The sequence below is a fragment of the Xiphophorus hellerii genome, chromosome 15, assembly GCF_003331165.1.
Source record: "Xiphophorus hellerii strain 12219 chromosome 15, Xiphophorus_hellerii-4.1, whole genome shotgun sequence".
Taxonomy (NCBI): Eukaryota; Metazoa; Chordata; class Actinopteri; order Cyprinodontiformes; family Poeciliidae; genus Xiphophorus; species Xiphophorus hellerii.
In genome coordinates, this window is record NC_045686.1 from 23,720,375 (window position 1) to 23,844,384 (window position 124,010).

General features: G+C 39.4%; 5 protein-coding genes across 6 annotated transcripts; 4 read left to right on the forward strand and 1 right to left on the reverse strand.

Moving 5' to 3' along the window:
* Positions 1–3,484: 3,484 nt before the first annotated feature.
* Positions 3,485–59,332, reverse strand: cdk19 (cyclin dependent kinase 19). Its single transcript, XM_032586118.1, has 14 exons — positions 59,050–59,332; positions 53,583–53,658; positions 33,310–33,420; positions 32,913–33,053; positions 22,344–22,401; positions 20,819–20,950; positions 20,499–20,642; positions 20,246–20,315; positions 20,015–20,087; positions 19,068–19,165; positions 18,839–18,917; positions 15,727–15,972; positions 3,768–12,346; positions 3,485–3,731 (listed from the first exon to the last, which is right to left on the reverse strand). Exons 1-13 carry the CDS (start codon positions 59,175–59,177, stop codon positions 12,221–12,223), a joined length of 1,482 nt encoding a protein of 493 aa, XP_032442009.1. The 5' UTR covers positions 59,178–59,332; the 3' UTR covers positions 3,485–3,731; positions 3,768–12,220.
* LOC116734629 (uncharacterized) lies at positions 42,682–51,579 on the forward strand. The gene is made up of 3 exons (XM_032586119.1): positions 42,682–43,276; positions 51,036–51,430; positions 51,506–51,579. The coding sequence occupies exons 1-3, from the start codon at positions 42,984–42,986 to the stop codon at positions 51,529–51,531; spliced, it is 714 nt and encodes a 237-aa protein (XP_032442010.1). The 5' UTR covers positions 42,682–42,983; the 3' UTR covers positions 51,532–51,579.
* Positions 59,333–61,019: 1,687 nt separating the features above from the next.
* On the forward strand, positions 61,020–76,004 carry amd1 (adenosylmethionine decarboxylase 1). The gene is made up of 9 exons (XM_032585816.1): positions 61,020–61,351; positions 67,779–67,865; positions 68,012–68,138; positions 69,123–69,225; positions 69,314–69,356; positions 69,674–69,818; positions 71,014–71,103; positions 71,186–71,341; positions 75,705–76,004. Exons 1-9 carry the CDS (start codon positions 61,239–61,241, stop codon positions 75,846–75,848), a joined length of 1,008 nt encoding a protein of 335 aa, XP_032441707.1. The 5' UTR covers positions 61,020–61,238; the 3' UTR covers positions 75,849–76,004.
* A 3,763-nt stretch (positions 76,005–79,767) lies between these two features.
* On the forward strand, positions 79,768–86,255 carry rpf2 (ribosome production factor 2 homolog). Of its 2 annotated transcripts, XM_032585818.1 has the most exons (10): positions 79,768–79,900; positions 80,556–80,688; positions 80,971–81,008; positions 81,659–81,698; positions 81,785–81,866; positions 82,016–82,092; positions 83,036–83,135; positions 83,216–83,318; positions 84,335–84,479; positions 85,845–86,255. In XM_032585818.1, the coding sequence occupies exons 1-10, from the start codon at positions 79,878–79,880 to the stop codon at positions 86,019–86,021; spliced, it is 918 nt and encodes a 305-aa protein (XP_032441709.1). In that variant the 5' UTR covers positions 79,768–79,877; the 3' UTR covers positions 86,022–86,255. The 2 variants fall into 2 exon arrangements, with proteins under 2 accessions (XP_032441709.1, XP_032441710.1); XM_032585819.1 differs by lacking the exon at positions 79,768–79,900 and having other exon boundaries at positions 80,971–81,012.
* A 3,189-nt stretch (positions 86,256–89,444) lies between these two features.
* On the forward strand, positions 89,445–122,726 carry slc16a10 (solute carrier family 16 member 10). Its single transcript, XM_032585815.1, has 6 exons — positions 89,445–89,953; positions 109,758–109,902; positions 111,277–111,697; positions 118,782–118,925; positions 119,125–119,353; positions 121,432–122,726. The coding sequence occupies exons 1-6, from the start codon at positions 89,641–89,643 to the stop codon at positions 121,656–121,658; spliced, it is 1,479 nt and encodes a 492-aa protein (XP_032441706.1). The 5' UTR covers positions 89,445–89,640; the 3' UTR covers positions 121,659–122,726.
* The last annotated feature ends 1,284 nt before the right edge of the window (positions 122,727–124,010 follow it).

Consider the following 124,010-nt stretch of genomic DNA (forward strand, 5'->3'; position numbering starts at 1 on the left):
CAGCCTGGCAAGTTACTCCAACAGATAATTGATGAGTCATCCAGAAAGTCCCAAAACGAACCAGAACATCTGAGGAACTTCAGGCAGCACTTGCTCCAGTTAGTCTGGGCAAACATGGTTCCACTACAAATTTGCTCAAAAGGTTTTCAATATTCTGCTAATGTTGCAAAAAAACCCCAAAAAACTATTATTATGACATATATTCATGCAACCTATACTTGTGATGTATAGGTTGCACAACAATTTGGCAAATGTGGTGTTTCCGTTACATGAAAACTGCAATGAAAATCACATGTGAATAAGGATATTCAAGCAAAAAATGATTAAAAATCAGGACAGCAACAAATGTAAACACTTACATGAGATAATATTCATATTTCAGCTGTGGTAGACGCGCTTAGCCACCAGTGGAGACGTCAGCGTCTTAGTCAGGCGTTGGGAGGACAGAAGCTACATTTGCGCCCTTAGTGTCTGTCTGATAATTCCTTTGTGTTTTGGGTCAGCTTGTGTTTATTGGGCTCCTCCCCTGTGTTTGCGTTAGGTATTATTGACATTCAGATCCTCCGGATCCAAAATAAAATTAAAAGCAGAAAACTGATCAATATTATTGTAAATATTGTGGGAATGGAGGATTTAGTTCAGTTTATTTATATAGCATCAATTCACATATTGTTTCCAATCAGCTCAAATCAGCCATTAAGACAGGTCAATTAATAAATATATTCCTAATTAATCCTAATTTTCAAACAACACAGTCAAGTTCAGTTTTTTATTGATAACATTATGAAGTTCCAGAAGCTTCCTGTTCTAGTTTTTCTTTTTCTTTTTTTTTCTGGAATGTGTTGCAGGTCTTAAATGCAGAATCGAGCAGACAAGATGAAACATGAAACATTTCTAGATTATATTACCTGCAATAAAAGTCGAAATAACTGCCACAGTGGTTTTTTGTTTTTTTTTTAAATTCCAATTTTCATACCTGTTGGTTTTGGGCTGTAAAATAAAACTGAAGCTTTAAAAATGGTCTTACTCATTATCAAACCCATTAAACACATTAAATCTCACGCTGCAATTCATTAGCAACACACAGATTCATCAACTGTAAAAACCAAACGAGTTAGCACCCACCACAAACATTCCTCCTCGCAGCACCTGCACATCCACACAGCCACCTTGTGGGGTTGGCCTGGAGTCTGTCGGTGTGCAGGCAGCTTGTGTTGCTGCAGCAGCAACATAAGTAGGACACAGGATCTATTTTATAAGCACATTCTGCTGAGCTCTCTACATGTCAGTCATAAATTTTTAGGGGCTGGCAGGAACACCAGAGGCTCATCCGTCGACGCAACGCTACGCCAGAAGTTGTGGGGGCATTGCCAGGTTTTAGCTTGCCTGTACTGGTTGCTCTCTTCCCTCCAGCAGGCCGTAATGAGTCCTGAGCAAATCCCGATACCTGGTGCATGATCAATGGATCAGGGATCACTGAATCAACGACGTCTCAGACTCCTCACCCTCAGGTGAAGCAGAGACGCACCTAAAAGTCTCAGGACATCGGCATCCAGAGGCCTTAGCACCATCTTAGATTGAGACAAATGTGAAAATGAAAACAAGGATCCTTTCTGCCTCGTATTAACAGCTCAGCTGGTGTTCAGAACCTTTTTTGGGCCTTAAGCAGATCTTCATTTCTTCATCATTCCTAAGCTACTCTATGTGTGTAACATACCATCATTAGCATGGTTTGTAACTGGCTTACATTATACCGGTGTTATTGCTTTTAAAAGCGAACTAAAAATGTATATTTTGTGATTTTGAAATGCAGAATGGCATCGAAGAGTGCCATATTATTCTTACTATTTGAAAGTAACACCAGCTCATGTACAATACATTTACAGTAAACAAGTTAACAAGCTTGATACTGTATATTTCCCCAGAAGTGGCAGCAGTCAACATGAGGAAGAAAGTAATTTATTTGTGTAACTGTAACAAAAAAAAAAAGAATCAATATAGAAATCATTCTTTGTATATCAAAGGTATTTTTAAATATAATTTTTTTTAACCATGTAAGTAAGTTTGGCACTTTTTGGGCCCCCTATTGGTGAAAATCCGTAAGCACCTTTTATGCCTCTGGCCGGCTCTGTTGGTGGTGATAGGTGGCTATGTGGGGCTCCTTTGTGTCAGTTGGTCTTTGTGTACTCTCCACGGCCTACCGGAGAACTGTTGCTGGCCATGTCCGTTACTTTAAGGTCACGGTGTTCCCATCTTCTGATGGAAACTTCCAGAATCTGTGAGTTGGTTCTATGTCAAAAAGAATGAAGGCCAAAGATGAACTGGGCTGGTCTGAACTGGTCCAAAGATGTTTTGTGGAAGACTGTTTAAAAAAAAATCTCCTTTTACCTTTTTTCTCAGAGCCCAGACAGCGAAGAGTTGCTATAGGGCGCCATCATGTGGTCAAAATAAAAAAAACTATTTATGGTGTTTGTTGGTAGGACTGAATATAAAAGCACTTTTCAGCATAAGTTGTCAATAAACTTTATAGAGTAATGTTACGTCCACCAGGCTCGTTTGGTGGGGCAACATTAAAGGAGACCACACAAGGATTTTCTGATTCAGTGAAAATTGAATTTATTAAATTATACTAAAGAAATAAAACCTGAGAAGGGAATACCTGAAATGAGAAACCAAAATAGATTAATGCAAAACCCATAACCAACCAGAAATAGGCAAATGCAAAACAAACCTAACAAAACCCAACCATAAGATACAAACCAAACCAAATGGGGTTCTGAGGAGGGAGAGGGCAAAAGTCCTCTCATCTGCTGCCTGCATGGCAGCTTTTAAAGCAGCAGAGCACCAATCAGGGCAAAACATAACACCTGCAGAAGGCCTGTCTCCAGAACCCTGCAAGGAAAAAGGGCAGAGACCCACTGCAGCCGTAACAGTAATTTTTAAAAGACAATGCACCACAAAAATAAATCAAGAACACCTCAGCTTAAATGTTTGAGTTCAATGAACAAACACTTTTATCATTAACGGACAACATCAAGCTTGTAAGACATGTAAAGTGAGTTTGAACATCCTTTGCGGTTGCATTGCCCATAATGCAACATGAGGGAAAAAACAAAAAGTGTGTAGCTGTTCCTTTTAACTTGGAAAACATTTCATAATAATTGGTTTGAAAAGTTATTTCAACTCCGAAAACAAATTACATCAATATTTGTAAGAAAAATTGTTAGAATAACTCAACTAATTAATTTGTCAACTTAATATTACCAGAGATTCTAAATTAATACTGTATTAGGTTGCGTCAACATAATTATGCTTTGGGAGGTCGGAGTAAATCACGCTGGTTTCCTAAACCAGTTGAATTAACTGGACCTAAAAATGACATGCTGGGTTTACTTGATAATAAGCAATGCTGGTAACTAAAAATGCTGAGTGGAAATTGTTGCCACAGTTTTTCTAAATGAATCTTAAAAGAAAAAAAAACAAGTCAGACAAAAGAGGTTTTTATTATAGAGGATATAAAATAAATATACATGACTTTTTTCTCATTAACAGTCATTTGTACAGTGACATTTGGACAAGTTTGCTAAAAGCAGCTAAATAAACATCTGATTTTCCTGCACAGGGCTATTGCTGCCTCATCTATAAACGCTATGAAAAAAGACAACACATTTAGGCCATATGTAGATTCCAAAGTCATGTGCAGGCCAACTCTCTCACACACACACACACCCCTACACACACACGCCCACACACCCACCCACACACACACACACACACACACACCCATACCAAAAACAGATAGGAGAGTGGACAGACGCTCCAACAAGCAAAGCTCTGTGTTTCCTGCTGCAGCTCAGGGAGAGCATTCTGGGACAACCAGTGAGGGGGGGTTGGAAGGGACTGGGTTCTGCACCAGAGGGGCAACACTACTAATGACAATTAACCCTCTTGTGGTCTTAGTGCGGCGCTCAGAAGGAGCGTGGAAGATGTCACAGTCAGACAGTGGGAAAGAGGGGGTTTGTCCCATCAGACTGTCAGTTCCCGAAACCACACACACACACACAAAAAACAACTTGTAGAAGTGCATGCAGGATCAGTGCGACCCCACACAAGGTAAAAAGCTCATGGGGTCGAACGGATCCCGTCTCTTAACAGCGCGGGAAAGCTAAAAGAACTGATGGACGAGTGGCACGGCAGGAACTGAGCTGTGCGGGTGGAGCATCTGTCCGTCTGTACAAACTGTGGGACAATAAGTGCTAACGTTCTCCACTGGAAAAAAGCAGGCACATGCAACACTATTCAAAAACAGCGAGAAGAGAAGGAGAGTGGCCTACGGTGCACCAGAGTTTAATAGTGTGCACTGCCAGGAACTTTAGTGTCCAAAGCGAGACAATAAAGAACAGTAAATACTTTCTTTCAACTTATCACTATGTCAGGTATCTTAGCAACAACAGTGCATTAGAAGACAATTATCTTATTAGTATCTCAATGAGGAAGTCTTAAAATGTGGTTATGTACAGCATCTCAAAACAGACTTGGAACTAGCAATGTGTGACGATAATAATCTGTCAGCAGAGGAACCACACGCTCACCCTCAGGATTCTCTGCAGTCCTCTGAGATGAGACACGTCAAAGTCATGCTAAACGTGGATGCTTAGCTGCTAGGAGTTAAAAAAGGCCAGAGAACACAAACTGAAATGGCATGTTTGGATGATAGAAAGAAAAGGCACCATCCACACAAAACAAAAGGTGGATCATCATCATTCGGTGCTGTGAAGACAGCTGTGGAACTACAGCTGCATTTCCATCGACCTTCAAATTGCGCAAATTGGAATTATGAAAATAGATTCGCTTAATGGAAACACAGAAATTAAAAAACGAGGAAACGCTCGTTTATTGATAAAAGGTTTTTGGGCTAGAAACTGCAATTATGAAATTGTGGGAGGGGGGGGGGGGGGGGGGGGGTTGGTGTTGTTTAGCTTACTATTGACAAAGTTTTGCACACATTTGTAATGGAAACGCAGCTTATGTTGGGCTCACAGCAGAACAAGCTGGACCTTACTGGGAAACGACCAATCATTCAACGGCAATTCATCTAAAGGAGCCAGAAAGTATTACATCTAAACAAGTTAGAATGTTGTGCAAAGTGGAATATTTCTTGTCAGTCATCTTATGTTTTTTTTTTACCTGTAAGCAATAGCCAATAAAATTGAAAAAAAAAAACATAGCTTGAAGTATTTTGCTCTATGCCTACTGAGTCTCTATAAAATGACCGGTTCACTTTCTGAGATAACTCACAAGAAATAATGCACTCTTATTTTTAAATGGGGGATAATTACAGGTGACAGTGCCTGTAAAAATATTCATACTCAATTTTTTTCAGTTTGTTGTGTTACTGCCACAAACTTCAGTGGATTTTATTAGGACAGACCAACACAAGGTAATTTTAAATTGTGGAGTTGAAGGAAAATGATAAAAGCTCTTCAAAACATCCCTTGATCCTTTGTCTACACCTGCGTGTCTGGTGGTCAAATCATTTTGTAGTGGGGCAAAACTACACTACAAATAGGTTTTTGTTACAATGTCGTTACAAAATTTACAATATTTGCAAGTTTAAAATCAATAGATCAGAATCTGATCGCTCTCCAACAACCTAAAACTCAATGTAGAATTTAAGCCCCAGAGTTTGTTGGTGTCTACCTCCATCATGATCTACTGAGTTTTAGTTTATCTCATAAAATCCCCAAAAGACAACTTGAGGCTTGTGTGCACATAACGCTTTTCAAAAGTTGAAATGTATGAATGAGTATGAATGTTTTTGCAAAAAACTGTTTCATGGTCCAATATCAATGTTCGGTAGATGTTTGATGGAAATCTGGGCCCACAAGAACTCTGCAGTTTCTGGCAGGTATTAACAGATTGACCCAGCTAGGAGCTATCCCTGCTACCCAACTGGGTCAGACTAGAAGGCGTTCTTAAAACAACTTAAATGGACCCTACGCAGAGCCCAGATCAACCTGCCTGACCAACACCCACAGGGGGCCCATATTATGGGTGCACTGATAAATTGGCCGGCCAATAAATCGGCCACAATTTCCTTAACTTTGGGACATCAGTGATCGGCTGATGTGAAGCCGATCGTTTCCACCGATCTTATTGACCTCAGCAAAGGTCTGAAAATCAGCCATGTGAAGTTTGACTGATAGACCCGCCCACCAGCTCACATCTACATGTGATGTGAGCTGGTCACCCCGCTGTTGCCAACTTAGCAACATTTCAGACAAAAAAATGGCCTAATTAGAATCAGCAGGTCAGGCTTTTTAAAGATCGGTGATCGGCCAGAAATCTGCAATCGGTGCACCCATAGCCCATATCCACATGTTGGTGGAGGAAAAGTAGGCTACTGCTTAAAAACATGCCCGGTTCATTTCTACAGCTGTCATTGTTAAGGCAGAGGAAAGTCCGCTAGATGTAGATGCATGGAAATAATAAATATGATAGTATAATATTGATATATATGCATTTCTTTTTTTTACAATAGAACATTTAACATACATTTTAAAAGGAAGTGAACAAAAGTAGGAGCACTGTGTGTGCTGGAGTCATCATCGCAGAAGCTAAGCATGGGTGAGAGCTTCAGTCTGGGGTTTGTTTGCATAGGAGTAGTTTGACGGTGACCTGCCACTCACTCGTGCCTAGAGCTCAGTTAATACTTGTGACACCTCGCTTCTTGTGGAGAGAGAAATGTACAACAAAGTGTCTTCAGGTGTCTTTGCTGCCGCTCCCTTCTCATATGCATGCTGAAGGGAGGAGGAAAACCTTCAAATATAGCTGCTGGTTTTGATCCACGGCGTTGTGTACAACCCAACCCTGCCTCCCTTCCCCCCTTCCCATTCGACTCCTGTCTGCCAAAATGCCATAACACACACAAAAACACATCGTACAAAATAACTCAACTACACAGACTTCACAGAGAAAAACTAAACTTTCAGTTTCTGCTTGAATGCTAAGAAATCTCAGCCAAAACAACTAAAAGCACAAAAATAAAGGTCAGGAAGACAACTTTACAGATGCCATATGGCAATATGTATATCAAGATTATGTGTGAAATAGAATTTAGGAACTAACTGATGGGTAATAATTCTGTTAAACTGTTTTATTCATCTAAAAGTTTGTCCTGGTTTTACTTCAGTTGTTTACTGCTCATTGTCCTGCAAATTGAAAGCAGAGGGTTTAGTTCTACTTTCAGCCACCAGGTGTCAGTGTTTTTCTTATGCTATCAGGCAAATAAAAAAAGTCTTTTGTGGGTTAAAGCCTGCGTGAAGGCAAACACAGACACACCTAGCGGACCCACTGGGTGCGTTCTTTAATACAGCCTTTATTACAGCCGATCACATGACCAGCCGGGACCAATAAGGATGAAGGAAATGGTCTATTCTTTCATCGTTCATAATGTTCACTCAATAAACAGCAAATATAGGAGCAGAAAAACACAAAGGATGATTTCATATCTAACTGATTCCTAAATGTGTTTATCTAATTTAATGTAGTGAGCTCATTATGGCCTGACAACAAAAGTGAAAACATTAGAAACACACGGAAATGCATCATGAAGATCACAACAAAGAGGAAAAAGTCTAATGTCAGGCCTTCTGTCTGCAAGGAAACCTGAGTGGAGTTAACAATCTCTCCCACACTTAACCTTATTCAAACCAAATCAAACCGGTGTCAAACGCCTCTGCAGCAAAAATGTGTGTTTGTGCCTTTATCATTTTAAAGATGTTAATGAAAGTTGCAAGAGACAAAACTGGTCAACTCTGCTACGTTTGTGCTGCTTTTGTTATGAAGATATTTTTAAAATTTAAAGGTGCTGTGGTGGTGCAGGGGTAGAGCACCACACACAAAATTATAATGGGACAAAAAACCTTTTTAGCAGCATAAACCATTACAAATGTAGCACAAGTCATTGACAGATTTTGTTCTTATTTGGTTAGTGTGAGGTAGGATTGGTTGACCTTTCAACGATGTAAATCTACAGCTCTACATTAGAGCTCCTTGTTTCCACACAGGTTTTCTCAAATCTGGACTCAAGATAATTATGAAATGCAAAACATCTGCAGGGCCGATCTGAAGTTTACATAAACTCACCAGGTCTAATGATGTCATATTAATTTTGGACTGTAACTGTTCTGTTTGGGGTTGTGTAGTGTTATGAACATTGCTTGGCCTAGGCTCTCTGGTTGGTGAGAGCGTAGGCGATGCAGAAGATTTGCCGTGGCGCCCTCTGAAGGGAAAAGCCAAAAGCGAAGGAGCGCTGATCCAAACGTGTTCTATTAATATTAAAAACAGGAATTTGATGCACAACTTTTAAATATTCCACACAGCTTCACAATTACATATGCTGGCTCAAACATATACCCAAACTGATATTTGGTTTAATGTCTGTCAGAAAGTTCCAGAGAAACCACAAGGAAAGCTGATAGAAATATGTTAGCTTAGGAGCACCTTTAACAATATCACGCATTATAAAAATAGCCAAGATTACTGACTTTTTTCCAAACAAACTGGATACGGGTTATCAGAGATGGGCACAGAAAGGATTAATAAGAATTAATCAGTTATTCAGTGGAGAAACTCTTAAGACTTTAGTCATTTAAGCAGTTACAAGATAAATATGGATTATGATCAAAAGATTTCTATAAGTACTTACAATTAAGGGATTACCTTTTATCACACAAAGAATGGCCTACCTTGAAACAAAAGGTAAACCAAAATTACCTTTAGAAATATTTCTGATAAAACGTGTAGAGGAAAACAATAAGAGGAAGATTATATCTAATCTATATAAACATTTACAGATGCATTTCTCTGACAATTCTATATATATAAAGCAAAAGTGGGAACAAGAAACAAATATTGTTATTGAAGATGAGGAGTGAGAGGAGGTTTGTGAAAAAGGTTTTAAGATCACCCAAAGTCCAGGTTGGAAGGAATTTGATTGGAAATTAAGAATGAGATTCTTCAAAACTCCTTTCAGTATTTCAAAATACGACAGAAATGCCACAAATTTGTGCTGGAGGAACTGGAATCAGACTGGGGATCACACTCACATTTTTTGGGACTGATTCCCAGGACTGATTCCATCCTGGCAGGAGGTTCAGACAGAAATGTAAAAAATATTTAAGTTCACGTTACCACTGAACCCACTGCATTATATATTGGCTTTGACCTCAGGAGAAAATATTGGGTCCAGTTACTACAGATTCTGCTACTGGTTGTAAGGAAAATGATAACACTGTCTTGGCTCAAGCTTTTGCCTCCCACCCTTCAACAATGAAGGGTGAAAAATTGGAGAATGTGTATATAATGGAAAAGATAACAGCAAAACTTTGTGTAAAAATGGACATCTTTCTGAGTGTGTGGACCCCAGCTATTTCCCACTTAGGATGGCCACACGGACAAAGATGCTATGGGTTATAAAAAGCTGTGCCAGGCCTTTTGAATGTCTCTCTTTAAATGGAAGACACTGGATATGTACACCTCCCTTTCATGTGAGCCCATGAGGACTCACATGAAATGTTTGCTGAGTCCCCCCCCTTTATTTTCTCTCTCTTTGTTGTTGTATTATGTAAGTGCATGTAGAAATATAAATATGTATATATGTTGGATGTTTAAAAAAAAAGAAATATGTTAGCTTAGTTTTAGGGCTGATCGATTAATCGTTAACTGGAGTATACGGACTCAAAAAAAAAAAAAAATAGACTAAATTTACTTTGCAAATATATCCTACCCAGAACTCCTCTAGTGGCACAGTTTTACCTTCACCTCTTATCAAGAGATATGGTTCCATTCTGTGCCCCCCAGACGAGACTTGGCTATTGATTGGTTCACCGGCTGCGGGGCCGGGTACAGACATGGGTCATCTCCCAGATCTTTCAGGCAGAGGAGCGTTTAGACTTTCTCAATCTCCATCATTTTGACCGGCAGCGTCAAAAACATCCTGTCATCACCTGTTTTTCCCTGTCGATTTTTAAATGACAAGCATAACAAATTCAACTGCATTAAATATTCAACAAGCTGAACAGATCACACATCAAGCAGATAAATACATGTGACTTTTTCTCTGCAGTGACAAAGAAACCACCAACTGTGGCCCCAATACGTACAAATACACACTGAAATTAAACGATTGCAACTGAATTATGTTCACTTGCTTGTGCTTTGATGTTGATCTGATTGGACAGTGGAATTACAAACGCCACTTCACCCATAGTTTTGAAATCCGAGAACATTTCCGGAAGTTTGCGGTTTGGTATGACGGTGTACACCCACTTTGAAGGCAGAACTCTGGTCAACGCAAACACAACCAGGGCAGGAATAGGGCCAGCCCGGCCGAGCTGCGGTCACTGAAGAAGGAGGGCTACCAAGTAATTCATCAGTTAGTTTCAACTCATCAGCTAGATGGATGAATGTGGAATACACCATTTGAGTGTGAAAAAGTCACTTTTGTATCACTTTTCCAAAAGATAAAGAAGGCTAACATTGGGTTTCTGGACAATCCAAATGTTAAACATGTGGAAAATGTTTGGATTATGCTCACAATCCAGCTCTGTGCTTGGAAACCAACAGCTTTCAATAAGCTGGACCAATTCTGGTAGGAAGAGTGAGTTATGAAATAAGCTGCTGCTGGCAAAACAAATCATGTGGTTTCTATGCAACTTGCTAAAAAGACATACTTAATCTAAATACCAGTGGGGGTGCATGCACATATGCACTGTATGATTTTGGCTCTGTAAAAAGCCAGAATAAATCCAAAATTTATTGAAGTTAAAAACTAATATGGCATTCATAGTGTTAATAAACTTAAAAGATTGAACATGTTAGCGGTAGTAAAGAACGCACCCTTTATCTCTAAATGTGGCCAAATGAGGCTATTGACAAACAACTGTTTGTCACATTTTGGCAAATTTGTCCCAGAAAAAAAAAGGCAAAAGTTCAGGTGACAAAAACTCACCCAGCGTTTGTTCCAGCTCGTTGCAGACGGGTTCAGCGCTCAGTGCAATTCTGGTAGGTTTGAAAAAACATGCAAATAAAAATTCATACATGCACACACACTCTTACACACAGTTGGTAACAATTAAACCTTAAAAAAAAATACAAATCTGACATTAGGCAGTAACAGTCTCAAGAATCATATTTCGGGGGGAAGGCAGGGTAATTTTAGCTGCCCTGTACGTAATGCGCACGTTACATCTGTGTTTAAAATACTAGTAAAAAAAAAAGACCTTCAAAGTTCTGATGGTCCGAGATAAGATGGGTATCAGAGCAAAGTTTCCAGCAGCACAAACATGAAGAGTCTGGCCTCCTGAAACTACCGTCATCGCCGGCAAAAAGCGGAACCCCCAGAAGGTGGCGCTCTATAAAGACGACTGCTTCTCTCGCTCTCCAAATCCAGGTTGAGATGAGTTGGATCTAAATATACAAAGTCTATATTACAAAGCTTCCAATAAACTGCGTTTTAATATTTCCCTGCACTGACATCAGCTCAACAGCTGACGTTTCCCCCTCCCCCCCGCTGTGTGGGAACAGGAGTCTCTGGGTCATGGTTGCATGTAGGCGGACAGGGTTAGTTAACTCCAACGCTCCTTTTCTTCTGATTGGACGACGGAGACGAGGATGAAGTTCTGCTCCTCCACCGTTTCATTGCATCCCGTTGCTCCCATGTGTAACAATATTTCGAGTGACATCAACTATCAAGGTAAACTCCGAAAGTCTAGCAAACGAGCAAGAGAACAAAAAAAAAAAGAATCAAATAGAAAAAGGTGCTATATAATATACATATACGAACACAGCTGCAAGTCGTCCTGCTGAGGAACGTTGCATTTATAAGTGCCATGATTCTCAGTTTGCGTGATGCCTTCACTTCCCTTTTGCATTTTGTTTCCTTTAGTTTCACCCCACAAGGCAGAAGTTGTCTTTTTTTTTTTTGGTTCCCATTTGTGTTTGCCTTCATGTTTCAGACAATAAGATGACAGATGAGAGCAGCTTCGAACGGAGGAAGGCCAAATTGGAATGACGTCACCTAAAATTAGGGGTCCGACCGAGGCGAGGAAGGCTGCTGGGTGTCGGTTAAAGATGAGGAGTTGCATCCTCTGCTGGTTCCAAAGCGGGGGGTGAAGGGTCAAGTGGGGCAGGGGGTCTGGAGGCAATTCTACGGCTCCTAGTAGCGGTGTGTCTGATGGGAGTACTGGGAGCTCTGCTGGGACGATGACGAGTATCCCATGGTACTTTGAGACTGAGTGGACCCTTGGACGTTGCTTTGGTAACCGAGCCGGGAGCTGGAGTGCTGTGATGGTGAAGAGAAAAATGGTGTCAGAACAACTGTAAATACATTCCACTCTGATTTCAAAGCTGTCAGTTCCAAAAACAAAGTGACAAAGGAATAAAAGAAACCATATGACTGGATTAACTCATACTGTCTGATATTCTGTAGTTTGTCCAAAAAACAATAATTGGCTTTATAAATTATGAATCCGAGCCTTATTTGTTTGGTTATTTATGAATATTCAAAAATATATATCATCCTAAAGCTGCAGAGTTATTCACAGCATTCCACAGGCCTGTGTGCTCCAACCAAAACTTTTAAGCTTTCTATTTATTTTTAATGTATTTTCCAGGCAGATAGTCCCACATTATAGCACAATGAAGTAACTTTGTTACCTTCAGTTGTTCTAAAAATGCTAGACATATCAAAGAAATTTGACTACACGTCATAGCCATATCTTGCACCTTGAAAATGGCGTCTGTCTCTTTAAGAAGCTCCTACCCTTTCTGACCTTCCCCCTTCAACATGTCATCACAACGATGCTCCTCCATGTCGTCCATTGATGCTGTTTGCAACGGTTGTTATAAACTCTGCAGAAGTGCAGATTTTGAATATCGGACTGGACTTTGACTGGGCCATTCTGTATTATGTAAATTTTTTAAAAAGTCATCCCACTCATCCCTTGGATAGTGAGTACAATGTTTCCCATTTCTGATAACAGCACACTATTTGTTGTCATAATCTTGTACAGTATGTCATTATTATTATCTATTTATTTTATTAATATGTATTAATAAAGCTCTGGAAAAAATGAAGAGCCCGCTGCACTGAGCTCCACTGAAAACCTCCTGGTTCTTCCACCAAATATTGATTTCTGAACTCTTCCTGAGTTGAAACATTAGTGCTGTTGTTTTATTTGCATTATCTGAGGTATGAAAGCATTGCAGATTTTTCATTATTTTGACCATTTCTCATTTGCTGCAAATAAATAAAAAAACAACCTTTGGTTAGAATTTTGGAGACACGTTGTTAGTAGTTCATAGAATAAAAGAAAAATGTTCATTTTACTCAAACATATACCTATAAAAAGTAAAATCAGAGAAACTGATCATTTTAAGTGATGTCTTAATTTTTTCTAGAGCTGTATATATTTCTAACACTTTCGATTATTTGATTATTAACAGCTGTAACACCGGACTTTCCCCACTGTCTGATAGTAAAGGCTGTTTCTATTCTATTCTATTGGATGAATCTCCTGCACTTTTATTCCACTGTAGCTCTGACTGCACTCATTGTGCTGTTCACTAAAATATTATGTTTCTGCATCAGATTGCATGTAGCTAAGCTCCACAAAACACCGAAAGACATTTTACTGATGCATCAACATCAGTGAGTTTTAAATATTTCTATTCTTCCTGAGTGAAGTCAGGGTGAAACGATTCGTGACTTCCTTTGGCCTTTTCAACCTCGATTCCTCCCAGAGTGTAGAAACATGGCTCCCAGCCGGACAGAAGAACAACGTTCTACGATTTGGGTAGAAAGCCTTGTGAGGTCAAGGTGGTAGACGGTATTTGTTGGGACTTAGAATATGATCAGAGAGGCGCGATGAGAACCAGATGTTGCTTTGACGTGTTGAAAGCAGAGCCACTGCTCTCCTGCTGTGTCAACATGTTTCAAGTTTTAAATGTGGACAACTTGGTCAAGGCGGCCACGTCAAAAAGAGAACTTAAAACGAACTAAAATCTCAGAGTGAGTTCAGTCATTCTTCTGGTGAATTTTTATGAAATGAATCCCAGATTGTTTTCCTGAACATGGAAGTACTGAATCAGATTTTCCTTCTTGCTCACATTATGCCTGCCCCTTTGGAGAGATCACTGTTTGGACCAAGTGATCTCACTTTGGAGAGATCACTTTGTTGGGTTTATAGTTGATAAAAACCCAACACTTCTTCTCCTCTTGCTGGGATGTTTACACTGTTTCTAATGATACCAGCTGTCTCCGGCTTATTTATCACAGCCGCGTTGCCTCGGCAGCCTTTCATTGAGGTTTGTTTTCTTCATTTCAGCTCAGCAAACTTCCGCCTAGATGTCGCTGCTCCCTCCCAGATCTCTGGTCTCATTGACGCAGTGATAAGGGTCAGGCCAGAGATACAGCAGGCGCCCAAGTGGACAACAGTGATTTCTCATCAGCGCTGTCAGCAGGACGCTGCGGAATGCTCCAATCAGCAGCTGCTGCTGTCTGCTGAGTGAATGCGAGGCTGCTGGAGCAGACCGAGTCCAAACCAGCCACAACCTCATGCCTTCACTCAGTGGCTTTTACACCGAAAGGTATACTTGTTAGCAGGGTTAGAATAGTTTGGGGTTTTTTCACTACAGCTTAGTTGTTTTGGGGTTTTTTTATATGTGACTTTTTGTTTGACTAATTCAGTTAGTTTTTATTCCTGGTTTTTAATAGTTAAGTCTTGTTTAGTTTCAGTTTAGTTTTGATTAGTTATAGCAGGAGTTTTAGTTTTTTCCTACTTTGGTTAATTTATAGGTCTAAAAGGTCAAAGTATTTTATTTGTGATTATGTGTACATAAAGTTTACATTTTCAAAACATGTACTCAATTATTGTTGAACAATAACTGACTCTGGCGTTTTCACTCAACTTGCTGACATCTTTTTGCTGACTGGCGTAAACAACGCCAGGAGGAACACAGAGTATTGTAATTTACTAACAGCTGACGTAAACTGTGTGCGGGGAGAAAATTAATTTTACATCAGTTCAAAAGGCTAATAAATGGATTCAGAAACACAAAAACAAAGGATATTATAAATATAGTTTTAGTATATTTTAGTTAGTTTTATAAACACAACATAATTCCAGTCAGTTATAGTTTTTCCCCATTAATTATAATCTTTATTTATTTCAGTTAACAAAAATGTTTTCTTAACTTGAGTTCTTGTGTTTCTGTTTATTTAGACTAACTGTAATAACAGTTAGCAGAAACATTACCAGTTGGTTGTCAGTGCCGTCTGTGAGTGCTTAGACCAGGGGTGGGCAACTCCAGGCCTCGAGAGCCGGTTTCCTGCAACTTTTAGATCTACTTCAACACACCTGAGTCAAATAATGAGGTCATTAGCAGGACTCTGGAGAACGTGACTGAATTTAGGAGGTGATTCAGATGTTGGATTCAAGTGTGTTGGATCAGGGAGACATCTAAGAGTTGCAGGACACCGGCCCTCGAGGACCAGGATTGCCCACCCCTGGCTTAGACACTGTAAACAAAAACTAGCTTAGCTTTGTTGTTTCTAACTGGCCAATCAGTGACTACGTGTCTGTAAAGCATAAAACGTCCTGATTGCAGCAGCCAGCTGATGGTTTTTTTGTGCATTTCTCAAAAAAATCTCCAGAAGCACACCTGATATTCCGACTGTAGCACCCCTGTGCCGGAGGAAGCCCCAGAGGGCCCGATCCGAGGCTTCTTGTTGGGCGGGCCCTGGTCCTGCCCATGCTGCATGCCGCCTCCCCCGGCAGCCCCAGTGGCCCCCGCGGTGCCATTGGTCTGAGCCGAGCTCTGCTGGGAGGGCGCCTGCTGGGCCGCCGCCTGCTGCTGGGCCTGGGTCTGGGTCTGGCCCGTCGTCTGCTGGTGCTGCTGGGTCTGGTTCTGCAGCAAAGAGGTGAACGTGAGAGAGGCCTCAGAAAACTGGACCGTGAGATATTCTGGATCCTGACTCCCGGCGGACCTCCTTGTTTGCATCTCTATTTTTATCTTTCTGTCTCGCACCTGCGACCCACTTCTTCCCTGAGATAATGAAATGTTCTGTAGGGAAAACCGTCTGAAATGTTTTTCACTTGTGAATAATTTTGTTCCCACTGCAGAATGACGGCCTTTGAAGTGTTTGGAAAAGGATTTCCAAACAGGAGGGCGGTAGTAATTACTTGTCTATGATCACAGATACAGAAGCACTGATGTGAACATTTGGGTCAGTACTAATATCAAGTATAAATATTACTGTTATGGTCTGATTTTTTTTATACCTAAATTAAATATATCATAAATATTTCACTCCCCTTTTGACACCTTTAAATAAACAACCCCAGAACAGTAAAATATCTTAGCCCCTAACATTCCCCTCCTTTCTTCATCTGTTCTTATGTTTTCTCTGCTCTCTGTTCTTATGACACATATTTGACAAATATATGAGACGTTATGTAATATGTATGGAATATGAACAACTTGGTGCAATCTCTGGATAAACAAACAAACAAAAGAAAAACGACCACACTTCCCCACTGCTTCTCTGCTTCAGTTAAACTCCCACAATCCCTTGCTGCATCACTGCCACTATCACATGGCCAAACAAACACCACATGACCAACCTCCAGAAACAAACAATTTGGAAATAAACATCGGTTGTTAAGATCGGCCAAGTTTTATTTATCGGATCGATACGATATATTAAAAAATGACTAATATCAGATGATACAGATATTAGTGCTGATATGTCAGCACTAATCACAATTGATGTCTTCCTGCCTCTGCATTGTTACCACACTTCTCTAACCTCCATTCCTTTTTTCCTTTATCAGTACATCAGATGGAAAATCCTTCTGATTCTACATCAGAGAAATGTTTCTTTAAACCAACAACCATCTCTGATGAGGGCTGCACCTTTTCAGCTGCTCGCAGCGCACCGACCTCCACCTCCTGCTGCGGTCTGTCACTGCATGGATGGTGCATTCCTGCCTTTGGCAAAGTCACAGCTGAACCCTTTCAGTGATATATTACACTGTAAAAATAACTGAAAGGCAAGAGGAGAGACTGCAGATTCTAACAGGCTCCAGATTTCTCAGAACCCGTTCCACTGTCGCAGTGTGTAAGAAACCAAATCTGTGCTTTTTATGGCAAGAATGTGGAAGTCTCCACACACATCTGGTACTTTGAAATATATGCATAAGGCTGTGAAGGGATCAAACTACCGAAAGGCCCCAAAGATTCCAGAATCAAAGTGACTGTGAATCCACAGGATTCACAGTCACTTCTGTGACTTCTGGGGTTCCGTTCTGGGGTTGTCAACAAACATTCTGATGAATTATTTTGGTTTAAAGAAGCCAGAATTATGTTGGACAAATCCATAACTTACTGATCTTCATTTCTTTGGGAAATCTTGAGTTTATAACTTATCACAGACCAACTTTTTCTTTGTTGTTGTCTTTTTAAAATCAACAAAATGACATTTTCTCAGCCTCAACCCAGGGCGTTACAATATTACTATGCTGGGATTGTGAACATTTTAAAAAAAAAACAGAGAAGCATCATGTTCTCAACTCAACGCTGTCAACCACACTTAATGATATTAGCGATTAGGTTATGTATTCAGCAAGTACTTTTACTTTTAATACTTAAGTATTTTTAAAAGCCAGTACTTTTTTACTTTTACTTAAGTAAAATGTTAATGTGGTACTTTGACTTTTACTTGAGTACATTTTTGCCTGTGTATTTGTACTTTTACTTAAGTACATTTTTTGAGTACTTTCTCCACCACTGGTAGCAGAAGGGAAACACCTAAAACATGCAGGGCAGGGGGGCCTGAGGACCGGAATTGAGAAACGCTGCGTCTAAAGCCTATTTATTCCTCCAGCCACCGGAGGCGCTGTTATAACCGTTCTGGCTGTGCATGGCTGGAATGAAACCGTTTGCCTTTTATGTCCCAGAACTGGATGAACACTTGACATGGTGTTACCAAACTCAGTGGTGAGCTGCTTGACATTCTGTCTGTTTGGACCGAATGTCCAAACAGAAGGATATTTTGTCAAGTGTTGTTAATTTTTCCACTAGGATTTGTTTTCAGGTTTCCTCTATTTTAACACTTCCACAGTCGTTCGTTAGTGAAGTTTGGTTATTTTTGATAGGTTTGTGTGTAAAAGTATTTAAGACCTTGAAATGGGACTACTGATTATTCTTGATTAATTAAGTTAAACTGCCGTTGGCCTATTTATTTATTTTTATGTGTTTTTTTGCATCTTTTGAAAACCTAACGCTTATAGCATTGTTAGTGAAGTGCTTATGAAGTCTGGGCTTATTTTCAGTTTATTCTAACAGTATTGAATGTATTTTTAGTGAATGACATCATGTTTGTTGCACCACATGATTGGTAAATTTCTGAATTGAATCCTAAATATTTATTTTTATGTGTTTGTGCCAAAAACTTAACTAAAGTTTAATAAACAAACTTCTGAACTACCGCCACAGTTAGTGGGGAAGGACTGAACTTTTTGAAGAATTGGGGAAATGACTGTTTGTGTTATTGGTATAATTTTGTCTGCATGTAATTATTTGATGTCCATTTATTAATTCATTTATTTCTTCGATAGGCTTTTTTCGATGTAAGTCAGGTTTTTTGTTTTGCCTGTTCATTCACCAGAAGCCTTAATGGCGAATCTAAAGCAGGCGAATCCCACTACATCAGTGAAACATATCTGAATGGAACATGGAGTACAGGAACAGCATACAGTACAGAATAAATTACCTTGTCTGTTTTCTCTTCAGGCTCATCTTCGTTAAGAAACTCTCGCTTTGGGTAGGGGATCTGACAGCCAGCAAACACACTGGAGAAAAACACATCAGGTCCTCACATAAAGCATTTCTGCACCAGTGTACATTGGCAACACAGGATTAACAACAGGAAGACATGATGAAAGGGAAAGGAGGGAACCCCCTCCCCCCACTACTTGAGGAACAAGTTTTCTTGGGCTCACTCTGTGGTTGGTAAAGGCTCCTCCAGGAAGTAGGCGTCCTGCAGAGCCTGCTCCGACGTGATTCGCTTGGTGGGGTCCATGGTGAGGAGTTTTTGGAGCTGGGGGGCAGAGAGCAGAAAGTGTTACATAAAATAAACAGTTTTAGACTCCACTGCCACTATTCCTTCATTGTTTATTTGATACGGAAAAAGAAAAAAGAAATATACAACTTAAAGTTAAAAACACAGCCATGGTTCTTATTGAACCAAAGCACTGTGGGCTAAAACCTCGCTGGCTCTACTCTGAAATGACTGAATTCAGGAGCAAACATTTCTGTAATGGAAGGATCCCTTTCATTGTTGTCATGACCTTTTAAATATTTTAAATGTCCAACATGGTGAAAATATGAGGCTGGGTAAATTCACATAGAAACACTCATCATGGTCAAGAATATCATATTCAATTCAATTCAAAAATACTTTAATTTATCCTAAAGGGAAACTAAATGTTGTCTAGCTCTACTAACACGTCTCATTTGCTTTTACTGCTCCTCTTCAACTCTCTGTCTGGCCGTTTGGTTAAAAAGCCCAGGTAGAGAGACGCAGGAGTCTGCAGATATAATTTTTGCTCATTCTTTATTACCTACTCCAGAAATTAATATTAGATTTTTTTTTTAATGCTAATGATTTACTTGATTTTTTGTTAGGAAAGAAGTGATTATGCAACATAGAACTTTTTTTTGTTGATATTTTAAAAACAAGAGTTGAGTAAAAAAATAAATACTATGTTGTGAGGAGCAACTGCTCCTTATGGAGCCTGAAGCCCTGGCCCCATACAAGCAAGTGCTGTTTTTGAGTTAGGCTATGGAAATAAATTAAAAACTAATGTCAATGACAAGTCCTTGTGAAGACACAAAAATATATTGATGTGCGTGCGTGTGTGTGTGTGCGTGTGTGTGTGTTAGTTACCAGGAGGAAAACCTTGCTGTCAGGCTTCACTTTATGTTTCTCCATGTACTTGATGAGGCTGCTGTTTGCATACCTGTTGTGATGAAAACAAATGATGCCATATCTGGTACGTTAGTTGATCGGACATCATCCTGAACTCAGAACCTCTTCATCAAATTCAAATTCAAAAACACTTTATTGATCCCAGAGGGAAATGAAATAAAATGCTAAATGAAATAAAGGTTCACTCACGTTGTCCTCCTGAAATCCTTCTGCAGTGTGGGATACTCTGGCATCTTTCTGATGTCCTCCCAGTCTTTATCTGTACACAGAGCAAACATGTAGCTGCTTTAGGGCTAAAACTGGTCAAATTAGCAAATTCCTCCAACACTTGTGTCTGTGTATTTGTGTTGCCTTTTTAACACACAATGAAAGCTAATGTAGCTAACTCAACAGCAATGGGGTGGTTTGTTTGAAGCTGTGGTTGTGTGCTCTGGATGCAGACCTGCAGGGAAACCCATCACACTGAATATCCTGTCCAGCTGGTCATGGTGGAAAGGGTTGCTGGTCTTGATGTCCTCCTGGCGACAGTGGAAGATGGGCTCCGACGTTAGCAGCTCCGCAAAGATGCAGCCAATTGCCCAAATGTCTGACGTAAACACACACATAGTTTTTAATCAGTGAATGCAGAAATATTCCCCTTCAAGTCAGTGGTTAATGGATGCCCCTTCAGCAGCTCGCCTGTTTATGCCCCACAGTGACTCAACATAAACCACCAAACACCTGCCTGTTTCATATCTCAATCCTGAGATGAATCACACTCACCGATTGCTTTGGTGTAGTGCCGGGCCCCAAGGAGCAGCTCAGGGGCCCGGTACCAGAAGGTCACCACCACGGGGTCCAGGTCCGCCAGGGGCTTCAGGGGAGAGTTGAAGAGTCTGGCAAACCCCATGTCAGCTGTGTGGTGTTCACAGAAAAGACAAGATGTGCTGAGCAAACAAAGGAATTATGTGACAGTGACATGAGTGAAGTATGCTGTGATTCTCACATGTGACATTCTTCTAAAGCCCTCTAGAAATGTTTCAGACACACTAATGAGTCTGTAAAACGGTGCAGATGTCCAACATGACCTCTGCCTATCAGAAGAGCTTTGAAATTTAGAGACACTTCCTTAAAATGTTGCACAAAGAACCATTTAAGGAGATGCACTGAGAACTTGTAGCTTATTGTTACATGTGAGGCATGTAGCAATAAGTAATAAATCAATTAATCACATGATAAATTAAGATTATTCAGTAATTCCATTTGCATGATTTGTTGTTTTTCTCTCAACCTTTTTTTCTCTTTGGACTCAACTAGCCAATATGAGGGACAGTTTGTTTACAGAGATTTCATAATTTATTTTATTTGCTCTTTCTGTTGTTTATTTATTTTGGATATTTAAAATGTCTTCCAATTCAAGTGTTAAATGTTCACTAGAATCGAAAGTTTATTGATCTTTGAGAATGTTTTCCTGCATCATCATGCTATGGTCATTGCATTAATTGAAAATGGTCTCAAAACAACAATAATATCATTTGTTGCAATAACTTTTGTTACATTTGTTATTGTGACAGACATACTTGTGGTCAGTCAATGTTTATATGGACTGAATGGATAGAATGTTTAAAAAAAAAAAAATCGCCATTTTGCACAGTTGAATGGTTGCCATAGAGATTATAGGATTTCTCAATCAAAGCAAAATTTCAGGTATGTTTTTGATAAAGGAATAAGATTATAATATAATATCAAGCTCAAAAAAGTTGATTTTACATATTACTGCCCCTTTAAGGAGCAATACAAATCTCCAAAAAATGGCATTATGTCCAAAAAAGTCTGATTGGTGTATCTCTAATTTAAAAGCCTTGAAAATAATTGTACAATTCGAGAAGCACAATCCAATTTGATCAGTTTCTTTTATCAACATAGAAAACTGAAGGTATAAACTAACTGAGAACAAAGTTATTCCCATTGCACGTCTCCTGACTTCTGATCTGGTCGCCCCTGCAGCTCAGCCGGGCTCAGTGTGTCCAGTGCAATCCTCCCTAGCAGCGGAGCTATAGAGTGTGGCTGCACTGGTACAACACCTTCATTCTATTAGTGGGAGGGTTTAAAAATAGATTCCAGTTCTGCAGCATTACCCTCCAACAGTCTCTTGCCAGATGGCTTATGTAACACTGATCTGGGTTCCCCATTTAAAATCCCAAAGGAAGGGTTAAACACCGACAAACCTTACTGACCCACTGCAATGATGATATCACAGTCTCTGCATTGCATTTCAAACAGATATAAAAACACAAAAAGTTGTTACCAATTTTAACTCTCCCTCGTTCCGGACCTTCTCCCATCACCAGGATGTTGGCTGGTTTCTGTACAAGACAAGGAGAGCAAACTTTAAACACCACAGAGAAGGAAAATGCTTGTGTAGAAAGCAGGCTCAGACAAGATAAAGCAACCCTGAAGAAGAGAAGTTGTAGGGTCCAACATAAGCTGCGCTCCCATCACGAGAGCGCAAAACTTTGTTGATATTTGTTGAGAGTTGAAAAACAAAACACAATTTTGCTATTGCAGTGTTTCTATTAAACAAGAAACACAATTAAAATCACATGATAAGTCATTAAAAAACATTGTCCTCCCACCACTTCCTGTCAACTTTGTCGTTTCCGACAGTAGTGATATGTGACTCATGACGTGAAAGAAGTGTTTCCATTGTTTTGCAAGTGTTTTGCAAAATACACAAATTTTTATATGGCCAAAAAACCACATCATCCTAGTGCCACAACTTTATATAGAAAAACGTAACTTTTTCAAAATTGCCGTGTTTCCATTAAGCTAATTTATCTTCAAAATGGTAAACTGCGTGATTTCATGGTTACATCGGCTCATTCATGCAGGGATTGATACCTCTGACCCTCCGAACAGGCTGCCTGACTGGTCACTAAACTGTGCAACCACATGACCGTATCAAACACAGATGGGAAATGAGGTTAAACTCAGAAGTACACAGCTGATCCCCGAGGTTTAGGTTAGAAACTAAACAAAAACCATTCATTTGAGGGAGTGTAAACTGTTATTTTGCTTCATATTTGTATTTTTTTTTTAGCATAAAATAAACGTAGAGGTAAGCGAAATAAACAGTCATAATACAGAGAGGTCATGCAAACGCCATTAATTTTTTTTTTTTCCTTTTACCCTTTTTTTGACCCTTGGTCATTTCTTGAGATTTTTATCTTTAAGGTTTTTATCTTTAACGTTAAGAATAAGATGGAAAAAAATCATGCTTAATTTAGGCTTCGCACACACATAACCGTGTCATTAAAAAACAAATATCTCCGTCATATCATTAAAAAATAATAACATGGTACACATGGGATAGGTTTCAGAAGAGTTTTTATCTGCTTGAACCCACACCAACCATTCCGTAGTATTGTTTTAAACATGCCAAACCCATAGGGAGCTAAAACCTATGTCAACCAATCAGATTGCTTCAAAACAACCACAACTTCCTGTCAGGAATTTGTGTGGTGAATTTTAAATAGCATATTAAAATATAAAGTTACCAAAACACAAAACGATGTTGATTGCGAATCATGTCAAACATTTACGTGAATATAATGGCAAATTATTTGTTAGACTGTAATGCGTGGGATTCTAAATCTCCACTTTCCCCACATACATATACAAATCCAAATACAGAGATTTCTCAAATCTCCACTTTGTTTTCATAAGTAATTGTTTTTAATTCTATTAAAAGACGCCAAAATACATAAAATTTTGTATAAAAAAGTATTTCTGTACTTTTCAAGACTTGAAAAATGATTACATTTTGCTCAATGGGCATATAGGAAAAAAAACTTTTCAGAACATTAACTATGAATGAATGAAAAGCAAAATACTATGTTTAAGCTAACATACTAAAATAAATTATCATTTATGGCGGGAAGGAAAAATATTTTCTATGCTTTTTAATAGAGTTCCTAACAGTAAATGTCTGAAGGTCAAATTTCACCATTAAACTCATAAGTAAAGTGAGTTCAAAGAGTCACAAAAGGATCCAGTCTATATGTTTTAGATAACCACTGCTAAAGGAGGACGCGGTATCTGCATCTATATCAGACACTATAGATCACTAGAATCCGCTGAAGCTCCCAGGATGTCTGCACGTACATGAACCCACTGACTTCCCAGACACCGACCTGCCTGGCAAACACGCTGTGTTGCTATAGAGACGGCACTAATAAGGAGGCCTATTATTCACGCCCACCACATGACCTGCTGCGATCAGAAAACACAAAGAGGAGCATCTCTGAAAAGAGCTGACAAGTTCAAGCTCACCGGCTCATCTTTGGCGTTCCCCACGTATTCTGTGATCTGTAAATGACCTGATGGGTCTCTTTAACTAACACAGAACGGAACAAATCAGATCATGTGGACAGTAAGCTGAATAAAACAACACATAAAAACTAATTACATAATTGATCTTGCATTTAAATCAAGTTAAAACCTATGAAATGGGTTGACAAACAAATTTTTAAAAAATGAACCAAAACAGACATTTTGTTTTGAACATATCCAGGGAGGTTCATTATTTCCAGTTGGTCAGCTTTAGAAATGGATCAGGAGCTGAGGGAAACCCTTCTCTGTCCCTGCGGGGACACAGAAACTCAGTCCTTAAGGGACATGGCCACTTTTCACAAAGCCATCTACATCTTTGTCTTCACAAATAGGCCAACCAGGAGCCAGAAGCTCACTAAAACAACTGATAAACAGAAAACACAAAAGTCTATAAAGCAAATGTATCAGGTAGTTTTCCCCTTCCTGCTTTGCATGAACACATTAGCCTCAAATGGTCATTTTCGAGGGGGTTTGTTCCAGTTAGTACTTGGATAATAGATTTTCGTGCCCTGCAGTTTTGTGTTATATCTAGGAGACCAGTTATATTTTTACTTTTTCTTTCTTTAGCTATATTTAGTTTGCTCATGTCTCCTTTGTAAGACCCACCATTGATTCTGCTTTATCTGATTGGACACAGAATGAAGGAAATTCTGTGTCCAATCAGATAGAGCATGACACCTGTCGGTTAGCAATGACATTCCATCAGTGATTAGATTGTTTAAAGGGAAGGGAACAATGTTTTACTACCTATGTGATTTAATGTTTACCCCTGCTCTCTGTCTTCTGTTGGCATGGCGTATGAAGACACACTGTCTTTAGTAGATGTGCTCCAGCATCATCTTTGTGGAAGTCAATAAAATAAAATGTGTAATGTGATCACTGGCTAAGTCAAAGATTTTTTGGGGGAAAAAAAGTACTATGCCAAACACTTTGGAATATTGGGACGCCATATTTACTACATACATTCACCACTGCTTTTGATTCAAGTACTAATTTGCAAATACTGATTACTTAACCTCAAAATATACTGTGCAGATGCTCTGTCTGCATCGACAAAGATTCACTTGACTTGGAATGGCAAAAGTTCGGGTTGGCATCAACTGAACGCAGTCTGGCTTATTTTTGGAATTATTTAACAAACATTTTTTTCTGAATACTAACAGGCTGAGCACAGATTATTAGTATTTTTAGTATTATCTTAGATTCACAGATTATCATGAAGCATGGAGGAAGAAAATGGATAACCAAATTCCGACGCAGTTGGTAAACAACGGATGGTAATCACATGCAACGTCTTTGGATTGTTTGGTTGCCAGATGTCCTGGTGCCCTCTGCAATGACATTTCTAAGGTTATCAAGTTTAAAATGAAAACTATGATTGTGATTTTACTCTAAAAAAAATTATAATATTTTAAGTCATAGATGGGTTACTATATCGGTCTAAACTTTACCATCTCACAGATGCATCATTTTTCAGTGACACTCTGTCTTACTCCAGTCATCCAGGTGAGTTGTGATGGTTTGTAAAGCAAAAGACCGTAAGCTGGGTCACCTGCTAAGTCAATGTGGAATAGTCGGCTCCGCATGGCCTGGATGCACTTACATAACCCCCAAGCCACACCGAACAGCTGGCGGGGGCAAGAAAGGAGGCAGTTGGGGGACAAACAAATAGGGGGATGGGCACTGTGCAGCACTGCACTGCAGAACACATGCCTGTTCCCAGACAGCCAGAGAAAACTACACAGCAGCACAAACTGAAGCTTATGTAACAGCCCAAGTACTGCAGCCGTGAAGGAAGTGGTGGTAGAAGCACTGCTCCCCATGGAGACATAGAGAGCTGGAGACTATACGGCTGCAGTGTCGCTGCTATCCTCCAACTCCTCAGAGGATTTCTGATACGGGCCTTGAGGTTGTTTTCCACTAGGCGTCAACAGCCACTCACTTTTCTTTCCTTGTTGCTTACACTCAGAGAAAACTAAACAAGAGGCGAGCACCTGCAAGATGCACGATAGTCTGGTCTACAATGAGAGCTAAAGAATTACGCAAATCAGAGCTTGAACCTGCTACAATGGCAGGAAGCCCTGGCAATGAAACATTACAATAACAAGACTAAGGGCAATGCATCACAGTTTTATCTGGCTGCACAGAAAATAGTTGTGGGAGGACGGAAGTGTTGGTGCACCGATAAGACCGGTGTGACCTCCAGAGAGCAAAACAACAACAATGCTGCTGTGGGAGAATTCAGACCCAATGAGGTTTCACTTTTATCCCTTCAGAGTGAGCTTCTGTTCAATCTATTTTAATCTATGGTACAGTGTAAATTATTGTATATAATCCAAGTACAATATGGGTGTTTTTCTACAGCAGAGAAGTGTTGCAGTAGCGCATGACTCCAGACACACTGCAGCACAGTTTTCATTTGTAGCTCTAATTTTCCACTGCAGTCGCTGCAGCTTCTATTTCATGTGTTGCAGGAGCAGCAGGAAGAGTCATATCTGTTATCTTCTGTAATTTAACTCTGCTACTGCACGGCTGTAAAAGATAAACTTGTGAAACAAGCATCTTATCATCGCACATATTTTCTGTGATACTTTCCTGATTTTCTGATCTAGCCTTTTCAACTAAAAAACATCAGCAAATGAAGTTGTTTGAAGATATCACAGTACTGAGGATCTGAACACTGGAAAGGCTTCCAATTACCATCGAGCAGCATGACGGTACATGTGCCTTACAGTAGATGGTCACAGGTTTGGTGCAGCTGACTCTGAAACAAAACAGAGTCACAATGGTGTGGCTGAATGCCAACATACCCCTGTGCAGGACCACATGTTCACGGCCCTTGTGCAGCTGCAGCAAACTCTAGGACCAAATCAGGACCGGTACCAGCGAGGATCTTGGCACCCGGTCACATGGAGGACCCACAGCTTCAGCATGAGCTAATGTTCCCACATGGCAGCTTTATGACGACAGTGACCTGTCTACAGTCAAAACAAACCATAATATCGTTGTTTATTTGGAAACACCGCTCCAGACAGCTAATTACTCTAAAAGCTTGAACCAGTGTCGACTGTTCGCCGACACTGGTTCTGTTCCAGTTCTGATCAGGTCTGTGCCTGAGGCAGAGATTGAGCATGTCAGTAGCTGCCTTTCTATAACAAATGAGTGCAAAACTTTGCAAATATTCCACTAATGTTGAAAAAACATAATTTTGTAGTTGTGTGTTTTCATTAAATAAGAAACACAAATAAAATCACATGTGAATAACTTTGTTCACACAGCAAGTCATTAAAAAATTGCTATACCATCATCCTCTAAATACTTCCTGTCGTCTTCATGGTTTGCACCAGTCAAATTGCGCATTTATATGGTCAATATAAACGCAGCTAAAAAGTCTGATAAAGCTATTTAAGTCATATCCACTGATGGACTACACACATCTATCTGGAGAGTATAGAACATAACACCTGAATGTAAAGAATAAACTACAATTAATTCTAAACATTAGTCTGAAGGGTGAAAAAAAAGATTAATTTGTGTTAATTTTAGAATCTGCAGATGACTTGATTAACCCACCGGCTGGATATCAAAAGACTAAGAGTCAGCTCGTTTTTTACTGACGAACTGCAATTTCAGTTTAGCCATGGCTCTTCCTATTGTCACTGTGAGTTTTTAAGGTTTACACATAAAGACAAAGTCCAAACCATGGTTCAGTCCAGTTAAGACAAAAAAAAAAGCACTCATCAGCCATTTTATTAGGTACACTTCTCAATTTCTTCTTAGTACAAAGAGTAAATCAGCCAATCCATTGCCAGCAACTCTCTAGGTGTAGCAGTAGTGTTGCTGTTGGTGCCAGTCAGGCTGGTCTGAGCGTTTCAGAAACAGCTGATCTAATGAAATTTTTTCACATAACCATCGGATGGGTCTGCAGAGAATGGTCTGAAATGTCTACGATATTCAGTCAGGAGCGGTTGTTTAGATGAAAATGTCTTGTTGATGTCGGAGGAGAATGGGCTGACTGGTTCCAGATGACAAATAACCACAACAGTACCTAAAATAACCACCTGTTACAACCAAGTTATGAAAATGCCTTCTCTGACTGCACAAGGTTTGAAGCAGATGGGCTACAGAAGCAGAAGACTACACCAGGGGACACATCTGTCGACTACAAACAGTAAACTGTGGCTACAACAGAGCTTACAGCTAACAGTGGAGCCAATTTTTCATTTAGCGCATTAGCAATTTGCTAACTTTGAGAACATTTAGCACATTTAGCTTTCCTTGAATTAATTTTTGCGGATAAATTCTAAGGTGCTAATCTACTTGGTTGTTTTGTAAACTTTCAGCTGAAGAAAGTTCCAGATCTGTGCTGAAGTTTTGGAAATCGACTATTAAGAATTCTGAAAGTGATTAAATGTTTATTTTCACGCCTCTAGTGGCTGAAGACTGTTTACGCAGCAGTTCTGTTTCCTCTCCACAGGTTCTAGAAAACTGACGTTGATTCTGTACCCAGAATGCATCACTGTAAAAGAGTAAACAGTTTAAAATCTACTGATGTCCTGAGTGCTTTCTGATCGAAGACCCATTGTGGTCAACTTGGCAAAATAAGCAAAGGAGCTAGCAATACTCAACTGTAAAACTGGAACTATAAAGAAAAATAATGCATCCAAAGAATCACTTGCTGAAGTACAATGGCACAGGTAGCACTTTAGCTTTAGTTTCTGCTAAATACCATGTTGGTATAGCGCCTTAGTGTTAGTGGAAGTAATGTTTATGATTAGAATTATGATAATCAAGGCGTCCTTAAGATTGTCGAAAGGAGAAAATTGTTAGAAAAATCGGTAGAAACATCTTGCCGTGTGAACTAGGACCTAGACATGGCAGTGAGCTGACTTTACTCCATCCTTCAAAGATTCCAGATCTCAGTCCAACAGAGAACCTTTGGGATGTGGAGGAGCAGTACATTCACATCATGGGTGTCCAGTATTCACATTACCATGTGAACATGGATAAAAAAGTTTGAGGAATGTTTCAGATATCACTTTGGCTCTATGTCAAAGCATTAAGGCAGAACTAATAGTACGGTGTGCTTAATACAGTTGCCAGTGAGTATAATCTAAGAAACTATAGATGGCCATCAAATTGGGAAGAGTCAAAATGCCATTAAATATGATTCCACCATCAAACAAAGAGAACAACTGAACTATAGTAAAATATTCAAAATAGTAGCAACTCTTTCTAATTACACCAGTAACTTATGGAGGAGGGTTAATGATGGTGTAGGCTTGTTTAGCAGCAATGAGGCATTTTAGAAAACAATCATCATGGATTTCTGATACACACACAAAATCTGATTTAAAGTTGACAGAAACAGATCTATATGCCAAGACCTGAACTTCTGACCTCTGAACTCCACTTATCCACAACTGACAGCTCAGCTGTTTTAACTCACAAAGTGTAATATCAGTCTGCTGGGAATTACGGAAAGACAGCCTCTGTTCTGGCCATCTGACATCAAATCAGCGACGTCACCAATCAAGTTAAAGTTCTCCCATATAATCTGCTCTGTTTGCTTAGTTTTTATTATAGAAAGACAACACTAGCCTTTTTTGTGAGAGGCAGCTGTAGAAGGAGATGGAAGCGTGGGAGCTGACATCCAGATGGGCTGTGGGAGTCTGCAGCATACAGTCACATGTGAGATGCAGCGAAAGCAAATTGGACCAGTCCTGTTGTTTTAATCTAATGTGACAGATCTGTTTGCTAAGAAGCTGCAAGAACACTGATGTGTCTGGTTGTTGGTTCTGCTGCTTATGTAACACACTTAGATCAATGAGCTGACTGTCAGATATGGAGCTGCTTTGAGCAGGTTTACAGCTTACATCTTAAATTTGTTGTTTTAAAGACATCGGACTCATCCTAATGTCTACAAATATTAAGAGCTGCACAAACATTTCATATCTGAATCTCACCAAGCACTGAAAAAACACATTCAGACAATATTTTATATCAGATCTACAATGAGAAACATTTTGAACAAGAAAATCAGGGTATGTACAGAAATTCTTCATTTAATTTACAACCTTTTAATATATTTTGTGATACTACCACAATATTTTTGAATACAAACATGAGTGAGTCTAGTAATATTAGTTACTGGATCTTCAAGTCTTATAGCTTTAAAGTCGACATGAAAAATAATGTTGAACAAATAAAGACATAAAATTGAAGCTGCTTAAAATCATAAAGAAGTTACTGTTATGATATAATGTTGTTGTTTTTTTTTGCAGTATTAAATCTGGCCTCAACAAACTCATGGAACATATCATCTTACCCTTTATCTGAAAAAATAAATAAATTATATTGATTTCCTTTAGATTTTTTATTATAATGATCTACTATGTTGTACCTCAGTCCAGGTTTTGCCATATTCTGTTCCGCACTCTGTATTAATTATTGCTATATAGTTTTATTCCTTTGAATTTAGTTTCTTAGTTTATTCTTACATTTTGTTCTTCTTTGTGCATTTTTATTTAGTTTCTTTAGATTACTAGCTAAAGGATATCTACCAGATGAGGGTAATAATAACAGAGGTGCCAGTAGATCAGCACTGAAACTGGAAACATTTGTCAAGATTCTTGAACTCCTTTTATTTTATTTTATTCAAATTGTTGGAACTCAGGGTAGTTGAATCCATCACTATCATGTTTTTGTAGTTTTTTGTCCACAATATTTTTGTGAGCTATGCCAGAAACTTGTACACCATGGTTGGCGTTAAAGTAGCGCTAGAATAAAGATTTTCAGGAAACACTTGCAGGCCATGTTTTTTCTGCCACACTTTATTTACCCTTTCCTCTCAGTCTCTGTAGCTTTCGGCAGGGAAACCGACAGTAAGCATTAGGGCTGCACCGATAGTAGTTTTTTGGCCGATCCCCAATTATAAATGTTTAAAAAGCCTGACTTTTTGATTCTGATTTTGGCCGATACTCATTTTTTTGTCTGAAATGTTGCTAAATATAACAAGAACGTTTCTGAGTTGGTAACAGTGGGGTGACTATTGTTAACTGCAAACGTGCAGAGATCTATCTATCAGTAAAACCTCTATCACAGCAGAGCAAGACAGTATTTTTAGACCTTTACTGATGCAGATAAAAACTGATTAAGACCGTCTTCAAATGGAAGTATCGGCCGATCAACAATCTCCCAAAATTAAGGAAATCTGGGTCAATTTATTGGCTGGCCAATTTATTGGTGCAACCCTAGTGAGCATGTGTAAAGTAGTTTTCAAGCGTGCCAAAGGGGATCACAGAAAATGTTATTTTCTCCCAAGGTCTTGAAGCAGATTGCCTAAAAGGGCTGGGCTTCTGTTTCTCAAGAATCTGCCCACACATTCCTCCTAGTCCAAGATCTGAAGTCCTTCAACTAGTCAAACTTGAAATTTTTGAGACACTCTTCTGGAGAAATCTGTTTGTGGAATGTTTTCTAATTCTAACCCCAACATTTCATTTTCATTGCATTCATCTGCCAGCTGAAGCATTGGAACACTCCTGCTAACTACTCAATAACATTTACACTCATCAGTCCAGATCAACAAACCCTTATGCAACAATTCAGCTTGTGAACAAATGAATCTCAACTCACAGCTCACACACACGATAGTTTCAGATTCCTCCTGACGGATTGTTGTTGCTTCTGTCTGAGTCTCAGAGAATGTAACTTCCCGTCAACAACAACAAAAGACGTTATGTGGGAAAAGAAAGAAGAGAAGAATTTCACAGTAACTAATGGTGTGCTGCAGTCAGATTAGATGGTTGAGTTCAGGGCGTTCTGCTCCTCACACACAACAATCCCACTCCTTCGCACTATCTCATTTATAATAATAGAACACGCTGGGACATAACAACACCTGCACAGTAGGACAAACACATCTCTGCTGACTGCGCTGATTCAGTGTGACAAACTGGAGAGACACTCGGTCCTTTAGTTTCAGCATTAATCCAGAGACAGCAGCGCTGGTTTAGGCTAATGGAGGATAACTGATGGCCATTGGAGAGTTTTCTCATGTCACACTGCTCCTCATCCAGCTCCACTGGCTCCCATCCACTGTACAACATCTTACTTCTTACTTATAAGATTTGAATGGCCAACCAGCGGTATATACTTCCAAACTTCAAAAACTGTATGTCTTTTGCAGGTCATGTGACCAAAGCCTGCTGGTTGTTGAAAACTAAAAATGAATTAAACTTCTCAGCTGCAGAACCAGGACTTTAGCTTTACAAAAAGCAACTAAAAGCTCGTTTTTAAAATAATTGCTTTTCATTTCTATAAATGAAGAATATATCTACACAGTAAGTTGTCACCAATCTCTTAGAAAAGCCATGGATAAAGATCTACTTGCTTAATCACATGGAAATGGCTCCAGGATGAAGTGTGTGCCATGGGTGGTGTGTGTTAATATAGGCAAACTGGAGCAGTAAAGTTAGCTGCTTACCAGATCCCTGTGGAGCACCCAGTTGGTGTGGAGGTAATGGATCCCATCCAGGATCTGGTACAGGAGAGATTTCACCATCCCTCGGGGGAGCTGCATGGGCTTCTTGTTGGCTTTGGAGGCGCGGTGGAACTTAATGATGTGCTGCAAAGTAAACAAAGTTTGAGACGGTTTGAGTTCCCAAGGCTTCACATCCCCCACTCTGTCTGTGGATGTCACTGGAGCGATTTACTGTGACAGACAAAACGCTTTATCTTTCAAACATCTAGAGATAAAACAAAATAAATATTTTTTTATTGTAGACAAAAATAGAATCAAATGACTGTTTCTGTACAAAGAGTGTGGATTTGGCCGTCATCAACACAGTTGCATGTTGCAGCAGTGGTGCACAAAGACTCACCCACAGATCATGTTCGGCGTAGTCGAACAGGAGCCACACCTTCCTGTCGCTGTGGGACAGAAACACTTTCTGAAGGGCAATAACGTTCGGGTGCTTCAGTTCTCGTAACAGCTGGAAGACACACAGAAGAAATATATGAGGAAATATGAGAGAAAATAAGTCATACCCTTTGAAAGTGTAATATTGTCACCTTCCTAAAATAATGCCCAAAGTCATTTGTAACCCAGGTGTCCGCCATGACCCAATCACCTTCCCTTTAAGCTGTCCCTTTAAGTTGATTGTCATGTGTGCTTCCGGGTTTTGTTTTTTCTTCTCCACCTTGCTGCTGCTCACTGTTGGTTGTCGTGTTGGTTGTTTATAAAACAACCTGGAGTTTCTGAATCGACTCATCACTCATTTAATCTCTCGTTTTGCCAAAAATGATTTTGGGGAAAAAAAAGAATCGTCACCTCTTTCTTTCCAAAAGATGATTTACACACACACACACACACGCCCACGTGCGCGCACCCACACACACACACAGAGTGATTTCTATATATCCATGTTTATATGCAATAACCTCTGCTCTCCAGTATATTTTTCTATTCAGACTAGATGAATTGAATCAAATATTAAAGTTCAGACTTTTGCTGAGGTGATGACAGGTGTGAAACATTGTGTCCCATTCTTTGCTCCCTCAGTTAAAGTGTAAGTTAATAACAAGGCGTCCAGGCAGCAGAACAACCACCAGGATCCGGATTTGCACCTGTTCCTCTCACCTCATGAGGACTGTCTGCTTCCTGTCCTCCATAATGTCACAAGTCCTTTACCACACAGTCTGAAAAGTTTGGCTCAAATTTTAAATAGTATTTTCTCATAACAAGATGCTGGTAAACAAGATTTATTCACACACCCAGAACATTCTCCCTCCATTTAATCACATTACATAAAACAGGATGCACTGTTTGAAAATGCAGATTTATAAGGTGTGTTTGATCTGATACCCCTAAATAAAAGGGTCAGAGACAAGGTTAAGAAGTGTAATGTAGAGCAAAAATATAAAACCTCAACTTTCTGAACTACATGCAAATTACTATGTGAAGAAGTAAACCTCTTGAACACACCAAAAGCAAAACACGGCGTTGGCAGCATCATGCTGGGAGGAAGCTTTTCTGCTTTGACTGTTAGAAGTTGCAAAAATTAACTGAGGTAGAGGTTTATCTTCCAGAGATATGGTGGAATGGTTTACATCAAATTATTTTCATGTGTATGAACAGCCCAGTTAAAGTACAGACCTGAATCCCATAAAGAATCAATGGCAAAACTAAAAAAAATTGTAGTTTACATACAGTATGTTCTCCATTCAATCTGGCGGAACTTGAGCTCAGAACAATGGGCAGAAAGTTTCAGTCTCTAGATGTGCACTGCTGGAAGAGACACTACACTGAGATTTATATCAACATTTGGAAATGTAATACAGCATGTGGGAGTACCGCCTTATGACGAAATGCTACAAAACAATACATTTTCAGTAGAACATGTAAAATACACTTTTAAATCTTGCAACAAATGAACACCTATGCCTGTGTCACAATAACACATTTCACTTGACCATAAAATGTCCCAGAAATGATTTCAATAAATGATAATGTTGTTTTGAGACCATTTTCAAGATAAGGGCATAATAATGCCAGTTCAAACTCTGAAAGTCTAATAAACACTAATTTTGTACAGAACACTCCTCAGTGAAACTGGAAGACATTTAAAACTTTTTTAAAAAACCCACAACAAACAAAAACAAGAAAGGAAGAAATTAAAGGAAATAAAAAACAAACACAACCGAAACCATAAATAGAACAAATTATGAAGAATAGAAATATTGAGCTTCGTTATATTTATTATACAATTACTTGCTTAATTGCTTATTGTGGCAGGTTTATTGGACTTCTGAAAGTGTTACTTAGATGACAAACTCAAAACCACCGACCCAACAGCATGCCAACATGACAGAGAGCTGCTGAGTGTGGAGCTGTAACAGCAGCTTATTGGACGTAAACAGTGACAGTGACAGTATGCAGTGACAGAGCTAAATAACTGCATTCTAAACTCTGTGCTGCACCTTTTGTAATGGTTCACTGATCTGAACAATTCCCACTTACGCTGCGTCATTCTCTGACCCATAACAGTCCGTCCAGAATCAATCACTGCCTTCCGACAAGCCTCCATTACTGCAAAGCTGGCTCAGCTAGAGGGGAGCTCCAACAGAAATGAATCCTGTCATGTGGATGAATTATTCAGTAGCAGAAGCTTCAAGGAGTCTAACAGTAAAACTGCCACAGAGGGCGCAAAGAATGCCCAAGAATCCACAGATTTTCTTACATGTCTTTATATATATGCAGACTTCAATATCAGTACTTATTTTTGAAATATGGTGCATTTCATTTTGATAGAAAAAATATTTATCGAAGAAGGACATGGTAGTATATCTGTGGTGAGCTTATAAGACACTCTACATAGAAAGCATACAAAACAAAATGGCCTCATACAAATCACCAGCTACACACAAATAACATTGCATCTTTAAACTCAACCAGGACGCAGCTCTCGTTGTCTTCTTTCCCAAGCTTTACAAACAAACAAAAGCAAAAATGTCCCTAAAATATATCAAACTCAGAATTTTTATCAGAGATTTTGATGTATTACTTTTTTAAAATAATTTTTCCTGCCCATATAAACGACCATGGTGGTATACATTACTTTAACAGTGTATGCATTAAAAAAATTTTGTGGTAAAATATCTGAAAATAAAACAGTAGATCAATAACATATGACAGTTAGAACATGACAGTATTGTATGAAAATTGAAGTTTATGTAAACGTAAATAATTCTCTTTGTGAAAACTGATACTGCCATTCTGACTCACACTCCTCACCAGTAGGTGGTGGTAATATATACCAACTAGCTCAACTCAAGAAGAATTTGACACTGACAGGTGTACAATGGACGCTAGGTGCAAATCAAATTTGGTGCCCCTCTTTGTCCTACTGTGGGAAATGTAGGAAAGTGAAACGCTCTGCAAAGAAATCTCAAGCGTCGCCGTACATTACGCACGGCTCTCCATAGTGTTGCTCACCGTGGCAATAATCGATTCACTAGGTTTTCACAACCGATATTTAATTGGGAAAAAAATGTTTGAAATGCGCTGATGAATAATCATTTTACTCACTTCTATTTGTAAGTCAGTAAGATTTCTTTTGAGTGTGTCAGCTGAGTTTTGAGGGAGTAAAAACAGGGAATCTTGCTGTTAAACCCCCAAAAACGAGTTATTTAATCGTTTGCTCTTCACTTTATAGCCAGGTTTAAAAATAGAAGGGGTTAGGATGGGTAAGTCCAGGAAAATAATGGTGGAATTGTACACAAGCTGTTTGATTCAGCCTCTGGCTGTGGAAGTGGGGTTAGTGTTTGATTACAGCGATAATCCAAAGGCTATAATGGAGCATTGTGGCACCAAGTCCATGGGTTAGTCCATCAGACTGCCACCACTAGTACCCCTGAGGGAAACTTGCTGTACGAAAGCAGAACTGTGACTTCAATTGCCGAAGGCACTGTCACGCACAAGACTCATCATCATCAGACGGAAGTCTGTAAGTTCATCAGGGGTAAGCAGACAATGCAATCAGCGAGTTATCGCAACAATAATTTAAGCAATGTTTGGAGTGGCTGAGCCAGAGTACCGACTTTATTGGGAAAGAGAATCAAGATTATGGTGATGGTAAGAAGACTTTTCCAGCGCGTTGAATGATGGTGAATCTTCTGCAATTTCCCCAAAACACAGCATATGTAGACATTCCCAAGTAGGCGGGGCTTGTCGCTCCAATGCCTGAATAAGATGCCAACATCTCTGATGGTTGATTATCAATCAAACAATTAATCAACAGATAGTCATAAAATCACAGGGAAATTCAAGTATCCAGTAGCACATAAAGACCTCAACAAAAACATAAAACATACATCCATACATTAATCATTTTGAGCCTACCTGTATACCCGACAACAACAATGTACTGTACAGCAATAAAAACAGTGCTCATCAGTGGCACAATAAAAAATATAGAGGAGGAGATTAAAAAAAAATAAAGATGTGGTTCACAGTTTAAACTTTAACCATCTAAACACAGTGGTGCTGGTTTGTTGTCCCATTATTACAAGCTCAATGCAGTTTCAAAAAGGTCCCGCCTCTTGGTGTAACATCACAGACAACCACAGAGAAACAGCGGCTGAACTGATTTTCTGAAATGACCTCACATATATAAACGCTGGGATTTACATGTAGAATATTTATTGTGTGGACTCTGCTGGTGTAACATTACAGCAAACCAACACAACACCGCTGCAGGCTATAATCATACGGCTGTAATCCAGCCTCAGCCGCAGCAAGCCGGGTGGGAAAATTTTCCATGTGCAGAAAATCTTGTGACTCGCTTTCACGCACTATTAAACAAAGACCATTTAGGCCATTTTAAATGTGGAGGGATGGAGGACACGCTGGGAACACACTGCTGGCTGCTCTGTCCAGTTTTTACAGAGATACAACAACTTCAATGGGGTGGAAGACTGAACATAGTATTAGAAACACGTATATTTTGTCTCTTTTTAATGGAGCTTAAAAAAAATAATACATGGAAGATGGTGGATATTTTGCCAATGTCACTTGAATAACACAATGGAATATTTATGTCTGCAAATACACATGCAGAATATACACAGTCAAGTAAGAGACTGCTGTTTCTTTGTTTTTGACCAGTCTAGTTATAAAGCTAGCAGGTTAGCGGGGACATCATTCTGTACAACCTTCAAGGCAGCAGATTTGATACAAAACCTCCATTCTGACGCTGCAATGAAAGTACCGCCACCAATTGGCCGGTACAACCACTAGTTACTGTTGATTTTGAAGATGGCATTTGACAAAATGTAATGTTTAGTGCTTGTTTCATAATTGGGTACTGTACGATGTTTAGGGTATTATTTAACATGTTAAAGATGCTGAAATGTTGCTGAAATGTTTTATACAAATAAACTTGACTGAAACTCTAGTTCATTTGCCTCGACTTTCTAGGAAAACAAACTAGAGTTTGAGATCGATTCAGATCATTTATTTGCTCTATTCCTTCCCTTATGCTCCTGCAAGATTGAACCTTTTAGCTGATATTGGACAGGAAGTCATATATTATCCATGAAGAACTTTAATGAATCACATAGCATGAGCAAACTTTCTGCAGTCGAAATGGGAAACTCACAACAAGCAAGGCTGCAAAAATGCCAGTTTATTGCCGCACCAAACCGGATTTGCATCACACTGACGGAGCAACTGGAGAGAAAGAAAACATGCTGTCCTGCATCAGCCAGCTGCTGTGGACTGATTAATGGCTGCTCTCATGCTGCTGGCGAGCAGCAGATCGATGAATGCTGCAGAGAGCTCCGTGCCAACCGCTGGTTATGGACAGACAGTGCAGGGAAAAGCCAGCTCTCTTCCCTGAACACAGCGGCGGCTAGTTTAGCAGCAGACATTTGGTGTTATTATTGCATACAAACCGCTGGCTAATCTACAGGCTGCCGCTCCAAGTATAATAGTGTGGGACTGGGCAGAAGGAATGCAGTAATACGTATTACTGACAGATTAAACGCATGAATTATTGTATTATGCTGTTTTTACTGAAGCAGTGAATTCTTTAATGGTTTACCGAACTTGATCTTCTTAGAGAAGTGTAAATCATGGGTTTTAGTAGCCATTTGCTCCATGGTAACCGTCTTTTAGGGCTTTATAACCGCCGCTTTTAACATTAAACTGTAGTCCTATTTGCACAGCAGTCCACGTGCTTCTAGGAAGAATTGTCAACATAGGCCAGAACAAACACAGCTTATTAGCCTGGGGGCAGTAAAGATAAAACCTCACCCTTCTATGTTTCTACCGCTGAGGTTAAAGGCCACCAAATGCTGCACAATTTAAAAGGATAAGTTCTTTTAAACTGTGGGCTGACTGGAGACGTCTCCTAACCTAGAACAAGGTGAGGAAAAACAAACCCGTCAATCATGTGCGTCAAGGTTTCCTCCGCATCTGCCACGTGCTTCTGGGGGCCCGGAGGTAAAAGACTGCATTTGTGAGGCCAGGGCTTTTGCAAAACAAAAGCCATTGTGAGTAAACATGGAAATGCCTCGGGAATTACAATATTCATGAACATTGTTTCAATTCATGAAGGTCAAACTGAGAATGAAGCGGGGTGGAGATGGAGCAGAGGGGAGAGCTGGTGACGAGACTTCCAGAACAATGACTAAAAACTGGAAGGCTTTCAGCTATATAGTACTTTAAGGAAAATTCAGATTTTTCTTTCCCTGTATGGAACAATGGCTGGTCACACACACAGGTTACACGTCAGTTACAGACATGCCAGTTCAATCCTGGTCATCAAACGATGGCAGACAGGTAGAAGTCAGGAAGTTCATTAATTCATCATTCGCAAATTTTGCAAAGACTTGCAATTTTCATCAGTCAATGCAACTTTTCCCCAAATCTGACCAATCACCTTCTCATTTTCCACTTCCTTCCTGCTGAATTTTGACCAATCCTCTCGATCCCATTCTAATTTAACTTCCTATTTCACAACATCCCTTGAAAGTGGAACCTGCAAGACGAAAGCAAGATTTTTGAGGGTTTCTTTGCAAGAACCATTTTGAGACGTTCTTTAGGATTTGTGTAAACAGATTGTGTAACTGTAATGACCAATATGGAATTCTTCTTTTGCACTTTGACAGCTCCTCAGGACAGGATTTGATTGGTATTAAGGACACTATTACAAGAAGGTACATGAAAATGTTTTTTTTATTATTATTACTTTAGATATTAACTATGTTAAAATCCTGCCTTTTTGGGAAAGGTTATGTGTAGCAATTTCAACTTTCTGAAATTACTACAATTCACAAGAATCGTAGTGATCTGTTAAATCTCCATCTTTATAAAAGTTTTTCCACATATATAAACCTTTTCAATCAAGCTTGAAGAACATTTGCAAATTGACCGCAGCTTACTGAAAAAGTAGCTGCAAAATTCAGTCGTTTTAAGTTGCAACAATCACAAAAGAATACTACAACACTCTGGAGGGACTGATAAGTTATTACGTCAACTGATGAAACGTTTTCTATCAAAGGAAACTCAGTCAATTGTAATGTGTGACTGGACTTTGCTGGGTGATTGCTACACAAATTTCTGCCCATACGAGTCTCTAAACACATATTTAGTGTGTTCAATCAGGTAGTTACAATCTTGGAAGTTTGTATGTGAAAGAACTTTTGTTTAATTTCAAAATAATTTGCTCCAACCCCTCACCACACCTCAACCTGAACATGAAGAACACTCAAAAGCCCTTAAGGCTGTTCTCGGCAGAAAAGAACAACGAAGATTTAAAACACCCTAATGTTCTTACTGCACAGAATTATGCTGCTAGACACAATAACTTTGTTAAGGTGAAGGTGCACACAGGAGCAGCTTCGCCTTTATCCAAATGCTACCCACACCTCTTTTACGGTTCTGGAAGAAAATCCCTCTCTGCCACGGTCGGTTTCATTGCTGTCGCCATAACATCCAGAGAAAAAATAGAGAAAGTGCAACAATGGAGGCAAGAAACACATATAACTGCAACACAAACATCATGCTGGCAAAACAAAGCCAGTGGTCATTAGAGGAGCACAGCCAACTGGCCTAAACACCACTCACAGATGATCATTTTCATATAATGTATGTCCAAGAAAATTTGTGTTCAGGACATTAAGATTTGTAATATATCATTTCATAATAGATAAGCAAATAATGGTTGAATGAGAATTAGTCAAACTTGGACTGAATTATTTTTCCTTCAATTACAGATTCTTTAAAATATTTTACGATTTGTAAATCTGTGTGTGCAAGTAAACTTAATGCTTTGCTTCTTCAAAATCTTGCAAATATCTCTTCCTTTTATGCTCTGGTGAACTTGATACCTTTGATTATCATCACACCCCTCCTTAGCTGGTGCATTGCGTGTTTTAGACGCATCCCAGTTCAAACACACCTGATTCAAAGGTTGAATTACCTCGTCAGAATGTTGCCTCTTCCTGCACGCAGGCATGCAGACAAACGTATCATTTGCATCAGGAAAATATTTCAACATGAAGATTTGTCTAGGACTCATCTCCTCTGATTTAAGGTCATTTGCAACAAACTACTATTCAAGTTCTCAATTTCAAGGCAAGGGGGGATTACGGAGTCCAAATAAAACATACAGACAAGAAGGAGGTCCGTCATGTTTATCTTAATTTGACTGAACTAATCCCAAACAGATTATAGCTACAATGGAAATATGGTGTAGCATAAAATATTTTGAAAAATGTAATAATTATAGGATAAACTGTAGCATAAAACAAAGAAATACATATTTCAGTTTCAGAGAAAAGTAGGCCTGGTGGGTCAAAATAAATTCTTAATAATGTTAACTATCATTGTTTTCCGTATTTATCTTAAATTATGATGACTAGAAGTGAACTAAATTGAGCTGCTCGTTGTTGATAGATGCATTGATTGATGCAAGTAAGGCTCTAACTACTGGGAGGATGTGCTGCACATCACTTTACTTCAATAACAATCAGCTATAAAAAAAGATTTAGAATGTGCAACACCACCAAGACCCAAGTAAAACCAGCCAAGAAGTGCATCATTCAGAAAGAACAAAGGTGACCAAGGAAAGATCTTTGTTGACAATCTTTCATTAATGAGCTGTGCTGGTTTAGGTGTTCGTCCATATGTTTACTTCAAGTAATGCACTCCAAAACTTGGACTTTATGAAGTTTGCTTACGAAACACCATAATAAACACCATGTTTACACCAAAAAGTAAACATGAGCTAACTGGGAGTGTTGAACTGAGTTGAACACAACTGTATTTTCTGGAACTACCGCAAAATCACAAAGTGTTTGGAATCTTTACACCTGAGTTCCTCCACCCAGAGTAAGCTCCGCCCACCTTGTTAAACTTAGCTTTGACCTAACTGATCACCTCAGACAACCAGAGCATTTACGCAACTCACCCAAGCAGAAGCTAAACCCAGACTGTTTGAGTCGCAGAGATTTACAGGGTTGTGAAACCTTGCTGGGCTTAGTTATGCAATCTCTGCCTACATCTCCTTCCATGTGTAGGTGGAAGACCAACTGTGAAAATATCGTCAACTAAAACAATAAAATGTCATATTTGATATTTTTCTGGCATCTAAAGTTTTTATTATTGCCTGATTATGCATTTCATCAAGACCAATCAGTGAACAGAAGTAGGATTTGTGAACAGATGACATCGAGTTTTAAAATTGTAATCTGCCTATGGTTGTAGTTTAGCAATGGCAGTGGAAGAAGTGAACGAAGTCGTTCAGTCCATGTTGGCCACAGTTCCAAATATTGAGCAGTTAAAGTCGGTGCAAGAGGAATGTGTAAGACATTTTATTGCTGCCAAAGATTCCATGGTTCTACTCGACTCTTCTCTCCTTGCAGTGGAGGATGGTTGTTTCCAGCTCACGCAATGGACCTTACCAAGCGCCGCCCACAACCGACCTAGAAAATCCCACGTGGCCTCAAGTCTCACAAACAAAACCTGGCGACGCGTTGTTTCTATGTAAACATGGCGTCTTCCACTTCGACTGATTCTCTGCAGTGTACTTCTGACTCGATTAGTGCATCATTTCTATCGGATTTTCACAATATATCAGCTACTACAATGGATAGAGGAACTAAGAAGTTCATGTCATCTTTTTTGGATGAGATCAAGGTGTTTGAGCCACGCGATGCCTCCAACATTGTGCACGTCACAGCAAAATGCTTTCACTCGATGAAGAAAATGGCAGATCCACACACCCTCTACATCAATATAGCTGTGGACAAGATCACTGATGCCTATTGGTCTCGCAAGGCTGGGTAAGTCGGGCATTCATCGTTTTGTAGGTTACTTTTGAAATCAGTGGGTGATTCCTGTGGTTTGTTGGCAAATGTTTGAGTTTGCCTAGGCCTGATACACTGTACTTGGTGCCAGAGAGGCTAACACGAGTAACAGTTTAGTCCAAAGCCTTTTCTGCTAAAATAAAAATCTTTAGTGTATGTCAGAAACAGACACATTGCATATTGATCTGTTTAGCTAACATAAGACTGTCTAGCAGACAGGCTTCAAGGTGTAGAAGTTGTATCAGTACCATTATGCTGTACTTAGCTAACGGGAAGAGTGTGTTTGTGAGAGGGCTACGCACGTAGAATGGGCATCAGCCAATGAAAAGCGGCCCCTGTGGTAAGGTCCATTTTCTCTAAGCTTCACAGAGCAGCTTCCTTCATGATTGAGTTGGTGTATTACATACGTCACGGCCAAACGTTAGCATTCGGGTAAAAATCAGTTCCAGTGATTTAAAACGTCAGCAGTATCCATGGCTCCAGGAAGAAATTTTTTCTCAATAGGAAGGTTTCCCAACCCAGAAACAAACCTGACAATAAATATCTGCTATTATCAGTACTATGTATTTTCCAGTCACATAGTGCTGTTTTATAGCACAATCAAGTATCAATCTTACCCTCAGTGGTTACAAAAATGGCAACATGGCTCCTCCATTAACACCTTTAACAACATTTTTACCAGCATAGCATTGAGGAGTAGTTGGTATAATGAGCACAGCTGATGTGCAGTTCCACGAGGTGTTTGCTAATTGCTGCTGGCTAGTCTGAAGGATCTGAGTGGGGGAGTTGCAGAGTTGCGTCCTCTGAGAGGTGGAAGCTCAGAAGCTTAGAAACTGCAGCTCTGAGAAGTAGCTCAGTAGGTCCAACCAGGCCTTTTGCACAGCTGAATGGCTGCCATGGGAGATAACAGGATTTCTTAAACATGCATGAAAGAATGAAAGCAACACTCCAGGTATATTTTGGATGAGAAAATAACATTATAACATGATGTAAAGAAAAAAAAAGTCTTTTTTTTGTTAACTTGCCCTTTAATATCGGCCCAGTTTTACTCATTGGACTGATGTGTTAAAAACTGAGTAGTATCAGCCAGTCCCAATGTTAATGCCAATATTTCATGGATCCCTAAATATCTTTAGGCTGTTCTCATGCTACTGCATTTCTAGTTATGCGGCCTCAATAAAGATTCACCTAGGTGTCTCTGAATTCAAGATCTGTCTATATATAGACTCCAGATAAAAACCATACATCATACAATGAATCGTTATATCATGTCTACTTAAACCAGCCTAAAGACATTTTGTCTGCTGCTTAACTTTCATATCTTTAGGAAGAACATTACTATGGAAAAAAATTACCAGCCATTCTGCAAAGCCAAAACCCAGAGCAGCCAAACCGAACTCTTTCCACCCTTCCCAACTTAACTCTGCTACATGTGGCTTGCCAGTTGCTGAACCCGACTGTTTGCTAAACGAAGCGTGGAGGCGGTCTGGGAGCCACAAAGACCCTTTTGTTCAGCTGGGAGAGTCTTGGAGATGTTTTGAGAAAGACCAAATTCTGGTGGCCGTGAAATTTGAGAAACAAATGAGTTTAAGCCTGATCTGCTGAGAAAGAAGAGGAAATACTCTACATTAACATTTTAAACCACACATTTTATTAACTAACATCCAGGTGTGGATTATTTTTCTATGTTGAATTCTATCTACAAGATGACGTGCAACAGTTGGTTTACAAAAAATGAACCCGAACTATAAGGGAAGATCTGAATTTTTGGATTTCAAGCTCTATAGAATAGGCATGCAGCATGTAGACCCAGTACCAGTCCAAAACCAGAAGTTGGATCTGAGCTAACAAGCTAACAGCTAATCACAGTAAAGTGACTAGCTGTTAAGTGATGTTTCAAATAGTTTAAAGGGATCCACAATTAGTCGAACATGCCTAAATACTGTATGTTGTAATTTTTCTATTAACTAAAAAATAGATGTTATTGATACACCAAAACTCATAATTACTTCCAAAAATGTATCTTTTGTTATAATTTTCACCAATGGAGGTTGCCATTTTTTCACTTGCTGGGTTATGTCCACAACCCAGCAAGTGAAATCTGAATCTACAGCGTGAACACAGGAAGGCTAACTTCAACTAAGTAGTTGTTTAATCTTATTGCGTTTGACTGATGTAATTTTAGATAATGCCACACTGTGTCACTATTGGCTGTAATTAAAACAAAAAACACACACAAAAAAAAACAATGGGGTGAGTCTGGATCACTTCCCACATGAAAAAAAAAAGAGCGCACTGGGAGAGAGCCGGCCACAACTTCAGAAGGACCTATTTGTGTATTTCTCTCCGGCGGCAACCCTCAAACCCGTTGGTGGACACCTTCGGTGAGGGATGCTGTCAGGCTGAAGAAGGAGTCCTATCAGGCCTTTTTGGCCTGTGGGACTCCAGAAGCAGCTGATGGGTACCGGCGGGCAAAGCGGCATGCGGCTCGGGTGGTTGCTGAGGCAAAAACCCGGGCGTGGTAGGAGTTTGGAGAGGCCATGGAGAAAGACTTTCGCACAGCTTCGAGGTGAATCTGGTCCACCATCCGGCGTCTCAGGAGGGGGATGCAGTACGGCACCAACACTGTTTATAGTGGGGATGGTGTGCTGCTGACCTCGACTCGGGACGTTGTGGGCCGCTGGGCAGAATACTTCAAAGACCTCCTCAATCCCACCAACATGCCTTCCATTGAGGAAGCTGAGCCTGGGGACTCTGGGTTGGGCTCTCCAATCTCTGGGGACGAGTTTGCTGAGGTGGCTAAAAAGCTCCTCGGTGGGCGTGCCGTGGTGGCGTAGGGGTTAGCGCGACCCACATTTGGAGGCCTCAAGTCCTCGACACGGCTGTCGCGGGTTCGACTCCCGGACCCGGCGACGTTTACCGCATGTCTTCCCCCCTCTCCCTCCCCTTTTCCTGTCAGTCTACTTCATGAAAAGGGACTCTAGAGCCCACAATAAGACCCCCTGGAGGGGTTATAAAAAAAAAAAAAAAAAAAAAAAGCTCCTCGGTGGCAAGGCCCCGGGGGTGGATGAGATCCGCCCGGAGTTCCTTAAGGCTCTGGATGTTGTAGGGTTGTGTTGGCTGACGCGACTCTGCAATATCGCATGGACATCGGGGGCAGTTCCCCTGGATTGGCAGACTGGGGTGGTGGTCCCCCTGTTCAAAAAGGGGGACCGGAGGGTGTGCTCCAATTACAGGGGGGTCACACTCTTAAGCCTCCCTGGCAAGGTCTATTCAGGGGTCCTGGAGAGGAGGGTCCGTCGGATAGTCAAACCTCGGATTCAGGAAGAGCAGTGTGGTTTTCGTCCTGGTCGTGGAACACTGGACCAGCTCTACACCCTCAGCAGGGTCCTGGAGGGTGCATAGGAGTTCGCCCAACCAGTCTACATGTGTTTTGTGGACTTGGAGAAGGCGTTCGACTGTGTCCCTCGGGGAGCCCTGTGGGGGGTTCTCCGGGAATATGGGGTACCGGGCCCTTTGATACGGGCTGTCAGGTCCCTGTATGACTGGTGTCAGAGTCTGGTCCGCATTGCCGGCAGTAAGTCGGGCTCGTTTCCGGTGACAGTTGGACTCCGCCACCGATTGTCACCGATTCTGTTCATTACTTTCATGGACAGAATTCCTAGGCGCAGCCAAGGTGTTGAGGGGATCCGTTTTGGTGGCCTTAGGATCGCATCTCTGCTTTTTGCGGATGATGTGGTCCTTTTGGCTTCATCAGGTCATGATCTGCAGCTCTCGCTGGAGAGGTTCGCAGCCGAGTGTGAAGCGGTCGGAATGAGGATCAGTGCCTCCAAATCCGAGGCCATGGTCTTGAGCCGGAAAAGGGTAGAGTGCCTCGGGGGTGGGGGGGGGTCCTGCCCCAAGTGAAGGAGTTCAAGTATCTCGGGATCTTGTTCTTGATCTGATATTGTATCAGCTCAATATTGGTATTGGCCAATACTCAAAGTTGCAATATTGATGTTGTATCAGAAGTGAAAAGGTTGTATCGGGACACCCCTAATTCGAATTCTCCCCCTTTTTTTTAACACAAATATAAAAGGTGAATTCAGTGTAACAATCTTATCATTAGCTGATTTTTTATTTATACTTATATTTTAAATCTCGTGGCTGTCACAAAAGCCACAGGATTGGATGTAGTGATGGATCTGAACCTTAGAGTCGCTTTAGAACCATTATCACTGGAACATTGATCAACATATTTGATGTGTATTGAGGACTTTAATGATGGCACTTATCAAAATGCAATGTCTGTAACTGGTTTCACAATTGCTGATTGTATGATTTGTTTATGGTGTTTTTATGTTTTCGTGATGTAAAGCACTCTGAATTGCCTTGTTGCTGAAATGTGCTATAGAAATAAACTTGATTGATAGATTAAAACAGTTCACATTCCCATCTGTTAGAGGTTTCTGTTTCATTTTAATTAGTGAGTTCTGACTGAGAATTAATATATGTGCTGACAGCCGTTTGTCCAGGTAAAGGAACGTCACAATAAATGGGTAGTTACACCAACAAAATACAAGGAAATTACTGTTTCCTAGGGGGGTTTGTGAACAGGTGTGACTCACTATCTATGAAGCCAGGTCAGGTAATCCATAGCAAAAAATATAATCACTGCATTTAAGTAAAAAGTAGACATCAATGAGTGGATTAATAATAAAATTAATCAAGTAGATTAACAGATCTTGTTGATTTCCTTACCAGTTTTTACTTAGTGTTATTTGAAGTAAAATTGTAACCCTGAGAAAAAAGTAGAAATCTCTGTTTCTTCTGTATGATGTAAAGATAAAAAGGAAGCATATTCGTCTTCAGGTTAAACTTGAGATTCAGTTTAACCTGAAGGAGTCCATATCACCTACAATGCGACGGTCATACAGAAGCAAATTTTCCATGAGGTTCATCAATCACACAATGACTCATCAGCTCTCTAAGGCAGAGTCCAGACATTTTTATGTATCCAACACCTTATTCCATAAATCATGACTCATAACTCACCACCACAGGTCATGGTTGTAATATATCCAGTCGCGACTCCGCCCTTTCTTCACCACGACAAACTAGATGAAGCCTTGACACTTTTATCCCTCTTCCTTCTACCAAAACTGGTTTATAGGAAACAGGTAGGAACAGGTCTTGGTGTTCTACCTGTGGTATCTGTTTTGGTAGAACACTTTTTCTACCTGTTCTACTTACACAGGTAGACCTAAAAACTACCTGAAAACTGAATACCTCCACTGAAGGCAGAGGCTCACTGCAGACACTGAGGAAGCAGTCCACCTCTTTCCAGATGATGAGCATGCAACTAAAACTTGAGATTCAGATATGTATTGATTTGTTAAACTTGACATGGTTTAACGTATTGCATTGCCACTTCAGAGACTTTGTGGGAACTCCAGTTTCTGTTCACAGTCCAAAAATATTTAGTTGACGGTTAGGTCAACTGAATATTCTAAATGGCCGTCAAGTATAAGAGTGGAAGTGTGACCACACATGGATGGATGTATGGATATATGGATGGATGGATGTTCCCTCTACAGACCAAAAGAACTGGGACCTAAGATGTGAGATCTATCACTGACATATGCCCCCAAATCTTTGACTTTTTACATTAACATTTAAATTCAAATTGGAATAACAACGAAGATTTCCAACAGCATAAGAGAAAGAGCACAGCTTCAACTGATGAGGACAATGTACCCATAAAACGTGTGTATGACTTAAACACTATGTGAAATCAGTGCCCAATAAAATGGAGGCAAGAGTGCAAAGAACAGACAAAAACAAAAAAGCATCGCACATGAGCTTTAGAAAATATGAGCAAATAAATCAACAAAAAATAAGGAAGGAAATAATCATTCCACAGCTAAACAAGGTAAATATCATTCACGACCTATGACACAGCATGAGTTTGACGACCTGTGTGAACTTGAAACAGAGTGAAATGTCTCAAAGTGCAGTATGCACACCCAGAGACACACCCCTACACACACACACACATCACCTGATTACTTTCATTGGAAGCTCACATAGTATAAAGTGCCTTAATCAAGAATTAGTTAAATTCACTTTTGTAAATTCACTTTTTCCAGAGCCAGAGCTATCTGGAACAGGTTTCCATGCGGTATTTCCCTAAATTGGCTGCTGCTATTAAAATTATGTCATTAAGTCATTAAAAATCATGGCGGTGACGGATGGTAGCACAAGAAATATATTTGTAATTCAGTCACGGCACTGGTGCTCATCATCAGCCATCAGAGGAAACGTCAGAGTCTTGAGGCGTTGGAGTGACAAGACCCTTTTACTCGAAAGCAGCTACAACTGTGACATTTTGGGAAATGGTAGTCAGTGACTTTACAGAACACCTATGGTAAAGGTAAAGGTAATTTTATTTATATAGTAACAAGGCAATATAAAGTGCTTTACAGGAATTAAAAGGAAATACAAACAAAATAACAAACCAAAGGAAAGCGCAAAAGAAGAAAAAGAATCTAATGTTGATTTAAAGTATGTAAACTAGATATTCCTATTCAGGGTTGATAGATAAGTATAAGTAAGTATCCTCTGGTCTAATTCCTTTTCTGGTTTAAGAATAGGAGTCTAAAAAGTAATTGATAAGGTAGTTTTTCTGGATTCCAAGTTCTAATCCCTATTCTGGGTTGCTAAATAAGTGTAAGTAAATAAATATCCTCTGGACTTCTGGGATGCTAGATCCCTGGACTTTCTAAGTTTGCTCTAAATTTGTAAAAGTAATGAGTACTCCACAGTTTCTAAGTAAGAATAAAAACAAAATGTTCTTGTTCTGGAAGAATTTTTTCTGGATTCTAAGTTCGTTCTAATTCCTTTGTGTCGTTGCTACAAAAATTCTGTCCGGACCTTGATCCTGACACTCTGCTTGGCTATCTGATTGAGAAACTGTGCCAACTGATGAAATGGAGGAAGATGCACTCAATGCTTAACCGATTTAGTTTGTTTCATATAACTTCAGAGTGCAATTAACTTGCAGAAATGTACAAACCAATACTCTGGTCATCGGGTGTGTATGTGTGTCGCTACTTTGAGGTGACCTTATGAATGTCCTCAAAATGAAGACGAGTTTCTTAACCAGCTACAACTGATGGTGTCATTGAGGTTAAAGAAATGACTCATGACAGGACCACTACAGTGCACTGTTTAACTGTGCCAAAAGTAACGCTTTTGTAGTGAATGGCATACATAGTAATGAGAAAGTGAATGGATGCCCACAAGCAATACATAATGCATAGAAAGACACAGAAAGAAAACAAAGCTTGCAGGAAGGATAACATTTCTACTGAGCATCTGATGAATCCAAGAAATTCTGTCCGTTACTTTCTATGTGTTTTACTGGCTGTCTATTACATGGTTTGCTACCTAATTTAATGTTATCTATCATACTAGTACCCATTATTAACGACAAAACCGCTAAGGTTATCTCGTTGGACAATTACCGTAGCTAGTAGTCTGTCAAAAGGTTTTTCTAAAAGAATACCAATAAACAGGCTAGAAGAGTTTGTCCTGACCTCTGATAGTCAATTTGGTTTTATTAAAAATGACACGGACTGTCATGATTCATGTTCTGTCCTGTCCATGCTGTGTTTAAACACTCATTCAGCTCACCTGTCATGCCTGATTGCTTACCTGTTCCACCTGGCCCCCGCCCTACTTAAACACCTCTCAGCCTCTGCCTCCTTGCCAAATTATCAACAGCCATGAGCCAGTGGCGATCCAGCGTTTCCTTCCAAGCCTCCAGTGTTTCTACAACCCTTTTCTGTCCACGGATTGACCCCCCCGCCAAGCCCTTCACGGATCCCTTCTGTTCTGGATTTCTGGACCCTGACCCAAGCTTTGTCTCACGACCACTGAGTATTGCCTGCCCCTCAAGCTACGTTTGCTCTCTCTGTCCTCCTGTGTATGACCTCTGCCTGATTATCGTCAAAGTCCCTCGGTGTTGCCTCTTGGATCTCCTTGTGGAAATCTTCGTTGCTTCCGTAGTAGCCTGTTCTACCTGGTTACCTGCACCTCCCTGTCGTCAGACCCTTGGTTTCTCAGCTCCACTCGTCCACTGCTCTACAGGTCAGTTAAGCTGAACATTCCTAAGATGCCCCTCCTTTATCAGTGCATCACCAGCCTTCTCCCCTCTCTTCTCAGTGCTGTGTTTGACGACCTCATCCTGAGCAGCAACCAGAGTCTGTAAATTTAATTAAACTTGTTTTTTCCTTTGCAAACTCCTGTGTGTGTGGTTGAATTTCTGGGTCCCCACTGAGTGTCCTTACAACGGACATGTGTATTTTTGCGCGAAAGAAAGAACAGGTTCTGATACATGAGGAGATTCAGTGAGTAGTGTGCTGTAACGGCTATGGTAAGCATTGGACAGCTATATGAACACAACGTTCCAGTGAAAATGCACTTTTTTTCCCCCAGCATTGAAGCTTCAAACTATGGAGGACCAAAACTGACATAATAAGAATTAAAAGCATATATATATTTAGTTTTTCCTTGTCCTTACGAGTTTCCGTCAAGAAATACAGATATACAGTATATATTGTTTTTCCTTGTCCTTACACATTTGTTGTCAAGAAATGTATGTTTAGTTTTTCCTTTCCTTTATACATGTGCTGTCATCAAAAAATGTATATTAATTTTACTTTTCCTTAAATGTGTTTTTGTCAAGAAATGTAGATATTTTGTTTTGTCTTTTCCTTATACAAGCCCTCCTTCTTTTGTCATTGCCTCCTCTCCTTTTTCTACTGTCCTTTTTCTACTTCTCCGTGTGCATCTTTATGTTAATGAGGAGAGCTGCCTTCCAGCTCCTACTATTGGCCAATAGAGCTTTGGAACCAACGTCACTGCGTAAGACATTGTGGGGCGTTTACGTCTCGCGCAGTCGCTCGGTGCCATCTTTACAGGCCACAGACCAAAACAAACTTTATCCCGGTGTTTTTATTGTGTTACCAGCCGCAGTGAAGTTAGTTTCAAGTTGGATATTGGATATTCCAAGTGCCGAAGACTTGACAGGTCTGCTCACTTCAGTACCTTGGCCATCAAACAGAACCTGGATATTCCAATATCCGCAGAGCAAGCAGCGTTTAGCTCAAGGTTGATCCGATATATGAACGCTAATTTCGGCCAACCGTTCTCTACCGCTCCCTCCTGAAGCGCTTGGAGGTTCACTTAGGGACTGTCAACAAATTTCCGGACCAAACACTCCTGTCAAACAAATGTTAATAAATGCCTTGCCCTGTGACCAACTGATACAAAAAAGTGGTAATTCATGCTCTTAAATGAGACAGTATCCTCTACTAAAATTTCTAGTCATATTCAATAGTTTAATTAATTTTAATATTAATTAATATAATTTTTTCTTCAATAGCTTCCATATAGTGTATCCCATTGACTAAAAATCAATGTGAAATTGTTCTACTAAACTGTATAGATGAGGCACACACATTTTTATTCCATTTTAACTAATTTTTTATTTTTGTTACCTATTTTTTTAGTTTAAATTTAGTATTTTTCTTCAATAGCTTCTAAGTCATGTGACCCATTAACGCAAAATCAGTGTGAAATTATTACAAAACAAAATATCTACTTTTCTTGACAGAAACGCATGTGACATACATAGCTAACATTGCTACTTGATTGTGCTATAAAATGACACTATGTGCTTAAAAGACACATCATTCTGCCCCCTTTAAAGAGATTGTTTGTTTCAAAAATACATTTGTTAAAAAAAATAATTTCTCAACCTGGTTTGTCCCCCACTGGAAAACATTGAGAATAAAGATGGAATATTTCTCGGTTTTCCTGTGTGAGATTGTGCTGCTGCAATAAAAGATTAATTTATGGTACAAATCTATGCCAAGCTATATATTCAGAGTTTATGGTACAGCACATAAAATAGATATAAAGTAAAAAGCTGTCTCTTTAGGTTTAGCTCATCAACTTATAATGTTCCACTATAAACTGGTTTTCAGTGAAGCAACATGTAATGAATATAGATATTCTCCTCATCTTTAGAGTAAGTCTTAATATAGAATAATATACCATATTAACTGTGTAACACTAAGGGACAATAAAGAATTCAATGTTATTAGAAAGTCTAGACTTGACATATCTGCAACAAGTGCTTAAAAAGTCAAATGTTTGACTCCATCATGAGATTCTACTGGAGTTTTCTTAAAGGATGGGGATCTTTAAGGCCTCAGTTAAAAAAAGTGGGACTTACAGCAATTTCTCTGCAGGCTGACATAGATATTCCAGTGCCTTCAATTTGCTTCAGTGCATATTCCTTCTCATCCTTCCTGTGGAGAGAAAACCAGAAAGAAGTGGAGGTGTTATTACTATTAGATGGCAGAGCAGCACAATGTTCTCATGTGAAAAAATCTGACATGAATGTGTTCATATACATTTTAACACTAAGAAATACAAATAAACACTTTATGAAAGAATGGCAGTTATGAGGGAATATTTTTGTAACATGAAGTAAAACTAAAAAAAAGAAAAGAAAAGTTGATTTTACATAATACTGCTCATTTAACTTCAGTGAGTTCTCCTGGGTTCCCTACATGGTGATCTGCTGTAGAATTCAGAACGTTCCACAGCAGAACCACAGCCCTGCAGAAATTTGTCCTTGATGCAAAGACAGAAACTCAAACTGCACGCTGGCCTGGCTGCAGCTCTCAGCTGGCACATTTCCCTTTTTTTCCCCATTTACCCTTGAGAATCAGATCTGTGCATGAAAATCAGTTAATAAGTGAAATGTGAGCCTGCAGGGCAGAGCAGAGTCTGCAGGCTAATAGCGATAGCTTCAACTGAGCAACCTCCCTGTGTTTAGGGCCACGGGTTGGAGAGGCAGACTGGAGAAAATCATGGCCAAAGGGAGACACGGCCCTGTTAAAACCTACGCTGAGAGGCGTGATTAAAGCGTAAGCAGCATCCAGAGAGGACTTGACAGAGTGCGGAGCCCGCACAGATCAAACACTTCCTGGTAGTGCTCACATCAAACCCTCTCCAGCCTCATTTGCATCCCAGATGGACACGGTTTAAAAAAGGAGCTCTCAGGCACACTTGGCAGACGCTAACCGAGCAGCGCAGGCACTCGTCACATTTCAGCTTTTGGTCTGTAAACAAAATAGGTGCTTATCGTTTAAGCAAATTCAGACCATGAAGAACTTTATCAGGCACTCTGCAGGGCAAAAACACAGATACCCAGAGGTTCACTAGGAACTAAGGGATTTGTTGTTGTCTGTTGTATTCACCCATACATGGCTAAAAGCTACGTATCATTTTTGCAAGGAAAAATGTAACGACATATGTTTAGCTACAAGTCCAGCACAGCAACTTTTAAGATATGTTTTGAGGTTTTTTCCTTTAAAATTAATGTACTTTGATATAATACAGACTGGGTTATTCTTTACTATCGAAGGTAAACCAGACCAAACTTTTTTTGAATTAGTACAATTCTTTTTTCTAAATGCCAGAAAACGTAGTGAAACAATTTTAGAGATTTTTTTTTTTTTTACTTTCTGCGAATGTGTGGAATTTCAGTCATTTTAAACAATTAATGAGGTTATTTCTGACTAGATTTTTTTTTTAAATCACATTAAACAATTATTAAAGTCTACTCTTCAAATTTAATTACGGCAATACTAAAACTTGAATTTCTCAGTATGTTTTGCCTGCAAACAAAACAAAAATAACCCATTCTTCTGGGTCCTCAACTTTTTTCTTCAGTGAAAAAAGTTTTTCTTCACTATTCTTCAGTGAATAGAAACAAAGTGGGGTTTTTTTTAAAAACGGTACAGCTTTCACATACATCATACTTTACTTGTTCATGTGGGCACATTCTTCGAGTCACACTTTCCTAATCCTGTCTAACAGTTCATGAGCACAATTCCAAACTGAATGTACATTGAGGGACAATCTCTCAATTTCTTTTTGCACATTAAACCCTGCTCACACCTTGTTGAGCTCTGCCATCCCTCTTGTGGGACTAACTTGCTAAAGCAGCATATTGCTCTGGCTTTAGGCGTGAAGCGCACCGACGTTAAATAAAAAGCGTTGAATATCTTCATATTACCTAAGAAGGTGGATTAATTCGTTCCCAGTGTTCCACTCACAGGGGATGGCACCAGGAGTTTTCACTTTAATAATTTTTACAGGTTGGGTCCGGTGAGAACAGGTGATGCTTCCTTTCCCTGGAGCCTCCCCTGCTGCCACTGACAATCCAACCCAGGCTCAGGCTCCATCAGAGGAAACTAACTCCTGATACCACTGGCTAATGCTGACTTTTTTGTCCACTCCTATTTGGCCACAGTTCTTGCCTGCTAACAATCCATATTTAAAATGTAGCTAAAGAACAATATAAATTGTGAATGGCTGATTTCATTTGTACGTTACTTGTTAAAATCAATCAAATTTTCCAGAAACTTGCTATTAGTCATTTACAACTGTGTGAGTCTTACAAATGGGACTAAAATACAATACAAATATTCTTGACAATGCTATGCAAGTACATTACATCACACCTAAGATTTCAACATTTTTATGACCATTTATTGTCTATAAATCATGGCAACCCATAACTACAACAACAAAAAACTGACACAAATACATCCTGTATGTGCAAAAATATTTATAAACAAGTAGAGGAAATGCCAAAGTGTAGGCACAAATTAGGAGTAGACTGCAGTTTTCTGACAGATCAGTGATCTTTAAAAAAATAACAGAAAAAAAAAAAAACAGAGCTGCTCATTCCGATATTGGCCAATACCATTTTTTTTTTGTCTGAAAAGTCACAAAATATAACAATAAGGTCACTAAATTGGAAACAGTAGAGTGATTACTGTTAACCACATGACCTGGTGGGTGGGTCTGTCAGTCAGTCAGCCTTCTATCAGGGCAGAACAAAACGGGACAGTGGCTGATTTTCAGACCTTTGCAGATGTAGATAAGATCGGTGGAAAACATCGGTTTCACATCTAAGCATCGGCCAATCATAGATCTCTCAAAATGAAGGAGAGCAATTTATCGACCGGCCAATTTATCATTGCATCTCTACAAAATACACCGCAATATGCATTAATACAAACAATGAACACTCTCTTTGCACTACAGCAAAGGCAGTGTTCATATCCACAATCTTCCTTGTTTACACTCTCGGAGGGTTCAGCCAATCAGTGGCAAGGAAAACAAATGGATTGGTGGCTTTGCAAGCACCAGCCAATGATGTGTTGAGAAGCATTGCACCATTTCAACTTCCCATGGCTCCTGTGCCTTTTGAATATTTTACTTGTGCTTTATAAAAAAAATTCTGCAAATACAGAACCGTGAATAGGTGAGTGTCCACTAATCCAAAATATATGGTCATATGAACAGAAAAATGGTTCACCAGGCACAGATTCAACATTCCTCCACCAATATCTCAGTACCAGGAGCTACAATCTACAGAAAGCCTGTAGACTGAGCTGAACTGCAGAGAGCATCAGAGAGGACCAAAGGTTCAAACATCCCTCTGTCTAGCATTTGGCCAAAGGGGCTGGACAATAAATATGCCACCAGTTAGTAATTTAGAGAAAAACAACTATATTTTAGCATGCTCAAATAAAAATGTTTACTAAAGGGAGATTATGCTGCTGCATTTAAAAATATCTATTTTATGGCTTTAAACACATATTTACCAGAGGTGCTAACTAATTTATCTGCATCTGTATGCAACATTAGCAGGAATCTGGGCCCACCAGCGATCCATGGCCATGTGCGTACAGATACTTATAGGTTTTTCCAGGCATTAAGCTAATGGTACGACTCCATTTAATTCTGCCCAGAGTTATAATAACAGTTTAACAAGACTGAACTGATGAGCCAGACACCTGTAAACTGATGAACTGATTATTAAATATTCCTGTGAACTCATAAATAGACCTAATAATAGAAAATTTGGCTCTTTATTCTTTCGGCGCTCTTCTTATTCCGGCCTGATCATCGCCCTGCGGCAGAGTAAATATGGCTCCATTACACCACATGACATTTTTCCATTGCTACAAGGGCTAATCTTTATGGACCCTGGCAAACTGTTTTGATTCGCCTCGCTGATGAGAGCTTTTCTAAAAGCTACACAGCTGTTTCATATCTGTCTACTGTTGACTTTTCTCAATTTCATCGACTCCAAAGTTCACATTCATGTTCATAATCATGTAAGTATATTTTCCAAACACTGTATTTCCTTGAAGGCAAAAAAAAAAAAAAAAAAAAAAAAACATTTCTTGGTTTTAGAGCTCTTGTGGTTTGAGTGATATTCTACGACTTAGAAATTCATTCACTCCTGGTCAAAATATTGAGACCTGGACAAATAAAGAGAAAATCATTCTTCCTTCTCCAGTCACATTGCTGGTTCACAGGCCTGAAATAGACCCAGTTTTGATTCATCCCTGAACTGCTTTAAGTTTATTTATGTAGATGGGAGCAAACTGCTTTTTACTTGCACTTTTACGTCAGAAGTGGCACTTTGTGGAGTTCAGGCAAGGAGGTCCTCAGTATGTTCTTTGCTTTGGGAATTGAAATCTCAGCGGCGGCTGTCACTAAGCCACTGCTGCAGGTATTTTGCAGTCAGTCAAGGACTACCGATCATCCTGCCTCCTCAAAAGTCAGTCGGGAGCCTTCAATAGCTTCCCCTCTCTGCCACAGCCTCTTTTACTTTAACCCTGCAAACTATTCCTCCAAATATGTAGAACATTTATAGTCTATGCAAACATTTGCGTATCATTTTCCTAGTTTTTGAAAAGCAATGATCTATTCTCTGAACTTTCTTTAGTTTAAAAAAAGAAATTGTAATAGTTTGATTTACCAATTTAAAACAAACTTGCTGTTAGTGATAGAAAATGTGTGTGCAATTGGTGAGTATGCAGCATGCACCTCCTAGTCATATTGTTATCACACAGAACTGTCAGAGTATGACAGGGGGGAAAGTAGCTGATCTTAACCTTTGTAAATAGCACTTACTGCCTGGTCTGCCATGCTATTTCCGCCTCTATGCTGAAGGGTCAGAGTGATTCACCTCTTGGCTAGCATACAAATGTCAAATAAAAGCCCACAAGGAGGTAGAAACGGGGTTTGGGTAAGTACTGACAGTAGGAACAGTTGAGCAGAAATGTAAACATCCCATTTGCTGTGATGCTGGGCTTGTCTTCTGCTTCACACGGATTGTCAAAAATAAAAGGAGCCCCTAATAACCTAGTGTGTCTGTAAACAAAGTTCGGTATTGCTCACTGTTAAAGCTGGGGCCACCGCAACCCCGCCAAGTGTCGCAAGCAGCCCCCTACGGAGCGCCGCAGCACACCGAGCTACCTACGCCGCCACGCTTTCTAAGAGATAACCAGCAGCCGTGGTTTCAATGCTGCTGTTTGGGGGTGTTGGGAGAGAAGTTGAGGAGGAGGAAAGAGAGGAAGTATGCGCGTGTGTGTATACGTGAGTGTGAGTGCGCGTGAGTGTAGAGGGGGACCGTTGGTGAGTGAATGCGTGCGTTACATGAAAACAAAAACACAGACACACACACACACACGCAGAAGGATATCGCTTCGGGGAGGTTCAAATCTAACGCTGCGTTCAACACACAAGCGGTACTCGCGGTCCCAAAATGCATCCTGCAATGGGCTGAATCTCAGAACAAACAATACCGATCACGGTTATCTTACCCGTCTTTGCGCTTAGCTTTATAAACGTGCCCGTAGGTGCCTCGACCCACTTTGCAACCTTCATATTCGAACAGATCTTCTACTCTCTCCCTCTCGGCTGCCAGCTTTGTTTTGAAGTCGTAATCCATTTTAACCCATAAATACGTCTTAAATTACAATAAAATAAAATATTAATTATTACATGCATTAATTAAATAATCTGGTCGTTTTATTCCCCCACCATTTCCTTGTTTGGGATTTTGGTCTGCTCCGCTTAATGTTCACTGGCTCGTTGACGTTTCTAATTGGGGCGCGTGGGTTTCTGGGAAAAGCAGTCCTTCTGGGCAGTCGCCACCGCTCTCAAACTATCAAACTGAAGACGCAAAAAACTACAACCCGCCTTACTCGCTGCGGTTTAGTGCACTTTGCGTACCCCTGAGCGCTGTTCAAAAATGCAGCTCGGACATTTGAGTTCATGGATAGCTTCAGTTTTTTAAATAACCAAATATATCATATTTTATATATATATCATATATATATATATATAAGGTTAAGATGTGTATATATATATATATATATATATATATATATATATATATATATATATATATATATATATATATATATATTTGGTTATATTATATTTTGGTTATTTGTATGCAATTTCCAGTAAGTTTCATAGCATCCAATCGATGCCTTACATAAGCCGCAGCCAAATGTTATCAACTGGGTAAAATGTACAAATAGCAAGCAATCATTTCTCAATAGCCGAGGACCTTCTTTGCATAGAACTGTGGGCCGCCTTTTACCACAGCAGAAAGTGTCAATGTCTCAATAATGTTCCATGTTTCCCTGAACATCAGGAACAGCTTGACAGTACTACTCATGCTGTTCACAAGTCAGTTTATTGTCTGCTGAGGCATGGCATCCCACTCTTCTTGAAACGTGGCCTTCAGAGTTAGAGTTGTTTCTCTGGGTTTCATATGGGACTCAGGTCTGGAGAAATTGCAGGTCACTCCGTACGAGGAACCCCAGTCTCCAGTGGCCATGATGATTTGGAGCATTTTCAGCCATGAATGTGAAATGAGGCCTGTGTTGTTCATGCAGTGACTGGATGCACAAAGTTATTCAGGAAGTCCAGGCTTGTCATTGTACCATTCTCAAACTGTAGGGCAGAATATGTAGCAGTGTACCTGCTTACACTGCAACAGTGGTGGTGTCTGGTAACAACAGCAGCTGTTGTTACCAGCGTTCACCTTGACATCTCCAACATTATCATTTCTGCTCAGTAATAAATCATTTTAATTTTATTTTTAAAATGTGATTATTAAAATACTAAAATACTGTTTTAGCTCATTATATATATATGTGTATATATATATATATATATATATATATATATATATATATATATATATATATATATATATAGGTGTGTGAGGATGTGTATTTCTTCTTAATGCTTAGTCAATATCTAAAATGACTGGGTATAATAAAACGCCTTTTTAAATGTATGCAATGATATGTGATACTCCAATTAAACTTAAGCTGAACATTAATAATGAGTTTTGCATGGATAAAAAAATTTATATTTTCTGACCTAGAAAACATGCATATGGTGTTCAAGAATATTTAATTTGTTTATTAAAATACTGTTTTAGCTCAGTTCAAAATATTGCTTTTTCTTGTTCCCATTATAGTTCGCACTAAAAACATTCACAACTTTTTTATATAACAAAAAAGTTTTACAAATTCAAATAAAAAGAATCATAGAATTATCAAATAGTAATGCCCAATATTTGATATTATGCCATATGAAAACAATAAATCCCCATTGTGTCGTAATTTTTAGTACCTGCACGTGAGGAAACCTTTCTCTGCCATAAGTGACATGTCCTTGGACCAATCAGAAACCACAAGAAGTGGCCCTGCTGTCAGATTGGCTCGACGCAGTAGTGACGTAATGAAGCTTTGGTATAAAATCAACACACGCACTTCATTCAGCGCTTTACACAGTATGGCCGGCGATATTAGCTAGCACTCGCTTACGGTATTCTCTGCAAAAGGGAAGGCGGTAACTCAAGATAATTAACACCTGGATTGCTTAAAGGACTGTACCTCAATAAATTATAACTAACCGAGGAAGGATTAAATAAGCTGTAAACGTTGTAACTGACGTTCTAATAATTCTGTTGGGTGTCTGTTGTCTCATGATGGAGGATAACGGTGCACATTTCTTCGAGGGGACCGAGAAGCTGCTGGAGGTGTGGTTCTCTCGCCAGGACGAGACCAAAGGGACCGGGGACCTCCGCACCATCCCGAGGTTTGAGTCTTTTCCTTGTCTGCACTGTCATGTCATGTAGTGTCGCCTATTGCGGTAAACTTCAGGTATTGTGTGACATGTATTTAATAATATGTTATAAAGTCCAGGCTCCTAGATACTTTCACTGGTTTACCCGAATCTGGCCTGCTGAGAACCGAAGCAGTTTCTGGCCTTACAGCCCCCCACCAGCGAGTTAGCTAACACCACTCTGGAAAATGGTCACCTCCCCCTTTAACTGTGCTACTCTGAGGATGACTCATTCATTCGTCGTACTTTAAGTTTATCAGTTCTTCCTATTCCATTACTTGATGCTTTAGGGTTCGTAATTGATATTTTCTGTCGTGTTTAGAAATACGTAGACTAGCAGGTGGGCAAGCGGTTATTAGCTGAGTAACTCATGCTACTTCTTAAAAAAAAGAGTATCAACATCTTTTAAGCGCTGTCCTGCTGACTTTATTGGCCTTTATTGGGATCTTACAGGATCTAAATGCTGTGCCATTTAGGTGACTGATTCGCCCGTCACTGACATGTGTCAGTCAGTTTTTGCTGCCAAAATTAGGCGGGCTTGATGAATTTTCTTAACCCTTTACCGACGCTCATGACTCCGAAGTTGGTATCAGATTCGGAGCTTTTGAATTTCAGCATTCATTAAAGCGTCATCATGCTGCTTTTAAGGGAATCTGGGTTTCGCTTATCTAGGATTAGGTCATTTGTGAAAGTTGAAAAATATGAATTTGTCGAAACACGAATAGATTATTTTACATTAGTGAGACGCATTGTTTTTGGTAAATACAGTGAAAGTGTGAAACATGTCATAACGTGCTGCACTACGGATCTATTTAGTGTAGAATAACCCAGTATAACTTTGACCAAAGTATTGCACTTTTCAAGTAAGACTCTAAATTAAGATTGTACTGATCAGAGGTAGTTCAGGTTCCTTTAAAAGTGTTGAAATAGCCCTTTACTGACGTGACAAAACTGATACCAACTTCAGCGTCGTGTCGTTGCTCGTATACTTGTGTCGCTTTGCTGTCTGTCTGCATGGCTGGGTTGAATACATTCGAGTAGCGGGGGGGGGGGGGAAAGCAAACTCCATTTTTGTCTTGTAATAAAACTGTTAAACTGTAGCTGCGTTTGTCGTTGAGTTCATTTCTCTATGCGTCATTCAACAACGAGGAGGGAGGGGAGCGTGAAGCATGTGGTCGGCCTTCGCTTGACTCGGTAGCATGGCCACTGCTGCGCTCACCGTTCTAAGAACTGCTTCTGGACAGTTTCATCAGATGCATCCTTTTCTTGGACAGGCTGAATAACTGGGTTCCGTTCTTCAGGTGAATTCTGTCAGGTGGGAAGCGCAGAGAGACATTGATTGGGTCATCAGTTTTTGTTGTTGTAGGGTTTAGGTCTCGAATTAAGCGTTTCTGTCCAGTCATCTGCAGTCCCGAATATTGACTTTTGTTGTTTTGTAAAAAAAAAAAAAAAAAAATCCCTACGGGTCCCTGCACGAGTCACGTTTCCAGCCATGAGGACGCTCCCCTCCCCAGTCCTCCGATTGGCTCAAGGGTTCTACACTCTGATTTGCTCAGTGGCCCTCGGCTGCATTTGAATAGGATGATGGGAGGTTCACAAAGATCCATGTGGTGGATGTAAAAGACTGTTGACCTTTGCCCTGGTTCAGTTCAAGAAAATTCACTCCTTACATGTGCCTCAAAAGGTTATGTAAAAAAAAAAAAATTGATCATAGACACAGCAGGTGAGCAGAATAGTGATTGATACGTCTGATCAGAATGGGCCTGTTTTGGTTTTGAACAGCTGTGAAAGCTGGTCTGCAGCTCAAACTGTTTGCTGCACCTAATGAATGAGAGAAAAGGGATTATCACTGTTTTCAGCCTATAAACACACTTTTTGATTTTAAAGAAATGAAAGTGGTGCCTATATATTAAAGCATAACATATAGGTGGAGGGATATTACAACTTTTATATTAAAAGATCCTGCAGTCTCACTGGATGTGTTGCATTTATTCCCCTTTTTGTTTTCTACTCTCCAGAAAAATGAAACGTTCAGGTCTCAAAGAAAAATGTGTGTTTTGGAAAAAGTCTGATTGGTGGAATAATTTAGGTTCTATAATATGACAACCCCTGTGTGTGTGTGTGTGTGTGTGTGTGTGGCCAGTGGTGCGATTGAGGAGCGGCATTAATTTACAGCAAAAGGACAGATTAGCGGCTTACGGGGACCCAGTCAGTGGATCAAGCCCGCTGGACATCAGCCAGTGTCCAAATAAGTCCACAAGGGCATCTGAGTGACCGGCGGGGCCGTTGCTCAGATTACCTCCGCTGTCAGGCCTCAGATCTTATGGTCTGCTGCTGGTGACTGCAGGGCAACTTTCCCAAAGGCAACATGGTGTCAAACTTTAGATTTAGGTCTGTGTGTACCTGTTGATTGGGTGAAGACAAGCAGGTCCTGGTAGTTCCCGGTTCTTTTCTTTGAGGAAATGGGATCGCGCTCTGAAATAGCCTTTGGTGTGCATGTCGCTGTGAAACGGGAGCTGCCTCAGGTTTCTGGTAACATTGTTGCAATGGGCCCAGGAAGGCATGTTGCTACAGCCCTCCCATGTGTTTTTGTGTGAAATGGCGGCCCTTAGCACCATCCTGTAGAGCCGACAGTCACACTTGTTTGACCTAAATGCTTTGCAAAGCAAGCATGCAGCCTGCTGTTGGAATATCTCAATGAAGCTGACTGCTTTTCATCACTCCAAGCCTTAATCTGTTGCTGGAGATGATCAGAAAGACAACTGAGTCAAGATGGCTTCAAGATCCCCCCTTCCCACCCTGCAGTCAGAATTCCTAAGTCATATTTGTAGGGAAGAGAAAACGGTGTAAAAATATGTTCTCTTGTAAAACAACTTTTAAAAAAAAAAAAAAAGCATGGAAATTCACACAATCCCCACTTTTTTTTGTCCTAATGCATAATTATGAGATTATTTCTCTGCAAATATGGTGAAAAACATTGGGTTTGAGTGACTAAGTCCCAACTGCAGGTATTTCTGTATATCTTTCTTCTACCACACTGCTGCTTCAGCCTTACCTGATATTGTATTCCACGATCAATATGGGGGTAACAAAATTTGAGCTATTCAAGTTGGTTAAAAGAATGGAAAAACATTTTTCTCTTTTTAATTCCATATGTAGATTTTAAAAGGAATTTTACTGAGGAAAACATACAAAGTTGCTCTGAAATATTTCTAAAGTAGCACCACAAAATCAGTGATTTTTGATTGCAAGAAAAAGAAAATCACAAAAGCAGTCATGAAGTCCTGCCGGGACTGAATAAATTATTTTACTTGCCACAAACGTCTCAAGTGTCTGATTTGTGAGCCGACAAGTGTGCATCGAGATTCCACCCACATGACAACAGGACTACGTGAGCATAGTTTTTATTTTGCTTCCTGATCTCCTGTATAATTTTGTAAACTGTAAAATGAACCTTTAAATGCACCTTCAACAATATTAGCAACGCACCAAGAAATCGTTTGGTGACTGACATTGGATAATTATTTTTCCCACTTCTGGTGAACACACTGCTAAAAACTTAAGACCAGTTTTTCTTTTTTTTTTTCTTTTTTTTAATCAGGCAGAGCAGAGGACAGATCGGTGTAGAAATTGTGACTGCAGGAAGATTTAGTGAGTTTTTTCCAGTATGTTTTAAAATGAATTCTGAATATTTCCTTATCAAATATCTTTTATTATTATTATTATTATTTTGGATGAGTGAGTTAGTTAGCGGTTACCAGGAAGGCTGAGTGGACTACATCAAGTCGCTCTGTTTTCTCCTCTTCGTGTGTGTGTGTGTGTGTGTGTCTGGTCAGAGCATGCTGCTGTGAGACTGTCCTACTGGCTAAATATTACATTAGCATAAAAAATACAACTTCAGGACTCTCAAACTATATTAGCCAAAGCGCATTGCACTCAAACAGTCCTTTGTGATATAAATATTTCACACACTAATATTGCGGTTACAATGTATTTTCAATATATGTTGTACAGCCCGAGCAATTCCCCTTCCTGGCAAAAATGGACAGTCGGTGGGGGTTACAGTTTTATCACAATGTTTTATGGTACTATTGTGATGATAATAAAAGTGACAATAAGAACTATTTACTGGCTTGCCCACAGACACAAATACTGTTGTTGGAAAAACATTCTAATGTATGTGATTTTTATATCACTAACCTGATCACATCATTTAATCATATTTTCAAATTTAGTAATACTTATTGAACTCAAGCAATACAGACTTTTTTTAAACATTGTTTATTTTGATTTAACATGACATGAAATCAAGATTCTTAAATTTCTCATGATAAACAATACAATGAATACCCACCCCGGTCGACTGCATCAAGTTGTTAACTTGGCAGCAGCCCCTCACACCGAGCAGTGACGTGCATGGCGGAGGGGGTCAGTTAACGGCAAGAAATCCTGAACAGAACCAGAGCAGAAGTACAAAAACACAGCAGCACTGAACTAGCTGTACTTCCCATGCTGAAGACAAAGTAAAGAGTTACTGACAGCAGCTCCTCTAAGTGACTTCATCTCAAAGTGAAACCTAGCTAAACATAGAACCACTTTTCCACACGATCACAAAGCCAAAGTTTTGTCCCCTTCCTATAAAACTGTTCTACGTCAGGAATTGCAACACCTCAGCCACTGTTTGTACTGTGGATTAACTGGATAACTTGAAACATAATATGATCTACGTTGTTGTTGGGCATTGAAAGAGACAAATGAATCTTTTAACGGAGTAGTTCCTGCATGTGTTCATTCAGACTAAACCATTGACCTATTGATTACATATTATGGGTGGGAATTTATTGTGTAACATACCATTTATTTAGAAGATTTTACACACATTTTGATTTATTGTCTTGATGTGCATTAATGTTAAAATAAACAAAACAACATTACTGGAAACTTTCACATTTATTTTCTCCACTTTCTTCCACAAATATTAGTAAATTTGAAAATGTGATTAAATGTAGTTACTGCGTGCCGTTTGGTACGAATCATGCTGTAATTGGCATCCTGAAGAAGCCGATTTAAAATTGGAACATTTTTCAAAGAACAGTATTTGTTTGATTTTATGAATGCTAATAATCCTAAAAACATAACACAAAAAACACCTGTAATATAGGGTTTCCCCCAGTGTTTTATAAGCCTCGCGGGCCACCAGGCTTTTCTTGTTCCCCCACCAGGCTAAGCATTGCTTATTTAATTAAGTATTTTTAATATGTTAGCATTTTTTAAGACTTTATTGTTCAGGTATTAATCTTCCAATGGCACGTAATTATCAAGTGATATTTGAAAATTTTATGTCAACTTTAAACATTTAACTGAAAAACACAATGGGCTGCTAGATGAATGACTGCCCTAGCCCCCAACCACCAGGCTTAGCAAGTTTTCTGGCAGAAAACCTTGTGTGATAGTTTTTCATCATCGTTTGTATTATCACAATGGTACCACAAAATATTGTAATCAAATTCTAGGTCCATATCGCCCATCCCTTCTACAGATCAGCTGTTGATCTGATTTATTGTGGCATAAACAAATGTTGTTCAGTAGCATTACATTATTAAGTCTAGTAATGGACATAATAGAGGTTTATTATTATTCCTGTGGTTCAGCTAATAAATTCCCTTTTTTCATGCTGGAAAAGCAAACAATAGGTTCTCCAGGAGAGATGTTCACCTCATCTGCAGACAGAAACTCATTCAAGTATGTGCTGATGCGAATCGGTGTGTGTGAGATGGAACGGTTACTAGCTGAGGGCCAGGGTAGCTGCTGGTACAGTCCCCATTGAGCGCAGCTCTTCTTTCTCTAGTGGCTGATGCCGAGCTGTGAATGGGCCCAGACTGTTCTTCCAAGGTTGTGTTGGAAAACGTGACGCAGCTGCTTTTTGCACTGCAGCTGTTTTTTTGTTTTTTTCCCCCCAGTCCTGGTGGGAGGGCAGGAGTAGCAGCAAGTATCAGTCCTCCTGTGGAGGAGGGTACAGCGTTTATCTCCTTTTTACTTGGCTATTAATTTCATATTGCTGGAATTTGTTATTCTCATGTAGGGTTTTCAGCCCACACAAAAGCACATTTTTGTAAATTACTGCAGTGATTAAAAATGGTCGACTGGTAGATATTGGATGTCTTGCAAACACTAGGTTCCCTTTGTACGACATATTTTAGGACAGGGGTCTGCAATGTTTGGATGCGTCCCTGCTCCAACACACCTGAATTTAATGACGTAAATGTGTAAAACACGCCGACATGCTAGGAAGGTGTTTTGGTTGAGGTGTGTTGGAACATTGGAGCGTTCAAACGCTGCAGGACTGGGAAGCTGTGCAGAGTAATCCTAACATCTATCCTCCTTCTCTTCTGTTTTCCAGGTTTGAGTGGGACAAACTTTTGGAAAATGTGCATTGTTTGATCATAAGTGTGACAAAGACTGACAAGCAGGAAGCTTATATACTCAGGTAAGAACGGCCTGTCCTCTCCAAACATCGTCTGGCTCAGTGGTGTCCAGTTCCAGCTCAATCACTTTCACTGATGGATTTCTCTGCTGCAGTAGTATATAATGAAGTTTTACTATTAAAGTTTTTTTCGTTTCTCTGCGCCACAGTGAGAGTAGCATGTTTGTCTCCAAGAGACGTTTCATTTTGAAGACATGTGGAACCACCCTCTTACTGCAAGCACTGGTGCCTCTGCTGGAGCTCGCCAGGGAGTACTGTGGCTTCAACGCCATCGAGGTTAGACACACACTGCCTTCATATGAAACTCATCACACTTCTGTATGTATGGGATGCTGGGGAAGACCCTTACCAAGGCTTTTATTAATTAATACAAACCTCAATGTATTTAAACTTGCCAGCTATTCTCTGTTTAAAGTCTAGACGTGAATACGTTTTGACCAACTTGCAGCTGATTCAGGATGTTGTCCTGCTGGAAGCTCAGCCTCCATGATGTGTTCAGGGTGAAGCCGTGTTGGCTTTCTGTACCGTTTAGGATTTCATGATACTGTTCTAACAAACCTCCAAGTCCAGAAACCAAAAAGATCCATTTGCGTTGGGTTTAGTTGCACTGAGGCGCTCAAATTACTGATTAAACCGGTTTCTGGATGTAATCAGTGGCACTAGGTTTTATTTAGTGGGAGCAACAAGGGATGAACTGAGATGCAAACTATATTTTTTCAGTTTTTTTTTTTGTTTGTTATTATACTACTTCGCTTCCACTTCACAAAATGTGGCTCTTTGTTAGTCCGTCACATAAGGTGTCATTGTGCAACATTGGGGGTTGCACAGTGACAGTAGTTGCATTTCCATTTACCGTGAAATTGTGCAAAAAAAGATTTTCACTAATCTTTTTTGCGTTGGGATGAGATTTTTTTCAGCTGTATTGAAATTTGTGTATTTTGCAAAACTAGTGGAAACACTTAATTTGCATCATGCTCTTTTATAGCCTCTGCTCTCCTTAAATAATGCATAGCTGGCTCCACCAGAACTATCAGAGCATCACAGTTCATCAAGGTTGACTTTGACATTTGAAACATGATAAATCCATAGTAAACTTGCAGCTGATTTTTATGAACTTATAACATGAACAGACTTATTACATAATTGCATTTTTTTTTCAACATAAGCAGAATATCAAAATGTTGAGCACATTTGTTATGGAAACGGCTAGTAAGTGGACAGTTTCACTGTGGGGTAACTTTTGGGTGGGTTTTGTTGCAGAATTTCTTCTATTCCCGTAAGAACTTCATGAAGCCGGCCCACCAGGAGTTCCCTCATCGAAACTTTCAGGAGGAAGTGGATTTTCTCAACCAAATTTTCCCAAGTACGTAAAGCAGATCTGACCAAGTGTAGTCATAAAATTCTGACAGTCTTCAATTCCAGTATAAACCCTGATTTCCTCTTCCTTCCAGACGGAGCAGCCTACTGCATGGGACGTTTGAACTCTGACTGCTGGTAAGTGTCCTGAAGCTGACTGGCTGGAACTAGAGTGTATGTCCAGTGTTGCTGCTTTCACTGGAAAGGCATTCAACAGAATTGAGTAAGCTCCCTCTGCCCTAAACGATGACACATAGAGCTTCTCAAGTTCATCTCTGAACAAATGAACCAGCTAGTTGTAGAGTCTGCTGTGTTGCTGCAGCATTTCTGATAACTACTGCCTCCTGGTGGTTGATGAGGTGTGTCCCTGGGGCTTTATTCCTTTAATGGCAGCACATTCAGAGGCATCAAGCCCCTCCCCTCTGGATTGTTTTGACCACTGTGTTGCCCTGCAGGTACCTGTTCACCCTGGATTTGCCAGAGTACTGGGAGAACAAGAAGGCCGATCAGACGCTGGAAGTTTTGATGAGCGACCTCGACCCAGCCATTATGGACCAGTTCTACATGAAAGACGGTGTTTCTGCAAGTGAGGTCACTCGTGTAAGTAACCTGAAGCAGCAGTGGCTGTTCGGAGCGACGGGGGAAGAGTCCTAATTAGAGATGCACCGATCTGATGTTAAAGGGACAGTATTATACAAGATCAACTTGTTTGAGCTTTACATCACGTTATCATAATATTCCCTCATCTAAAACATAATCTGCAGTGTTGCCTTGATTCTTTCATGCTTGTTTGAGAAATCCTTTAATCTCCATGGCAGTCTCTGAAAAAACACCTGGGTGAACCTAGCTCCGCCTTCGAGACGCAGCTCCTCCTCAGAACTGCAGGAGGAGCTGCGTTCTGAGCAGCTCCTGAAAGGCGGGAGCTGAAGCTGCTCCTGAAGCTGAGAGGCTGAAGCTTCTCAGCTTCAGCCTCACAGAGCAGTCCTACCCCACTCAGTTCCTTCAGACTAGCCAGCAGCAATTTGCAAACACCTACTTAAGCTACTTATCAATGTAACACTGGTAAAAATGTTGTTAAAGGGTTAATGTAGGAACAACGGTATGACGTCCTGAAGGAGGAGTTTTAGAAAGTGGAGTTTTTAAAGACAGAGACCCAATTTCAAGGCATGAAATATCAAAGTCAAATTTCTTAAGTCATATTTGATAAATATAGCATTTTTGTAATAACTAAAGGTATCATAATTACTTGATTGTGCTATAAAATGGCCTGAAAAATGCATAATATTGCCTCTTTAATATTTGTATTGGTCCCAGTATTGAAAAATTCCAGATTGGTTATCAGTGCCAAATCATACAGGCAGATCTATTCAATCATTATACTTAGAATTCCAAATTACACTTTCTGAACCATTTGAAAAAGATTTCTTTAGGTTTATTCTGAACATGTTAAACCAAGGTAGCCAACCTATTGTCAGTTTCTTTATTTCTTTTCCATTGGCTGTCATTCTCCTACCTGCACTGACTGAATAAATGCAAGTTGTTTTTACATGTTTAACCAAGCTTGTTGTAGCTGTTATGTATAGTGTGCTGTGCTGATGCAGAGTTATTAAATAAATTTGTAATTCAGTACATTTATGTATTGGTATTTAAAAGAAACCCTTCAAGTCTTTCAGCACAGTTTTTCTGTATGGGATCAGTATGGCCCAGAAATAAACCGCAGATATCGGTACCATAAGTGAAAACAGTGGATCAGTGCATCCCCAGTCCTAACCGTCTCCTCCCATTCTGCCCTCAGAGGAGTGGAATTCGTGACCTGATACCAGGTTCTGTGATCGACGCCACAATGTTCAACCCTTGTGGATACTCAATGAACGGAATGAAGACTGTGAGTTGCGACATCGCCGCCTTCTGCGCTGGCGGATGCGAGCCCGCGTCGGTAACGCTGCTGTTGTGTTTGTGGCGTGCAGGGAACTTACTGGACCATCCACATCACCCCGGAGCCAGAGTTCTCATACGTCAGCTTCGAGACCAACCTCTCCCAGACATCCTACGACGATCTGATCAGGAAGGTCGTTGATGTGTTCAAGCCAGGAAAATTTGTGACTACAGTTTTTGTCAACCAGGTGTGTGCAGCTGTAATGTCATTTAAGCCCGTTTTAATTAACTTCAGTTGACAGCTCATGTCATCTGGTGGCACATTAAAAACCCAACATTTTGGATTTCCATCCAGGTATATTGACATATCACTGAAACTAGGGCTCTTTTCTGAACAGGTCATTGTTGAACAGGTCAGAAACAACTTACTTAGTTAAATTAAAACAAAGTAAAGTATTATTTTAGTAATTGAGTAATGTGGTGATTATTCTGATGACTAATCAAATAATAAAATTGTCCTGTGCTGTTTTAGCTACTTAAGCTTGCACAAAAAATGTATGAAAGAAAATGCTGGTTAAAAACAACTAATTCCTATTTTAATGATAAAATAACCTTTAATTATTTAGTATGCAGTACAATTCAAACATTACTTTTATTCCCTACTTTGAAGTATGGGGGAAAAAAAAAAAAATTAAGTTGCAAAAACAAATATTTCACTTTAATTAAAAAAATTAAAAGGCAAACTTAAACTGAGGAATTGTTAAATACTGGCTTTTATGTTATACGTCACTTTCAGTCTCAAGTTTGAAGTATGAAAAACTTAATAAAATTTTCTAATGTATTTTTCCTTTTTTCGCTCATTACTGTTATAGAGAAGTACAAATATTAGCCAGATTGTGTACAATCACAGAATTCTTTAGAAAAGGGAATAAAAATATCACCCAGTAGCAGCCACAAAATGAGTTTTAGCAACACGTAAATCTCATAAGTTTCTCGTTTTTTTAATGAGAGTTTTGTTTTTAGTGACTTTTACGTCTCATCATAGCGAGATGTTGCTGCTGAATTTTTTTTTTTTTAATAGAATAGAATAGAAGTACTTTATTCATCCCAGCAGGGAAATTACTTCGCAGTTACAGCATAGAGACAAGACACAATAACAACTACCACTGAGTAGTAGTTGTAGATAAAATAAAAATAAAATATAAAATGCTATAAATTGTAAAAATATGAATGCTGTTAATATAAAAGCAACTTAAGAGCAGTCCTTGCAAAGATAAAAAAAAATGCAGATATGTACAGTATATGTAAATATACTATATGTACAGCAAGTGTGCCACAGTGCATTGTGCAAAATTGGACTGATTAGTGCAGAACAATGATTTAGCTTTTATTGTACAGTGAGATGGCATGTGGCAGGAAGGATTTCCTGTATCTGTCCCTACGACAGCGGAGCTGGAGCAGCCTATGTGAGAAAGTTCTCCGCTGTCTGTCCACTATGTGGTGGAGAGGGTGCTGTTTATTGTCCATAATAGACAGAACCTTCTTCAGTGTCCTCCTCTCCACCACAGTTTCCAGGGACTCCAGCCTTAGTCCCAGTACAGAACCAGCTTTCCTGATGATTTTGTCCAGTCTATTAGAGTTGCTGGCTCTGATGCTGCTTCCCCAACACACAGCAGCAAAGAAGATGGCACCGGCAACAACACTGTGATAAAAGGTCTCCAACATCTTGCTGCACACTTTGAAGGATCTCAGCTTCCTTAAAAAATAGAGTCTGCTCATCCCCTTCTTGCACACAGCGTCAGTGTTAGATGCCCAGTCCAGTCTTTTGCCGATTACAACTCCCAGGTATTTGTAATCCTCCACCACTTCCCCTTTGATCTTCAGTGGCCGTGAAGATGTCTTCTTCCTTCTGAAGTCAATCACCATCTCTCTGGTCTTACTAATGTTGAGCCTCAGGTGATTCTGCTCAGACCACTCCACAAAGCTGTCCACCAGTGTCCTGTACTCCCTCTCCCCTCCATCCCCTATACACCCGACAACCGCTGAGTCATCAGAAAACTTCTGTAGGTGACATGACTCAGAGTTGTACTGGAAATCAGTGGTGTACAGGGTGAAGAGAAAGGGAGAAAGCACAGTTCCCTGTGGAGCTCCTACGTCACTGACCACTAGGTGGTTTGAACAACTTGGGGCAGTGTGGATGTGTGGGGGATGGTGGTGGCAGGGGAGTAGCAGGAGGTGAGCTAAACCTGGTTAAACTGGTTTGCTCTATCCAGGCTCCCAGATGTCTGTGTGTCTTTCCCATTCAACCCAGCGATTTGCTTCATTCCTTTCCACACATCTTTCACACTGTTCTGCTCGAGTTTGGACTCAAGCTTCCTCTTGTAGTTGTCCTTGCATGTCCTCAGTGTCTCTCTGAGTTCACGCTGGACTCTCCTCTGCTCCTCCTTATCTCCAGACCTGAAAGCCATCTTCTTTTTGTTTAGAAGTGCCTTCAGGTCACTGGTAATCCAGGGCTTGTTGTTGGAGAAGCAACGCATGGTCCGGGCTGGCATGACAGTGTCCTCACAGAATCTGATGTAGTCCGTGATGCAGTCAGACATGTTGTCGATGTCCTCCCCATGAGGCCCACAGAGCACATCCCAGTCTGTCGACCCAAAGCAGTCCTGCAGTGCCTCAGCTGCCTCCTGTGTCCACCTCCTCACCGTCCTGATGCGCACAGGCTGCCTACTCACTCGAGGGACATACTTGGGAGTCATCCTTACCAAGATGTGGTCCGACCTGCCAAGGGGGAGCAGGGCTGTGGCGCTATATGCATCTTTGGCATTAGCATACAGGAGATCCAGCATTTTGTTTTCCCTGGTGGGACAGTCAACATACTGCTGGAAGTTGTGTAGAGTTTTGTCCAATGAGGCATGGTTAAAGTCACCTGTGATGACCATGAAGGCGTCCGGGTGTTGAGTCTGGAGTTTGGCTGCGGTAGAGCTGATGACGTCATAGGCCACCGCTGCATCAGCTGATGGGGGAATGTAAACAGCGATCAAAATGGCGGACGTAAACTCCCTCGGTAAATAATACGGCCGCATTCCCACAGCCAGAAGTTCAATGTCCGGGCTACAAATCTGTTCCTTCACGTTAACATGACCGGGATTACACCACCTCTCACTCACATAAAGTGCAATCCCGCCGCCCTTCTTCTTCCGACACTTGGAAAAGTCCCTGTCCCCCCGCACCAAGGAAAATCCAGGGACCTCCACGCTGTAGTCCGGAATAAGCGAGTGTAGCCAGGTTTCCGTGAAGCAGAAGATACTGCACTCCCTGTACTCCTTCTGGGTTCTCACCAGCGCCGTGAGTTCGTCCGTCTTATTCCCCAAAGACCTCACGTTCCCCACAATAATTGCCGGTACCGCTGGTTTGTGCCGTCTCCTCTTCTCCCTCCGTTTAACTCCAGACCTGCAGCCCCAGCGTCTCCTCCGTAACTCCTCTGGGACCGCAGGCCTGTCTCCGGGCAGCAGCAGAGGCTTACACAGCGCAATCAGCTGTTCACGCGAGTAAACAATGCCGCTACTCCGTTCGGCGAGGTTCTCCGGTTCTCCGTAACAAAGAGTAGAAAAAGTAGCAGAAGAACGCGGAGAACAGCGACAGAACCACATCCAGCCATTGCGGAAAGCTTACCTTATGATCTATGGGTTCTTTAAGCACGGATCCTTAATCGGTTACAGCAAATATACACAGATTAACACACACGACGGGAGCTGTGTCTGCAAGCAGCCAGCTGTGCCGGCGCCAAAAAAAAAAAAAGCTGGCAGATAAACACTGCATAGTTTATGCATTCAGAATAAGGTTTAATATTTGGCTAGGTTGTCCTGTGGTCGGAAACGGAACATAATCAAATCCTCATATTGGAGGAAAAACTGTGGGACGCTTCCAAGCCTCAAAGCCCATCCCAACTAAAGTATGGGAGTGGTAGCATCATGTTGTGTGGACACTATTAATACAATGTGTAAAGTTCTGGTTTGATCTTTATATAATCAGGTCAGTCCCATCATTATTAAAAGCAAGTTCTGGTTTAATTGAGTTTATTTAAAATGGGACAATGTACAACATGCATTGTCCACTGAAGGAGAGATGTACAGCACCAGGTTATAGCTACTATCTGTAGTAGCATTAAAACATACAGTAGTATTAAAATTCAACATGTAACAGTACAAAACCTGAGGACAAATAAAAATAATGTCACCAAACAGACCATAAGAACAAAATAATAACAGTAGTCCCATCTACACACAGATAAATATGGGTAAATATGGACAATTATTTTGAGCATATTTTATGTGAATAAACTTGATGCAGAAGGAGCCACGGTTTTACTACACCAGAAAACTTACAGAAGTCTGTACTAGTAACATATCGATTGGCAATGTGTTCCAGAACTGTGATGTTGCACAAGAAAACCCTGACTTCCTAAAGGAAGTTCTACACTTTGGAATGCTACACTCACCCCTAGTGGTCCATCAAGTATAAATCAATTGTGTGTATATATAATGGCTCTTTGTTTCTTTGTATATTTTCACTCAATTCCACCCCCCCCCCCCCACCCCCACCCCTCCACAGAGCTCCAAGTGTCGCATTGTCTCCTCTCCCCCCCAGAAACTCGAGGGCTACAAGCGCCTTGACCGCCAGTTGGCTCAGTTCAACGATTACAATTTCGTCTTTACAAGCTACGCCAAGAACCGCCAGCAGAACCAGCAGAGCTGAGGGTTGAGGATGAAGAAGAGGCGCAAAAAGAAAGTTGGTGGCAGCTGCCGCTGTTGCTCGGGCGCCACATCCTCGCCCCTCCCCGCCTCCTCGGCGGCTGCCCGCCTCGCCCTGAGTTTACCCTCCAGTTTGAGTTGTTTGCGTTGTCGTAACTGTGACTTAAGTCTCTTGCATGAAAGCTCTTCTCGCTGTCTCGATATTCTAGCTCACTCTTGCTGTGATCCTGAGGTGCATGTAGAGGAATTAACCGTGCTCTGTTCCAGGCTGTCCATCAGCGCCCAGTACACCGGTCCCTTCCTGCAGGTCTCTCCCCTCATCCCCCACAGACAGGGCTTCCGCCCGCACTAGAGCAGGGCCCTGGCACGCTCAGACCGGCCCACCTCTTCACGGCTCAGTGGTCTTCCACTCTCTTCCCGCTCACTTGAGACGCATTGACCTTCCAAATTCTCAGATCTTTTGACTCAGTCAGGATGTTTTGAGTTTACACTAAAGTTGCATGATACTTTTTATTGCTGTACTGAGCACTGCAGCAGTGGATCTCTGCTTTGCTGGGCCATAAAGCATCACTTCATTTTTCAGTTTCTTGGTATCAGCTTTGTTTTTTTTTTTTTTCACAGTTTGCCCTCGTTGGGCTGATGTGATTTGGCCCACCGTCTGAATGTCCGTTTCCATGAAGAACAGCCTGGAGCGCGTTTGAGCTGAATGTCCGACTCCAGGAGAGCAGCCGGCGCAGTCACAATGCCCTCTGCTGACCAAACGTTTTCCAGTCCTTGCAGACCATGGAGCCGACCATCCTGGCTGCTACCGTGTCAAACGCTTTCAATGAATCAGACACATTTAGCCCAGTTGAACAGCAAAGCGGTTTTTTGTTGTTTTTTTTTTCTCTCTGTGTCCGTCCTCTCTGTCTCTTTCCGCCCCATACAGAAATCTGTAAAAGCACAATAGAGGCCCACCAGTCTGAGCATGCCAGGGTGAACCCGGATCATTCCACATATAACTCCTGGCTAAACTGCCATTTTATTAAATTGATTGTCTCCCCCCTAACTTTTGAATCAGTTAAAAATAGGACTTCCTAGCAGTTTTCTTTGTTTGGATGGCCGGTCCTTTTGTTCGTTGAGGGGGACGTCCAGTGACACTGTGGTGCATGTGACTTCTAGTACCGTGTTGCTTGACAGCCTAGTGCCACCTCTTCCTCGTTTTGTTCGTGCTTCACCTTCCAGCTGGAAGCACACATAGAAGCTGCTGCATCCTGACATGTTAAAGGGTTTTATTTTCTTTACTTTACGATATTTTGACGGGTTCAGTTAAGTTATAGTTTATCTTAAAGCTGCGGGGAAGTTCTTGGAGCAGGTTGGAGGGATTTCCTAACCCTCACTCTTCCTTAAGACTTCCCAACAGCTGCTGTGGGATTAAGAACATCTTAATGCTACTTTTTGGGGATCATTGCCATTTTGTTTTCTTTTTATACAGTGAAGTCAATTCATTGTTACAGTAAAATAATCAGAAAATTTTATACAAAGCATTTTGTATTTCTGCTGCGGACCAATTTTTCATTTCCTCTTTTGTGTTCAAATGTTAAAGCGGTTTCCCCAAACTAGTTTGTTCAGAAGTTAAGGGATGACTTTTTCTCTGTCTTTTTTTTTTTTTTTTTAAAGCCGACTAACTCTTGTGAATAAATAAATGTATGACTCTCCACTCCTTAAAGTTGGAGTGATTTCCCCCTCTGGGGTTGAGAGGGTGCAGTTATCTGGATCTGTCAGGATGTACTGAAGGAGACACTTTGCTGTTCTAATTTCTTTTGCAGTACTTTGGATGGTCAAGATGTGCTAAATATATCTGTGCTATGAGCTTGATGCTTCAATAAAAGATATTTACCTGTTCAATGACTCTGTTTGTTTTCATATACAGTACAGACCAAAAGTTTGGACACACCTTCTCATTGAATTCAATGAGAAGGTGTGTCCAAACTTTTGGTCTGAACTGAGTACAGACCAAAAGTTTGGACACACAGTTGTGTCCAAACTTTTGGTCTGTACTGTATGTGGAATTTTATCTGCTGAAGTTAAAATATTTCAGCTAGTACATGCCATATTACTGTGGTATCTAACAAAACCTGAACAGAAGTAGTTTGGTTTATGGAGGGTTGACCAAGTTAGCCCAATACAGTATTCAAAAGTAAAGACTTATGTCACTGCACCAAGTTCTGGTTCTGGTTATTTCTGTTAAAGGGAGTTTTTTTTCCCCTGCTGTCACCACAAGCATGCTCAGTATGAGGAATTGCTGTAAAGACAACATAACACCACAGCTGGTTCAGGAGGACTGGATGCTGCCAGCCCACAATTCAATGCAATCTGCTGGGTTTCCTTAGAAAACATTAACTAAACTTAATTAACCGTTTGATAAATGGGCTCTGTTAGCATGAATGCCTTTGAATTAACTTTTTTTTGGTGCTAAGTGGCTTGAGATGAGGTGTGAATTGCGCTGAAGCAGGAAGACACCAGTGCTACCAACTGCGCTACTCCCAGCTTGTTAATGAGAAGGATCATATCGCCCTCTGATGGACAGAATGTGAATAGTTCACTCTTTTCTGATAAAACAACATGTCTTTGTCTTCTTGGTATAAGGATCTGAACTGCAGTGGCAGAGTTCTGACTGCAGGTGGCAGTAACATACAGCGATATTAACCAAACGTATGAGCAAAGAAGGAGCATGTCAAGAAATTTTAAAACCTAGTTGGGAAAAGGAAAAAAAGTTAAATTCTTTTGGTTGGGAGATCTCATATAAATATTAGTCAAACAGTTCCTCTTTCACCAGTTCATCCGCCTCTATTTCCTAATAGTGTTGTTGATTTTACTTTGTTGAAGAAAAGGGAAAAAGAAACCTTTTAGATCCATATTCAGTACAATCATATTTAGACAATAAGTATTATGGATATGTCCAAGTTTATACAGATGCTTCAAAAAATTCAAATAGCAATTATGGGGTGTCTTTCATTGTTCCAGAATTTAGTATTGAAAAATGAAAAAGAATTACTGATGGAGTGTCAGTTTATGTAGGAGAGATGATGGGAATCATTTTGGCTTTAGGATGGATTGAGGAAGTTTGTCCACTGAGAAGTATAATATGTTTTGATTCAAGTTCATCCTTATATTCATTAAAAAGTATTCATTCTATTAGTAGACCAGACCTTATATTAGAGATTCAGTTATTAATCTATAGAATTCAGGCAATGGGTTTATTAGTTATTTTTACATGGATACCGTCACATGTAGAAATAAAAGGAAATGAGTTGGCAGACAAATATGCAAAACAAGCTACAAAAAATAGTTATATTGATATATTGGTACCATTCAGTAAAGAAGAAATCAAATCTATTATTAAACAAAAGGTAAAGGAAAGACGGCAGAAGCGGTGGGAAGAAGATAGAAGTGGTAGGTGGCTTTACAGTATTCAAAGAAAAGTTGGTGCAATGAGGAGAACAGGATGAAAAAGAAAAGAGGAAACCATAATATCCCGATTACGTTTTGGTCATACAGGGTTAAAAAGTACATTATTAAAAATGGGAAACATCCAACAGGAAATTGTGATTTTTGTCTACAAGAAGAGACAGTAAAACATGTTTTGTTGTTCTGTTCCAAATATTCTGTTGAGAGAAGGGAATTAGTATGTTGATTACGAGAAAATAAATTACAATTAAATATACAAGATATTTTGGAAAAAATTTCTACTTCTGAATATTTTTGTTATTTAATAAATTACCTTAAGAAAACGACATTTTTAGAAAGGTTATACGGTTTTTTTGTTGTTGTTTTTTGGGATGGGGGAGAATATATATGTAGCATATGTGGCCATCCACTCCATTCCAGTAGATGGCGGTAATGCACATCAGTAAGCTGCGTGCCAACCGCCATAAAAAAGAAGAAGAAAGAAGAAGAACCACTTTCTGTTGTCTTCCGGTGCGAAGCTTCACGTGGATATAAGAGCAGCACGAGCACAGCACTGCTGAACGACAGTAATAAAGGCTAAAAAATGACGCAGTTAGACGGAATAGTGTAAGTAATCTATCAGAATTGTTTTATAGGAAGCTGCTGGGTTGAAATGTCTATTTGTTTCACGTTCATGTAACATTTCCTTGAAAAAGAACTTACACTAACTTGCGTGCTCGCTAGTTAGCTAACTCTTGCTGTATTAGAGACGGTTGTTTTCACGGTAATGGAATTTTAAGCCCACATTCATGAATGTTTTCTAATCTTTAAAGTCTATAATGTCGAGCCCAAACTTAAGTGGTATTACTTAAGTAGTCACATGTACACGGGTATCTAGTGATTTTCTCTCAAGATTGTTGTCATAATTAAAGTCTTGGCAAACGGTTTCCACAGTGACACAAGTTTCGTGTTTGTAACACATGTCAACACAAAGCCAGGATGAACAGTAATCTGCAGTTAGCATAGAGAAACCCTTACTGTCCAGCGTTAATCAGGCATCTATGGGCATAACAATGACCTGGTCGTTCTCAGTTTCTAAAATTAGCTGACAGATTTCAAATAAATAGCTTATTGAAATACAAAAAGTCATGTTTTTAAACTCTTTTCCCAAGAGTACTATACAATTACGGATTTTAAATGTCTTGAAACATCACTGCCTCGGCCATAACCGTGATGCAGCTCTGGCGGTTTGTTACCTTGTGCCTTTTCTTGGTTTCCTCAGAAAACCGAAAACAAGGCGGTCAAAGCGTTTCTTGGAGAGCAGAGCGCCCAAACTAATTGAGGATGTGAAGAACACCATGATCATGAAAGGAGGAAACACCAGTCAGACCGTCACTACGGCCCTCAAAGACATAGTAAGCTGCTACTGAAGGGGTTATTAAGAAACACTGTTTCTTCTGTATAGTTTCATATTATGCATAACTCAAAACTAGATGGAATAAAAAACGTGCAAAATTATGCCATTGCTTGTAGTGTTACCTCTGTGTGGCTAACACATTTTCATTACAGGGAGAAATAATAGTAGGCCTAAGCACATAGAAGTGGATCTCAGTATTTGTCTTTTTTATGCCAGATTAGTGAGCTGTAAAAAAATACAAATATTAGGTAATCTCACAGAAGTGTTCTCTTTTTTTTAGTATTCCTTGAAGAAACCAAATGCTGTGCTGTATAAAAAGTAAGTGAACCTAAAAGCTTATTTGTGACAGATTCAACACATTTAGGAGTATTAGTCAAATGTAGGCAGATTTTTTTGTATTTTTTTTAATGCTTGTTGAATCTAATCCACATCTAATGTTGTTTTTTCCCCAAAGAAGTTCCATGAATGACCTGAAACATTTGAAATCTGAATATCTGATGGTTGAAAAACATAAATAAAAGATTAGAAGCAATAAATATATCTGTTTATTTATATAATAATTTCGCAGCAAAGAGGATTCTTGAACTGAAAATGTTTATTTGAGCCATGTACAGTTTTAGGTTAAAATCTGATTAATGAATGAGAGACTCTGTAATTAACCTGATGAAAGTCTCACAATTAATTTCAAGGCTAAAACATCTTATGTTGAAAACCGTCTGCTGATATAGATTTTAGACTTCGACATTCCTGACATTCTTGAATCTGTTTCACAAATAAGGAAATGGAATCAAAAGTCACACAAACGCATTGTAAATATTTCTGTAGTTGGTAATGGTTTAAGTTAGTTAAACATCCTGCAGTAATTATAGTCGCACATTATGACAAATCAACACTCTGAACACTATGAATTATTCAACAGATGTATACATTATATTCTAAATGGAGATACTGTTGTGTGTTATTTCCAGAAAGAATATTACTCGGCCTTTTGAGGACTCCACATCCCTGGTAAGTCAGTGTCACGGTCATCTGACTTGCTTCTTTTGCAGTTTGAGTTGCTGTATTTGCAGTGATCCTTGCTGGTCCCTTTGCAGGAGTTTTTCTCCAAGAAATCCGACTGCTCTCTGTTTCTGTTCGGCTCCCACAACAAGAAACGGCCCCACAACTTCATATTTGGTAAATCCTGATCATCTGCTACTTGGAGATAACTCTCTCCATGAGTCTGCAGCATGAAAGTAAAGCTGGCACTGTTATTCAGTGTGTGAGATGTGTTTGTTTGCATCGACTGTATGTGGTCTCTCACTTATTTTCTTCATACTTTGCAGGTCGAATGTTTGATTTCCATGTCCTGGACATGTTTGAACTAGGAATTGAGAAGTTTATCTCCCTGAGTCAGATCAAGGTAATGGTTTGGTTGGGTTTACCATGGACAGGTGGTGATTAGGGCAGAAATGATTAGTCATGATTAATTGACTATTGAAATAAAAGTCAGTCATCGATTTAATCATTAACTGGAAAAACGGCCATTTACTGAAACACAAAGAGCAGTAATTAAACCAAAACTGCACAAAAAAGTGCACATTTTGAATTATGATAAATACACCTTTATCTGTAAATATTTTACTCAGAAATCCTCAAGTACCATTGTTTTAGTTTCACCTGGTTCAACTGCTTTAAAAAAAAACACACAATTTCCTACTAAGCACCTTTTGCTGTCCAGTTATTAATCAGTTAATCCAAAGAATACTCAACAGATCTACATTGTTTTGATAAGTTGAGCTTTTCACATGTTGATGTTAGAAGAATTATTTAACTGCAGATGTATCTTTTGTTACATGCGATCAATAGCATGGCTAATGCAAGGCCAGGTTATGGCATGTTAATGGAATACATTTTATTCCATGTTTAAATAAGAAATTTAATTATTTGTTTATTTGCGTTTTCAAAATTGTATAAAAAAAAGGCTTAAGTGGTTGAATGAAAAATATGCAGAATGTGCCAGTTTCTTTTTTTTTAATCTTATTAATTGTTTACTAAATTAATCGTTAATTTCAACTCTAGTTGTGATTTTCTATGTCTGTGTCTGAAGTGTTATAAGTAAAATGTTTTTGGAAAATGTCCGTAACAATAGAGGAGTTCAGTAAAGCTTCGGTGAACCAGTTTTCCCTTTGCAGTGTAGGTGAGTCAAACATCCAGCTTCCTCTGCTAGAAACGCATACATCCTGGTAGAAATAGATTGTATTAATATGACAATATTTATTCAGTTCTTGTCCTGAGATAACGGCTCCAGTCTCAGAAACAGATCCTAATAAAAAAAATTGAAAAAACGTGTCTTTTGGTTCCAGACCAGCAAGTTTCCTGAAGGAACCAAACCCATGCTCATATTCGCCGGAGAAGTTTTTGATACAGACAACGAATACAAACGACTAAAGAGCCTGCTCATAGGTATGCAGAGATCACTCTGAGGGACTGGAGCTCCTTACTTCCATGCAGCTGCTCTGCTGACGTTTTTGTTTGTCTGTCAGACTTTTTCAGAGGCCCCACGGTGCCTGCAGTGCGTCTGGCAGGTCTGGAGCACGTTCTGCACTTCACTGCTCTGGAAGGAAAAATCTATATGCGTAGTTACAGGCGAGTAAAGGATCCTTAATCCCTTCAGATGCCACGCCCTCTGGGGTGGATGTGACTTTTCTTCTGGGTTTAAACCAATAAAAAAACTTACTGAATTTGTAATTTACATTATGCTACTTGCTGATTAGTTTCTTATTAACTAATGACAATGAAGTTTAGGCTCTTAACATCAGAAAAGATGAACATGGGTATGAAACTACAGCATGGAAGGTTTGATGTGTCTGTTTTCCATCAAAAATATACATTTATGTTCATGGTAGACTATAAAATGATGTCAGTATTTGAAGTTATTTTGAAAATATTTTCTGACATTAAATTGTAGGATTATAAGTTAAATGGTCATCCCAAAGGACATCAGGGATTTTTAATGCATTATCTAACATTTAATTATTTAGTGTAACAACTGTTGAGAATTATCCGTTCTCCATGCTGAGCTCTTTATGTACGATATTTAAAAAAAGTCAGTGAGTTGATTTCATGAATTCCATTTATTAATACCAAAATACAGCTGGTCCATTCTGACATGCCACCTTTAGGAGGTAACAGACAAAATGGCTACCCAGAAGAGTTTGTGATCTCCTTTCTTAGCCTCTATCTAAGCTACGCTCCAAAGAAGGTGTTCCCTAGTGTCTCATCCTTTACCCCTAGCTCTCATTTGCATTTCCTAACATGTCCTTTCCTCTAGCATTAGCTTAGCAACTAGCTAAGAGATAAAAGGAAAACACAGAATTATTTATTCTCAACACCACACAAAATAAAAGGTATCTAAACATTTAGTGTCTAATGTGTGGTTTTAAAATGATCTTATTTTGTGTTTTTTCCTGATTGAATTAAATTCTCGTACTTTCTTGAACTGTTAGTAAATGGAGACAAATCTGATATTGGCTGTTTGGATTTAAGAAATAAGGCAAGTGAGAACAAGATAGAGACGTATAGTAAGTTGAGAAGTGAAGGAAATTCAGTTTTTAGTATACCAGAGGCTCCACAGTAACAGGCGTGTCATTGTGGGGCTGCAGGTGTCTGTTGAAGAAGTCTGGGTGTCGCACGCCCAGGATTGAGCTGGAAGAGATCGGCCCATCGTTTGACTTTGTCATGAGAAGGACACACCTGGCGTCAGATGACCTGTACAAGCTGGCTCACAGGCAGCCCAAAGCCCTGAAGGTAAACCTGACTGCTTGCTGCTGCTAATGACAATATACAGCAGCATCTCAGTGGATTAAAGCACCAGAGAGCAGATGATTTATTTTAAAAATTATTGTAAACATAAGACTTGAGACCCAGTTTAGACTTTTGTCCTGAAGACTTGACTTTGTCTTGTGGTCTGAGCCTCAAGTCTTCATTGTAGTTTTTATCTGGTGTAATGAAGAGTGACAGGAAGCTGGTATGTTAGCTACAGACTGCAGCAGCTGCACCTTTTACTCTGAACTTATTGATTATTAGTAATTGGTGAATTATTGGACGGTAATGACTCTTAACCATCTGTTCATGTTAGCTGTAGCTTCATAATAATGATCAGGTTGTGCAAGTTGAACACTGTTCAATGACTACGAATAATTTCAGATCAAAATAATAATCTTGCTGCTAAGCTAGCTGCAACATTTCAAGGACACTTCCTGCTTAAAATGCCAAAATAAAATCACTTCCTGTTCTGTTCACTCACAAGTTTAACATTTATTTACTTACTACATTTTTGTCTTGTACATTATGTTGTAATTTTTACCTTAAATTTGAATATATTTACTGTTCAGATTAATTTTAGATGTGAATGTAGTAAATGTCTCCCGAAATTACTAAAGCTTCTCCAGGGCACTGTACGGTTGTCATGGTACTAAGATTTCACACTTTATATTGATAGAAGGAAAATTACTCCATGCTATTTTTGATACTGTGGCAACATTTTTCAGAGGAACAGGGTTCTTTTTACTAATGAGCAGAAAATAAGATTAATTAAAATATAACACCATTTATACTTACTTTATTGGGGCAAAGGCAATAATTAGGGAACAATTAAATTGTAGTAATACATAATTTAAAAATTGTACTTCCCCGTGTTACCACAACAGTGGACAAGATAATACTAACAATCCATGCCAACACCAAACTCACACATAAATCCATAATAAATACTATATTCACCCTTTTTGTGGATATCTTTTAAAAGTAGAATGTATTGTATAGAGCAGGTATTCATATGTTTTTGTTACCAAATAGAGTATTAGTCTAAACTTGTAATAGTTTGTAATACTGTTGTAATACAGGTACCAAATTAGACCACCAGACTGCACGGTTCTATAATTAGATGAATATAAACTAGGACCATTTCAAATACATATATATTTTTAAATAAATAAGCAGGCAAAGTACTTAATTCAATTCTAAAAACTACAGTGTCGTAAGATGTTATGTGTAATGTCTGTAAATGTCCTCAAGATGGTGGTAGAGGGCACCTCGTGATGAAGACCTTGTTCAGCTTGACAGTTCTGATGTTAAAACACCTGTTTTTTGTTGTTGTTTTTATTACTACAGCCAAAGAAGAAGAAGAACATTTCCCATGATGTTTTTGGAACCTCGTTTGGCCGGGTGCACATGCAGAAACAGGATCTGTCCAAGCTGAAAACGAGAAAGATGAAGGGCCTGAGGAAGAGGAAGGGGGAGGTGGTTAGTGAAGATCAGGAACCTAAAGTGGCCAAAGTGGAGAGCTGAAGCCATGGAAACGGATTCATGGTCATCAGTTCATGTGTGCCGTCAGGGCCTCCTGGCTTGTGAGCAGCCTCCAGTCCACTGCAGACCCATATGTGGGTCCTTTTTCATGTGACTTTCAGGAAGTCAGAGAATGTTCCAACATCTCCTAATTATCACGTTGTAGAAACATTTCAGTCAGTTTTTTTTTTGTCTACATCATTTAAAAGGAAAAAAAATAAAAAATCTAAACATTTAGGCTTTGTAAATTTATTTGGAACCCAATAGTTTCCAACCCATGTTCACTGCTCCTAAACGACGGCGCCAAAGGTTCCAGGTCAACGTTGAGGTTTTCAAATCTCAATCTAAAATAGTCCTAGTGTGAGGAAGCTTTAAAAAATATTTTTAAGGATTTCTTGAAGTCTGACCATTCTTAAGTATTTAAGATTTTGGACCAGAGATGGTCAAATGCTGCGTAGATTCATAAATATGAAATACCCCTTTAACTTGGTGTCAAACCAAAAGCTTTCAATCGGATACAGAATTTTCTATCACCAGCTAATCATGGAGTTCGTGATCCCCTTGCACACCACAGGAGGGCGCCTATTCGCCCCTTAATGTACACGTGCAGTAGTAAACTTGTTCAGGGCACAACTTGCATTATTTTACATTTTGTCTTGTTTTGCCTCCAGGTGTTGCCACCCTGGGCAGAGAGCCATGTCATCCATTTCTGAAACCACCATTTTGGTCAACAATAATTTTTCACTTGGAGAGTATTATAGATTTTTTTTAAAGTGTTGATGATAAAGTGGTCAAAGCACCATTGTATCAACAGTTCAGATTAGTACATGTTTGGAAAATAAATATGGGAAATAAATAAATGAAAGCAGTATTTCTGCTAGCAGCTATCAACAATTAGACTAAAAATTAGATGCAGCTTCCTGACTAAATCAGGACAGTAAACAACAGTGTCCACTCACTGCAGATGGAGCAGTCTGGAGGCTTTTCACACTCATCTGCAACATGCATCAGCAGGAAATTAAGTTCCGGTTTATCAATGATGACAAGTACTTTCAAATTAATCTGGAGGTTTTGCTTTTCAAACTGATTCCGACCTCTGATCCCTGGACAGATGGAAGCACGTTCACTGTGTTCAGTTTTTTTTTTATGGAAAGGAAAATATTCTAAAACTGTTCCCAACAAGAGTTCCAGATTAATGCTTGCTAAGAGATAAAAGGAAAACACAGAATTATTTATTCTCAACACCACACAAAATAAAAGGTATCTAAGCATTTAGTGTCTAATGTGTGGTTTTAAAATGATTTTATTTTGTTTTTTCCTGATTGAATTAAATTCTCGTACTTTCTTGAGCTGTTAGTAAATGGAGACAAATCTGATATTGGCTGTTTGGATTTAAGAAATAAGGCAAGTGAGAACAAGATAGAGACGTATAGTAAGTTGAGAAGTGAAGGAAATTCAGTTTTTAGTATATCAGAGGCTCCACAGTAACAGGCGTGTCATTGTCCAGGGATCAGAGGTCGGAATCAGTTTGAAAAGCAAATATGTGCACAGACTGAAATTAGAAAAGGGTAAGCAGTATGCACTAGTTATTTGTCTTACAAATAAGTAGTTTATAGGTTTAAGAGGGTATTTTCCAACTTCCAAGAGATTTTCTTACAAGTTTGTATTTTATTTGGCTCCCACCAGTTCAGACCAGATTCCCTTCTCCCTCTGATTGAAAATCATCCCCTCAGAATGATGCTGCCAACACCACCGTGTTCACAGTGTTGTCGGTTTGTGCAGTGCAGTCATAAAGTTCAGTTTTGGTCTTATCTGATCAGAGCACTGTCCTCCACATCATGTGACCTGTTGTGAACTTCCTGTTTGATTCAAAAGGCAGATTTGTGGAGAGCCTGACTGATGCTGTACTATTTACTTACTCAGTTAATCTTGTGTATTTATTGCGTTGACTCAGATATTTCAACCATTACAGTAAAGCTCCAAACACTTACTCCAAATTGTGACTTTTTTTTAGTACATGGAGTCAACATTCGGTTCTTATATTGCTAAAAAAAAAAGAGAAAAGATTGGACAAAAGAAAAATTAACCAAAAAGTAAATAAATCAAAAATGATCCAGCCTAGATTTTATGACGGACCAAACTACTTCGACTTATTTGATCAACTATTTGGCTGCCTTTGTTTCTAAATTGTTATTCGTTACTGTAAATTGTTTTTAGCTTGCAAATTGAATTTCTAAAACTTCATATTGTTCAATGTTGTAACACAACTTACAGTGCTACAAAGGCTCAATATTTGGACAGAATTGCTGACAAAAATGTTCTTTGCATAACACTTTAGTCAGCAGATTCCAATCTTCAAAATATTAGCTTTCAGATTTGTTCGGTAAATGACTAATGCCATATATTCAATATATTAGAATATGGATTCGGATGAGGCCTGTTGGTCAGATCAAAACTACTTTTTGAAAATAACCTTTCAGCAGGTATGCCTTTCATTTATGTATTAAATATGTATTTTTAATGTTGTTTTTGAACAGCTTTAAAAACAACACGTCCCAGTCTTTTGTTGTCTCTCTCGACGTCACGTTCGTCTTGAGGTAGAGCTGTTTCTGGAGCGCGTGCCGTCCTCTTCATCAGCAGCCCAGCCTTTCTAAACCCGCTGGTAAAATCTGAATACAGCCGCATCGCAGCGTTCAAAGCGTTTGGGAAAAAGTATCAGTCCGGAAATTACAACACTTTAAAAGCTTAAAATATAAAGTACAATGACAGAAATCAGGTTCTGCGAGTTAACGAAATGAATTAGTTTCCTGACTCTAACATAAACATGAACCACTGTTAACAGCGTTTCAGTATATCGCAATGTTTATTTTTGTATTTTAAAAACATTACATGTTTCTTTGCATCTTTTAATGTGTTTCAAATATTGTTTGAAAAAGGCAGAAGGAGTTAAATGAAAACTCTCCAGAATGTGCCATTTTTTTTATCCGATTAATCAATTAATCGTCAGAATAATTGATTGAATGGTCGATTGCTAAAATAATAAGTTGCAGCTCTAAAAGAAGTTATCATTTGAAAGCTGCATTTTGGATTTATTCAGACTATGCTTAAGATGTGATTATTGATGGGATGTTTTTGGTTAAAAAACAAACCAAACAATAAATCTGCCAGGGGCCAACAACTTTGCCTGGATCCTTTCCAGTTGTTTTGGGGACACCAGTAATTAAAGAAGTTCCTGATGCCGGTTCCGTTTCCTCTGTGGACTTCTGTAATATTGATAAGCAAACGGGACGTCTCGTTTCTCCAGAACTCTACAGCGTTAGAAACGTGACTCCTCTGGTGCAATGCGTGGCCCTCAGCATCCAATGAGCTGCGGGATGCCCCGGAGCCCCGCCCCTCGTCGATATCTATTTATAATATTGCAACAGCAGCTTTTTGACAGTTATTACCCTCTCTGTTAGCAGAACCTCAGGAACCGCAGCTTTATCTCAATGAACGCGGCCTCACCTTGACCCAGAGCGGCCCGTTATCGTTCCGACAGCTTACATTTTCATCTCTAACGAGTCCCCGTCAGAAACTCCTCCAACTTTTCCTTCTCTGAGCTGCTTCATCTTCAAGAGAAACAATGACAGAGGGGAACAATGTGACGGAAAGTGACACCAAAGACCCTACCGCCGGAGACGTGCCCGTGGAGCCGGTCTCTGCGAAGGAGGAGAACGGAGAGTATAAGGTGGTCTTGGCGGAGAAAGCCTCTCCTCCTGCGGCGGAGGAGGTCGAGTTCGTCCACCCCGAGGGCGGCTGGGGCTGGGTGGTCATGCTGGCATCCATGTGGTGCAACGGCTCGGTGTTCGGGATCCAGAACTCCTTCGGCTTACTGTTCTTGTCCATGTTGAGAGAGTTCGGCTCAGAGCACGACCCGGACCTGCGCTTCAGAACCTGTGAGTAGCTACAGCTTACTGTCAGTGTCAGTTCTGGGGGTAAGACCGTGAAGACATGGAGTTGAACCAGCAACCTTTGTAGCAGCAGCCTCAACACAAGCACACGCTGTCCTTTCATCTGCTGCTTTTCTTTAGTTGCATTTTCTCACATTTAGTTATTATTGTACTCACTGTAAGTGAGCTAACGGCACCTAAAGGAAGGAAGAAAGAAAAACAAGTTGTTTCCTGCCGTGACAAGGGGAAAAACCCTCACAAGTCAAACGAAAGAGCAGTGGTCCAAGTTAGTAAAACTACAATAACTGTTGAGGAAAAATCTCCTATGCTATTAGCTTCATAGAATTACATATTCCTAAATATTTAATTTAAGCTTTTACTATTTTTTTTTCATTACCCATATTTAATAAGAGCTATTTGAAGCTAATAATAAACAAATAGGTAAATAAATAAGAGCTACAGCTGCAAAAAAATATTAAAAGGTATATTTTTCATGCTATAGTAATAAGAAAAACAGTTGCTAGTCTAATTTACTTAAACTAACAACTAAGTAAATTAGACTTAGTTGTCTAACTCATGAATAGTTAGACAACTAACTATTCATGTGAAACTATTCATATATGAAACTCATGAATAGGATGAGTTTCCTATTCATCCACATAGGAAACTCCAGGGAATGGATGGATAAAAAATGAAATTAAAGAGCAAAAATAGTATCATGAAATGACAGAAAAGGTTGACTGCACGTTTAAAACCGATCCATTCCTCAGACATGAAGTATTGTTTGACCTCTTTTGGGAACTCTCTGGTAAACAATAAGATTTTTGAGTCCCATTTTTAAAAAACCAACAACACTCTGCACATCTCGAGTTTTCAGAGTGTTGATTCCAGAGCTGAGGAGCATAGATCTGTCAAATTCTCTCTCTGTATGTTCTGGACCCAGAGTCATCACGTGTGTGTCTAATGGTTTTACGGGTCTTGATAGGTAACACCCAACAAGCAAGATAAATGTCACTATGATTTTAAACTTCTAATGTTTTACAATTAAGGGCCACGATGACTTAAAAACTAGTGAAATATGATTCATTTTCTATGTCCTAGTCTTGGTTTTTGAAAACGCTGAGCTGCCTGATTTGGTTGATCAAACACATTGACATTGAAACATGGATTCGTTTTTCTGTCTCCTGTTTATTCTTTTCAGTTTATTCTCATTATGTTTCTAAGACAGTAATACAATAATTTAGTAACAGAGTTTGTTGTTAATACTATGATCCCATAATTACACCAACGTTTTTTCTTCATGCTCTTTGGCGTTTTGGTCTAATGGAGTTGGTTCAGTGCTGATTTCGAACTGTGTATGAAATTGGAAGAAATGCTGACCCATTTGCTCATATAATGCACAGAATCCGACTATAATGGAGCGGCGTTGATGCAGATACATAAAGTTGCATGTTATTAGCATTTGATCATAGGTGTCATAATTTTCTATAAAGTGAGCCAAGAACACAGCCTTGAGGAACCCCATATGTGATCCTTACTGACTTAGATTTACAACTGCCAAATGAAAAGGTAGTCTGGATTTCCACAATAAGATGTGAATCCCAGCCTTGAGCTTACGTACTCTGAGTGAATTGCTTATCAGATTTAGGCTTTGAATGATTTCAAAAAAACAAAGCAAAGTAAAAAAAAAACTATTTTATTCTTGACTGAAATAATTACATATTAATGAATTTTCTTCAGTACGCACTGAGTGGAAATGTAGATACACCTGAATCACCTAAATTTGTAATTAAAAGATGCTCAAAGTTCTATAATGTTTTTTGTTTTTTTTACTTTTCGAGGTCTAAGTGACTCTTGTTGGTTATCTTTATTTACAGAAGCCAGAGTGACTTGTTTTTGCAAGGAAAACCGAATGTATTCTGGAGAAACTGTTTTAGCGGATAAGACTTTTAAACCTAACAACACTATCAGTTGTCAAACCTGGTGGTGGTTGCATCATGCTGCGGGTCTTACAAACTAGTTTTAAAATAAATAAAAAAACAAATCACCTCAAATCAGCAGCTGAATGAGTGAAAGCAGGCCCAGTGAACCCAAACACATAAAAAGCGATTTTGGAATAACTAAATTATTTTTGGTATAGGTTTACCAAGATCTTACTAATTCACAGAATTCATTTTTCTGCATATCTCTTTGGGCTAAAGCTGTACACAGTGGAAGACTGACAGGAGTTAGACAGGAAAAGGTCATAATGGGGAAATTTGTGTGTGAGTGTGTGTGAGTGAGTAAAACAGGATGGATTTGTCCATGAATAATGTAATTATGACCTTGCTGTTCCACTGTGATTATAGCCACCTGTTATCAATGCTGCTGTCTGAAAGATGAGCATATAGGATTAAAAACAGCACAAAGAAGCTGTTGGTTTTCTGTTTCCTGAACATCTTAGAGACCCATTCTGGTGCTGCAGCTTATTACATTTGGGGAAGCCTGACTGTGCCGCAGTCCTCAGCTTCTAAAGGATGAACTGATCTTTAACTCTGTTAGAAATAAAGTTGTGATGCGACAGGAATGTGAGATTAGGACGTTAGATTCAGCAAAAATGTTTTGGTTGTTGCATATTTTGTCATGATTTGTTAGGTGTCTTGAGCAGTTGAACTCTGGTTTCAGTAAGTTAAAAGAATCTTCAAAGCTCCAGCTCTTGCTCAACCCCCTGTATGAGGCTGTAAAAACGTGCAGTATCTCATATGACGACCGGAGGCATGGTCATGTGTGGAGAGGGCATTGACACCAGGGATCAAGGTTCTGTTTTCTGTTATCTTTTCAAACTCAGAACCGTTCTGTGAGATGCAATCTATGATAGAACATGAAAACTAGACTGGTATTCTTCTTATATTTTGTAAAAGAACAACCATACTTGTTATAATACCTTAAATAATTATTATCTGTAAAAACACCAGAAAAGAAAAAAAAACAAAACAATGTATTTAAATGCAACCGAACAAATAAGGCTCTGTTTTGATTTTAGTCAGAGTACCATGTAAAGAAGTAGAACTTAGATGGACCTAGATGTTTCATATCTGACAAGTTTCTAAGATTGGTACACCTAAACCTGGTAACCCAAAATAATAATAGTAAATCTCCTTTTGAAGACAGAAAACTAGTGCACTGATCTAAATATTGGCTCAGTTTTCAGTCGTTTTTGTGACAGGAATATCTTTTAAAAAGCCTTACTTGCCGATTCCGATTTTGACCAATACCAATTTTCTTTTGCCTGGAATGTTGCTCAAAATAGCAAGAACGTTGCTGAATTGGCAGCAGTGGGGAAACTATTGTTAAATGTAAATGTGCAGACATGACCTGGTGGGCCGGGCTATCAGCCAAACCTTTCTCACAGGAGAGCAGAGGACACTGGTTGATTTTTAGACAAGATCGGCTGTACATGTAAAAATCTATCTCCCAAAATTAAGAAAATGGGCACTGATGAGTTGGCTGGCTGATGAATCGGTGCACCCCTAGTGTTTCCAGAGGTCATGTTAGACTGATTAGGTTGTTGTAGGTTGTTGTAGGTTGTTGTAGGTTGTTGTAGGTTGTTGTAGGTTGTTGTAGGTTGTTCCTCAAGACTGGAGAATAACGCCTTGAGGAACCCCACAAGATATCTTGCTTTGCTCAGATTTTCATTGCGAAATCAGCCAAGTCATGAACCAATTCACCGCAGGTGTTCTTGCTAAATATTTTATCCTGTCCTCTATGACTTAATGTGTCAGTGGTTAATATTTGCCTATAAATATGCTGTAATGTTGCATTCTGTCTAATTCACGAGCCTGATGTAAAGGTAGCAAAGCTGTGATGTGAGTTTCAGAACCAGAATTGTAGTATTCCTGAAGTCTGGAAATCTGAGCTGCAGGGGTTCAACGACTTGTGGACTTCCATAAAAACATTTAAAATAATCTGTAACTGTTGTTTACTTTAGTGTATATTCATATGTAAAAATGAAATGCCACCTTTTAGTCCTTTTATTTGTTTTGCCAGTCATGTAGTATGTTCATAGCGACTCCCTGACACTCTTAGATTCATTTTGGCCTTATTAGCTTGTCCTAAGGCGATATGTAAAATATTGTTTTAGGACTATGTAGTTGTGTTTCTGTTTTCCCTTTTAGCTTGGTCCTTTTTTTCAGTTTCAGAGCATTTGTTTTGCTCACCTGATGGATGTGATGTACATCTTGTGCTATCTGATGAGTGTTTTAACTTTTCTCTCACTGGATCTGTGTGGCAGCGCTATTATGTCCAGCTGTTCTGCAGCTGTCCCTGTCTGTTCTCAAACTGGCCCTCGGTGCTTCCCCTAAATATAAATCACAGACACAGAACTCCAGGGATGCTGCCTCCAAGTTTAAACTTGTTAGACTCCATTGTTAAACTGCATAAACCTGCACAGAGGTAGATTAACTGTCTAGATAAACAAGATTTGCTGTAGTGCAATATGAACTCATTGGCGTTAACCTGCAGAGTTTCACGGAGCCTTACAGAAATGCAGCAGTGCTTATTATGTCACAGTACGGCTGACGCTCAGAGTAGGAAAGTCCTGCTTTAGAAGTGGCTGCTACAGGAAAAGTTAGCTGTGCATTTCCGGTAATGCCTTCATCCTGCTCTGCTCTACTCATTGACGTATGCACACATCGACTTATGTTGTTCCCGAATGTGCTTGTCTCCGTGAAGTACTACTTGAACGTTCGCATTCAACAACAGGCCTTCCTGTCGTTAGACGTTAAGCCTAATGGGAATAATAGGCCACTTGACGAATCTAAAGTTGGACCTTGGAGTAAAGGAAGTGCAGTGAAGGCCAAGAGACATGATATAATAAACATAGTGAATCAATAGAGTTTGGGTTTGACTTTGTAATGATAAACATTTTTAACGACAACTAGAAAAGATAGAATGTTGGTTAGATACATGTGAAAAAATCAGGACGACAACTAAAATATTCAGTTGTTTATGAAGAAACGTTCATGTCCTGATGTCTTCACTGCAAAAACACAAAATCTTACCAAGTATTTTTAGAAGTATTCGTTGAGATGCTGTGAGGGGATCCAAAGTTAGCTGTGCAGAAAAAGACATCTTGGTAGAACAAATACTTTTGACAATGTCCTGTAACATGCTGGAATTGAATCAGGGTGTGCTTTCAGTTCATCTACATAAAGGGGGGGAGAGACTTTAAAATGATAAAAGCCATGTTTTAGATTTAAAGATTCTGAAGGCTAAAAGCAGTTTTTATAAAACTGTCAATTATCTCCATACACTGAGAGGCTGATCTGCCTTATCCCTATACTTAGGGATAAGTTGTATCCCTAAGAATACAACTTATTATTGGCTGTTAGCTACAAGTTTTCTAGGTGTGAAAAACCATCAGTGCACATTATTTAGAAAGATAAAAATGAAACCTGGTTCATTGAGAGCAAAATACCAAGTTTTAAGATGTAAAACTTATTCAAAATGTATTTAGATTGTCACACATATTTGTTCATTAATTGATATTAGTTGGTATTAATACTTTACTTTATTACAGAAGTGATGCACCAGCAAGCTAAACTTAACTTAAGTTTAACTTTTAAAAGAAAATGGTGATTTGAGCCAAGTTGGCTTGGTCACAGTCACAGCATAGAGAACTTTGAATTTAAAATGCATATCAGTAAAAAAAGTGACACATTAACTTATGTAGCATAAAAAAAAGTAATTCTTCAAACACGAACCCATTGTCATGTGTTTAGGTCATTACATAGACGCTGATCTCGGCAGGACTAGTCGTTCCTTACTGCTCAGCACTCTCACACATTTCTTCTTCATGCAGGCAGATCAGAAAGAGGAATATCTTTCCCTGACACGAGTTAAACCTCCCTCTGTTTATCTTTAAGACAGCAATTTCTCTTCCGTGGACGCCACCCAACTTCAACTTTTCTTTTCCGTTTTCTTCCTTGCTTGTTTTCTACTTCACTGTCTGTGACGTGTAAATGCAGTTTTCCCTCTTTACCCACTCTTTAGACTCAAATGTAAGACATATTTAAAGTGGTCTTACGTAAGACTGAATGGATAATTAGTCTACTTAAAAATATAAAATATATACACATATAATATGAATGCAATTGCAGGGATGTAAAGCTACTTAAAATAACTTTAATTGAAAAAAATAAATCAAAAAAGACATTTTGAATGGACCTTCTTGTAGGTGAAAGTTCATATACAAGGAAAATAGTCTATGCCAGACCTCATTGGAGTCACTTCACAGCACCTTCATCTGTAGATTGAGACCACTTGTGACAGGCAGCAGGTCTTTTTCACTTATCCATTGATCAGTTGAATTCTCAATACATGGAACTATACTGCATCAGTAAAAAAAAACTTCTCTCTGTTATCTTATTGGTTATTATCTGCATTATCGTCAGTGTCATCGTGTTTCTCTCAGGTAACTTTACCTATCTTTGGGGTAAGGTCCAACCTGATATCTAAGTACATCCTTCATCAGTAAGCTATAAGATAAAGTGGGATCATAAAATCTCATTATGATGGGCTAGTAGGGATAGATTACATCCCACAAGTCTTGTGTACAGATAGATAGAATGTAAACAAAAGGTACAATCGCAAGAAATCTTGAACTTCTGACATTAAATGGAAAGATTCTCTAATCGATGGTTGATGGTTTACTGTTTGACGCCTGTAGCTGTGGGTAGTTTTTGCTCTTTCTACAGCCTTTGCAAACAGAAGCTGCATAATTCCCAGGCTTAATGACCACCTCTGGCACCTTAATGTAGGTAGTTACACACTGAAAAAACCCCACCTGAGTGTGCTGTGAGCAGAGATGCATACCAAAGCACATGTCACAACATGATTCTTTCTCACAAAGTCAAGCACACAATCTCTAGAAGCACCACATTCCTTATGGGATGGTGAGAAACTTTGGAATCAAAACCCTGGTGAATTGATGCTTTGTTGGAGGTTGATTTGTCTGTGTTGTATTTTGTCTTCTCTCTGTTGACTGTGGGTCAGCTCACAACTTAGAGACTTGTTTGTGCATGTTTGTCTGTTCTTTGATGGTGCAGAAAGCTTGATTCTTTGAGTTATAGCAGTGATTAGATAGAACATCTTAAGGCACTCACTTACTCAGGCGTACAGTTGAGTTATCAGTAAGCATACCGATTGCCTGCATTTCTCTTGACAAATTCCTTCATTTCCTTCATTCTGAATGGATACTAAGAGGTTTGAGAAACTATTTGGACACATACCACTCTTTTCCATAAAAGCAGAGAACAGTGGTTAATGTGGCGCAAGTGACAGTCTGTGCACCACAAAGTGGAAGTCTGGCTGATGTGCATCCTTTCAACTGGTTATGCCAACTCTCAACCTTATCAGTTTGGTGTCCTGCACAAAACAGTTTGATGTGATCACCGCCAGGCAGTTCACTGTGTGACACAGGGTACACAGTCGTAAAAATATACTTTTGAGCGGACGGATCCGCCAGATTTCAGCTTTGAGTATGCGCTGACATCCATGGTGTGAAGTATGCCGTGGGCTCTTTAGTCATTCTGTAGTTAAAGAAAAGCATGTGTAGGGGCAAATGAAGATGAAGACAACTTAAGAAGATGAAGAATCAGGATATGACAGAGTATGCATTGTTGATTTGTTGCTTTTGGGCCTCAAATTTGTCTTCATATTCCTTTGATCTATAGAAGAGTTCATGGTACACTCAATAACAGGTTTATTCCTGCATACACAATTCAAATCATCATTCCTCTACCACCATGTTTTACAGTAGGTAAAGCTGTTGTTGTTGCATAGACCTCAAATATGACTCCAAAATACGTTGGAATGCAAAGGAGGTCATTCTTGACTCAACAACCACAATGTTTCCTTCGAGCCCAAATCATGATGCTTCCACCACAGCTTTTGAATGGGTTGTATGTGCTGATATCCTGTGTTTGGTTTTCATCCAGACATTACATTGTGCATTACTGCCAAACACTTCCTCTTTGGTCTGATTTCCAAAGTCAGTGAAGTCATTATTTCTTGGAGTTCAGTCAGAAGTTTGCTGTGTGGTAATTTATTTAACAAAATGAGAGCCAAAATGCAAAATTGATGTCCATCCCCCCATTCAGTTGCAACATGAACCATTCATATCTATATTTCTTTAATATTGCTGATGAAGAATTTTAACCCATTCTTCTTTACAATGTTGGGGTTTTAGGAAATGTGTTTCTGCACTACTCTCATAAGGTCTCATAATATTTCCACCACATGAAAGCCTGAACTTTAACTAAGTCATCACAACACCCTAATTTGTCCCTTCCAGTCCTTCATTGGCAGGTTTGCAGTTGTTTTGTCATTTTCCTTTTGCTCAGTCAAGTCTGGGTCAAGATTCAGGTTCAGTTGTCAGGGGCCAATTACATTTGATTCAAGAATAGTTTGGTGAACAGAGGAGTTCATGTTGAGTTAAGGGACTAGAAGCTACCTGGTTTCTGTGGATGCTGAACAAGCCCATATCATTAGTCCTCCACCACTGTGCTTTACAGTTTGTCTGAGGTGATTCAGGAGTCAGACATCATGCCTGGTTGCCCTTGTCTCTCTGAAGCACCTGGTTTCAGAAAGCTTGTAATTTGTCCCGATGCAGCATTACAACCCTGAGCCATAGTCCTATGTTCTGTTTGGTCAAATAACAATAATAATTCAGTCTTTTTTGATTCTTTCATGAACTTTAACATTTAACATGCAAACTATAGCCTGAAGAGTCTGAGAATTTGTTCTTTTTTTTTGTGCAATTTCTCTGAACATTGCATAGTCTGACCTCACCATGAATCTCCTCCTGGGAAGAACTGCAGCTGCTCTGAAGGTTTTCCTCTTTGGCCTGGCCTGAACACAGGCCTGAATGCTTCATGAAAGAGCAAACTACCAACATTTCTTCTCTAATAAAACTGCTCACTCTTGCTGATGATCAGTCAGGATGAATGTTTTGGTTAGATAAACAAGGATATTGTGTAATATTTTATTCTGTTGCCCAGATTTATAGTTTCCTCTCTCTGAGACCTTTATAGGACAAAATGTTCATATATTTTGTTCTGATCCATAACTCTCAGAATGTTAAAGAGGGTGTACTTACTTAAATGAATAATTTTATCCCAATTCGACATGTGAAATGAGCCATTGCTCCCATTTGACCACTAACTTCTCCAGTGGCATGATAGTTGTTGACTGAAAACAGTCATTTCTGCTCAACCAATCACGAAGAGAGATCCAGGGGCGGGAACATCCAGTCCATAGATTAGCCTCAGATTGTCAGCCTCAGCGGTCTTCAACATCGGTTAGGAGTTCCAAGTCCGTCCCTCTGGGAATGCCACATGGGGCTATTCATGGGAATAGCCACATTCTTCTTATTTATTCATGAACGCGCCAACAACCTTTGACCTCTCCAGAGAGCGTTTGCAGACCTTATCTGCACTGTTTTGATGATGCTGACAGAATATCAATAACAAGGCGTCATCTAACCATATTTTGGCTGAACCTTTTTGTTTTCAACGCCTATGAAATAAAAAGCATAAAATAGGAAGTAAGAAATATGAAGCTGGTGTTTCGGCTGTTCAGTCGGGTAGAAAATATTATTTCAGTATCAGTGCTTGGGAAAACCTGTTGAGATACTGAAACCTGGCTGTGACCCAGTGCACATAAACAGGAGGGAAAAGGCCTGTTTCCCCTCTGTGCTGCTGGTACCAGCTCTGGCTCGGTTTCGTAATGGAGAAGCACCGTAGTGAAACGGGTCGAGTTCTGCTTTACTGAATAGAGATGGATACTCAGTGTAGATGTTCTTTGTCTTTTGTTGATTTACCTTGACTCCAACTTGGTATTGAAAAATGAAAAGCAAAAATAACCAGGATGGATCATTCCAGCAGAGCTTAGCATGTTTGAAGCATACAGACATTAATATTTGACAGAGCATTTGGTCTCAGGCGAGCTACATGTGGCTGCAGGTGAAGAGAAAGTCTTGGAAAGTTGCATGTTGGATGTGCTAAAAATGTTAGACATGAAAGATCAATCTTAAAGCCTTGACATATCTTAAATTACAGCCATCATGTCAATATGTGAAATATTTCATTTTGAAGTGTTGCTTGGATATGATTGACTGTAATATTTCAAGTGTGACGTGCCAATACCTTGCATCCAAAGAGTGGATGCAAGGTATTGGACTTCAACTGTACTTAATGCACCACAGCTAAGTATTTACTAGTATTGAATTTCTTCTGTTTTTGCTTTTTGTCTCACTTAATGTCCTCATGGGTTAACAAGACACACAAACAAATGTTTCAAAGATGCTGACAGAAACCAACATCAACATCCTTCAAACATAAAGTGTCCTCTTTCGAAAGTGCCAAGCTTTTGAAACATTCTGAATTTACTGAAACACATAATACTTAAAAGAGATACTGTAGTTTATCTTCCTTACCCATATAAAATAAATCTGGGTAAACACCAAGGACTTTACCAAAGAATTACATTCTGAGAATCATACACAAAGAACAATAAAACAAAAAGTGCATCTTTATTTCATTCTTAAAGTTCTACCCAAAAGAGAAATTACAGGACAGTTTAAAGGAAATGACTGCAACATCCTAAAGTCATGAAGTAGACCATACATCACAGAGAGCGCCAGGCAGACGCACACAGATCCAACATAACAAGATTCAGAGTTACATGAGAGGATAATCAGTCTGCAGACAACTGTAGCATACAGCATACAACAACAGATCCATCATTTTTACTGTCGTGACCTCCTTTAAACATTTGTAATATACTGTATATAAGTTAGGGTTTTATCAAATTTAACTTAATTTTTTGGGCTAGATATCTACAAAGAGACGAACAATATGTACATAGCACATTTTTATATGATTGTAAAACCCATTGTTCATCTATTCTTTTGTTTTTCTTTTGTACTTTACAAAGTTATACATCTATTTTACATGAGTTTTTGTTTAAATGTATCAAGTATTATATGCTGGTAAAGAAGTAAAACTCTTTACTTCTTTACCAGCTTGTAGTTTACATGTGTGCTAAAATGTAAGATCAAGTTATAAAGGTTTAGGACATTATGCTCTCTTGGTTAGAGTATATAAAGTGTTAGGACTAAATAATGAGTTAATGAGTTGTCAGAAAACAAAAATATATTAAATAGTCTGGTGTTAGTTTTGAATTTGAGTTATATAGTATGAAAAGTCTAAGTCATTTATCATTTCTATGTTTGGTATTAACTTAATGTCTCTCTCAGTTTCCTTCTGATGTTTCCTTGTTTACAAGAAGCTGCCAGAAATCTACTCTGTGCTATAGTTAGCCACAGATTGCGTAGAGACGCTTCTTGGAGTAAATACTAGGAAGGAAGAATCCTGACGTGCTTCAGCGATCTTAAAGATCTACAGAACAAAAGCCAAGTGTTTCTAGAACACAATAAAATGTCTGTAAGAAAATTTTAGCTAAATGTCTTCATGATTTCCAACAGGCAATGTGTCACGTTACCAAATCTTGTTTGAATTTTGAACAGGCAGAGAAAAGGTCAACAACCGTCACCTGTTTAGCAGCAACACTAATGGTTACTAATAGTAACCATTTTCAGGAGAAAGGATGCCTACAAAGTTAATGACTTAATGCACTTGGCTGCACTTCTTTTAATATATAACATTATCCCTCTTTATAGGGAGGTATAACGAGGTATACCTCCCTTTTTTAAGGGGATCAAAATCCCTCTTCTCCCCTATCCAGAACTAGACCCATTATTGTGTATGTGGACTATGAGGATTTATGATTCCCAGTGCTTGTTTTTCTTAGATTTCATAGGTGGAGCTTGTATCTGATCTGCTGGATAGGAAACAAAGCCAGTAAAGGCCTTACTAGAGCTCATCCTTCTACTTTAAACCGAGGTTTTAACTTGTAGCTCTTTGGGAATCACTTTCCTGGTGATAAAACACATGCTAACCTTAAATACAGCAGCGATAAAAAGCACACACACCCTCGGATGCTTTATCCTTTCTATTTCTTTTACAAATCAATTATGATCAGAAAATGTACAAAAAGCCCTTTAGAGCTGCATTTATGAAAAATACTTCTTTTTTTTTTGTTTTTTTACACATTTCTTAACTCTGTTATCAAAAAAAGCCTAATTTTGTTGAACTTGAAAAAGGTTAAACTTTCTACTGGCTCTGTACATGAGAGATCACAAAAAGAAAGTTTCAGTTCGAAGGTAGACGTGATGTATGAGGAGACAAGCATTTTTGCTGTATCCTCTAATTTAAATACCAGACTGGCATGTTTGTACATAAAGAGTTAACTCTTTGGGGTCTGTCTACACTCTTACGTTTTACCATCTGTAGATTCTGGGCTTAATAAGTGGGTGGATGATAATCTCCCCCAATCAGCAACCAGATTCAGCATACCACCCCTCGTCCTTTCCCCCCTTCACATGAAACACAACCCCCATTTAACGATTTCAACTGGTCTTCTACCAGCCACAGTACTCGGAGTAATTCCAAGCATGCATATGAAGTGTTTTCATCTGTGCTCTTTCCTCAGCTAGGAATCACTCTGTGACTTTCCCAAACATATTTGCCTTGTCATCAGAGTGGAGCTTTCACTTCCTGCAGCACAAGGCCAGAAAACACGTACCAGACAAACGTTTGAAACACAAATAAGGACAACCGTGACTTCCTCCCTTCCAACCTCCGTCTCAAGCGAGGCCAGCTCTTTTAAACGCTTCCAGCTGCTTGTTGTCGAGGCGCGGTGCGGATGATGGACGGTACGCTGCGGCCCAGATGTGGAGCTGCGGCACCAAGAGGCCCTGATCGGGGATGTCTTTTTCGCTCTCTGTAGCTGAACAGCATCAGCGGTACGCTCACCAAGTAACGCAGACTGCAGCTACCTCACATATACTTCCTCAATCAGACGGAGTTTGGACTTGAGCTGTGGAGCTGTGCCATGAAAAGTCACAACAGTTTGCACAAACCTTTTACTATGACCACTGCTTTCAGTGCTAGGAGTGTTGAGCAACAAGACAGGATGCTTTCACATCCTATGAAAAGTGCAGAAGGGTTTTGCATTCTGCTCCTGTGAGTCTGTAGTTTGTGGAATGACGTTTTGTTGTTGCTACAGCTGCAGGTCTCATAGAAGCTGTATATATTTAAACATTCTTCTTTGCAAAATATCTCAATCAGCTTGAATGAAGAACATTTACAACCACTAATGTTCAAGTCACAGATTATTAGTTGGAATTACTTCTAGACTTTGACTAGATCCTGCTAAAACATAAATATGCTTTGATCCATGTTTCCTCTCACCAGGTTGGACCAGCTTTTAAATACAAACTCCAAAAGCAAACCCCTCAGTGTTCCAGCTATGATGTCACAGATGAAAAAAATGTTAAAAAAAAAAAAATATATATATATATATATATATATAAAATAAAAAAATGTCTGATATTTTTTTAATATATATATAAAAATATATATATATATATATATATATATATATATATATATATATATATATATATATATATATACAGTATATATATATATATATACTGTATATATACATGTATATATATATATACATGTATATGTGGCATTTAATATATATCCCATAAAACTTGCTGAATTTTAAATGCTGAAATTTTGTCCTATTCCCACAAAACTTACTTTAAAATTCTATATCTGAAGACTCGGTTCTGATTCAGCTAAGGTCTGGACCCTTTTATTGTTGCCTGGTCAAATATGCTAGAACTTTGAATTGGTCTGATCAGAAATGTGAATCTGAAGCTGATGACTTACATAACTGCGACATCAGTGTGTGAAGATGATCTTATCTTAGAAAACCCTGTAAACCAACAACTCACACTCCATGTAGTCATCCATTAAAGAGCTGTTGCCTTAGCAACCCCCAGTTTTGTCCACCATTAACCCCCGCTGATCTTTGGTTTTAAACATGACACTATTTCTGTGTGAATTTATGGATCACTGTCCCTCTGTTGTTTACCTTGGCAGGTGTGGAAAATGTCAGACTGTTGCTGTTCATTTCCTTTGCTCCTGGTTGTAACATCAACACATCTTCCTTCAGATAAGATATTAGGCATCAGTCTCAGTTAAGTGCTGACTTGTGAACTCAATAAAGCAACACTATGACAGTTTTAATTGGAGAATAAGTTGGCTATTGCGACTTAATTATATGAGAACAAGTTAGCATGAAGGCTATTAGCATCTCCAAGATATGTTTACTGATGTTTAACTTTCCTGTCTAATACACACTTCTGTTTTTCACCTTCCTTTTTCAGCCAGCAGTGTGCTGAGTGCAGTTTTATTTGCTTCCAAAACCTGCGTTGTGGTCTAATAAATCCCTGACTATCATGTCAGCAAGCATGTGTCTTATTTGTGATACAAGTTATCTACCCCCTCATGTTTCCTCTGGATGTATTCAACCATGAAGTAACTTCACAAATTTAATCTGTTATTGTTTTTTTTTTTGTTTGTCACATTTAAATTATTCAAACTCACAAGCAAATGTAAACAATTTTTGTACATTTTGTTTCCAAGCTCTGGGACAAAAAGTGTTGCTTTGAACAGTAGGTGTTAAATTCACCTGTGTTTTCCACATATTCTGATTTTACTTTCAAACACAGCTGAATTAATATCCAATATTTTAATCATTGAAATGGTCCAAAGTAGAAGCGTAGAGCAAGAGGTTATTTTTCACGAGGCTACCCCATTGATTGATGGCCCTATTAATATAAGAGTTCAGAACTGAAAAAGCCTTTTTGATGAGAGGCGTAACATTTTCAATAAGCCCCAGAAGAAGTCTAATCGCCTTCCACTTGAGAACTTAGGGTTGGAACTGAGAAACTACACCAGGATAGTACAGCTGTTTATTATTTATACTACTACCTTGGTGGTTCCTGGGGTTTTTCTATCAATTTTAAATTTGATTTCAATCTAACTCCACATCTATGTACAATAAATGGCATTGTAGTGAGCTGTGATAAGGAAGGTCTCAAAAGAATCTCCTTAAGACATCAACATAATGACAAAACAATAATACATCTGTCCAGGATGGTACCAGGTGATTTTTGTCTCACTATTCATAAAAGTTTCTGAATTTTTTTTAAAGCTTTTTCTCCTCCTTTGACTGTTCATTCATCTGAAAGATCTGATGACTTGGGACAGAGTCCTAAGTGGTGTTGGGTGTTAGATGAGGCTTGTCTTCATCCAACACGTAGAATCTATCATCAGAAGAGTCTAAAAATGGGCTGTTCGGCTACTAAAGCCAAACTGTCGGAAAATCGCCTGCCACCTCACTGCGGCATAAGCTGAGTGTTCCAGTTCATTAGCTGTTTCCATCTGTTTTATTTAATACATCATCAGCCAGTGGCTTTACTTTAGCCCTTTGACTTTATTAACCAAATTAAGTGAGAACATGAGGTTCCATTAAAGCCCTTAAGTGGGTGTTTCAATCTGTCTTATTTGATGGCTTAGACCAGTTACTTCAAAAGGGGACACCTAGAGCTGCTTCTGTACATAGAAAAGTAATATTAGTGACTTAGTTTGTTAAATATGTATTCCATTGATTGTAGCTACTGAAGACGTTTTAAAAGCAGCCCCCAAGTGCTTAAAGTAAGCAGGTAAAAGTCTAAATTAAGTGAAACTTAGTTTTAGTTCCCGCTTATTCTTCCCAACTGAAGATGTGAAGACGTGAATTAAATTGACTGGATGAAAACTTTAAGATAACCCTGATATATTTTTTTGCATCCAGTTTATTTCCCACTCAAAAGAATACGCACACTCTTTGGCTGCTTTATTAAGTACACCGAGGCAGTAGTGGGTTGGACTGCTGTTTGCCTCCAGAGCTGCTTTAGTTCTTTTTGACAGAACCAACATTGTGTCAGAAACATTCCTCAGACATTGCTGTAGACCTGTTGCTGTACATCTAGGCTGTTTGTCTCCCAAAGGTCCTCTGTTGGATTGAGATCTGTGGATTGCACAGCAGACTCATTCTTATTGTTCAAGAGACCGGTTTGATATGATTTGAAACATCATCTGAAGATGGGTACACTATAGTCATAATGCTTGGACATGGACACCACATATTGACCCTTTGCGACTGCGTCACTTGAACACATTGAAACGCCATGACAGACGTCAGAATGAAGGACAGGAGTATTGAAGGGAGAGAGTGTGATCCATTTTATTTCTCTGTCAAATAGAAAATAGGATAAACAGTAATACAGGTGTCCTCTCCGTGGCTTTTGAACCCATTCTTTCAGAGTGACAAGCAGAAGGATGCCAGGTTGGTTGTTTCTGCTGCTGCTTTCATCATTTCGGGGTGACCAGGTTCACATCACAGTAGTGTCCAGCAAAGCTCTTAGCAGACAGACCACACGTGGCAACCAATTGGGAGAGCCTGTGGCTATTGATAGATGTTGCCAGGGCAAAACAAACCCTAATATTACATTTTTGAATTTCTTTTTGGTCTGAAGCGTAAATGCGTTTAAATCGAGACGACCAGCACAACACAGCTGCAATTTCCTGTTGTCTTTGAGGCATTCTGTGCTCTTCATGTTCACAGCCATTTATTACATTATGTAGCTTAAAGGAGGCTTTCTCCACAAATATGAAAGCAAACAGAATCAACTCCATTAAATTCAGGATATTTTTCTGACTGTGTGTTGTCTGGACAAGCTATACGGAGGCTTTGACAGTTTATTAGATCACACAGGGAATATAGAGCAAAGAATTATGCAAAGGGATGCAAACAGAATGAAAAGTGTCCCATTTGTAATTTTACATGGATTTCTGTCTGCTGGGAAGTTGCTCTCATGGCTACAATATTTGACTTGGCATTAGCAAATTAGGCCTTCAGAGCATATACGGTGTCTGACTGTTACTTGCTTGTCAAAAAGTAGCAATGACAAGAATAACATCAGTGGAAGTGTCTTTTAACTGCAGACCAACAGAGTACACTAATCCACAAACCAACAACACAAGCAGTGGACGACAGAATGTTTAAATACAAGTAGATCTAAAGTGGGAGAAATCATTCCAATCGATGAAAGGCGTTCAGAGGATTCAGAGAGATTAAAGACATCAGTCAATCAGATGAAAGACATGTAACATTGATCTTAGACACACCCTTGCATGTCTTCTAAAATCAACATGTTTCGTTTTACTACTGTTGATGCAAGGAGCAGCCAAAGAAGGCCTTACTGGTCATAACTGGAGTTCTTCCACTTTCCTAGTGGAAAATCCAATGTCGTAAAGGTATTCCAGTTGATTGTTACAACCTCCTAGTTGGAATTTCCCAGTTTTGAGTACAACTCAAATGCAGCAAATAACTTGACATCAAGCAAAGCTGAGAAGTAGTTTAGTAGATGTAAGAAATACTACCAGGTGGGAGTCTCTTAAACCCAATGCGTTTGAAATTCGCAATGAACTCAATTATGCATCAGCGCAAAAATATGCCGGGATCTGCTGACTTTGCATGAATTCCTGTGAAAGTGGTATCATGAAAAACAGGAGCGACTGATTAGAGAACAACCAGCATCACGAAGACTGAGAAACACAACAGACAGGTCAGGGAGAACGTTGTGGAGAAGTTTAAAGGAAAGTTAGGCCCTAAAAGCAAACATTGAACATCTTGAAAGGTCTTTTCAATGAAAGGATGGCACAACTGTTTAAACCCAACCCTGTTTAAAGTTTTCCACAATCCATCCATCAAAGAGCGACAGAAAACAAGTTGACCTGGATGAGAGGTAGCCAATATGGAACGTTTTTGCTTGCATGTGGCAGAAACTTTACATTGAATACACCATTTTTACAATGAAACATGGTGGTGGCAAGATCATCACTTCCTGAGCAGAGACAAGGAAGCTGTCAGAGCAGATAGGAGCTAAATCCAACACAGTCCAGGTTGAAATCCTGTTAGAGGCAGCACTGAGACTGGTGTTCACCTTACAAACTGTCGAGTAATTCAAGGGGTTTTTCAAGGCACTAGGTGTGCTTCATTGGCTTTCAACAATCCCAACCATCCACCAAATGAGAAGGTTCAGATCATTTTGAAACAAAGGCTGAGATGATGACATGGTTTTGTTGCACAAGTCAAACCTGAATTCAGGATAGATAAAAGAGTCCAAATATCTCCTAAAAATGCTTCGGTGATTGATGTCCTTAATGACAGAGTGTTTTGATCCAGTCAGAAGCTGTATTTTACTTCATGCAAAAATTACATATGTAAACAAAATCATTGTCATCAGTTACAACTATTTTCAGATTTACAGACGACCACCAATGACTGTTGTAGTTTATTCTTCTTTCTCTTCCCAGGACAGCTGAAGCCCCACACCCTGCTGGATCACTCTCTCTCAGAGCTTTTAACATATAGACGCTGTAAAATGTAAACTTTGTCTGAACTTGACCCTTATGGAAAACTTTTCAATCTTTGAAGTGAATCTCTTTAAATTGTTTTACATGGACGACCTGACTAGGGCCAGTCAATAAATTCTTTGGTGACCTCTAAGCAAAAATTTAAACTTTTCTCAAATATTTGTTTAAAATGAACCTAAAAAACACCCATAAAACTACTGAGTGACTGGCTGTTGAATTTTTGCATGTTTCCTTCGGTTGGACTTTTGAGGTAAGCTGCTGTGTAATTAGTCCTGTTAGGGTGTTTTTCTGCTAAGCCTCATACCATCAGCATTGAGTAGGTGGAGCTCTTTAATCGCATGGGGTGAGATAAGGATTCAGAGAGATTAAAGACATCAGTCAATCAGACAACAGCTCAGAAACCAGAGTTTCTCTCAGTGGTCTGTAATTACTCACATATGAAGCAGATGAGAACCCTCCTCCCATCCCCCCGCCTCTGCTGCTTTTTTTACTCTCACAGGTTTCATTTGACTGAGGTTAGATCTGAGAATAACAACTAGACATGTTAACCTTCCTACTGTAGGCTGGAAGGCTGTGTGGTACCACTGGAAACACTCTGATGGTTACAAAGTTCTTTCTATCTAAATGCACCATCTGCTGATTTCCCCCAATTTACTTAAAAATTGGGGGAGCTGTAAATTTTCAGAAATACAAACTGATTGAAATGATTCAACGAGTTTTATTTTGAAACTCTTTCAATCATTTTCTTCTGTGCTGTTTAGAACTGGCCTTTCTGCAGGGCTTTAAGTCTGTTCCCTGTGTCTATACAGACGGATCTGCTGCACAATGACTCAGTTCTGTTTAACTTTAGGCTCACATGATGCTACTGACCAAGCAAGCAGCAACAGTGCAGATGTTTCCTCTGATGGAGGCAGCTCCAGCTCTACTAAAACTGCCAAAAGATCATTTTTACTAGACTCAATATGCATCTTAAAACATCATTGCTGATATATTGCAATTTTAAAAAGTGAGTTTTTAGTTTCTGTGGAGTTAATGAAAAAAAAGTAATAAAAGTATATATTCTTAGCACATTTCTTTGTATATTTAACCTGCAGAACAGGAAAAAAAGAATTAAAAACTCAAAATAATTTATACTTTCCAAACATCCAATCAAAATAAAACACCTTGTCAAAACAACATAGTTTAAATAAACATGATCATTCATTGAAATCGAAGATGAAAAATGAGAATGCTCCTTCTGATTTCTGTTTGTTAGGATACAAAAGCAAAAAAGATCATTTTACTTTACTTACTTCTACATGTTCTTTTGCCTTACACCTTTTAGGAATATGATTTATTCATATTTGCTCTATGTGTGTCTCTTTCAGCATGGGTGGGCTCCCTCTCCATGGGGATGATCTTCTTCTGCTCCCCCATTGTCAGCATCTTCACAGACATCTTCGGCTGCAGGATTACTGCAGTAGGTGGCGCTGCTGTCGGCCTGGTCGGCCTCCTGGCCAGCTCCTTCGTCAAGTAAGGAAGTTAGGAAGTTGATCATCACATTGAGATGGTGATGTGGGTTTTTATTTTGGGGCAGATTGCAAATGAAAACTTTGCATAAGTTTTGTTCTGCCTGACAGCTCTACATTATTTTGTGTTTGTCTCATTAAAATACATGGAGGGTTGTGATTTTAGCATGTAGAATGTGCAACAGTTGTGTATAAATAGTTTTTTAAGGTAACTGGATATGTGATTACAGTCACATATCCAGTAATAATGGGTTGTACACACATTCTGTGTTTTATCTCTGTAAAATTAACATCGTTTGACGTTCTCTTAGCCCTCCTCTGCCGGTTGTCTAACCAGATGAAGTTAGGATGAACAAAAATATGGAAATGTCCAAATACGAAAAAAAATATTCCAATCATTGTTTCCTCTTAACCTCACCTCAGTCTAACCAACTAAAATGATCCATTATTAGCTCCATTTTATACCAGTTCAATACATTTCCTGCTTTTAGATATCCTTCTTTGTAGCTTGGTGTCTTTGCACTAACACTGTGCTGTAAGTCATTTCCTAAGAACTCATGCTCATCTGCATGTGAGGCAACAAAGCTGCAGCGTTATCAGTTTTAGGTGCACTGAATAAGTAATAAAACTGCTGAATTACTGCTTATCAGGTGACTTTTTAAAGAGGCTTTCACAAAACCCTGGGTAGGCTGGCAGCCAACTTCTGCACAGGACAGTGCATAGGGCAGGTAACTCTACTAGTGCCAAGTTATTTTCAAAGGCCAGAACTCTGATCTTTTTACCCCAATCTGGATTAAAAAAAATCTATTTGAAGTTCAGCACTTGATATATCCTGACACCTCATTACAGTAAAAGCTGAAAAATGAATTCTTTTTGTGTTATTTCTGTTTGACCTAATGTGTTTGGCAAAATGAGCTTCTGGATTAATCTAAGCCATGTATTATAACTAAAATGCAAATAAATTGAAATAAAGCTCAGTTTGGTCCTGTTTGATATACAACTGTTTTTATTTGGTGCATATTCATTATGGGGAAGGGATGCATGTAATGATTAGTAACCCTTTAGAAAATGCCCCACTATGACGCACACAAAAAAACTGGTGAGCAGGAACTAGTAACGAGACTGTTAGTGTCAAACTATTGCCTAGTTTCCACTAAGCGGAGCGGCATGGGTTGGTACGTTGTTTTAAATTCCATGTATTCAGGACAGCGTTTCCACCGCTAGTTGGACTCTCACTGGGAAGACCAGGTCAAACCAAGGCATGTTTTTAGATACACCATGATAGGATGATAAGATGACCATGATAAGTATGCGTCAGCTTCAGGGCTGACGCATACTGTTTTCCTTTGAGTTGAATTTAGTCTGTCTTACCCCACAGGAGCCTGAATGTGATGTATTTCACGTATGGCGTCGTGTTCGCCTGCGGCTGCTCCTTTGCCTACCAGCCCAGCCTGGTCATCCTGGGTCACTACTTTAAGAAGCGCCTGGGCCTGGTGAACGGCATTGTGACGGCCGGCAGCGGCATCTTCACCGTCACCTTGCCCTTCATTCTGTCACAGCTGCTGGAGAAAGTGGGCCTGCAAAACACTCTGCGTGTTTTCTGCATTCTCATGTTTGTACTGATACTAGCCGGCTTCACCTACAAGCCCCTGCTACCAGCCAAACCTGCCGAGACCCAAACAGGATTCCGTCTGAGTCGGATTTTCAACATGAACATCTGGAAGTCTGTGGGATACCGTATTTGGGCCTTTGGAATTCCTGCTGCTCTTTATGGGTACTATGTACCATACGTCCATCTGGTAAGTTCTGTTTCCTTGTAGTGTTGACCAAATTTTCATATGCAGCCATTGTATTAACACAAAATAGTTAACACCTCAGTTAAGTGTATCTCCATCACTTCATGTGTGCATGCTGCCTTCTTTTTCCTAACATGCTTGTGGTTGCCACTAGCTGCGTACGCAGTGATTTGGGGGAAATTATAGACAGTGATTTTTTTAAATCATAATTTGCATGTTCCCAGTAAGCAAATTTATTTTCATAATTTCAACTTGTCCAGTTTTATGGTTAATGGAAACGCAAACCTTTACAAGAAGCCTTGTCATCTGAAGTCTGTTTAGAGCCTTGAATTGTTCTGAAAGAGTATTTGATTGTTTGATGAATGGAATCAAACATATTGTTTACCTCAGTCCTATGATCTACTGTTAGTCGTAAGTGATTATTTTATCTCTGCTTGAAGAAGAAACAGGCTGACTTGAAGTAAACACACTCTCAGGAGGGCCGTGAAGGAGAAGGGCCTGGACGTTCTGGAGAGCCTCAGGGGCGGGGGGTTCTGTTTATTTGGACACCAAGACTTTGTTATTCAAAGGAGATCAGCTGTGTTTTCACAACACTTCTCTAGTGTCGGCTACTCAGACTGGGTCGCCACGGGGGCGAAGCTGCGGCCTCAGCACCAATGCTGGCCTTGTAGCCGCAGCAGCCGTTCATCCCCTGTACTCTCAGAAAGACCCACAGTTTCTTTATCACCTTGAGAAGGAAAATCCCCCCCAGTCACATGGCATTTTGTTAGCTACAGGAAAGAGAGGACTGCCAGGCATTATCTGTGTGTAGTGTGTGTATGGGTGGGTCCGGTTGCTTTAAGTGTCAGGGCAGATTGTCTGCAAAAAGGGGAAGAATGAGCTAATCCTTCTCTTGCACAATTGATTTTACTGAAGTAATGGAATGACTCACAGTGTCAGGTTCAGGCACTAACCTGGACCTACAGTTTTTAACCCTTAGCTGTCATAAGGATGCCTGGGAGACAAAAAAAAAAAAGTTTGAGAGGGGAAGAAGGTTGAGGGTCACCTGGGAAACCCAACACAAACGATCACATCAGTAATGCATCTGAGCTGATGCATTATCCGTGTGTCTGAAGAAAACAAGTAGTGGGTGAGCTCCTGCTCTCATGACCTTCCTGTGCAGACGTTCTGGCAGAAGCTGCAGTAAAATTGTGGGATCAGGAAGGATAAATTCCCATCGAGTTTTTGAGCAGACACCTGAGCTTGACAACAGAATGCTGCCTGCTGTTTTTAATAGTATTTGGTGTCATCGTTGTTTCATTCTATGTTGACTTTCCTCAAGTTTCTCTTCCGTCAGACTAGACCTGCTGAGTCCATGACCAATAGTGCTCATGCTAACCTCTAACTGGGGTCTCTGGCACCTCACAGAGTTTGGTAGCATTACAATACGGCTCTGCATGAGGCCGACAAACACTTTTAACTGTACTGACAAATTCAAGTCATATAAACAAAGAATGAGAGCTGAGAAGTAAAACCTTTACATCATTTTTTTGGTAAATTTTAATAAAAATTATGTAAAAAAAAAAAAAAAAAAAAGAAGCAAATACTAGTGATGTGAAACACCTCGCTGGCGCTGTTAGAGCGGGAATGTTAAGTTCAAACATGTTAAGTTCAAACATGCAGGGGGCCAAAATTTTAAACATGGGCGACTTGCATGCCAAGCAAATACATTTCCATTTGAAATTCCATTCAGTTTAATCATTTGGTAAAAACCAGCCCTCTGTTCTACACTTTGCTTCGTACTGAAGGGCTGAACTAGGGCCGGCTGATATGGCTGAAAAATGTATCACGATATTAGTGCTTCATATCGGTGAATATGAGTAATGATTGATTTGTTTCTTTATTTTACCTACTTGAAACAAGAATAAAATACTTATTTTAAAATACTTTAAAATACTTTTATTTTAACCTTTCAAAAGAAGTCAAACAACTATGAATAACTGTCAAATAAATAAGCATACTGGTCAATGTGCTGAAGGAGACATTAAGCAAACAACATGTGCAAAGCAGCTTGTAAATGATGTGGAACGGACATGTTTGACATAAACTGCAGACAACAGGAGAGCAGAAGGAGAAAATAGCAGCGTGAGGAAAGTGATCAATGATTACCTGAGCTTTTGTAACTATGAAGGATCTGCGTCATGTTCAAGTTTTAAAAAGAAACTCTAGAAATCACTAAACCTGCAGTCTGAGAGCCAAGGGCTGCGTTGGGAACATCCGGGGGTTAATTATTAACAACTTTATATGAGAGGAGAGGAATTTTTAATTCTATTCAGTGAATGAAGAAAAGCACATCAGTGAAAGAGAAGTTTCAGAGTGAAATGGCAAAGACTGAAACCAAGAAACCATCCATCCGGTTGGAATGTCGGACGCATCTGCTGTCTTTGTCTGATTCTTCCCTCTGGGCTTCAGTCTCAGAATAGTTTCTGTATCATGAGTTACTCTGCTGATGTAACTCATCACCCCCCCACCCACCCCCCACTGAGCGTCCCGTTAGGTTTGCAGCATGTAGCTGTCTCTGCGCAGAAAAGCTGCAAACACAGAGCATCTTGTTGTACTTCGATGGAGACAGTAAGTCAGCCGGAGGTCGTCGCAGACGGATGTGAGACCCTCAGAGGGCTGCAGACAGACGGGCTCTTTGAGCTGGACTGCTGGAGCAATACTGGAGGTAGAAGTAGTTAGCACAGTGGTTCTTAACCTTTTATGAGGTACCGAACCCATCAGTTTCATATGCGCAGTCACCGAACCCTTCTTTAGTGATAAATAATTTTTTTTTTTTTTTCCAAATTCAAGACATATGTATATGTTTTTTTGCTGGTGCACAAAATGAGCCGTGCATGAAAGTCACTTTGTTCAAAGAACAAAACCATGAACTCACAGCAAGTTACAGTATTACTTCATTCTGGCCCCCAAAAATATTTTGGCCCCATAAAAGAATTTCAGCCCCCAAAAATATTTTTTTATTATTTTACTAATTAAAAATAAATTTGGATTTTTTTCACAGAATAAAAAAATTTTTCTTAATTTTTTTAAATTTAATTTGTTTTTTGTCGTTTTGAATCCACAAAATACTTTTTTTGGGGCCAGAATAAAGTATTGCACAAATGGCATACCTGCAAATCAGTGTGACTCCTGCTGTTTGTCTTTGGGAGACCAGTTCAGAGAGGCGTGGCTTCACCTTGGCAATTGCATCTTCAGAGCAAAGTCTGTTCATTTTCTTCTTTTTTTGCTCGACATATTTAGTATGGATTAAAATATTAAGAAAGAAACCACGCGAAGTACAACTACGACAGCCGCTGATACTGCGCGCACTAAATTCCCCGCAGCGCTGATTGGCTGAGCAATGTAACATGATCCTCTGCAGCAAGTGATGGCCAAGCGGGGCGAGTCATCACGACTTTACACAAGTGTGTCTTTACCTCCGCGGCAGAGGCTCTGCCGAACCCCTGAGACCGACTCATCGAACCCCTGGGGTTCGATCGAACCCAGGTTAAGAACCACTGAGTTAGCAGCTCACTATCTGATTCTTAAACAGTAGAGAGAACATGACTGCACTACTTTTATGGTCCAACAGTGTGCAGTAGTGGACCTCAAGAGTCTAGATGACAACATGAGAAATCACTTAAAAACCGGTTTCTTTTTTAATGTGACATTTATGTGTGATTGTATGATGTAGGTCAGGGGTGTCAAACTCAATTTCACCAAGGGCCACTTCAGCATATTGGACACCCTCAATGGGCCACATTGACGGTATAAATCAGGAATGCCCAAGTGCAGTCCTCCAGACGGCAACTTTTAGATGTGTCCCTGCTAAAACATACCCCAGACAAAAAGTTGACTTCCCTCATTAGCAGCAACTCAGTTCTGTAGAGGGCTATGAATGAGTCAATGATCCAGGTGTGTTAGAGAAAGAATGCATCTAAAGTTGCAGAGTGATAGGTCTGGAAAACTAGACTTGGTCAACCCTAGCATAAATGTATGAAAATACAATGTTAAAAATAAATTAAACAACACCTCATATTGTTAAATAACTGATTTTATGTATTCAAGTTTTAAATATTACATTTGAGTTTGCATGGATGTAAAATTACTGCTCAGTTTAAAAATTACAGTATTTTTAAACTGCTCAGCTAAACTTCGCTCTTTAGCTCGTTAGCTTGTCGATGTTTCAGTTTTATTCGCTGGGAAAATTAATCTTTGTCTGCTTTGAAGATAAGCAGACAAATAATAAAAAACAAGTTTTGATATTAACTCCCAACTTCATTCACAAAACTTTTTCGTTATTTATTACACAACGAACATGCATTTCACATAAGAACAAAACAATGAGGTGACGTTGCCTGTCCTTGAACACAACGCTGATCCCTCTTCACCCTGTCACCAACTCACACATCCTCATTGTGTTGTGTTCTGTAAATAAACACAAAACAAGCAAAATCAATAAACTATATGCATATTCCAGTATACTGAGTTTTGGTTTTACATTCATTCTATTTAAATTTAGTTTGTTTGTGCTTACCAATGTTTTCTGGCCGGATGTCAGGCACCGTTTTCCCCTGGTCAGTTCGTCCATGTCTGGTTTTAGTTCTATTCTGTGGCAATCCGCAAAACGGCGTGTAGGTTTTCGTCAGTAATGCGCGATCTGTGCTTGGTCTTGTTTAAAGTCATTATTGAAAACATCTGTTCGCACAGATAGGTGCTTCCAAACGTGGACAAAACACGAGCTGCATGGAGTCGAAGCTGTGGCATCAAATCAGGGGGCAGTAGACGGTAAAAGTCCTCGATTGAAACATCACGGAACTTCGCTCTTTAGCTTGTTAGCTTGTCGATGTTTCAGTTTTATTCGCTGGGAAAATTAATAATCAGCTTGAGGTGACTCTGCTGCACTCTAGTGGCGAGAAGCCGTAATGTTGGTTGGTAAGAATCGGAAGGCATTATGGGATATGTAGTTTGTAGTCAATTCGTGCTCAAAACCTATTTTAAGTCAATCAATGGGGCTGTAAAACGGTGGTAGGGGGGAGAGGGCCACATAAAATGACGTAGCGGGCCACATGTGGCCCGCGGGCCTTGAGTTTGACACATGTGATGTAGGTGATGAAACAAATCTGACTGAATAAAGGTAAAAGATGCAATGAACAGGTTCCACACCCTCCAGTGAATTCTTTGTTAAAGAATATTTTAATTCTGTTTCAGCAGTTATTCTCTGCTAGGAGTCTGCCAGCACTCCAAGTCTTGACTTGCACGTTCTTATTTGCAACATGTCTCAAAATCTCTCAGATTTCAAAGTCACCTTCTATCTGCAGAGCCCACAGATTTTTGTAGAATTATTATTATTTTTTTATTCTAGCTTCAAAATTCCTAATCTTAATTTTTTGACCCATTACTAGGCCTGTCACAATAACAAATTTCACTGGATGATGGATTGTCCCAGAAATTTATCGCAAAAAATGATAATGTTGTTTTGCTCTGATTTTCAAGTATTGTAATGTAATGACATAATAGGGCAAGAACACATTGTCATAGGTCAACAAACTTTCAGTTTTAATGAACATTTAACGCTGGAACCAGAAGATACTTTAAATATCCAAAATAAATAAACAAAACAACAGAAATAACACATAAAATGTAAAATGAAGTCTCTTTAAATAAAATTGTCCTTCAAAAAATGAGCAAGTTGAGAGCAAAGCACCAGACTGAAGACTTTTATCAACCAGTTTTTAGTAGAAAAAGAGAAAGAGAAAAGAAAAATTATAAATAATCCAAATGACTGGATACAACCAATCAGAAATCCTACAACACCTGTCATCCTAAGCAAATGGAAAATTGGGATTTCCAGCTTCTTCTGATTTGGTTAACTTTTTTTAAGACAACAACATCTTCTATGCTTTAGAAATGTAGAAAAAGCTGAAGTGCAGGACCAAAGCACAGAGCTCTGTGCTGTTTGCATGGTTCTCAAACTGATTGTCATTTTGAATTTTTTCCTCTTTATGAGAAGCATTTCTTTGGAAAGTGGCTGGAAATATAATTTACTGTGAATTTGAGCTATAAAGGTAGAGGGAATTAAAAAAAATCAGAAAAACAGAATAATTAATCTCATGGCTGACCAAATAGCACATCACCAGATATTATAATAGCAAAAACTGGTTGCTATTATAACCAGTTTATAATAGCTGGTTATAATAGCTGGCACCTCTTACTGGAGAGGTGACATATTTTACTCGCTGCAGGAGCCTTAAAAATCACTGCTGGACTAAATTACTCCCTAAGTTGCAAGATTCTATTTCTGCATTGTTTTAACACATAGTGTTCAAACAGTTTTGTCACGTGGGCCAAAATGATCACGTCAAAAGTACTCGCAGGCCCAAAAGAATTCTGAGGCTACAAAGAAATTACAGTATTTTTTTTTCTTTTTTGCTGCTCAATAATAAAATAAGCATACAATAATTCTAATTAAAGAAGTAAAGAAGTCAGGGTTTTTTTTTTTGTAAAGGAAGTTTAAATCATTATAGATCCAAAACTTAAAAAAGCTCACGTTACTCAAAGAAAGACATCCAGTTTTCTAATTTTTCTGGGCTCAAATGAAAAATAAAATAGCAGAAAACATTCGGACTGTTCTCAGCAATAAAAACAGGATTCAGGTCATTCTCTCTTTAAAATGATTCTAGTATTAAGCAAGGTTTACTAAATTCAATAGAAGCAGATTTGGGTTTTCTAAAGTCTGTTTATAAGTCAGTTAAAATATGTGGTCTTATTTACTTTGATATGAAAGAGAAACTAGAAAACACGGTTGTTAAGACAAATACTTTGTGTTGTGCTTAATATTTTCCATCGTAGAAAATTTTATTTTATCTGTATTATTTTTGCTCTAATTAAAAAAAAAAAAAAAAAAGAAGAAGAAAATCTCAACCTGTTCTGGCGGGCCACACAGGATTAGTCAATGGGTCGCAAATGGCCCCTGCGCCGCACTTTGAAGACCCCTGTTTTGACTCTGATTGAGTTTTTTGAATGTAAATATGTCGTTCTCATCTGTTCCACTTGTCATGCTCAGATGAGCTACGTGGAGGAGCGCTTTGGGCCAGATGTAAACAAAGAGATCCTGCTGCTGTGCATCGGCATCACGTCCTGCCTGGGCCGGTTCATCTTCGGCAGCGTGGCGGACTTTGTGAAGGGATCCAACAAAGTGTTCCTGCAGGTGAGGCCTCTGACAGAAGGCGTCATGATCACGATCATGCAGTGAGATCTTAAAGAGGGAGAAAAGAAGTGCAAAAAGACATTCAAAAAACATGTAGGTTTATGACAATAAGCTATCATGAATTGAAGACAGCAAGTTTCAGGCGATACAAAATTCTTTTCCCCTGAATTTGTAAGTGTAAAACGATCTCCTGCTGCAGGTCCTTTCGTTCTTGATCATCGGCGTCATGTCCATGATGATCCCGCTGTGCAACATCTTTGGAGGGCTGATCGCCGTGTGCCTGCTGATGGGGCTTTTTGACGGCTGCTTCATCTGCATTATGGCGCCCATCGCCTTCGAGCTGGTCGGAGCCAAAGATGTCTCCCAGGCTATCGGCTTCCTGCTCGGCCTGATGTCCGTTCCCATGGTTGCAGGTCCCCCAATTGCAGGTAAAACAGGAAGGCAGGATGAATTGAGGACATGCTTCCTTAAGAGACAAGCTTAAACCAGAAATAAAGTGATTTATGATTTTTTGCTAGTCTTTGAAGCAGTCGCCCTGCTGATGCGGATGCACTTTTAACATCTTCGGTGTTATGTTGGACTTCCCTCACTCTTCTGGAAATAGATTGCTCCTCCCTGTCAGCCAGAGAGAATTAGTGCAGCAATCTAATGCAGCTCAGTTACCAGGCTGCTTATAGAGCACTGAGATACTTGTCACTTATTTTTAGGCCTGTTGCCCCGTCTGGTGTCTATTCCACCTCGGTTGTTCTAAACCTGAAGGCTGTTACACAGATAGTTACAGTGAAAAAGTAGTTCTATTCAAGTTTTGTCACGTCTCAGATCATTAAACAAATTTTAATATCAGATAATAAAAATAATCAGGATAATTTTAAAAAGGCAGTTATTCAAATCAACCTGGCCTTAGACTGATCAGTCCCTCCAGAGTGTTGCTTTGTTTTTTGTGATTTTTGCAGCCTAAAATTACTGATTTTCTGGCACGTCCTTCCAAAAGCTATGGTCAAAGTTTTGAATTTTTTTAAGCTTATATTTGTTATAACATGGTCTAACAAAAAAAAAAGTTGAATTTGTTGCTCATGACCTTCCCCCAAAAAAGACAGGATTTTAACCTAGTTTATAAAGTGCAAATAATATTTTTAGGAACCTTCTTGAAAGAACGCCTTTAATACAAATCAAATCATGTCCTGAGTTGTCAAAGTGAAAAAGAACAATTCCACACCAGTCATTCAAGTTAACATGAATTGTACACAAAGTATAAGTAAATCCCACAGAATATATCAAAATGGTTTTTGCAAATAAAAGAAAAATGTTACCGTTTAGCATCACAGATGCTTTTATTTTTTTATTTTGAGCGCGAGTTCTACACATGAATCTCCTCTGCGGGACAATAATGACAATTTCTATCTTCTATCTCCATCTTGAATTAGTTATTGTAACTTATATTTTAGAATATTGATTTAAAAGCAGATTACATTTATAAAAACAATTACAATTTCTGATTTAAAAATGTAATGGACTCCATTTTCTTCCCCCAATATTTTACTTCATCTTTCTGAGGCTCCCGTATAGCGCCCCTTGGTGGCCAAACCTCTGAAAAACGCTGTTTTAAATCACCGCTCCCTCCTGCAATACAAAAGGTTCTTCTTTTTGTATTTTCAATCTGTCTCCCAGATTTGATGGTTCATGCAAAGAGAACAGCGCTGGATGTTCTCATCATTACTCTGGCGGTTCAGTTCAGAACCCTGAATGGTTCTGAAAGTCGTTTTATAATCTTGTTATTAAGAAAAGAAATGAGAATGTCAGTGAGGATTCCTAAAAGGAATTAACCTTTGAGGCTTAGTTTACATTTTTGGGATTATTTATAATTATTGAGAGGTATGAGATTCTTACTGTATGTAAAGACCCATGTGTAAAAAATTTATATATATAAAAATATAAAAATAAACAAAAAAATAAAATAAAGATTAAAGTAAGCAATATTCTTGCTGTTGGTAGTTATGCAAATTGATTATTAGAGTTGTAATAATGTTATCTGTAGCGTGTATTCGCCATTATTTAGATTATGACATAATACAAAAAACTGACATTGCTGATACAGTGTAACATGAGACAGACAGTGAAATATCAAACTCCTCTGCCTCAACCCTGTGGTTCTACTGCCATCTGCAGAAATCCTCCTGATCAGAAACAACCAATCAGAGCCAGGAGGAGGATCTCAGTGCTGTCAATCAGGCTTGTTTGTGTGTGTCTATGTGTGTGTGGGGGGAAACTTACTATACAGGAAACTGTTAATCTACTGTCATCGGTGGCCATGCTAACTAGCCTGAGCACTCACAGCAGACTCCTCTGTGGGGAACTAACTGTAGCATAGAAGAAATCAAGAAGGGTAATGTGTACACGAGGGTGATTGTTAAATTTTCTTTTCTTTCATTTCAATTTCCATTTTGCCATTTGAGGCTAAATTTGCTGCCATCTTTCCACCCGTGCAACCTCCTGTTTTGTCTTGCAGGGTTCCTGAGGGACAAACTGGGCAGCTATGACATGGCCTTCTACCTGGCAGGCATCCCCCCGATCATTGGGGGGATTGTGTTGTGTCTTATACCATGGGTGGAGGCCAGGAACAGGAGGAAGCAAAAGGAGGGTCTGAGCAAAGAGTATGATGTCAACCAGAAGATGATAGAGCTTGAGAAGGCTCAGGAAGATGCAAAGAACAAAATAGGAGATTCTGTCCTCTAAGGCCTTTCCACTGCCTGCCCCCCCCAAAATAAACTGAAAGAGACAATCATTGGGTCAGCCTGGGGTCAGTGCTGATCGGCAGTGTTAAAATGCTGTTCCTTTTCTTTTGTTTTTTTAGCCTTCAGTATGATGAAATTCCAAAGCAATGCAACATATCAAAGGTAAAGTGTTTGAACTAATTCCAAGATAGACGTGATCCTGATCTCTTTCCAGACAGCATATAATGCATATAATGCTGCTCTTTCAGTCCTCAGTGTCTTTACCAAAATACAGAAGTCTTGTCTTGCAGCTTAACCTGTAGCCATAGCCATGGCTACAGCTACAGGTAGCTGTAGCCATCTAGCTCAGAACAAGCATTTACAGGATTAAACAAGTTTACGTTTAGCTTGCTTTTAGCTTTGTTTTATAGATGATTCCTTCAAAGATTCCTTCTTAACCACAACCCTAGTTTCAATAACGTTGGGTAAAACATAAAAAAACGGAATATAATGATTTACAAAATCTTTTCAACCTATATTCAATGGAATTCACTACAAAGACAATATATTTATTGATCAAACAGATAAACTTTGTTGTTTTTTGCAAATATTCACTTATTTGGAATTTGATTTGTTCAACACATTCCAAAAACGTTGGGATAGTCTGAACAAAGCAGCAACACCTGCAGAATGTGGCTTGGTGTGTCTAGCCGGAACAAGCAGGGACGTCCCTGAAAAAGACGTAGCTTGGATGGTACTACATGTTGCTCCAAAATCCATATATAGCTCTCAGCATCAACGTTGCCTTCACAGATGTACAAGTAATCCATGGACTATTTTCAATTCCCATACAGACATCTGAGGTTTAGTATCAGCCGATACAGATCAGATACAGAATACTAGAACAGAACTGGCTTAAACACAGACATAAATGGACTGAACTATAAATTTGTTTGATAACTCTTCACCAGCACAGCACACTTACATACACTGGTTGCTTCACAAGTCTGGTCAACATGTAAAAAACAACTTTCATTTGTTCAGTCAGTGCAATTAGGAGTAGAACAGCCAATGGAAAATAAATAATAAATAAACTGAAACTGACAAAAAAAAACAAACAAACAGGTTGACTACTTTGGTCAAACATTTAAAAATAAACTGCAACTGAGCCTTCTTTCAAAGGGTTCAGAAAGTGCAATTAGGAATTCAACATATAATGTAAGATAAATAATAAAGCATGACGTCACTTTAGCTTGGCATGGTAGAGTTTTACCTTGTAATGTAGAACAAGGTCAAACTTGTTTACCATGGTTTTCGGAAGTGTTCCTGAGCCCACGTGGTAACATCAATTACCAAATTATGTCCGTTTTTAGTGGAGTAGTGAAGGAGGGGTCAAAGGTCATGGAGATTCAATGTTGGCTTTTGGCCTTGCCGCTTTCTTGCAGAGATTTCTCCAGATTCTCTGAATCTTTTGATGATATTATGGACAGTAGATGTTGAAATCCCTAAATTTCTTGGAATTGTACGTTGAGGAACGTTGTTCCGAAACTGTTGGATTATTTGCTCACGTAGTTGTTCAAAAAGTGCTTATGAATGACTGGGTCTTTTGAGGGATGCTCCCTTTAATCTCAATCACGACTCTCACCTGTTTCAAACTAACTTGTTCAGCTGTGAAATGTTCCAAATGAAGATTTTTGTGAGCATGCATAGCTTTCCTGATCTTTTGCTGCCCCTTGTCCAAACGTTTTTGGAACATTTTTGCAGGAATCAAATTCCAAATAAGTAAATATTTGCAAAAACACTATAGTTAATCTGTTGAACATTAAATATCTTTGTTGTGAATTCAAGTGAATATTGGGTGAAAAAGATTTGCATATTGTTGTATTGTGACGTTTTACACAGCATCCCAACTTCATTGGATTTGGGGCTGTAATCCATCCATGTTTCTGAGTCTTAAAGTTTGCAGGAGCTGCAAAAACAGGGTCATAAATATCTAAAAGGGACATTTTTAAGAAATCTTGAAGGTTTGTGTTAATTTATGATTGAAACTGTGAGGACACTCGAACATTTCTAGGTAAGCTGCTCTTGAAGTTCCTGTTTCCATTTCAGACTGACACGCAGGTGATGGTGGTGGTTTTAACAGCACAAACCAAAACAGGAGAGTATTGCCAACCGTCTCTTTTAGTTTGCATTTCAGAGTTTTAAAATGAAGTTATGGGTTTTTTTTTTAAGTATATTTTTAACAGATGTAAACAAAGCAGGAAACAGGAGGAGGCTGTTTGCCAAATGCTACATAACCAGAATTTACCTAACTCAGGAAGTTTCACAGTGTTAAATGTGAGCAATTAAGACATTTGTTGCTCCCTAAATGTTG

Coding starts and splice junctions, on each gene's coding strand:
- cdk19 (XM_032586118.1), bottom strand. CDS start 59,177: ATGGATTACGACTTCAAAACAAAGCTGGCAGCCGAGAGGGAGAGAGTA. Junction 33,421..53,582: donor CAGCCTGCAGAGAAATTGCT/GTAAGTCCCACT, acceptor TGTGTCTTCCAG/CTGTTACGAGAACTGAAGCA. Junction 20,088..20,245: donor AAGGATTTCAGGAGGACAAC/GTGAGTGAACCT, acceptor TCATCACAACAG/GTATGCAAACAGCAGCCTCA.
- LOC116734629 (XM_032586119.1), top strand. CDS start 42,984: ATGGCGTCTTCCACTTCGACTGATTCTCTGCAGTGTACTTCTGACTCG. Junction 43,277..51,035: donor TATTGGTCTCGCAAGGCTGG/GTAAGTCGGGCA, acceptor AACACCTCTCAG/CCTCTGCCTCCTTGCCAAAT. Junction 51,431..51,505: donor ACTCGTCCACTGCTCTACAG/GTCAGTTAAGCT, acceptor CTCTCTTCTCAG/TGCTGTGTTTGACGACCTCA.
- rpf2 (XM_032585818.1), top strand. CDS start 79,878: ATGACGCAGTTAGACGGAATAGT. Junction 81,699..81,784: donor TTGAGGACTCCACATCCCTG/GTAAGTCAGTGT, acceptor GTCCCTTTGCAG/GAGTTTTTCTCCAAGAAATC. Junction 83,136..83,215: donor ACTAAAGAGCCTGCTCATAG/GTATGCAGAGAT, acceptor TTTGTCTGTCAG/ACTTTTTCAGAGGCCCCACG.
- slc16a10 (XM_032585815.1), top strand. CDS start 89,641: ATGACAGAGGGGAACAATGTGACGGAAAGTGACACCAAAGACCCTACC. Junction 111,698..118,781: donor ATGTACCATACGTCCATCTG/GTAAGTTCTGTT, acceptor TGTCATGCTCAG/ATGAGCTACGTGGAGGAGCG. Junction 119,354..121,431: donor TGCAGGTCCCCCAATTGCAG/GTAAAACAGGAA, acceptor TTTGTCTTGCAG/GGTTCCTGAGGGACAAACTG.
- amd1 (XM_032585816.1), top strand. CDS start 61,239: ATGATGGAGGATAACGGTGCACATTTCTTCGAGGGGACCGAGAAGCTG. Junction 61,352..67,778: donor GACCTCCGCACCATCCCGAG/GTTTGAGTCTTT, acceptor TCTGTTTTCCAG/GTTTGAGTGGGACAAACTTT. Junction 68,139..69,122: donor GTGGCTTCAACGCCATCGAG/GTTAGACACACA, acceptor GTTTTGTTGCAG/AATTTCTTCTATTCCCGTAA.